Genomic DNA, 144,179 nt, shown 5'->3' on the forward strand with positions numbered 1-144,179 from the left:
GCCACAGTATTAATTAAACTTTTGAACTAATTCTATTTATGTAATTGGTCTTCTAAATTTATTTTTGTTTCAATTGGGCATAATTATTATATTTAATCATTCACAAACAAAAATTATAAGTTCATATAAAAAGTGTGTTCCATTAGTTTTAATATGTTATTTGTTGTACATTAAAATTATTTTATTAGTTTCATTAAATAGAATAAAAACTATATCTTTCAAATATTAAAATGAATTGTTATACTTCTTTACTTTTTCTGTCATTAAAAACTTTCTTTATGCTCACAAGCGATGTCCACACTAGTAATTATAGCAGAAAAATGATTAACAGACAATCAAAAAATTGCGAGTTTTGTTTAAGAACTAAAATTCATCCATTTACTCTTTTTTCATTTATATTATTTAATTATTTCATATTTTAAATATATTATTATTTTATTCAAACTTACGCCTTTTTTAGATGGCATAAAATATATACGTATAACGTCTATAATTGAAGAAGTTAAAAATAACAACTCATGAAATTGAGATGTTCAATTAAATTAAAATTAAGTTCGGAAGCCAATTACAAAAGTATAATAAGTTCAAAGGAATCATTTATGTATTTAACTATTATTTTATATTTAAATATATTATTATTCTATTTGAACTAATATGTTTTTAGGTATATAATGTCTATGACTAAAAAGGCTAGTTAAAATAACAATTCGTAAAGTTAAGAAGTCTAATTGAATTAAAGTTGAATTTGAAGGCTAATTGCAAAAATGTGGCAAATTTAGAAGGCAATTTATGTATTTAGCCAAATAAATAAATAAGAGAGATAAAAGAGAGAATTGGTATACTATGGAAGGGCGGTACTTTAAATAAGGTTTCAAAGAGTTAGAAAATAGTTATAAGAAATATTAGGACAGATTCCTAGAAGATATAATAATAATGTATTGTTGCCTTCATTGAAAAGGACTTGTCTTATTTTTGGATTGACCATGTCAAATGTCAAACAGACTATCCACAATTGGCATATATGTATTAATACATGATGGTAACCCCATTTTCTTTTTCATTATATACTAAACTTACTTACTTTTCAATCCAATAACTCCTTTTTATTTTTCTTTTTCATTATATTTTATTTTATCTTTTTCTTATTAAGATAAAATAAAATATCAATTAAATACTAAATTCACCATAAAGAATTAAAAAGGATTCTTAGTAATCCTCTTGATAAATTGTTGAAACTTTATTTTTGAGATCATGCAAAAGAAAATGGACTAACCATGTCAAATATATGTATTGGAAAGTGAATATTTGTGAAAGATATTCCATAATAAATTCAAAAAATTAAAGCATTTCAAGATAGGAAAACAGGGATCATACTCGTACATCAAATTCGGTCCTTACAATGGGCTGGCTACATGATAAAAGACAATAATTATTAATTAAATGTTGGTTTAGTTAGATAATTACACAATTAGAAGGCTGGCCGGACCATATTATTCTATGCACTATTTTATGAATGTGTCCAAAAATAGTATATAAAGTTGACGTCCATACAGTAGCACTCACCAAATGCACTATTTAATTAAAGGGTAAGTTCTTCTTTTCTAAAGAAAAAAAGGTTATTATTATTATTATTATTATATTCTTTGACCAAATGTCAATTCTTGGCACTTCCTGAATGGTTTGATTTCTTTTTATCGGTTCATTTCATGGACATAATTAGGCTAAAAAGTATTAACAAAAAAAGATTATGCTAAGAAATTCACTGACAGGCACAAATTCCTTATTCAATTTGATCCACACATTCTTAAGAAAGATCCGAGCTGTGCTCACAACAGTTTTAACAGAATTTCTAACTAAAACTAAATTTGTGTGCATGCATTGGGACACGTGCACAAATTATAAGCATTAAATCTAGTTTTATTATTAATTTTATTCTTGGACAGAGAATCAAGTTCTTAATTTAAATTTGCTAAATTTAACTTTCTATTTATAGATCTCGGCCTCTATAAAAGGCTCTTTTAGCTGAATTGAATCCGCATCATCTCATTCTTCTGAGCATTTACCAGTTTTCCTGTTGAAAATGGCACTAATTGTGTTGCTAGTCTTGTTTCAATTGGGGAGCTTCGCTAGTGGCGCACCATTGGCACCAGCGCTCTTTATTTTCGGAGACTCCCTCGTTGATGGCGGCAACAACAATTTCTTGCCAACCCATGCCCAGGCTAATTATAAACCTTATGGTGCCAATTTTGCTGCAGGAACTACTGGAAGATTTACTAATGGCAAAACTGTGGCTGATTTTATAGGTACATATAAATATATATATATTATGGTGCAACTTTTCATATGCCTAGATCCTGAAAACATGTATTTTTCCTATGTTTCACAAATATTATTCTTTCTCATTGATTTGTTTTTCCTTTTGTTATAGCTGAATTTCTTGGGCTGCCATATGTTCCTCCAAGTATGAGCGCAAAAGATTCGATCCCGGTTACAGGTTTAAATTATGCATCTGGATCTTGCGGCATTCTCACGGAAACAGGAAAACAATTTGTACGTATTATTTTTATGTAATGAATTTTTCTAGTTTATGATCATCTGCTTTTTATTTCTATATACAAAAGAAAAGGCAAAGAAAGAACTGTTATTGTTTGATTTTTTTTGTAACAACACCTGAAATCCATGAACTGAAATGGGATGTCATTAGATGGCTCTGGAAGAAGCTTATGCAAAAGAGAGGAGCCCTTACTATGTAGTTCTTTTTAGGTGGTTAGTTATCACTGGCTGGGTATCCTAAAATAAATGCAATAAAATTAAAATAAATATATGAAAAGTTTTAAATTTTAAAGAATAATATTTGAAAATATTAAACTCAATTGATATTCATGGTGAATATACTGCTGTTATTATCAGCTTATTTTATTTAACGAGTTAAGTGCATAATTCAAAAAAGTTATTATAATTGCCATTTAACGGCACCGGCATATTTACATGTCGGATATTCAACGAAAATAATTTATTTAGTTATATGTGCTTATTATTTGTGGGTTATTTGCAGGGTAAATGCTTGAGTTTAGATGATCAGATTGGTTCATTTGAAGCTGCTGTAAAAACAAAGCTACCAAAACAATTCAGCAGCAGCAATGAGCTATTCAATTACTTGTCAAATTCTATATATTTGTTCTCTGTAGGCAGCAACGATTACATAGTTAACTACCTTGATCCCACATCTGAATCAAGCAAACATTATACTCCCCAACAATTTGCTCTGCTTCTCACGGATAAGCTCTCCCAAAGTTTACAGGTAAAAAATTAATTCTAACGAAATCCAATAAGTTGATCAATTAATTAATTATACCTTAAATACTCCAATCAGAGAGTCGTCCGAATGAAGATGAATGAAATCTTGAGTTCACTATATATGATGAAAGACTACTAATTATGTTGTGTAGCTTGTGGTCATTATATACAAGAATATAATCTTTTTCTGTACTATACTCTACTTGAACAAGGAATCAAACTTGACACAGGTAATGTATGACTAAAAAATTACATAATTTTCATATTCTCTTCTAATGATATATGAACAACAGAGACTGTACAATTTGGGTGCTAGAAAGATTGTGGTGTTCGAACTTGGCCCAATTGGATGCATGCCAGGACTTGCAAGGAAAAATGAAGTACAAGTTGAGAAATGTATGGAGAAAGCAAACCAACTAGTCTCCTTCTTCAACAAAAATCTTGGTGCAATGCTTCAGAGTTTGAGAACCACTCTCCCTGCCTCCAAATTCGTCAATGGTTATGCTTATTGGTTAAGCTACGACGCTATCTCAAATCCTTCCAAATATGGTACGTATCCCCCCTCTCTCTCTTTCGAATTTTTCATTTTCCATTAAGAGCCCTCCCTTACAATTAAAGGGTTTTAGACGGTTGCCTTAGTGGCCTATCCTACCGAGCCACCTTAAATCATAATGAACTAAAATCTGATTGAGCTTCCTCTATAATTGATGTGCGCAGGTTTAACAGATTCCAGCAATCCTTGCTGCACAACCGCCGCCCATGGCAGCTCTGTGTGCATTCCGAACCAACCAACGTGCCCTAACCCGGGAAAGTTTTACTTCTTTGATGCTTATCATCCTACTGAAGCTGCAAATTCTATCTTAGCATCTCGTTGCATCAATGACAAATCTGTTTGTTCTCCTCCCTTAAATGGACTTGTAAAAATGTAACCTGTATGAGAACATATATATAGAATAATCAATATTCTTAACATTGAATTACAAGTAATCGTCTTGAGAACTCTATCTTATACTGTCTCCAATTGGTTTACGTAAATTTGATCAATTACTTTTTAATTTTTCATAGATATTAAAAGCATATTTAAACGAAAGAAAGATAAAATTTATGTAAATGAACAATGATAATAAGAATTATATAGAAAAATGGAACTATATGATTAATAATTCCCATCTTTAACTCTTTTATTTTATTAAACTATTTACTAATTCTTTACATATCTGTTGCAATTAGTTGCTTTTATTATTTTACCCAATTTGACTCTCATTTTTTTAAACATTACTGGCGAAACGTAATGACAATAAGTGATTGAGTTAGAGTAGCTTTTTATTAAAAATCATTGACTTATTATGTGAATAAATTCAGAAAAAGATGATTGTGTAGTTATTAGAAGATCATTTATATATGCATTATATAATGTACAAATATAAATTATTATATTATTGTGAAGTAATGTTTTGTCTCTTTTGTACTATACATAATAGTAACTAATTATAGTCTTTTCTAGTTCACAAACCTTCCCTGTCTTATCCCATATTCTTATGTTTAGAGGCAGCATCTATTGGAGAAAAGGAAAAGGGCTGCATTTTAATTAATATGGACACTTTGCTTTCTTTCAAAATCTGGATAATGGTCCTTATGAATCTTTTAATTCTCTAATATAGATCCCACTAAAAATTCCAACCACAATTATAAATTAAATTAGAATAATGTTCGTTAAAACTTAATTTAAAATCGAGTATAATAGACTTTTTTAAATTTAAATCGTAAACTATGAAAAGAATTAGAAAAGTTATAATTTGAAATTAAAATAAGAATTAGTAGTTTCTAAATTAGAAAAGTTAGCAGTTTCTAAATCTAAATTTTTATTTATTTTTAATTTTTGTTAGGGTATTATTTATTCGGACCGGATCATAGTAAATGATAAATTCCTCTAAATAAATATAATTCTAAAAATTTAAACAGAAAATGTTTTGAAATCTAGCAAGCGTCCATTTTTTTACTTTTAGTGGCATAGTTCTAATTCCTTTTTTATCATCCTAACCGGTTCCAAAACTATGGTGAGTCCATACCAAAAGTACTTTTAATGTATGGTGGCAAAAATAGGGGAATATATTATATATCTAACTTGCAATATATAATAAGGCTTAATTAATTAGTAGAGCCTTAAGTATTAAATTTTATCAGTTGCACGTTTATGTCATTACAATGGTGTATCTGCCTCGTTAATTTAAAGCTCTCAAAGTTGATCTTCCATGTGACCTTCTCCTTCTTTTCAGAGATTCTTCTCTCCATTAGCGATCCCAACTTCACAATTCTCACTACCATTCCACTTTCTTACGCATGCATATAACCCTTCTCTCTTTTGTCAAAAAAGAAAAAGAAAACCCTTCTTCCTCTCTCTCTCTCTCTCTCTTCTGAAACTTTTCTTTCTCTTACAAGATTGAAAGATTACAACATATAAGATCAGCTCATCAATGAAACTGTTATTCTTGTTAGTTCTGTATCATTTGGCCACCTTCGCTTGTGGTTCGCCACTTGCACCAGCACTCTATGTTTTTGGAGATTCTTTATTTGATAGCGGAAATAACAATCTCTTGCCAACTCTTGCCAAGGCAGATTTCCAACCTTATGGCGTCAATTTTGCTAATGGAGTTACAGGAAGATTCACTAATGGTAGAACCGTTGCTGATTTTATTGGTACGTATGTCATACAGTAAAATTTGTTATTATACAAGTACTGTGGGGAGAACAATAATCACGTAGCTGATCCTAATTAGTTAATTTGACTGCAAAACTTAGTTGAGTTGGGTGCTTTACATATTTGTTTCTATAATGTGGAGTTAAGTTGTATCCTAATTTGCGTTGTGGGGTGTTATTGTTTTAGCCGACTTTCTAAGGCTGCCATATCCTCCTCCATTCTTGAGCATTAGAAAATCAACTCCGCTTACGGGTTTGAATTTTGCATCTGGATGTTGTGGCATTCTTCCTGAAACTGGAAGTTTTCTGGTACGTAAATGCAATTATTTTATTTTGAAGTATACTTCTCAAGTTCGAAATCTTCTTCCACTTTTTACAGTAATAATTTCCTGTGGAATAAAAACTAAAATAAACTCTTTATCTTTCTAGAACTAATAACTAATATATACTAATCGTATTTCTGATTAAAAAGGGAAAAGATCATTCCTAAAACTGAAATACAGTTTAAACAAAATATATGATTAAGATAATTGAATTAAATCTGCGCTCAAAAGTCTTAAGTTCCAAGTTGACACTTAGGAATTAATCACTGTAATTTCGAAGCTTAATCAATTTCGTTGATCATGTTTTTTCTTCAAGAAAATTTTATCTATTTAAAGTGAGATCTTAAGCTTCAGGTCTAGTTGATGTTCTTAGCCTGTAACTAAAAGTTCCTGTTCCAAAATACCATGACAATAATTATAAGTTAATTATGTACACAACTAACCACTACTAATTAAATGCAGCAATTAAGAAGTATTTGACTTTACAGATTATACTTTGGAAATTTTAAATCCAATTCTCTACTTTATACCAAACTTATTAATTAGTAAGTTCACTGCTTAATTTTGTTTTGTTTTCTTTTTGGTGTGTGGATTCTTTACAGGGAAAATGCTTGAGTTTGAGTGAACAGATTGATTTGTTTAAAGCAACGGTTAAATTAGAGCTACCAAAGCAATTCAAAAGCCCAAAGGATCTTTCGAAATACTTATCAAAGTCCATATATATATTCTCTATAGGCAGTAATGACTACATAAATTACTTTGATACTTCAATCTTTCACTTCAGCAAACACCAGACTCCTCAAGAATTTGCCCAGCTTCTCTTGGACAAACTCTCTCATTATTTTGAGGTAAGAAACCAACATTAACTGTAACTGAATTGTGCTGTAATTAAATATTTATGTAATAGAAAGAGAAGTGACTGATGTAATAACATGATTCATATAGAAGAAATTATTATTTATTTAGCTATTACATAATTATTCATGTAATGAATTATTATACGTATCATTTTTTTTAATTATTATTTTACTAGTTACATAATTTTTACATGAATTTGTCTAATTCAACTGAACTACATATATAATGTAAGCAGAAATTGTACAATTTGGGAGCCAGAAAGATCCTGATGTTTGAAATTGGACCCATTGGATGCATCCCATCAATCACAAGGCCGAGGCATAATAAAGTAGAGAATGGAAAATGTAAAGAAGAAGCAAACCAGCTAGTCTCATTCTTCAATAATAAACTTGCTGCAATGCTTCAAAACCTCACATCCACTCTCCATGGCTCCACATTCGTTTATGGCCATGCCAATTGGCTAGGTTATGATGCTGTTATTCATCCTTCCAGATATGGTATGATTTTTATTTCTCTCTTTTATTTTTTTCGCTTTCTGTACGTAAATAAATAATTAAAAAATTCAACTAAAGCGTGATTTGAATAGTTTTATAAGAAATATAAATGCCTCAAAAGCTATTTTCTTAAAATCTGAACTCATATTCTTATAGCTTAGTGAAAACACTTCAATCACTAAACTACCACTTTAGGCGGTTAACCTGATTTTGAAACTAATAATATCTAAATTGTACTTAGATTAAAATCTAAACTTGGAGAAACTATTTTTCTACAAAAAGAATTATAAAATATCAATAAAAAATAATTTTCTTTTATAATTATAAATTATCTTTCATTATATTATTAATCTTATTATGTTTAAAAGAAAATATCACTTTTTGATGATTGTAGGGTTAATGAACACAAAGAATCCTTGCTGCAAAACCTGGGGCAATGGGACATCTGGGTGCATTCCATGGCTAGCGCCATGCTCTAATCCAAATAAACACTATTTTTTCGATGCTTACCACCTTACTGAAACTGTATGCTCTTCCATAGCATCTCGTTGCATAAACGATCCATCAGTTTGTTCTCCGACAGTGAATGAGCTTGTGAGAATGTAATTAACAGTGTGAGATTTATTGTATGCATCAGCACAAAACAGACAGAATGATTCTATTGAGACCCCAATTACATATTTTATGCATTTCTTATGCATGTGGTAAATTATATCATAGACCCATTTACTTCTATCATCACAGACTTTACAATTAAAAAAAAAGACAAAAAAGAAAATATGCAGATCACATGGGTTTAAAGAAATAGAGTGGGGACTAAGTTTAGCAAAAAAAATAAAAAGAGAAAAAGAAAGACCGCCAGATTTTTAGTCACTTTTTTTTGCCTTTACTATTTGTCTGTAATACTTATAATTCAAATTATATTAAATATTTTTAGTTTTTTAGTTTTCAAGTAATAATTAGAATTATATTAATTTCTCTAAGAAAATAATTATATTAATGGTTGATTTTTTTTATTTGCTTAATTATTCTAGTTAAAATTATATAAAATTTCACTAATAAAAAATTGCATTGATGATTGAGATTTTTTATTTGCTTGATTTTTCTAATTGAAATTACATTACTTTCTCTAAGAAAAAATTACATTAATGATTGAGTTTTTATATTTGTTTAATTTTTCCATTGATGTTTTTCCTTTTTAAAAAATTCTAGTGATAAATTTATATCATGTATATCAATAGCAAAAAATAAAAAACTAAATTTTGCAAAAAACATTTTGATGTAATTTCTATATATGAATTTTAATATTTTTATGAATAAGTTTCTATTATGTCATTATGAATAAGCTTTTTTAAATGATTTTATATTTTCATAAATCATCATATTTATTATTTATATGACATTTTCATTGTCACTTATGTTATTATAAGTGTAAATTATAAATTCACCTATAAGTTCATTACAAATTTATCATTAAATATAATTATAAACAACATAATTATTAAATATTATTTATAATTTCATTAAATATAAGATGTAAACTCATTATTTATAAACTGTAAATCCATCAATTAATATATGGATATATTTTTTAATTTACAAATTTATGAAGAGTAGTATATGAATTTCAAATATATATTTGATGAACTTATAGTTTATAGTTTATATACCTTTTTATTTTTAACCTATGAACCTATAATATTTTTGATGAATTTCTGAACTATAATATATAACCTCATATATACATGTAATAAAACTATATTTTATAATTTATGAACTTATTGTTTTAACCTTATAAATTTGTAATCTTATGATTGATGTCTATAGTTTTTATTCATGAAATTGTATTCATAATCCAAAATTCTCATTTATAATTTATAATTATGAATATAAAGTCACTAATTTTAATATTTCATTATTATTATTATTTTTAAGAAATTAAATTATTATTATTATATAATGATAAAAATAATTAAAATTAAATTCTTATAAAATAAGATATAACAAAATTTAAAATATAATTATGTACTATGTGAATAAAATTTATATATTTATAGAGAAATTAAATATTAAATAAATCTTAATATATATAATTTAATTCTAAATTTTTTATAAAATATTAATATTATTATTATAAAAAATTTAATATTGTAATAAAAAATAAAATACATTCAAAATATACAATTATAATAAAATATAATATAATAAAAATAAAGATAAGAGAGATGATAAAAGACAATTTTATAGTATAAGACATTGTTAAATATTTAAAATAAAAAGAAAAAAAATAATATTACGCATCTGCATCACAAATCCTAAATAATTTTTTCTCTCTTAATATGTATATGGTATTATAATTTTGTTTGAGATGTATTGCTATATTATGACATAGGATTTTCATTTTAACATGTTGCTAGTTCCATTTGAATTTGCGGACGTGCCACATATATGTGGTACACAAACTGTATTTGGATTTTGGATTTCTAACTTCTAATTAAACACTGTGAGTTTCAAACGCCTAACAACCACAATTTGTTTAAATGCCCTACTAAAAGACTATAAATGATAGTAACCTTGAATTAAAAAAAGCTGGAATAATACTACTTGACAGTTTTAAAATACAAAAAAAAGAAGCCTAATTGCATAACAAAAAATACAGAGAATTGTGTTCTCTGTTATGTTGGCTGTGTTGGTTCCATGCTTTTCTTCTTCCTTTTATTTCTTGTATTTTTGTAACTCCCATCAAGGACAAGAAAAACTGTACATACAGCACGTGTACCATGAGATTAAATTTCATAACTATTATAGAAGGAGTTTTAGACAACTTTCAATTTGAATCTTATTTCCTCCATGTGAAGAAATAAACTGCTATGTAAAATAACTGTTATCCACTAATTTAATTAAAATAATTATAATTAAATCCTTTTATTAAGACCTGGTCTAATTTTAGATTGACTTATTAATTATTTATAGGCTAAAAAATATGGTGTAAACACTGCTTATTATTAACATATAAAGTTCAAATTTATGTATAACCAGGGGCAACACTTACATAAGCCATTGTCAACCATTGTAATAAGAGCAGTGGGACCAGACGCTCGCTAATGAGTACCGCGTCTTCCTAGTGAAGGAGAGTTGTCTTCATGGGGCCTCAACGATCTTAGTGGCGATGTCAAAAGCGTGACGAACCAGGTAAAATTGAGGAGCTTGCTGTAGAGATAGGTCTTCAGTTTATGAACCGAATGTTTCACCTCGCATCGGCTTGGCCTATTCCTCAAATGAGGAGGAAACAGTACCGACTTTGGTACTAATCTCTTCTTCTCTGGAAGACTCTTCATCCTACCAAGGAGACAGCTATGCTCTTGCACGAATGGTTATTTCTTTTATAATCTTTTCTATTCATTTATTGATAATCTTTATATTATTGTACTAATAAGATTATAAAATATAAAAGGTAAGAAAAATATTAAATATATTATTATATATAATTATAAGTAATTATAAAATATTAAAAATTCTATTTAATTTTATATATAAATTCAATTTTTATTATTATTTTATAATTAAAATAATTACGACAGCTATATAACAGATAGATTAATGACTAAATTTCATAAAAATATAGAAATTTATTTAATATATTATTTTTAATATAATTTCAATTTTTATAAATTTACTGTCATAATTTAAAAATAGAAAAACGAAAGTCGCATGTGTCAAAAATAAAGGCATGTATCAAAATAATTTTTTTTTAAATAATGACACACGTCAAAAGATTTATCTCAAAATTTAATATATATATATATATATATATATATATATATATATATATATAATCTAAAATTAAATATAAAATTAGAATGAATCAAATTAAATTAAATTAGAATGGAAGATGACAATTAGAAAATAATTATTTTGACTATTATTATAATCAAAATAAAAATGACTAACTTTTATAAATATATACAAAAATTATTTAATATATAATTTTTAATATAAATTAAGTTTATTATAATAGAAAAAGAAAATAATTAGAAATTAATTGATGTATGAATTCTAAAAAGATTATAAAAAATATTATGGAATCAAAATGAAATAATTAAATTGAATCCTAAAGAAAAAATTAAATAAAAAAATATTAAAAGAAAATAAAAAAGGTTTCTGAAATTGTATTAAAAGCTAAAAAAATTCAGCTCCTAAAATACTATTATAAAGACGTCAAAAGCATAAAAGATTGGACATGCGGGATATGTAAACATAGCCAACCAATTTAATTTCATATGGCACTTTATAGATATTTTAAGTTATTAAATTTAATTATACCTAATAAAATATTTTATTACTGATTTTATTAATTATAAAAATTTAGAAAAATAATTTTAAAAATAAAATCTTAATGATATCGGTGCTGTCTGACACCAAAATAATGCCAGTAAACATATCACTTTTTTCCCAAGTTGGACCAGGGACAATGGTACGGATTCCATCTTATATAAGTTCTCTATTTCCTTTTCATAACCCCGGCCCTCACCTTATCATCTTTCCCCACTCAAGTAAATATCTACTTATTTTTTAGATTTTTAATATTAATTTATTAAAGTAATACACTACTTTATTAATTAAATTATAATTATAATTCTAAACATAATATTCCAATCAATAAATTCATCTTCTAATTACACTATAATTTCTATTCCTAAGAAATAGCATATATTAATTATATATATAATAAATAAGATATAAAAATTTTAATATATTTATGTATTTTTGATATATTAATATTATATTACTATATAATTTTTATTTTTATTTTATAATATATATATTAATTAATAAATTAATTTTCTAGTTAATTCAGTAGAGAATCAACAATTAGCGTGCGGTTGTTAAGAATATAAAACTATAATTGAAATTTTATTTAATAGTTTAACCATTTAGATGTAATATCTTTTTTATTATAATTTTTCATAGCTTCTAAAGATATAAAATTTATCTGATTATTTTTATATAATTAATTAAGAATTTTGATATTAAAATATAAAAATTGATACAGACTTATTCATATTTCAAATCTAATAGATATTTGGTTGCGATAAAGTGCTAGAAACATAAAGAAAAAATTAAATTTTTAGAGCTTTATCTAAAAAATTAAATTTATGGGCAAAATGGTTCATTAACACAGCTGCATATTTATCCTCAATTGTCCAAAAATTAAGAAAAGGTGATCAATTATATATAAACCATTAGTAATTCTTGTAATTGTCTTTCAAATTGTGGGACAAAGGAGGATTGGAAATGTATGTTATAGGTTTTTGTTTGTAAAGAAAAAATGTAATAATGTTGAAACTTTATGTATCTACTATAACTGAGGATGTATAGTTAGTTTAGAAAGTAAATTAATATATCAAATAACAAAAATAATAATAATAATAATAAATAAATAAATTAATAATAATAATAAAAATAACAATAATGAGAAATAAAAAGTTAAGAATATTTATATATCTTTTTGAAACCAAAGTTAAGAATATTTAAAGCGGTACATTTCAATAATTAAAATAATATTTATAAAAAAAGTTATATATTATAATAACATGCATTAACACACTATATAATAAAATCTAAGGTGTCGTACTTTTCTTATTTTATTATGTATGTGAGTTTGTGTTGAGTTGTTATTTACTTATAAGATTAGGATCATGAATGCATAATATTAAGTATAGACTACTCTCTTAAATTTATAACATTAATAAATTAATGATTTTATTAATTAATTATTGAAAAATCAACTTCATTCCCCTTTGGATAGATAATATTAATTTTATTCAATAATGAATAAAGTCTAGAAAGAAATCTTGATAATTATTAATTATTAGAAATATATTTAAAAGCAAAATGCTAATTATTTTTATATTATCTCTTAAAAATAAATTTAAATTACTTTGTGATTTGATGTTTTTACACTTGAGGAATAAAAATATTTTTTTTTTATATCAAATGAGTGTTATGTCTTTCTTTTGGCATGTTTTAGATACACATTATGCGTTTATCCTTTGCATGTATTTAACTTAAATCAACACCAAATTATGATTTTATAAGTCATATGACATCTAATAATGCATTATAGAGTTTAAAAGTATTTCAAAATTTTATTGTAAGAAATTATCTTTTAAATTTGATTAAAATTTAATAGATATATGTTCTAATAATTTATAACGATCATAAAATATTTAATTGGATGCTAAATTATTTAAAAGTATTTATTGTATAAATTTTTTTGTATATTCTCTTAATATTTACAATATAAAAATGAGAAAAATATGATATGTACCTAAAAATGCTAAAAGAATAAAACATATGTTACTCATTTGATACAAAAAATATTTTTGTTCCTCAAATATAAAAGCGTCAAACCACATAGTAATTTTTGAACTTTATCCTTTTCTTTATAATATGTTTGGTTGAAATAATTAATTTTGTAAAATTTATTTTCAAATCTAAAATTTATGCATTTGGTTAAAATGAAGGTTCATTTATAATTCTAACTCATTAAATCCATAAGTTTTTTTTTGAAACCTAAATCAATAAATTCTATCATACTAAACTAAATTAAGATAAAATATGTAGGATTTCAAAATGAATTCTATATTAGCAAGATAAATATGTTTCATGAAATAAATATTATTTAATTTTCTCTTCCATTTTTTTTTCATGTCTTCTATCTCTATGAATTCTTTTTTCTATTGTAAGTTATTCAAAAATACAATATTTACTTCATTTGAGTCAATCTAGTTGTTATTTAATGCTTAATATTAGTAGTAGATTTTAGATTTTAAAAGTTATAAAATACATAAAAAGTTATTAAATACAAAAAAAAATTCTTACACGCATGCCTAAAAAAAATAAATAAAATGAAAATTAGATTTTGTATTAAAAGAAAGTGCAGTTATTATAAAATTATTTAAAGGATGGTCTTTTTTATGCCAATTATTCATTGGATTGAACTCTATGCTTAGCTTACATTTTTATAATAAATGTTCTTTTTATTTTATATAGTAATATATTGAGTTTAAGTTTATGTATGTAATTTACTTTTAATACATTAATCTTATACTATTTTCATCCTTTGTACGTTCAACAAATTAATAAGTCTAATAGCTAATAAGTTTTTTATCTATCATATACATTAATTATAAGAGAATTGACTATATATTATTTATGGAATTAGAATCTATATATGAAAACAAGATTTTAATATTGCTTTCTATTTTCAAAAAGAACATTGCTTTCTTTATTCTATATGGAATGCTATATGACTTTTAAGTCTATTTTTTTAATTCTCATAATAATATATCTACCCTAACATTTTTTTTCTCAATTCCTAAAAACTATTATGTTAAACTTACTAATATTTTAATTGTGACATTTTAATTATAATTGAAACTTAATTAGTATCATTTGAGAGCATAATTTTATATTCCTTCTCTTTTTCAAACTCTTGGTTATATTCTTTTTAATTCTTTTTTTTTTGTTCTTATAAGAATTAGTAGATTTTTAATAGTTTATTTAGTGTTATTTGAAGATACACCTTTTTATATTCCTCTTCATTTTCAAATTCTTAGTTATAATCTTATTTTTAACTTTTTATATTCTCACAAAAACTAATTCTTTTATTAATTAAATAATAATTTTTATTTTTAATGGTTATATATTTATTATCATTTACTCTTTGTCTCTCATTCTATTCTATCTTACACATTTTCTACTTTGATTAACATGTCAATATACCTTCCAAAATTGATAATACTTTATTATTTTACTATTATTTTAAAACTACTTATCTTCTTTTAATAATGAAATTTTATTATTATTAAAATAACCTGCCTAAATTAGGATTTATTTTTAAAGATTATAATTCTCGTTATAATAAATCAGTCAGTTTTATGCTTTTATACATGTTATAAATTATGAAATTATAGATTTTAACTCATCATTAGAAAATCAGCCTAAGATCATAATTTATATAAAACGGTCCAAATCATAAACTTAATATACATATATATAACTTATATGCTTCTACATCTAAGTGTTATATTAAAAGGGTGAAAAAAACAAACAGAACAAGATAACAGCATTTCCTCTTCCTATGTATGCCATTCCCAAAACAAGAAAAAAGCTAAGTAGTTGTATCCTACATGGGTTTCTATAATGGACTTCACTTCCTATATTGTGGGGGGCAAAATTAGTGAGCCAGAAAAGACCCGTCTAGCTAGCTATGGCCTATGTTACTACAACACTTTAATGAATGGGAACATGGTTGTTGATTGGTGGCTTGCGGCGGGGCCTATCCATTCCCTTGTAATCTTTGTTCATTAAGTTCACAATCTCTTTGGTTGCCTCAAGAAGCCTCTGTGTTTCACCTTTTGGATTTGTTACTTGAGATTCTTGATGATGATGATGATGATGATGATGATGATCAGAGAGCAACTTCTCAGATCTTGAATGGCTTTTCAAGCTGGCTTTGGTTGGCAGTTTCTTGGAACTTTGAGTAGTGTGCTTAGGGTTAGGGCTGGTGTTTGAGAGTTGGACTGTTGCTTCACTCTTTGGAGTTCCCAAACTGGCAGACTTCTTCAAATTGTTCATGTTCTTCTAGTGTAAAAACAAATAAAAAAAAGGTAATTGTTTTAGGTTGAGATATAAATCTATAAATATATGCATTATAATATATTTATATTTAAATACCGACACTTAACTACATCGACGAGAAATTAACTGAGTATTTGTCTCCTAGTTAGAAATTTAAACTAAAAGAAAAGCAAATGCATTGTCAATGTGAAATTGTGACCCTAGTAAGGAGTAATTTTCTTATTATAGTGAGTGAGACAGAGAGAGAGAGAGAGAGAGAGAGGAAAAACCTGATGATTGAAATATTGGTCTTGTGATCCTTGCAAATCCTTCACAAATCCATTATTCTCCTTTCCTGCAAATCCCAATCATCAGAGGCTATTCAAAAAACCATTATAGATCATAAATTTATTCTCACATGACAAATCTGACAATGTGGTACAAAGAGATCAAAGAAAATTTGCAGTGATTGGATTAATTTTAATGGAAGTAAAACCAAGATCCTTGAGCAAATACTGAATTAGATTCCCTCAAATTTAAAATTGTACTACATATATATTTATATACAAGTAGAAGAATATACACACATGATTATCACTTGGACATAGCTACAAAAGACTGAAGCTAGCAGGCAGACAAAAGGGATCTTTAAAAGAGGAAACTGATCATCATGACTCAGTTATGTTTAGGAGTATGTTGTTTAGGACCATGATAATCATCATCAAAAGCTACAAAACCAATCTTTTTAAACTTCTTAAGAGGACTACTACTTCCCTCTTCTACTTTCCATTTTACATTGAAATTTCTCTCAAAGTTACATTTGATCTTATCAGAGCAGTTTGCACCTGAAATATCTGCTTTCTCAATTTCTTTTCCCATCATGACTTCATGATGAACTACCATTTTCCTTCCTCCAAACCCAATTTTCCTTGCACTTGTAGTGCTTAAACCATCAAGAAATCCCTGTACACAAAGTTTGTTATTCATAAATTCTCATATAGGAAGTAGCTAGCAGAAATTATACTGAGATTATATATCAAGCATACCTTTTGAGCAGAAACAACATTATCTTCATCCACCACAAGCTTACTTTCCTCAAATTTCCAATCTATAAAATGAGGTCAAGTTACAGATCAAACCATCCCCAATTTTTCTTTTATAAACTTTAATATAAATGTTTTGTTAAATGAATGAAGAGAAAGATACATAACATACCCTGATGAGGATGTGCATAAGAGTAGGGCCCTCTAAGGGCATTCAAGAGAAAGAGAAGCCCTAGAACTGATCTCATAAACCTTATATGCACCATTTCCTGGTGTTCTTGATTCTTGATTTTCTTGGTTTTGTTTGTGTTTTTCATCAACTGAAAAGAGAGGAAAGCTTGAACAGCTTAAAGTGGGACTTTATAGTGTGGTTCAAACCCAAGTCAAAGCTAGGGTTCCGACACCTGCACCACCTTCGCATAAAATTAATATTACTCCTGACTACATGCAGAACTAGGAAAACTCAATTGTTTTAAAAAAAAAAAAAATTAAATTAATTAATTTTGATTAGGTACTTTTGTAAAGTAGAGATTTTATTAAGGACATTGTTTTCAAAAGTTTGAACGTGGTCTTATTATAGGGTTGAATTGATCGGAAGCTTAACCATAAATTTTGCCATATTTATATATTAATCTTAGAAAATTGTGGATGTTTTGTTCCTATCTATAGCCATGCATGCAAAGGTGATTTATATTGTTATAGTCTTTCCTTCTTTCTTTTTTGGCATTGAAGTCGAGAAAAAAATTATTTAATCTAATGTTCACTTAGTATCACTAATTTAAAGCGTGAAAAGAAAAGAATTTTTTTAAATAGATATAAAATATAATATTTTTCTTATATATATATATATATATATATATATATATATATATATATATATATATATAATTTAGAGAGTATTAGATATTTTTTAAAAAATTGTAATGTAACTGTATAAAATTTTAATAAAGTTAGAAAAGATCTCTACCATATATATATATATATATATATATATATATATATATATATATAGAGTATTAGATATTTTTAAAAAATTGTAATGTAACTGTATAAAGTTTTAATAAAGTTAGAAAAGATCTCTACCATATATATATATATATATATATATATATATATATATATATATATATATATATATATATAGAGTATTAGATATTTTTTAAAAAATTGTAATGTAACTGTATAAAGTTTTAATAAAGTTAGAAAAGATCTCTACCATATATATATATATATATATATACACGCTATTGGATTATAATAGTTCAATGTTGATAACAATATGTTCATGATGTATATGCATTTTAATGGACAAGAACTATGTATCGTTAATTAATATCAAACAAACCCCTTATGTAAGAATTCATTAAATAAACCCATTATTGCCCAAATGGATTCATTTAGAAATTTATACTCATTGTTTTAGCATAATTAATTATATTGTTTTAGACCCTATTGATTGATTTAAGAGCCTCAATATAGGTTTAAGTTTATTTGTGATGGACTTTAAGAGTAGGTTGTTATATGAATAGCAAGTGACAACTAATCAAAACTTAGATATAGTCAAGTGGGTGATGGAAAATATAATTTCACATGAAAAAGAATACAGCTTTAAGCAAATGAGATTTAAATATATATATATATATATATATATATATATATATATATATGTATATATATATACTGTATGAGTTCCACCTGGAACTTTCTAGTCCATGGAATTTCTAAAATAGATGGGTCTTTTCCTTCTTGTTTTTTTCCATTTTCTAATGAAACTTTTGAGTCATATCTGGCCAAGTGGTTAGACTATGTGGATGGCCTGAATGTGATCAACATAGCCCTTATCTTCCTTAAAGATGAAGTCTCATTTATCTTCAACACTCTAACTCTAGCTATCATTACAGTGCAATTAAGCTTCTGACATTTTTCCTTTGCATCATAGCATATATTTAATCGGATATATAGGCATATACAAATGGGTTCTCTAATTGAGAAACCAAAACATCTTAGAAATTATAGGTAGGTCTAATAAAGAAATGCTTTTTAAAAAGATAGTAATAGGGTAGGTCTAGTCAAAGGTTTTTCAAGCTACTCTTTGTTTTTTTCTTTAATATATGTGATATATAAGCAAAAAGAATGTAGCAAAAACAAGAGGAATCTGTTTTCCCTTGGATACCCTAGAAGTATAGGGCATTAAGTACCCTTGGTTTCCCTAAGTGAAGAAAAATACACATATTATAACCTATTGTTACAAGGCATTGGAATCTTTCTATTTAGAAACAACCTAGCTAGCTGGCATATTTTATCAATATTATATCTATGTTCATGTTCATATACTATACAAATGTTTCTCTTTTTTACCAGCTGCTTTCACATATATATAGTTTCAATGGAGGCTATGATGCATAGGTGAAAATTGGTTATTGTGATCAAAATTGCCTTGTCGTCACATAGAAGGGACATGTCAATTCTTTATTTGTTTCCTTCCAAATACATAGTTATGCCCACAAATGATTTATTGACTAACCAAATGATTGGTCTCAAGTCTCATGGTTATCTTATCATTATGTTATTTTATACATACTCTTTAAGAATGCAAAATCATTCCGTATGCCATGATTTTTGACAATTTTCGTAAATTTACCTTAACATTCAAATTTTATAGCATTTTAATTTATTACCTTTATATTTTTTATTAAATTTATCCAAATTTATTTAGACGTGTTTTTTTTATGATGTGACATACAACTGTGTCTTAATTTTTTTAATACGAAATCCAACTCTAATAAAAACCATTTCATCTATTCTGACTTTTGGTCATTTTTCAAATATATCTCATCAAAACCATTTCTCTGTTTTTTTTTTTTAATTAAAATCTTCTAGATCAAGCAGTATGTTTATAAAGAAAAAAATTTAGAGAGAAAAAGTAAGTCTACAAAAAAAAAAAAAAAATTACAGAGTAAAATAAAAATTCAATTAAAAAATTTATATGATCTGCATATAATCAATAGAAATAAGCAATCAAAATTAATTTATATAAGATGAGCAGAATCAAACAAAAATAAATATGTGCAAGAGAAAAAATAAAATTAAAGAAACCAGCAAAAAATTAAAACCTCAATACATGTATGTTTATTATACCTCTAAATTGTTCCTTATTAATAGTTTTTAACGCTATTTGGTATTTTTATTTTTTTATTTTTGTCAAATACTTTAGCAAATAGTGATGTTGAGAAGACCGCTTCATGTCTTTCTTTTTTATTTATAATAGTTGCTGCCTTCTTTTTTTTCTTTTTGTCTCTCTATAAATATAAACTTTTTATTTTATTTTTTTCTCTTTAAAATCTCTTTATTAAAAGAATAACAGTGTTATTTTTAATTTTTTTTATGAAGAAAAGGGTCAAAAATCAAGGTAAATAGTATAAATTTAATCAAAGCTGAATTCTATATTATTAAAAAATAAAACACGTATGCATATTGCATTATAAAAGGCGTACTCCTATATCAGCTTGAATAAATTCGATAAAAAATATAAAAAGTAAAGCTCTAAAATACTTAAATTTGAAAGTGATAGTAAGGTTAGGAGATGGGATGGTTTTGCCCCTTAAAAATGTGAGAGCAGAAATTGAAGTTAATCTTTTTTGAAATAACTAGATTTCTTTATTCCATATACTATATGATTGACTTATATAAGGCAATAAATTATTTAACAAATAAATTCAATATGTTTTTATTACAAAAGAAAAGGGATCACAATTATTATTTATATATATAAAATTTTCAGATATAAAAACTTCTTGACATGTGTTATTATATTTTGACACGTAATTCTATTTAGTATATATGTTTACTTTTGACACGTGAAATTTAAATTAAATTATAATTTTATGATTTTTTTCTAATAATTTATTGATTTCTAATTATTTGACAATTGTAAATTAATCTAACTTGATTTTCGTAGGAATAAAAAAATCATTTTCTAAGGAGAAGGAAGAAATAGTTAATTCTTATTGATGAGGAAGTTGAATCTCAATTCCACAATAATTTCTTACTAACAGAAAAAAAAAATGAAAATCATTCGTTCTCATTTTCAATCTTATCTTAATTCCTTTTATCAATCCAACCGACCCGATTAGATAAGTTTTTCATATATATATATATATATATATAAAAGCCATAAAAAAAGCTAGTACATGGTGAATGACTAGCCTTGGAATGTACGACGGTCTTTGGGAAATACTAGAAAAGAAAGGAAGAAAGTTAAATACTATAAGGCAAAAGCATAGTTCCCAAAAAAATAAAAAATAAAAAAGAGGCATGAGCATAAAATTAAGAGCTTAGAAGAAGATGCAATAGTAAAATTAGAAACATTGATTTACTAAAAACCATTAGCATTTAGTAATAAAATTAGAGATCAGTGTGGTCAAATTTAGAAACCGAGACGTTTGCTTTCCTTTTCCCTTTTAAATCTATAATATATGATACATTGCAATCCTCTGCTACTCGGTCCACATACAAAACACAGTGAGAAATAAATAAACATTAACCCACAATTCCTCATTCTCGAGCTGATTAAACAAAAGTTCTCAGAGGAAATCCCTTTGAACCTTCGTGGAAAAGGCTTCTCTTTCTCTGGGTGTTTTTTTGGTGTCCATTTTCTTAACTTTTATAAAGGAGCTGCTAAGCAAGTTTATGGAAAAGAAAAAAAAAAAATGGGAGATAGAGAAAAAGGTAACTGACTTTCATTTTCAGAATCTTGTTCTCTCTCTTCTTCTTCTTCTTAATTAATGTGTTAATAAAAAAAAAATTAATAATGTGGTTAAATATTTTGAATAAAGAGCATGGGAAGCTTGTTTTATTATTATAATACAAAAATAATAATAATTATAAAAGAATTTATAGCCGAAAGCAAGCAACTCCTTAATGAATTTGTTTTGTTTTGTTTTTTTATTTTTATTTTTTTTGTTGTTTTTGAAAAGATTATGATCAGGTTTTCTTGTGAGCTTATCAATCAATTATAAAAAGAAAGGAGGGATGTGTGTGGACACATGTACACATGGTATGGCTTCATTTACCAAAGTCATGTCTTGATAATGTAAATCTTTATGATATGTGCTTTGATATGCTTGTTAAGGCCACAAACTGCAAATCTTGTAGGAAATTTGAAGGGTTTTTTTTTTTTCTAAGAAAAGGTTGGAGATTGTAAAATAAGTATATAATGTGGGTAGACAGAATTATCAATTAGATAGATATGCATTGATTACTATATATACATATCAGGACTTGGAAGCCTCTCAAATCTCAAGGGACATGTTCACATGATATGTAGATATCTTATGTTTTCTTTTCATGATAATAAAGCTTAATTAGGTGTCATGCTTGAGATTAATTTAAAACAGCAAGACATGAAGATGTTGCTTTGAGAACCAAGAAAAACAAAAGATTGTTTATGGTTCTGCTGCTGCAAAGTAGAACCTATGGTGCTGACAGCTAATACTTATGTCAACAAAATCATGAATGATGCCTAACTTAATTTTCCCAAGAAAGGGAAGAAAAAGATACATACACAGAAATTATTATCCCACAGTAGCATAGCCACATTTCCATATTTACCACAACTGTCAGCAGCCACTTTGCAGAGTTACATAAAATATTAGTTTCTCTTTGACGATCAATTCTGCCAGCTTTGGTAAATCATTAATATCAATTTTGATGCATCAGAAAACAAATTCCTCAGCTGGGATAAATGATAGAAAATGTCTCTCAATGATGAAATGTTGAGGAAAGCAATTCAAAGGATGACCTCCCTGGAATATAGTTCAAGCATATAGTTGGAGATTATAAATGAGAATTTATTGGATAAGACACAAGTTCCTAGTCCATATAGTAACTGCAGAAACTATCATTGTTTACCACAAAAAATGACAAATAGCCAAACTGCTAAAAACCACTCATGTATCATTTCACAAAAAATAAAAAGGAAGGAAACAGAGTACTCATCAAACTGAAGAACATGATCCAATGAATACTGAGAAATCTCAGAATTTTTCTATGCAGGTTTTCTTCACTTCAGATCACTTATCATTTATAAACAAGGCACGCTAAGACACAGAAAACAGAAAGTTCCACAATACAGCCTGAGAAGAGATTGAAGTAATAATATACACTGATCAGAAACAAAAGAAGGCAGTGTTGAGCACAGAATCTCCAAATAGTTTTTGGAAAAGAGAATCGAAGGAAAACTGTCTAAATATCACAAGAACCATATAACTATTATTCCAGATAATCATGACAACAGCAACATAGTTGAAAATGCATTCCTCATTGTTAAAGTACACTGAAATTGGGATAAGTTCCCACACTGTAATGAATACAGTGCCACATGTAATGTAATTTGAAGTATACTGGAGCAACATTAATGCCCACAATGCAGAAATCTAAGCAAGTGTTGAAAAATAAAATGAGAGTACATAGATTTTTTAAGAGATAGAACATCAAACGTCAACAGCTAATGAGTCCAACAAGAAGATCACATAGACTGGAATAAACAATCACAACAACTGGCACCATGAAAGTAAATTAAGAAGGATATCATTGAAGTTCAAAATGCAAAATTTCCATGCGATGAACATTTTCAGAAAATTTACACGAGCAAAAGAGAAAAACTTTTCTTACAATTTCACCCAAGACATAGTCGTCAATTAGCACATTCAAGAAAAGCCCACCCTTCTTTATGTGATCAGAAAATAACAAGTCAGTCCTTGTGCATCATAGTTGACCGAAACTCAATACGAGCAGACCAGATGGTGCTCAATCCAGATGCAATATAAAGCCGAGGTAGTAGGTGGTGATATCAGTATCGCTAATTACACATTAAAAAAACTTGCTGACATAACCTGTCGCTTCCTAATTTTTTACCAATAATGTTGATCCAGTGAGTAAAAATAAAGGAACTTGAATTATTAGTCAATCAGCCTGTGAAAAGAACCTTACGATACGCGCTAAATAGAGAGAAGAGGAATAGATGCCCAAATGAAGATGCCTCAATTCCCTCATGATATTCTTAATAACATTAGAATGGCATAAGCTGCAAAAGAAATTGTCTGCTCAGTAGATGGAAGCATCAAATCTTGGCTCATAGAAACACACCTGACTGTTATATGACTGAAGAGCACACCCAGCAATCCAAGACCAAAACCTCTTATCTACATCATATAGAAGGCCCTTTCCTTGGTTCCAAGATGTGAAGCAAATCAAGTTATCCTGTCCAAAGCACTCAAATCTTTCAGCTGATAATCTTAACAAAGCTCGAAAGTACTTTGGTGGCATCCTACTGATCTCCACCCACATAATTTTTGCATGATCCAATTCCCAAATCCTCATGCTTTGGAGAGTACTATAAAGGCCAATTCTTCCAACTAGAAACAGACGCTTCTGAGTGCCAGCCACCAAATAACCATCCAACAAGGACCGAGGGAACTTAGCTGGAATGTGTTCCCAGTAACCTGTGTCAAGCCGATACATCATCAAACCAAGTGGTGAAAGAGTTTCCAGATACAATCTGGAGTCACAATAAGCCATCTTTGAGGAGCAGAGATTGACTGCTGGCATTATTTGGTGGAGCACCCATCTGTCGAGCTTTGAATCGTACACTTCAGTGGGCAATGACTTATCACCATATATATCACTGGTGGCTATCACTTTAAATGAGCGATCCATTCTATCAACAACCAATATTAATTGTCTTTGTTGATTATAATGCATTGTTGGTAATGTTCTCCAAGTTTGAGTGAGAGGATTACAAACTAAAGTTTTGAAAGTTAGCCCATCAAGACCAGAAAAGCAAACAAGCCCCCCTGAAGAACCAACCAACCAAAATGCCCACTGTGGTAAAAATGCAAAAGGAATTCTGTACCAAGTTTTCAAAGGCAAGCTAAAAACTGAACACTGTGGTGTCAGCGAATTCTTCCAAAATGTCAAAAGACAAGGCCCATGAGACGGTACTTGAGAATGAAACTTAAGAAAACTACTGTCTTGAAGAATAGAATTCCACCTCTTGCAAACTGAACGAAGACGAAATATCAAAAAAGGAGGAACCCTGGCTAAAATCTCATTCAGTAGATCTTCAGGCAACATTGCCCATATGTTATCCTCCATTTGAACATCAGGCTGAACAGCCTTACCAAATGTAGCTGCTGTTTCCTCATCTAAACCCCGTGGTTTCGTCTTAACAGCCTTCTGTCTAGAAGGACTAGTATTCCTCGAGCCAACACGACCCAACGGGCTTGTATTCCTCGACCCACCAATCCTAATAGGCGACACTTGCCTAGGACAACTATCATCATCACCACTTTTTGACAACTTAGGAATAGATTCAGTAGACCCAGATGCAGATGATTCTCCAATTCCATCCATGGCAATAAATTCTCAAAACCCTAACTGACCCAACACCAATAAACTCTCAAAAACTCTTAACAGCTTTATCAAAAGGCCTTTACCTACTATTCAAGTGCAATCTCGAGTTCAGGGAATAAAAAGCAAGAGATTAAAACTTTAAACCCCAAATGATGAATTTAAGCCTCAACTAAGAAAACCCATTAATCGAAACACCACAACTGAATCAAAAAAACAACTCCCATACTTAGATTGCATTCCAGATCAAAAACCCTATTACTCAGTCAGATCCAAAATTGAACAATCTTGCAGAAGATTAATTGATTCAAATGAACATTTGAAAAGAAAAAAGATGTAAACTTGTTCAGCAGAGATCAATGTGATAACATAAAGATTAAAGCTTGGTAACTTAAAAACCGTTTACCTTTTGAGTTCAATAAAATAATTTTGGCTTGTCAGAGCTGATAGAAGCAAAAATTTCTGGAATAGAAATGGAGAGAAGGAACCTAAACTCCAAAAGACTCCCTTAGTTCTTTTTTTTTTTTTTGTATTTGATTTATTTTGTCACTATTTGGGAAGGATATATTTTTTTAAAATATTAATAAATTATTTAAGCAAATAAAAACAAAAAAAATTGGGTCTTCTGGCGGGTATAGTTTGGTACAACAGTATGTAATTAGTTTTCTGCATCTTTCTTGATTGTGTGACACGTCAGCAAGATAAAAACTTATTTGGTGCATTGTATCATAGGGTGGGTTCATAATCTTATTCTCATGTTAGAAAAAGTAGTGTGAGACTAGATTTAAAGTCAATAAAAAAAGGGGCAAAGTATCTATGGCCCCACAAAGTGTTGGTTTGATGGGCAAGTGTGACTTTATAATGGAAAAGGAAAGAAACAATTGATGTTATGGGATCCACTATAAAATAGTGGTTCATTTGATATTAGGGCTCCACTAATGCTGAATTGTTTAGAATGGGTTGTTGAAGCTTTATGAATAAAGAGAACAGTGTGAGAGGTGTTTAATTGGAAGATATGTGTAAAATGGGTCTACCAAAGATGCACCTTCAAGTCCAAGTCTAACTTCCAAATTGAACTTTCAAACCACCAACCAACCTCTGATTTGAATAGCTAAGGAAATAAAAGTTGACAGGGGAATTATTGCTGATGTGTTTGGAATTAGGAAATATTTGAAAAATATTTGAATTTAAATTCAATTACCACACCTATATTCAAATTCATTTTAAATTTATTTAAAAATTAGAAAGTTTTTCGCACGATGCCTCGCATATATCATTTATTTTATCTCTTTTATGCAGTTATTTATTTTATAGCATTGCAAGATTGAATATTAAAGTTAAATTTAAAATTTGAAGCACGAAATATAATGTGAAACAATTATAATTGTGAAGTGTAGTGTAATACTTCAAACAACAATTAACTCCAAACACAATAACGTAATAATATATAATTGAAACATAATGATAAGTTGGCACGGTGGAGCATTTACTATATGGTAATGCCACTTGTAAAAATACAAGAAAAAGTTATAAGCGATAATTACATATGTTCATAGATTGGGTGGATTGATTTAGAAGCTGTGTACTAACCTAAACGATTTTAGTTGAGTTGTAATTATCTAAAATTGAATTTAATATTTAAAATTAATAAATTTAGATTCATAAGTTTTTAATCAGATTTTTAACAAGAAAAATAACAAATAAAATTACATGTAATTATATAATTAAATTAGATGAATAGATATAATTAAATAAATAATATTTAATATTTAATATTATTTTTATAAAAAAATAAAACTAAAAAATAATTTTAAAAATTTAAGAGAAAAAAATATGAAATAAAATAGAAAAATAATTGTCAAGAATTTTAGGATTATAAAGAAAGTATATATATGATATTATAATGAAGTAATTTTATATAAATCATGTATCATATATGAATTTTAACTTTTAGCTTTATATCGGGTTGGATCGGATTTTACTATAATTTTTAAATTTAAAATCGAATCCAATTCACTTTTAGCCATTTGCAAACCATTTCCAATTCATAACAAATTAATTTCAATTTTTATATGTTCATAATTTTTTTTATTTAATTAAATTTTATTTTTTATACATAATTAATTGAGAGATTAGTTTATTTATTTTTATTTTATAATTAGCTCTATAATATAAGTATGTAGTATATAATATAATAACTTTATTATTTGAAAGATACAGTTTGAGATACCCAACTTTATAAATATTTCTATGACTTTCACTGCACTTTATTTGGAAAGAAAAGAATTAAATAGATACTACTTTAAAATCATGATAAAAAATATAAAAAAAAAAAAGAGTAAGTGCATATATTATATTATATATATATATATATATATATATATAATTAATAATAAATAATAATAATAATAACAATACACATTTATTTTTATATATACCCAAACCCATTTCTTTTCCCCTATTCCCTTTCTTCCCGAGTACACCACAACTCCCCCTGCTCCTCCCTCTTCCACCACTTGCCTCCCCCATTTCTGCCGCTATTTTCCAGTCCAGCATCACCCTCACTGGCGTCCTCAGCTCCCTTCAGCAGCTACAACTCAGCCTCTCCTATTCTTTCTCGCTGGAAAGTCATTTTGGAGGAGAGGACGAAGGCTGCATGCTGCTGTCCTTGGTGCTCCGGTTGATCTCTGCAGCTGCAGGCTAAGGCGCGACTGCTAGGAGCTTCCTCACCTTCAATGACGCCTGCTTGAAGCCTCCCCAGCAGCTGCCGTAGCTGGAATCAAGTGGTGGAGCTTTGCTGGAGCAGCCCCCTTGTGAGCTCCTTTGTGGAAATTAGGTAGTGTTAGACGAAAATAACTGCATATTTAGAATCCTTGCGTCGAAAGCTTCGAGTAGATGGCCTTGATTTGCATGCCAATAGGCAGAATGATGGTCGCATTATTTCAAGAATTTTGGTAGTATTGATTTACTTAAATTCTTCCTGAATAATTAGTTATGAATTTTTAACGTGAATTGTGGTATTAATTTAGAATATTTAATTCGGACTCGTTTTACGGGAAAACATTAGTCCGATTTTAAAAAAATTATTACCAGATTTTCAGTAAAATTTTAAAAAAATCATTGCATTGCATTCATTTTTAATCATTTATTCTGTTTCAATCCAATTGGTTCGAATTCTTATTCTATTTTATTTTTTATTTATATATTAGATAAAAGTTTCGAGTCTGTTGCCGTTTCACGGTATACATTCAAATGTATAATATAATGATATGTTGATTATCCCCTTTTTGTAAATATTTTTAGTCATACCAATCCATAACAAACATCAATACAAACAATTATTTCTAAATAACATCATAAACATCCGGCATGCATACATGTAAACAATCTGGCAACCAATTTATTGTGAGACTTGTACAATATTTTAACCAGGATAACCAAACATGCAAGAAATAGTCAAATATAATTTAAAATCTAATCAATTATTTTTCTAAATATAATCAATGATCCACAAATAACCATTTAAAATTTTTTTATTTATATATTCACCAAGCTAGTTAGATTCATATAAGTTGAGCAATAAGTGGCATAATATAATTTAAAACTTTGTTCTTTTAAATGTAATCAAGGATCACGAAACAACCACTAAACAATTTTTTTTTTTTTTTTATCTATTCAACAAAGCTACTCATACTACACTTATAAACTAAACAGTCAACATTCTCTTTTCAGGTAGAAATATGCAAAAATAAAATCAAAATCTGACATAAACAGTACCCTATATATAAGGCTAAACTTTACTACTATGTTAGAAGCACAACAAAGATAAAACAATAAGAAAAATCTTTGTAAAACAGCAAAGCCAACATAGACATGAAAACATTAGAAGAGCTTAAAATAATTGAATGAGAATATATGATAATACTTATAATGCCAACTTGTGTGCTGTATAACTGAAATTAGAGGCTTTTATTTTATGAGGTAACAAACAGGCCAAAAAAAAAGAAAAAAAAAAGTTAGTGCAATAGAAAGGAGATAAACTTTAAAAAACAGCATCATACATATATTGACTATGATGTATGTCTGCAAAGTTGTAATAAAGTTTCGAAGGCTTTTTTTTTAGGGTTTTAGTAAGAAGTTTAGTTTGTTTATTTAAAGAAAGACCATTTAACAACTTTAGAACATCTAGAAAGGATATGACCGTAGGCTTCTCTTACCTTAGTACGAAACACATACTTCGAAAAAAGTGTCCCTAAGAAAATAAATGAGTATGCCTATATCTTTGTAAGGGAAACAAACCTTTAAAAAACAGTAAACCTAAGGTAAACACACTTTTGGAAATAATAAAAATGAAAATAGCATATATTTAGAATTAAAAAAAAATCTTGTGGCATGCTCTATACAGAAGAAGCAGACAACAGTCTTTTACAAGCCTCACAGAGAGTAAAATCAAAACAAAGAAAGTATGTTTGTTTGCAAAGCTAACAGGTGTGCAATAACATGCAAAGAAAAGGAAAGTGTATTAAATTACATATCCACAACAACAATATTAAACTGATAATTGCAAATATTCTTTCTCTTGTTAGCTTTATATTAAGAGTTGGAAAACACGATTAGTTTAAGACAATAGAGAATAACCCAACTGAAATAACTGCATCCAAATACAAAACCAAGAGTAGGCATATAACCTTACCTAGAAGGAGTTAGTGAGATGCAATGACCAATCATACAAAGCATCACAGTATTTATAACCAAATATAAAAACTCTATTACTTAAGAAGGCAGGAACTTAATAGAAGCATTTGAGATTATAGAATAGGAAAAACTGTATAAGGGACAAATGCATTAAATGCTCACAGTATGAATAGACAACAAAGGATTTTAGTAAGACAATAAATATAATAACCCGAAACCACATCACATGAAATATTGTTTGCTTTGACCTCCACTAGCCTCACGGTTTTGTCCCTTTGGCGAGTTCGAGAACTTCCTAAGAAGTCACCCATCCTAAAATTTCTTCGAACAAAGCATGTTTATTATTGAAGTTCCTATAACTCTACAACCAAACAACCAAAAAGTGCCTCATGTGATTAGTTCCAACACTTTACATATATGTTATCAACCATTCCCTGCCCCATTTTAATGTGCAATTTGATTTATTCATGTATCATCGTACCTTAAAGTGTTGCCATCCTAGAAGCCTGCCAGAAGCCGTTCCTTGTCCAGGCATCCTATCATTGCTCCGGCAGCTACTTTCTGCCCTTGTCGGACCGCTTCTCTAGGTCAAGCTGTCATATGTCTACCAGCTTCCGCCTGGTTTGTCCTCGAACCACACATCTACTAGAGGAGTCCTACTCTGATACCATTTGTAATGACCCGGAACAAGATTACATGAGATATTGTTCATTTTGGCCAACTGCTCTCAAGTTTGCCAACTGCGCTCTAAAGTTATACCGATGGTTAAGGTGTTGTGGCAGAACCATTCGTGAGAGGAATATACTTAGGAAACCGAGCAGAAAATGAGGTGTCTTTTAGTTGTTTGGCTGTAGAGTTGTAGGAACTTCAAAGTCAAATATGCTTAGTTCAGAGAAATTCTAAGATGGGTAATCTCTTGGAAAGTTCTTGAACCTGCCAAAGGAAAAAAAACCGTGAGGCCAGTGGGGGGCTAAAACGGACAATATCTCATGTGATCTGGTTTCCGGTCATTACAATAAAAATAATAAAATTAATAAATAACTAGACAGTTAGATATTTACTATTTCAAAGCATAAGGTATTCTAGGTTAAAGCATTAGCAATGTATCATGCATGCATATATATGTTAATATTAAAGCTGCTTATCTAATGCAGTGAAAAAAATGTAAGTGTATCATGCATGGGTATAAGTTGTCAAGTTGCATAAATGACTCAATATGAATGATTAAAATCTTTACAAATGACAAAATAAGTTTATGATTACAGTGATAATTCCGCCATCATTACTGCTGTTTCCAAAAAGGGACAGTGGACTTCTAAATATAAAATAAAATAAGGTTTAGTGATCTACATAAAATGATTAAGAGGTATATAATGTTAATGAGATCAAACCCAAGTCACAAATGCTATGGACAAACTCATTAGGCATGGTTCAACAGCAACACTCAACCCAACAAATGGTTGTACTACTAAAAACATGCAATTTGTGTAAGCAATAACACAGTATATAAATACGAAATGCACTCCAATAATATTAAGGAACTTAAAAACACAATCCTTCTATTGTATATCAACAAAGGCCTGAAAATAAGTTGCATTGTAATGACCATAAAAATAATGTGGCAAAAATTTATAACTTCGAAGCTCCTCCTAAATGTTGTTGAGTTGTGTAAAATAACAATCAACAACGCTGCTACCTTGTGTAGTTATACTCAAAACATGTCAAAAATGACAAATTCTAGAATCATTTAGTTGAGAGAATATTTGACTAGCCTCATCAAGAAAAAAAAAACAATAGAAACAATTGGTGATAAAATTGCATGAAGTAACCAAACAATTATCATATTATTACAACAAATTTTCATGAGATATACGAAGGAAGAAACAAAGTATCATCAAGAAAAGCTTGTTTGTTTATAATTGAAATTGCAAGAAACAAAGACCTTTTCCAAGAAAAAAATTCATGGATGTGAGTTCTGGTGCGACAATAATAGAACTACGATTTTTTGGATGTTGAAGAAAATAAGGAGAAGATCTTCATTAGGATTTAAAGTATTTGAAGAAGAACAAAGTAGAATTTAATATATTTGGCAAGTGAGAAAGAAAGAGAAAATTGAGGAGAAGAGATCCCACTCTGATACCATGTGATAGATTAACAAAAAAAGAATGTAACAATTATATTTTCATTAATTGCATCCAAAGTTAATAAGACCGACTTATATAACTAATGCTAACTAAATATTATTATATAAAACTACTAACAACAATTATACTAGATACAAGCCTATTAATGCAATAACTAACAAGTTAATAATACATCCGTTGAGTCAACAAGTTTCTAATTAACTCAACTAGTAAATACATAACTTAACTAGTAGCTTCCTTTTATAAAGGTTTAGCACAAAAACAAACCTCAAATATTTATTTCAAATTTTCTATACTGTGTACTAATGCTTGTTTGAAGAGAGATTGCCATGATAAAAAAAAGATTTTGATTGATATTAAATGACAAGAGATTTATATTAATTATAATAGTTTTAAATTTGTGGCAAGTTCTATAATTATATTATGTTTAGTTGAGATTTATTTTAAAAATTTATTTCATTTGCAAATGAATATCAAAAATATTAAATAATAACTATATAATCATTTCAAATGAAATATTAAATTTGAAATAATGTATTTTGGTAGTTGACTTTCAAATATATAATTTATTTAGAAATACTATTTATTTTGTTGAATTTATTTTAGTTAAAACCGAGACAATTCTACAAGTTTAATTATGTAAAACTTTTATTTTAATGAAGCACATAAACTTTGAATTTATAAATAAATATTATAAAAATTTTATAGAATTCATTTTAATCAAACACAATATTAAATATTTTCTATTGCTATTTCAATTTTATAATTTTCTTCTCAAATTATCTTATTTAATAATTAATAAATAGCTAATCCATGACTAAGTATATCTTTGATTTGATTTGAGCCACATTCAAAATGCTCAAGCTCTCATAAATCGCTTTGCAATTTTACTATCATCTCTAATCTTCAATCCATCATCAAAGCAAGCATGCTTTCATAACACACTTCAAATTTATTTAAACCTGACATGAGAAAATAAATAAGTATTGCATTGAGGGGATTTCAAAATCTAAATTTATAAATTTAAGGATTTATCTAATTCAATTTAAGATTGAGGGATCCAGATTATATCTTTGTTTAAATAAACAAAAAAAATATAAATTGAGTTTTTCTTTTTAAGGATTAAAAAAAAAAGGGGGGGTTCAAATATAGACTTTTGGGCCCTTGGCCCATGTGTAATGGGTGGGTAAAACACTAGAACTATCCAACTTTATCTCCTCTTATTAGGACTGAAGGCTTCAGGCAACCTTTATCCACCCACAACTAATCAATATAGACAGGCAACATGCATTTTTATGAGCAAATGTTATTGACTTCCCTATTTCATCAAACAATTTTATATAACTCTAATTTCAATCTTTTTCCACTATGACATATCAAATCCATCTCAACTATGTAACATTTAAAGTTATTTTGCCATTTTTAACATGCATGTAGCAATAAATGAAGAATGGCCCATCATTTCTCTCAAATTTTTTAATTTAGAAAAAAAAAAAGAATTACTGAAAACATAAGTATACAGAACAATATAATATCTACATCTAATCCTTTCCTATGGTTTCCTAAAGAATGTTAATTAAGATTATATAATATTAAAGAATAAAACCTCATAATTAAAAGCTCAAAAAGAAATGTTTGGTGTGACAGTTGGTCCATGAAAGCTAATGAAATATTAGATAAGATTATGTTTATTTTGCAATCTCTTGTGGAGCCCTTGGCAAAAAGGAAAAATAAAAATGCAGTACAGTCACTGGATAGTTCCCAATTTGAGAAACACTTTGATTGCAATTATGAGAGTAATGTTTCCTCCTCCTCTATTTCTTTTTTTACCTAAATGACCCCAGCCTCGTTTATTTCTTTTTGGAATTTTGTAAAATCCCATTTGTCTTTATGAGGATAAGCATGTGCCTAGATTTGAAGGTGTAGACTTGGATAATGATTTCTAGCTATTAGGATTTATGTCTTAGCATCAGACCAGCTAATTTGCTTTGACATTAGATAGTGAAACCTGCTTAATCAGTTCATGAACTAACCATACATATAACTAGCTAGTAAATAATATTAAGTTATATATTTTTTATGTCAAATAAATAATATGTATTTTATTTTTTTAATATTTTTTTCATTTTTTAAATTATAAATATTAATAAAAATATAAATTTTTAATGAAATAAATATTCTTAAGAAATTGAACATCTAATTAGATATTTTATAATCATAAAAATTATTAAGACATATATTTTTTAATATTAATCAAATTTAAAAAATAAATTCTTAAATAAAATTTTAATATATTTATGAATTCTATACTATATTGTTAGATGTTACTTATAAAATCATAATTTAGTAATGTTTCATGTTAAATATATATAAAATTATATAAAAATAATAAAATATATATATGTATCTAAAAATGCTAAGAAAAATAAAATACAAAATACTCCTTTAATACCCTGAAAATAACTATATTACAAACTCGCAAATAAAAAAAATTAGAATAATTTAATTTCTTCTTAATTAATAAGAAGTCTAATAATTGTAGTTGTATAATACAAAATAATTACTTGCTATAAAAGTTATAATATATTTAATGTATAAAAATGATTCGAATCCAAAATCAGCCGGTACAATTTATAGCTGATATAGTTGATTCGTATATTCGTATAAAAGAAAAAGATAACAATGAGTTAACATTTTAGATTTAGTTTAGTTGTAAATATAAAGTTAGTCTGGTAATTGAAAAAGAAAAATATGGAAGTGATATGACAGGCAGGCGGTTAGTTAAATCAATGTTGGATTTTAAGGTATGAATTGATGGAGGGATGAAGATATCAATTGATGTGAAAAGGGAAATGAAAATGATGAAGCAAAAGAAGGGAAAAAGAAAAAAGAGTCTCATCACTTCTCAAAGACTTCTTTTTTCTGGTCATATTGTTGGCATTTGCCATGATGAATGTGGCAATATGCATATAGGAACCCAAATAGTGAAGCATTTTGAACTCTTTCAAATTTTAACTCTAAAAGAGGATGAAATTGTGCTGCTGCAGCAGCAAGTTTAGCTTAGATAAATGAGAAAAAAACAATCAACCCAGAGTCTAAACTTATTCATCTAAATTCTAATGTAATAGATAAATTTTCATTAATATTGATAATCGAGAATTTCCAGCTTAATAGCCCTCAGTTCTTTTAAGCAAGTTAACTTACTTTCTAATATAATTCATATATCTTTTTCTATAGTATTATATATATATATATATATATATATATATAACCATTCTATCTTGATTGAAAACATAAATATCGTTTTAGAAAGATATCAAGTTATAATTCCTTATGACTTTTATTTTTCCTTTTATGTCTATGTTTTTCATACTTAATTTTATACAATCTTTTTCAATATCTTTTTTTTTATTGGATGAATTGACTTCTTGATTTTGGTGACTTGTAATTATTTTTTTTTATTAATTATTGATACTTAGTAGTCTTAGTATTTTTTTTATGTTCGCCTCCGGTATCGATCCAGGATTCAATTTCGACCTTCTCTCTAAGATAAAAATTAAAAATTTTCTAATTGAAATATTTTCTATTTGGGCTTTTCGCCATTATATATATATATATATATATATATATATATATATATATATATATATATATATATATATTTATTTATTTATTTACGTTTATATATTAATTTTTGATATAAAGAATTTTTATTTGTGTATGTACACTTATTTTTGATACATGAGATTGAAACTTATGTATAATTTTATAATTTTTTTATTAATTTAATAATTAATAAGTTATATTCCTAATTAAATATTGACTCTAATCTTAAAAAATAACATATTAATTATATTTTAATATTATATCAACTAATAACTAATCTTTCAATCAAGTAACAATACTAATTTTATTTTAAGAGATAACATATTAATTATATTTTAAAATTATATTAAGTAATTAATTAATTTTTTAATTAGATAATAATTTTAATTCTAAAAATAATATTTTTAATATTATATTTAATAATAAATTAATTTTTTAATTATATAATAAATTTTTAATGCTAAAAACAGTAATTCTAATTGTATTGATAGTATTAATTTGTATAATATTAAAATTAATTAATAAAAAAATCTTAAAATTTTAAAAAGTTAAAAAAAAATTAAAAATAGTTAATTTATTATTATTTTGAAATATTATAAAATTATATTAAATATTAAAAAATTTATTAAATTCTATCTATAAACTTGATTTTATAATGGAAATAATAATAACGGTTATACAACACTCAAATAAACGACTAATTATTTTTTAAATTGTAGACGAAATAAAATAAAACTCCAAACCTAAGCTATACAATATTTTAAACTGAAGTAACTATACTCATTCGAAACAAATACTTACATTGGTACTTTTATTATTAGGCATTTCGATTGCATGAATTATAATAAACTGAAAAGGAATTAGGCAAAAACTTTGAGTGTGATTTTTCTTAATATACAATGCATTAATTAATTTATCCCATTAGAAAACTTAAGTACACATTTATTGATTTTTCTTACCATCAATATATTATTAGTTTTTATTGATATACTTTTTACTGATAAAATGGCATTTTCTTCTTCCATGCAACATCTTTAAAAAACGTCTCAACCCCTTTCTTAAAATATGGAGTAAAAGTATTTCCAATAACCTTTTAAAATCAATTCCTTCCTTAAAATAGGGAGTTCAAACTTTCCATCGATTCCTTATTAACCCACTCAGACATAAAGAGTACAAGTGATTCTTAAATAAGTTATTTTATTAAATTCTCCTTTTTTCTTTTTTTCTTTTTTCCTTTTCTTCCTGGATATGTTTTAAATAAATTATATTTTTATCAATAAAAGGTATTATTGAAATATGAACATTTTCAAGATAATAAAAATAGAGAATTGGAATTGAGTTGTTTATAATATGATAATAAATAATACAAATAGTGTTATTGGAAATATTCCAAATTGAATAATCTATAATATAATAAAAATATTACTATAAATGCTATAAGACTTATAAATATTATAAATTAATTTTTAAATAGATATAATTAATATGTTAGCATGATAGGTTCTAAACCTATTAATGAGGAAATTTTTTAAATTTAGACACGTATCTTGTTTACTCTAGAACCGCTCAAATCTATATCTTTAAAAATTTGATTATTTTTTGAACAAATTTAGAAATGTCATTTTTTAGATCCACCAAATAAATTATGCCCACTTTGAAAATTATAAAATAAAATATTTTAAATTTTTATGACATATCGAACTTAATTAAAAATTTAAATTCATATAGTTGATTTGAAAGTTTCAAATCCGATTGAATATATGGCATGAAACTGAAATTTAAATGTGTCTAGTTAAATTAGAGAGAACAAAAAACTTGTGTAGAGAGTTCTTGAGCTTGAAACATCAATCTCCACTGCAATGTGTTTGGGGACTAAGGTAAAGCCTAATGGTTAAATATTAAGAAACTAATAGTGATATATCAATATGTTGCCATATTTTATTAATGGGTTAATCTAAATGCACTGATTTATTAAAGGAAATAACTTTATACTTGAAAGTTAATAAATGATTAACTCAAAAGCATGTTCCTTTTGTACTTTTGCTTAAGAAAATTATGTCCAGCTTTATTCTTGTTTGAAAATGTATAAAATCACATAAAATTTGTGAAAAACAAGAAGACACCAGCCAAAGCAACAACATACACCCAAAAATTTCCCAGGGAGGAGCTGTCCATAATCTTACACGATACCTTTTCTAACTCACACCCATTTTCCACCCAGTATCATACATTTTAATTTTACCCCCTAAAAACAAAAGTAAAAGCTGCCAATATTACAATCACACCCCCTCTTCCTCCCTGCACTGACACGTGTCCTTCCCTCATTTAATTATAAAACTCCGCTTTTTCTTTTTCCTTCTTTTCCTAATCATATCACATCACATCGCACGTGCTCTCCCCCCGCTCCTCCGCCGGAAATCCCTCCCTCCCTCCGGCCTTAAATATGGGGGCGGTGACGTCAACGATGGCGGCGAAGTTCGCGTTCTTTCCGCCGAGTCCGCCGTCGTACGAGGTGGAAGCGGACGAGGCAAGCGGAAAGCTAATGATGGTCGGAATAGGAGCGAGAGAGAACGTTGACGTATTGAGAATAGATACGAAGAGAGGGAATAGAGTGGTGGCGGTGTATTTTAAGAATCCTGGAGCTAGTTCGACTGTGTTGTATTCTCATGGAAATGCAGCTGATCTGGGACAGATGTATGATTTGTTTTTTGAATTGAGTTTGCATCTTAAAGTCAACTTGATGGGGTTAGTATGATGGACGGTAACTTTTTTAGTATCACGAGCTATACATTTGTCATATTTTTACGTTTGAAATTTTTTTATTCATGTTATAAATTTTTATGCAGGTATGATTATAGTGGATATGGAAAGTCTAGTGGAAAGGTATTTGTTTTTTCTTTTCTTCTTAAAATATGTTTTTGAACTGTTTGGTTACTGAGAATAGAGAAGAAAGTGAAGGAAATGAACTTTGGAATTTTCTTAATTGATTTTATTTTTCTAAAAAAGGAAATTAAATGCTCGTTTGGTGTTAATTATGTGTAAGATTTAGTTGGATTGACTTCTGTCAGAATCTAATTTAGATATGCTTTTCATATCTTTCAAAATTATGCCTTTTTCTTTTTATTTTTCTGTTGAAATAATTGAATTACAGCAGGGACGAACTTTCCAAACACGTGAAACAAGATAACCTGAATGCTCTCACTTTGATTTTGATGAATTTGAAGAGTTGTAGATTTAAGGAGTTGAGATTTTTAGATCCAATTTTTGTGGAAATAATAAAAATTATTTATTTGGCACCATTTAATAGGTAAATGAACCTTTTATTGTTTTTTTTTTTCTATTTATTTCTTTGTCATTTCTTTTTGTTTGGGCAGCCATCTGAGCAGAATACTTATGCTGATATAGAAGCTGCATATAGGTGTCTTGAAGAGAGATATGGGGTGAAGGAAGAAGATACCATATTGTACGGTCAGTCGGTTGGAAGTGGACCTACTCTAGATTTGGCAACTCGGTTGCCGAAATTAAGAGCTGTGGTTCTACATAGTCCAATTGCTTCTGGCCTTCGTGTTATGTATCCAGTGAAGCGAACATATTGGTTTGACATCTACAAGGTACTTCTTTTTATCATAAAGTGCTCCACTGCAAGGTCTTGTTTTTCTGTATATTAATGGCACTCCGTTTTTCTATGGTGCAGAATGTTGATAAAATACCAATGGTCAATTGTCCAGTATTGGTGATACATGTAAGTAATGTTTTTGTTTAATTTTTCTGCAAATAGACTAATTATGGTTATAGCTTGTGAGATGTTTCTAATTAATTTTTGCTATTGAAATGTTTTTTCTCACCATGTTTTGTGGGAAAATCCCATTGAAGACATGATTAAGTCAAGAGTACCTGATCCAGTTAATTCTATGATCAGAGAGGGGTGCCTGCCGTCTTATGATAGTGTATAAGAGCCAGGATTTGCTGACTTTTTGCATTAGTCGGTTAAGTGAGTTATCTACACATGCAGTGAAATTGGCATGTTTCTGTGTTGCAATTACGAGCTACAGCTTGAGAAACCCTTGTGGGATATAATTCTAAAACTATTAATTTTGTAGACACTGTCTTCTATTTGCTTCCTGAATATTGCATATCTGCTTTCCAGTTGTTGGAGGTTTAACAAGTACCAAAGTGTACCAGTTAGGGGGCGTTTTGTCCATGGCAAAAGAAATCATGTAAGCATTTACTTAGTTGAAACTAGGCTTAGTTGAAATCATTTGAGTTGCATGAGAGTCCAGTAATCCAAATGAATTAATTTGTTTACCTGTTGAAAGGTAAAAAAATCTTGGAGAAAATAAAAGGAGCAACGGTACCTATATAAAGTTAAGATGAGTTGGTGGAAGTTCCAATCTTTTACTTGGATGAACTAGCATATAAGTGTAGATAACCTCTTTTAACTGCTAAGCTTCACTATAACTTTCCTGTAGATGCAGCAAAAGTGAAAAGGTATTAATTACCAATCTATTTTCTTTTTCCTCTTTTTCGTTTTACTCTGTGAGTGTGCTGTTTGTATGTCACAACTTCAGTAGTATGAGTCTCCACATGCACTAAAGATGATTAGGGAAAACACTCGCTAGAAAACTGCATTCTACTTATAAATCTGGATGTTAATTGTAATTTACTTTCAATTCATCGAGTTGTTAAATCATATTTTCAGAGTAGTAAATAGTTAGTGACCTAATGTGACATAAATATCACACTCAACAGATTGAACTTAGGACATAAACATTAGTTGCTGACTAAAAATCAGCCATTTTATGCATCAATTTTATGATATACGTTTATCCAGTTTCACCTTGTCAGTTTAGCAGTGGATGAACCCTATATATACTGGATCTTTTGTCACATGTGGGGTGTGTACAAAATAATTGTGCCTATTTAAGATGTATGATTTTTTTTTTATTTGGTTTAAATGTGTAGGGTTTACTGTACAAGTTCTCATATTAGCTTTAGAAAAATATTGATATTTGTTACTTTGAACAGTGAGCTTTCTTCTTCATTACTTATCTTATTGTTATTCTGAAGCATCATAATTTGGTAGCGTCAAGCATTTGGATAAATTCAGTTAAGAACAGAAAAGGCATTGGATAATTTACAGGCTTATGGGCTGTTTTGCTCTGCTATTTTTCTTTCTTGCAGGGAACATCCGATGATGTTGTAGATTGGACTCACGGTAAACAGCTTTGGGATCTCTGTAAAGAGAAATATGAACCATTGTGGGTGAAGGGAGGAAATCATTGCGACTTAGAGCTTTTTCCGCAATACATTAAACATCTCAAGAAGTTTATATCAGCTGTTGAGAGGTCACATCTTAGAAATGGTTCTGGCCCAATCAGGGATCAAACAGCGAATCCCCGGAAGAGCACAGATTTTAGAGAGACTTCTAGACCAAGCATAGATCAGAGAGACAAGATCAGACAGAGTGTCGAGCAAAGAGAAAATCCTAGGATAAGCACAGACCATAGAGAGAAATCAAGAATTAGCATTGATAGGAGAGACAAATCAAGAAAAAGTGTGGATCACAGTGAGAAAGAGAATAATAATAGCTCAGACCATCCTGAAAAAGCAAGGAACAGCATTGATAGGTAAGTTGGCTGACTTCCTTTTTATTTTTATTTATTTATTTATTTTTTCCTTTTTGTTCTATCCCCCGCACCTAAAGACCACTTCTTGTTTCTCTATTTCTTCTTCTCTGTGCCTAATGTGGTGGCACATGGCTGCAGAAATTTTGTTGATTGTGGATTGTGGTGGCAGGTTTGGAGACATGATAAGATCAGTCGGACTATGCAACATTGATTGTTTCAGGCCCACTGCAACAGCTCTCTAAAGAAAAAGGATAAGGATCGAGTTTGCATTTTAGTTCAATTATTTGATTAGGTCGCGGTGTTGTTTTGGTGATAGTGAAATTCCCACATCATAGGAAATTAATTTAACCGGGCAAACTATTTGCAGAGCCTCGTTGTCTCTCCACGTTCATACCTGAGAGTGCACGTGCATACTCTAGAGTGTTGGAATGCGTTCAAATTCATATGGGAACTGACTGTGTTGTACAGAAGAGATCTAGGAAAGGTTCAGTTTGAATGTATTCACAAATATATTTGGGAACCCAAGTGTGTTGTACAAGAATAGTACTTGGCAAATTTCTACATGCTGAGTGTTATAGTTGTTCCTCGTCAGAAAGAAAAAAAAAAGAAAAAAGAAAAAGCAATCCTGAAAGTTTGTCTCAATATCCTTTTAGTTGAAGTGGGGTGGAAAGGATAGCAAGCAGGAACTTGATATGTAGTTATTTGGCAATGTTCACTAGCAACTAACTTTTGTTAACGTATATTTTCTAACCAATTTCTTTTCTTAAGACTGCATTCTCTCTATCCTCTTTCATGAGAAGGCAATTTGTTTTCTGTTGTGATATTATTATCTGCTTCTGCTTGCGTTCTTTGTACTCATCTCCTATTCTTTATCAGACTCTCATTTATGGCGCAGAGCAAACGACTAATGTTAAATCCATATATACATATGAGTTTAAAAAAAAGAAGGCACAATGTAAATTTACGTATGAATTCAATATTTTAAATTAAATATTTTAATTTTTAATTTTATTTTTTAAAAATATTTTTAATTTTTAATTTAGTCTAACATATACTTAATTTGGAGTGTTTCCACATAAAGTTATTGAATAAATATACATAACCAAAAGTTAAAAGTATTATAAGAAATCAAATTCAAATATCTATTAAGTTATATAAAAAAAAATTATAGTGTTAAATTAACTAAATAATTAAAAATGTAGTCATAAAAAAAGATAGAAATAAGATTCAATTTATCTATAAATTTTATAATCAGACTTAATTTAAACTTTTTTGAACTTTGGGCTATTTTAGTTCAAAATTTTATAATTTTAGTTCAAATTGGCCTTTACATAGAGAGTCGAGCGACTCTGTTTTAAGAAATTAAGAAATTATTTTTTTGAAATGAAATAAGAAAATTTACTAATGTTTAAAAAATATTTTATAATATAAAAACTAAAATATAATTAAAAAATCTAATATATTTTTTAATTCAAGTTGATATCTAAAATTGATTCAGATAAATATTAATTTATTTTTAAATAGCAGTCGAAGTTATTAATTTATTTTTTTATCCATCCATTCTTTTTTTATAAAGAGTTATCGTATGAATAATTAGAGTTAAAAAGTAAAATTTTAAATTAAATTAATCTAAAAATTTAAAAAGAGCTAAATTAGATTTTACCCTAAGATTTAGGGGGCAAATTAAATCTAACTCCAAGAAAATATAAAAGAGATAGATGTAATAAAAATGAATGCCATAAACTCTTTTCATTCAAAAAAAGAAAACGGAAATTACAGACTCCTTCAAGCTATAGGCATACAATGGCCATTGGTTGAAATTTTAGTCGACAGATTTTTTGCTGAATCTAAGAAAAACAGATTTTTGTCTTTTGAAAAAAGAACAGATGTTTTATTCAGTTAGACATGCATGAAATTGCAATGATTTTCAGAATAACCTGTTAAACTGTTAGATTAATACTCAGTTCTTTCTTTTTCTTTTCCCATTTATTCTTGTTTGAAGACTTTATTTTTCAAAATCTATTTATTATTTTGGGACCAATTTTCACTTATTGCTATTGTTCCCAAATTCCACATCAATACTTTACAACTGAAGCCCTATAACATTAAAAAGAATTGCATAATAGTCCCTAATACACAGCAAGCTTAGAAAAATAATGATAATAATAACAATGTCGATTAGCTAAAACCCAAAAATAAGGTTTAAGGAGGGTTTAAGGCGGCTACTACTACAATCCTCTCATTTTCTATATGAATCCATTCCATTCATTAAATTCCTTCATCAATTCATTTCCATTAATCTATTTATCTCTTCAATTCGTTTAAGTTTTATATCATTGCTTCAGAAATTTTGATATTTGTTTAATGTCCAGTACCAAACCCTCTTTACTTTCTCCAAAGAATTTCGATCTTTTTGTTCACTTTGATTCAAAACTCTCAGTTTCCTCTCTAAGCTCATCAAAATCATCCACTATTATGTGGAGAAACGTAGCCAAACAAACCATTTCAAGAGCTCAATCAAAATCCCTCAGTTCCCATCCTCTTTCTAGCACTTACAGCTTTCTTGGACTTTCCCAAGAACCATCTTTTACTGATAAATGTAAGTTGAGTCCATTATATGCGTGTAGTTCTCTTGTGGGTTTTTGCCGACTTGGTGAAATTGTGCCTTACGAGGATTTTATGGGCAAACCCGGTTTTGGGTTAGTAGGGAATAAGGATAATAGTAATAGTTCTCATATGTCTATGTGTAACGGATATTTGTGTAGTGGCTTTTATCCTAGAGGGTATGTAAGTGTCGCTGAGGCTGTTTCATCTTCAACTGACGTTGAAGAGGATGTTTCTGTAGTTGAAGAAGTGCAAGAATTGTTGCAAGAAATGAGGAGAGAAGAGGCAAGAGAGAAAGAATTGATAAGGAGGAAGGAAAGAGGAATGGGGTCAAAGAAGTATCAGATGTTGAAGAAAAGGCAGGTAAAAATCGAGACTGAAGCATGGGAATGGGCGGTGAAAGAGTATAAGGAGCTTTTGATGGATATGTGTGAGAAAAAGCTGGCTCCAAATTTACCTTACATGAAGTCTTTGTTTCTTGGCTGGTTTGAGCCTTTCCGAGATGCTATTCTGAAAGAGCAAGAGTTGATCAGAGTGGGGAAGAATAGAACAGCTTTTGCTCCGTATTTTGATCAGTTGCCTGCTGATATGATGGCTGTTATTACAATGCATAAGCTGGTGGCGCTGGTAATGACAGGTGGGGAACATGGATGTGCAAGGGTTGTGGCTGCTGCCTGTTTAATTGGTGCTGCAATTGAGCAGGAGGTGAATAATATTTATTATTATTATTTTTTTATGGTGATATTGCTGACTCTTCGGATTTAGGTGAAGTTGTAAAGGTCTCTTCTTTTTTTTATTCAATTCTCAACTATTTGATGAGAGATTATTTTACTTGAGATTGGATTATTGAGGACTAGAGAATAATTTTAGTAGATCTTTAAATCACTACATCTATAAAATTACAGTACGAGGTCTAGTATCATGGCAATTTTTGGTTCTCTATGTTTTCCTACTTCTTGTGTCAATTAGTAGGTGCCATTAAGCCATCAAAATTAGGCAGGTAAAAAATTTTGTCCAACAGATGCTAATTTTCAATTTTGTTTTTCATTTATTCATTGTTATAGCATAGGCATTAGCTTCATGAATTGCTTGAATCCTTAATTTAATCTCTGGTTACCAGAGATGCCAACCTTTGTGATTAGTTGATGATTTTATCTGAATTTTGAGGTAGAAATTGTTTACTCTTCTTCTTATATATATATATATATATATATATATATATATATATATATATCACAGTTGATTTAAGCAGCAAAGTTTTCATCTTTCCTTTCTTAAAATTCATCTCTTATGGATTTTAGACACTTCTTTGTAATATACATACTCTTGCATTTTCCTCGCAGACACAATAATGCACCTTATGCATATTTATGATTTCCCTTTCTCATAGTGTATTAAGCCTTTTGTTTACTACTGTCATTTATGGGCACGTAGACACTCGAAGTATGGTTTCTTGCTCTGAAATTAGGAAGCACCTTCCCGCTTCTTCTCTTGGAACTGAGCACTGTCCTGCTTCTTTGATGGATCAGGTCAGAATACACAAGTTCCTGGAGAAAACGAAGAAGAGAAACTCTAATGACAGTAAGAAAAATGAAGAAGATGAATCTAATGGTGCAGTCAAGGAGCAAGAGAAGCTAAGAAAAAAAGTTACTGATTTGATTAAGAAACAAAAGTTGCCTGCAGTGAGGCAGATAGTGAAGGGGCATGATGATTCACAATCCTGGACCCAGGATACCAAGGCTAAGGTTTGTGCATCACTGTGTAGTCATAGATAAATCTAATTCTTTTCCTCAGTCTGTATGGCATATGTGAAATTGATCTGAGTCCCTCTACACTACAGGTTGGGAGTCGTTTAATTGAGTTGCTGATACAAACAGCTTATATACAGCCTCCTGCTGATCAGTTAGCTGATGGTCCACCTGACATTCGACCCGCATTTGCACACACATTCAGAAATGTGACGCAAGCAGATAGGTGAGGAGTTGTTCTTATCACTTTATGTACCTGCTTCATAGTGACTTCAGCTATTGCTCATTAGCCTCTTAACAGGAAGACCAGCCGAAGATATGGTGTCATTCAGTGCGACCCACTGATTCTGAAAGGCATTGAGAAAAATGTTAGTAAACCTCTCATTTTTGTTCTGCTAATGAAACTTTATTCCATAATTTTGTTGATCTTATGGAATTAAGCTTGTATGTTTTCATTATTAGGTCATTTCTAGTCTATAAACAGCAAAATAAATTCGAAAGACTAGAGAGCTGAATTAAATAAGATTTGATGATTTATTATTTAAGTGGAATCTCTAAAGTTGCTGAAAGGAGCCATAAAATTGTTGTTTCTCTTCACAGGCAAGGCACATGGTGATTCCTTATATGCCAATGTTGGTGCCACCGCTGAAGTGGAGGGGGTATGGTTCTTCTGGCTATATGTTTACCATATTGATGTTGTTTATCTTATTTATTTCAATACTTTGACATACTGCATTAGCATTATTTGCTGATCTCTTTCCCTGCTTTTGAGTTGATACTTTAGAAAAAGCTACATTCACACTGTATTGGTATGATAATCTATGTAATGGAGTTTGATTAAATTTTGAAATCTTGATTCTAATTCTAATTAGCATAGTAGCAGATCATGAATATTGTTTTGGGAATTGAAGGAACAGATATGATGGTACTTATTAGTCCAGAGAAGCCCTATAATAATGTTGAGGAAAAACCTATGGTATCTGGTATTTCTGTTTGTAAACGAAAAATAGAATACATGTATAGTACAGCATGACGATCATCAATGGAGGAATTCCCCTACTATGGTTGGCTACTTGGTTTATATTATGAAACTTTTGTAATGCAAATCTCTTTAAGCTGGATGACCTTACCTAGAATTTGATATTTGATTTTTGCGAGGACATAGATTTGGTATACAAATATGACATAGTGAGTTGGGTTAAAACAAAACTTAAAGAGTTATGAAGGAGTGCACTGAAGCTCCAATGCTCCTAGAGGTCAATCCTAGCGGAACTAATGTACACTCTATTCAGCAGCTCTAGGGATAAAGGTGGCATTCTTAGATTGGATGGGGTAGATTTGTGTCAGATAAAAGGAGAGGAACAGGATACTAATAAAAAAAAAAAAGACAGTGTAGTTAAGATAGAGAAGCACGACTCTGTAATCAAAATGTCATAATTAAACTGATGGATATGTTCTAAAAATTTTCAAATGGAGCAGTGCTTTGTGGGAAGAGAGCCAAGATAGTGAAAGAGCAGAACATCTATGTAACAAGCATACAAGTGAAATGAACTTTAGAATGGATGTGTGAGCATGCAGGAAAAAAATACTAGATTCAAAATGAATGTATTCTTAGGCTAGGTAATTCGAGATGACACTATCAAGCAATAAGTTGGATGAGGTTCATGGAAGTTGGTTTAGTGATATCCAATCCGATGTAGACCTACAATACATATTCTGGAAATGTGAATAAACTTAAGCATTCGAAGCAAAGATGAGGAGCGGCAGACTAAAGCAAAGAGTTTTAATCTAGTTTTAAAATCAACTCTTAGGATGTTTAGCCTCAAAAAACATAGTTGGTTTAGTACAGTTAGTATTAGTTTGTTATTTTTCCTAGTTTAGGATTCCTAATCCAAGTTGTGTTAGGATTAGTTGGTCCATGAATATTTAGGCTTGTAACAATTATTATTCAGTGTTTTCATATTCAATAGACAAGATTTCCTGCAAATTGCTGCTCTAGAATTGGGTTTCGATTCTCTTTAAATGTGACTTTTAAACCTTCTAAGTGTTAGTTCTTAGAAGTTTTCTGATATTTTCTTTCCTTGTCCTCTATTTCAGATCTGAATTTCTGTCAAATCCGACTTGAAATTCAATCTTAAAACCTTTACTTTCTTGGAAAATCAACGTAGAACAGCTTATCTAAATATGTCCTATATCACGGGGTTTGTGTTTTAAGCTCTTCTAGACAAAATTTGAGTTGCAAAAAGAAAGATTGAATGTCACTCTAACAAATTCAAGATCCTTGTAATTGACCCAGGAAGGCAACCTGGTGCCAGTATCCTGCCTGTTTAAGGCCTAATAAATAAACTGGCCAGGTGTGAAAGTCACAGTTCTGAGGCCTGGTCCTATCCACAGAAAATATATAAATGCTTGATATATTTATATTTTTTTGGGCTGGTCTTGTGCAAAGGTTAAGTGCAAACCTCTAGGCTGGGCTTAGGCCTAGACAGAAACTTTTGGTCCGCAAATGCACTGCCAAAATGTGGTCTGACCTGCAAGATAAACGCCTCTGCTTACAAGTTGTAAGATACAAATTTTGCATATTCCTTATGAGTCTTCTACTTCGGTATTAAGTTAAACCTAAATTTTAAGTTGGAATTTTATCTTCTGTGTACTTGGTGCAATTGAACCTGCGTTTTCAATGCCATGATAACTTCATTGAAGAGCATTTGGGAGTCTTTACACTTCTTAAAGAACCGTATAAATTGCTTGCCAGAATTTTTCTTCTTTATTTTTGTTCTTATTCATGTCTCCATACCCCTTGCAGTTATGATAAGGGAGCACACTTGTTCTTGCCATCATATGTCATGCGTACGCATGGCGCTAGACAACAACGTGAGGCGGTTAAGATCACCCCTAGGGAGCAGCTACAGCCAGTTTTTGAGGTTTGTAAATAAAGTTTTTTTTTTTTTTGGAGGCGATTATAAATATAAGTTCCAGTGCTAGCTTATTTTGAATTTTATTTTTTTTGACTTGAACTCTGTGTTACTAATACTTGAGAAGTGCACAAAAGCTTTTTATGTTTATGGTCATCTGAGTGGATTTGATGATGTTCTAATATCTATTTGAATTAATTGGCAGGCTCTTGATACATTGGGAAGTACAAAATGGAGGATAAATAAAAGGATACTTGGTGTTGTAGATAGAATATGGAACAGCGGAGGTCGTCTTGGGGATTTGGTGGACAGAAATGATGTGAGTTACTTATGTTGTTGTCTTCTATATTATGTGTGTGTTTCAAACTTTGAGTTATTGAAACCATCCACGATTCTGAAACTTCCTTATGTCAGGTTCCTTTACCAGAGAAGCCAGAGACGGAAGATGAAGCATTGGTGAGGAAATGGAAGTGGAAACTCAGAGCTGCGAAAAAGGAAAATAGGGAGAGACACTCACAGCGTTGTGATACAGAACTTAAACTTGCTGTAAGCTTCACTTCACTTCAAGTGAAAGAATTTCATTTTAATTTTGCTAGGGGTTTATGCCAACCTTCTTAATTGGGTTCAGGTAGCACGAAAAATGAAGGATGAAGAAGGTTTTTATTATCCACACAACCTTGACTTTCGAGGGCGTGCATATCCCATGCACCCGTACTTGAACCATCTTGGTTCAGATTTGTGTCGAGGCATTTTGGAATTTGCCGAGGGACGCCCTCTTGGAAAGTCAGGCTTACGCTGGTTGAAGATACACCTCGCAAATCTATTTGCTGGTGGTGTGGACAAATTATCTTATGATGGTCGAATAGCTTTTACAGAGAACCATTTGGATGATATATTTGATTCTGCAGACAGACCACTTGAGGGAAAGCGGTGGTGGTTGAATGCAGAAGATCCATTTCAGTGCTTGGCTGTGTGCATTGATCTCACTGAAGCTCTGAGAAGTTCCTCTCCGGAAACATTTATTTCACATGTTCCAATTCACCAGGTGATTTCTACAAATTACCATCAGATAATGTCATGCGGTCAGTACTCAATTTTTACTTGTTAAGATGATCAATAGGAGGCAGCGAATTAAGGTACAAGAAAGAACAGAAGGGAGTTAGAAATTTGCTTTCTATTCTACTGGAAAGTAAACTAGATGCTAAAGAGTAGGTTGTTTAATTTGTTCTAGTTGAAATTGAGATTGTCTATGTATCAAGTCCCATGTCATGTTATTGTTATGCCATACCTTTTTAGGGTAGTCTACATAAACACATGGTACACTGCTCGCCCTTCTCTCTCCGTCTCTTCTTGTCATTTATTTGATCTGTGCTCATATTGCAAGTTTGGTTTTAAAATGTCTTAGCTTGTTCTGAGATGCAATTTCCTTATAATGCTTTGCTGTAGGATGGTTCTTGCAATGGCCTACAACACTATGCTGCTCTAGGAAGAGACAAGGTAGTGGCGTTACCTATGATATAAAAGTTAACTCTCCATCTACTTTCTTAATGATGATTTCTAACTTATAAGACCTGCTATGCATATGCATTCACTTTCTTCTTCTTTTATAAATGCACTTTGTTAGTGCTAAATTCCTAGATTTGAGATACCATCTTAAAGGTTTTCTGAACATTGTGGTTGAAAAACCGAATGGGTTATTTTGAATACAACTTTTCAATGTGATATCATTGGAAACTTTATGCAGTTGGGAGCAGCTGCTGTTAATCTGGTTGCTGGAGAGAAGCCTGCGGATGTCTACTCAGGAATAGCTGTTAGGTATATTTGCTTCTGATGTTTTAGTAGAAAAGTTTGAGCATGGCATTAATAAAAGTTGTCTGGAAAACAGTAGTGATGCACTGTAATTTTGTAATGTAGAGTACTTGATATCATGCGGAAGGATGCACAGAAAGATCCTAAAGTTTTCCCTGATGCTTTACATGCAAAGATATTGATTAGTCAGGTAGTCTACGAACTTCCAATTCCTGAATATATTGTTCATATGTTGGCCAAAATGAGCATCTAAATCTAAGTCTACATTTTCATTTCATAGTAGGTTTCAAGCTAATATATGACTGTTGGTTGGACGTTTTCTAGGTGGACAGGAAATTGGTGAAGCAGACAGTAATGACGTCTGTATATGGTGTCACTTACATTGGTGCAAGAGATCAAATTAAGAGAAGGTTGAAAGAGCGTGGTTTCATTGCAGATGATACAGAAATCTTTGTTGCTTCTTGCTATGCGGCAAAGGTAGCTAAGGAAGATTGGTACTGATTTGGCCTAACTTGACAAAATCAGAAATGTGTATTAATAATAATAATAATATCATATTGCTTGAGCAGGTGACTTTAACTGCCTTAGGAGAGATGTTTGAAGCTGCACGAAGTATCATGAGCTGGCTTGGTGAATGTGCAAAGGCATGTCTCATATAAACATGCATGCGCATGAACACTTTTTTCATTTCAACATTCCTTTTATTTTTCCTCTTTTTTGTCTTTTTTTTTTTTAATGAAAATTGACTAGATAACATGACCATTGCCAGATTATTGCATCTGAAAATGAACCAGTGAGATGGACAACGCCACTTGGACTTCCTGTTGTACAACCTTATCGAAACTTCGGAAGGCATCTTGTGAGTTCTGTGAAAGTTATAATAGCCTAAAAAGTGATCATTGTGTGCAATGCATTTGTATTCATTATGAGGCCCTTCACTTCACTTAGCTACTTCTCATGAAATTGCAGATAAAAACTTCTCTACAGGTTCTAACACTTCAACAAGAAACTGAAAAGGTAAAAACCAGTCAGGTCTCTGCTTCAGTAATCTTTTTATGTAATTGTTATTTGTGAGCCTGCAGTAGAGCATCAACCATGCTCAAAACTGAAGATGTGAAAAAGTCCTGGAATAACATTATGCTGGAAAAGGCTGTTTTAGGAAGAGAGCATCTTTTCATCCATGACTGGATGTTTACTTAGGTCTTCATTTGCAATGTGTCATAGCAGCTTAAGGTTGACTATAAGCATATCTAGGAATTTCGATTTCTTATCTACACATGGTGATGAACCCCGAAGGAAAGAATATGGATTACACCTGCCAAGCCAGTTTGGAACTTGGTCAGAGGCATTTTAGGATTTACTCGAAGATGAAATTCTTCAATTTAGTTTAGGTTGTAGTCCAATCTGCTGATTCTCAAGTAAAATGTGAACAGAGGGTGTACCCACAGTGGAGACAATCTTCATTGTTCAGTCAACCATATTAGAAAATGAGAAAAGGCCAATCAATAATATTGCATTCTCCAAGTTTTCTTCCGGGTTTCATCTAAACCAAAATATTTAAAAATGTGGCAAGGAAGTTGAACTTCTGAGTTTTAAGTCTTAAATATGACGATACTGTGGTTGCAGGTCATGGTCAAGCGACAGAGAACAGCTTTCCCACCAAATTTTGTTCACTCCCTTGATGGCTCTCATATGATGATGACTGCAGTCACCTGCAAAAGGGCTGGCTTGAACTTTGCAGGTCCATTTATTATGGGTGTCCTCTCATTTGCTACTTTTTCCTAGTTTATTTCTTCATTATTTAATACTGCTGTTTGACTTCAGGTGTTCATGATTCATATTGGACGCATGCGTGTGATGTGGATAAAATGAACAGGATACTTAGGGAAAAGTTCGTTGAGCTTTACGAAACACCAGTACTGGAGAATGTAAGTATGAGCACTGCTGAATTTTCGAATAGGTCGGATACATATGGAGCCTGGCTGTTGCTGGTGATCACTATTTTTGTTCAAAGCAAAACTCAGTGCAATTATCCAGCTTTGAACTGATGAATTGGATCTCATGTTTTATACTGGTTCTTTAAGTAATCCTGACTGCTTTAAGCTGGAAGAAACATAAAATACACAAGAAAAAATGTAGATTAAAAGAGGAAAAAAGAAAAGGTTTCGTCAACTTTTGACTAAATTTCAGTTTGAAGTAGTTGTGTAAGATTGTCAAATCTGAGACTGAATTTCTGTCCCAATCTTAAGTAATTGTTTGTGCTGTTTGCTTTGTGAACAGTTGTTGGAGAGCTTTCAGCAATCTTTTCCCACATTGTCTTTTCCGCCTCTACCCGAACGAGGAGATTTTGATCTACAGGATGTGCTGAAATCGCCATATTTCTTCAACTGACTCAACCAGAGAGCTTATTTTCATTTTTCACTAGCTTGACTCCATTTTGGTGGGTGGCAGCCTGTCTATTTTGTGACATTGAGGAAGGTCTACAAACTGACAAGAACTTCATGGTAGAGCTAGCTAAACTACCTTCATACATCTATAAAGACGTCCTCAAATATAGGGAGTTCTCCAGTGGGCATAACCAATATGACCATTGTCATCTGATTCGAGGCCTTGAATGGCATTGTACAGCAACCATGAGTTTTAATTCTGGAGTTCTATGTTCTTGATCCTGTCCAAGTCTTCTCAGCAATTTCATTTTCAATGATGTATGGATGAGGGGTGCTGAAATAGTGCAGCATGTCACTGCTTGTTGGCAGTCTATTCCAGGATTCATGTGGAAGATGATGATGCATCAAGATTCTTTCCAATATGCATCTATAATACGAGGAAATGGTCAGAGATACGACAGAAGTCCTGCGGATGTAAATTGCAGCACCACAATTTGCTGCATTTCATATTGCTTCTATATTTTATGGAGATTTGTCATGATCCTTTGCAGATTCAGTATATTTTTCCTGATAAATGTAAAGATGAGTAAAATAGCTGTAAAGCAAACCTCTGTAACAAACTATATGGCTTTCCATATGTACAGGAATGAAGCAGAGCCATGAAGTAGAGCACCAGCTGAAATTACATATCTTCAATGCACTCTTTATAATTTTTTTTTTTTTTTCTTTTAAGAGTCAATCTCATAAAATAACTCCTATACAAATAAAGAGTTTGTTTGATTTTTCTTAGAGAGTTAAATTTTATTTTTCATTTTCAGGATAATAAATGCACATCAAGTTTTTATATATTTTATTAATTAATAATTTTAACTTTTTTCTATTGGCTAAAATTATGAAGAAAAAAAATTAATACCACTAATACTTATAGAAATAAAAGTAAAATAAAGAGGGGAACCTCCAAAGGAAGAATAAGTGATAAGGAAAGGCATTGGGCACAAAAATCAAGGCACACTGGTTGAAGTGGGGTAACGAAAGCAAAAAATTTGTTCATGCCCAAGCTTCAATTCGCATGAAATAAGCTTGCCTTGAAGGTTTCTCGACTCATCTGGTAATTGGAGAACATCGAAAGATGATATTTGTTGTAGTTGTGAGTTACTTCAAAAATATCTATAAATCTCAATCCTTGAACCTTCTCAACCCTTTATTTGAAGAGGAAGTTACGGTCGAGAGACCTTAATTAAAGCTGTAGCCACGACAATCCTAGTAAGAAACTCAATAGCATAATTATAAAATTCTGGTGGGTTGCGTGGGATAGAATGATATGTGCAAAAAGAAGAGAGATGGAGGGCTTGGGTTCAGGGACCCAGAGTGCTTCAACCAAGCACTTTTAGCTAAACAAGGCTGAAAATTTGTAACTGAACCAAACTCATTACTCACTAAAGTTTTTCAAGGAAAATTCATCTCTTATTTTTTGAATGCGTGAACTTTCTCAAAGGCGTCCTGGGCATGGCGCAGCATGTTGCATGGTCGAGAGGTCCTAAAGCAAGGCCTAAGGTGGCAGGTCCGTAATGGCTCGTTGATTCATTGTTCGCAGGATGCATGGCTTCTTACCTCTTACCCATTCAAGCCAAGATCTGTTGCCCCAACAAGCTATGAAATACAATAAGTCCAACAGCTGTTCAAAGAGCATTCACCAAGCTGGGACTTCGAGAAAGTTAATAGCCTCTTTTTACCTGATAAAGCAGATATCATAATAAAGATGCCAATCAATAAATTCGGCTTCAGAGACAAACTAGTATTGCACTACTCAAATCAGGGCCACTATTCAGTAAAATCAAGATATGAGGTCGCCCTCTCCCTTAAGAGCTTTCACTCATCCAGGTTAGCCTAGGTATTTTATGATCTAAAAACAACTAGAGTTTGGAAGGATCTCCGGAAAATTTCCCTCCCAAGTAAAACCCAAATTTTCTTATGGCAAATGCTCATAAAAGGGCTACCTATCGGTCTAAACCTGAAAGCTAGACTTCCTCAGACTGAAGACTTGTGTGTAGAATGCAGAAAAGTTAAAGATGAGTAACAGTTGTGCTTCACCTGTTCAAAGAGTAAGCTACCTGGTTGTCCTCTAGGTTGGGTTTCATATTAAAAGAATGGCCTCAACATCCATCTCAGAATCTTGGAAGCTACTAATGGAGGAGCTCAAATTCCATTCTCTCCCAGGCAATACACCGTTGATTCTTCTATCTTGTTGCATTCTATAGGAATTATAAAAATACAGAAATGCTAAGTTGTTCGGGTATGAGAATTGGGATCCAGGGGATATCATCTCTTAGGCTACTACTATGGAAGAGCTAATTTCATCTAAAAATCTAGCTATAAATAGAGCTCAAACCTCCATCAGCATAGTTAGTGTGAGCGCCTATTTTTTGAATTTAGGTAGAAAATCCGATGACAAAAGTTACTTTCTTTCTCAAGTCTTGGGAGGTTGAGGGCGGATGAAGCTCAGTTAGGATAGAAAATAATTAAATTAGAATTACTTTTCTAGAATCAATTTGGACCAAATTGTTAAAAAAAATTAAATTTGAAAGTAAAAACAACAGTTTTTACAAGTTTAGTGACTAAACTGTAAAATTTTTAAAACTTTTTACCCCCTGAGCCCATCAACCCTACATAGTTTTGATTGGCTTAATTTTCAAATTTGACACCATTTTAAGTATACTTTGACTTAAAAACGCCAAAAATTTTATATAAAAAAAAAGATTCTAAAAAATATTTAAGGATAATTATTGAATTTTATTAATATTTATTTGAATATTAAAAATTTGATTTATTAGATATTGATTTAAATTTAAATAATTAATTACCTGATAAAAAAAATTGATTCTTTAAAATTAAATAGATTAGAGCTTATCTGTTTCCTTAGTATTTCCTAAACATCCCACCTCTATAAATGGAAAAGAATATCATAGGTCTGGGGTTAGCTACTGACTTCACTTAAGAGTCAATATTCATTTAAACAGATAGTTTTTAGGCAATTTGGAGAAAAGTCACTAAGAAAGAACTTGAGATTAGGAAAGTGTTTTTTAGAACCAAAGAATTTTTCTTTTTCAAACCCAAGTACCTCTGGTCTTTGATTCTACTGCTTCATCATCTCGAGAGACTTAAGGATTAACAATCTATAGTGACAACCTGAGGGTTTTCCAAATCCAACATCATCAACATCTCCCTCTTATTTCTGGTTCTTTAGTTTTATATTTTTAAAAACATGATTTGGTTAATTTTTGGTTATTTTATATGATTTACATGATTAGATTTAGATCTTTTTATGAATTGACATGCTTTTGTGATGCTGGATTTTGAATTTGATAACATGAATATGCTGGATTTTGAATCTGATAACATGTTTTATATTGAATTTTGAATCTAATATTGAAAAAATTAGGGTAACGTGTTAGATTTATATTTTTTCTAAAATGTATGGTCGCATCAAATTTTTAGGGTTGTATGATTAAATCTAGAATCTGCCATGTGAAGTTCAGTTTGCCTTCTATCAGTTTGTCTTTTTTTTTTATGTATTATTATTTTTTTATGTATTCTGGTCTAGTTGAATTCGTTTTTTTGTCTTTTATTTCATTTTTTGGAGTTTTTAATTGTGTTTTTGCCTTATGTGGATGTGAAATTAGCTTTTGGACGAGACGATCGAGGAAAAATGCAAAACTGACCATGGCTAAGCTTTAGAGCTGATAGGCTCTGTGCAATGCTGATTTGGTTGTGCATTGAGCCGATCAGCTTTGTGATGTCATCAATCAGTTGTTCGTCCGAAATTGCTATAATTTATAGATTTTCAAGCTATTTTGCTTATTTTTGCCAATTTTGACTTAGTTTAGTCATTTTTCTTAAGTATATTAGTTGTAGTAGGGTTGTAATAGCTAGATTTAATTTTCCTGCACTTTATTTTGCTTTATTTTAGATATATGCCAAATATCTATTGTCTGATTACCTAATTAAAACTAGACCTATAGATATTAAGTCTCAAAATTGGATCTCGCATGAAAATTGTAGTCATTAGGTTAATAAGATGGTAAATTGGGCTTAAGTTAAATTCAATTAGACTTTGGTGGGCTTTGCCATTTATAATTAATCAATTAACTCATTTAGAATAGGATCACTGATTTGGGCCTTGCCATGCAAATGGAGTACATTTGGTTAAATACTTGATAATAAAATATAATTTGTAATTTGTTTAGACTAGGTGTATCCCTTTGTACATAATTGAATAGTTAATTTAGGCTAACCACATAAATAGAAAAATTGGGCTAAACCTAAAATAGGTTAGACTTAGATGGACCTCACATGTTGTAGTGTATGATGTGTAGAAATATTTATGTTGCACTTATAAGGTATAGGCCATTAAATAATAAAATCGATATTAGGGATACACAAAAAAAGAAGTTAGTTTCCGGATCCATCTCTGGATGTGACGAAGTTTTCTTATGAAATCAAGTATTGCCACTCAATTAATAAAAGTGTCCCGGAGAATTACTTAGGTGGTAACTCCCTTTCTCTATACTAGTCTTTGTGACTATTTATCATGTTCCCAATTAGGTTGAAAAGTCTTGCAGTGCTGTAGTCGCTAGAACACTTGGGTGCGCTCCTAAAACCGATGCTTATAGTCAGTCTAATGCAGGTTGCTAGGCACCACCAAGAGATACTATTAAGCAAAATTTGACATTGCCTTCTCCAAGGTCACTTTTGCAAAGGCAATTGGTATTTTCTTTAAAAATAATGTAGGTACTACTATCTTCAACCATAGTAAGTTCATCCCGAAGGCATCTAATGCACTTCATCTTGAAGCTCTTGGCCTACTCATGGCCATCCGAATTGCAACTATTATGGGTCACAAAAGGGTTATCCTTTTTAAGGCAATGCCTTAAGTGCAATTCAGATGGCAAAAGGTGATCTTGCACCCCTTGATGATTATGTCATTATCTTTTATAGCTTTTAGTTCATTTTCTATATCCTATGTAAACATAAAATTTAATTGGGCAGGTCATAATATGGCTAGACAGGCCCTTCTTGATGATAGTTCCTAAGCCCGTTATGATGACATGATTTGTATTAATTATACTTTGATGGAATGATATTTAACTATCTTTGGTAAAAAGACAATATGCTCTTTATATATATTAAATTTTTTCTTTTATAATCATCTCACGAAATAAAACCGCAATGAACTTTTTATTCTTTAAATATAAAATACAAAGTTGATTTGGCTTTCCAATCTTTATTTTGAACATAATAAACGAATTATAATTTTTAATGCACTTTATTGATTGATATTTATAATTCTATTTTTCTTCTTATGGCTAAATTAAAAAAGAAATAAAAGAGAAATTAGTATTATTAATACTTATAGAAATAAAAGTATAATAAAGAGAAATTATGAAAACTCCATTGGACTTAACCAAATATCTTACTTTTTATATTTAAATATTTCTTAAAATATTATTTTATTATAGAACTCATTGGGATTGGGATGTTCTAAATACAGAGCAAACCATTCTAAATGTTCTTGTCTTGAATATGTTGCTTTGAATATTATATGTTATCCATTCTCTTCCTTCCAAATTCGATTTGATCTATATTGCCAATTGAAATCGTTTAAATGACTCTAAGGTCATTTGCTACATTAGGATCTAAATGATATGAGAAAGATGGACCTGCCAATTCTTGATCGAAAATTTGAGACAAGTTAATCCAACGATGGCATGCTTTTATTGTCTCTTATATATCTGCTTTTGATATTGTATTTTACAATTGCAAACAGGCAAAACCCATCATTTGGTCTCTATACTATTTAATTTTGGTTCATTTTATCCTTACTCTTTGATTTGGTTTTATACAGTCCCTATACTATTACTTTTTATTTTAATCTATTTTTCTTTGATGGAGCATCAAAAGTGTGGTTGTAGTTACTTGTATGAGCGCATATGACATCTAATAATTGCCAAGTAGGATACTGAGGTGGCTTAACAGGTTAGATTAATAAAACGGTGCGTTTTGTGCATAAAACAGTGTAGTATTTATTAAAACAAATTGAAACCTTTTTGTTTTTTATACACCATTCTAGTGTTAGGGAAAATTCTTGAGGCATTCATTTGTTTACCTTAAATCCTCTTTTTTCATTTTACAGCCTTTCTCTCGCTATCAGTGGAAATCCTAAAGGATTTATTGACTGACATTGCATGTGGTGGGCCTTGAGAAGCTTCGTTTGATCTAAAGTAGCAATAGTGAGATGTTCTATTCTAGGACCACTTTCTCCTATTGTTTTCATAGAAAGAAAAGAGTTGTGGGGTCGAGTTTGCCTGGCGTAGTGTGTTACATTTTGGAGATTAGAGAAAAGCTTATTATTTTATTGTTGTGGACCACTAGAGTGCTTCCGATTTATGAGTTTTTACCAACTTTATCGTAGATTATTTAATAGGTGTTGCTGTTGTTATTCGAATCTTTGTTGTTTTTAATAAATGTTAGGGTTTTATGGTCCTTTATTTTGACTGTTGATTAATTAATACAAATAAAAATGATATTTTTTGTTGTGCTCACAATATATGCTGTCTTTTTTTAATGTTGTTGTTTACTATGTTTTGAAAGCAAATGATTAAGAAGTATGAGTTGTTTTATTTGTTTTTGTGCTTTAGGCTTTTGTATAAGATGGCAGATACATATTTACAAATATTATTACATCATGGGAGGAATTTTTCAAAAGGAAAGGTATGGTATATGAGGGGTCGCAAAACAGTAGTGACAAAAAATCTAGACTTTGACTTAGTGTCTTATCCAAATGTGTTATCATATATTAAAGAGGATCTAAAGTATTCAAGTATAGTTGGCCTTTACTATTATGATGCTAATAATAAAGAGTTTATATTAGTCCATGACGATAAAGAGATGTTGCAAATAGCTAGTAAATTAAGTGATGGAGGCTGCTTAGAGTTCTATATAGAACATTATGAATTAAGCTGTAATATAACCCAAACAGAGTAAGTTAACTCAATTATTAGTATTTAAGGACAATACAAGAGGGTTTAGATGGGCTGGAAAATACTGGACAAGGAAGTAGCAGGGAGGAAAATATATTAGGAGACAGTGAGTATAGTGAGGACAGTGATAATGATGGAGTTTCTCAACAGAACTTTTGACAATATATGTGTGAACGTAGATATGACTAATAATGACGATGATGAGCTCCAAAAGGCAAGAAAGAATATGAGAGAGTTTAAGGGAAAAAAAACACTTACAATAAAAAAATGAGAAAAGCATTTAGAAAAAGGGCAATAAAGGGACTGAGCAAGGTAATAAGGGACATAAAGAGTTTGTTCTAAAAGATGAGATAAATGTTGAATTTCCTTTAGAGGACGATGATGATGAGGTTTACAGTAGTGGGCTCGAGAATAAGGGTGATGAGACTGGGAATGTCTATTATGATAGTGATGATCTTGGTAGTTACTATAGTGACACCGATGAAGATTGCGCAGATGATGCATTGAGGAGGCAAAGCAGTAGGATCAGGTTTGATCCTACTACACATATACTAGTTTTCTTTTATCTAGGTATGATTTTTAGAATTGTTAAAAAGTGTAAGGATGTCTTTGCAAAATATGCAATCTTGAAAGGTAAGAACATTCATTTGGTTAAAAGTGATAAGGTGAGAGTAACGACATAATATTTTAAACAGTGTCCTTGGGTGTTTCTAACTTCTAAAGACTTTAATGATAATACTTTAATTATAGAGACTTATATTCCTCATCATAAGTGTCATGTGTCATGTGTCTCGACCCCATCTGTGGGCTCGTGACCGGCACTAGGGAATGGGTAGGCGTAAGGACACCGAATTCCGTAGTAAGCCTGACACTCACTAACTCAATTAAATCTCATCTCATTTTACTGATGCCACAATTTATCTTAACCGTTAAATTTTACATAATTAATTCGGTCTACCAGAAGAATTAGGCGATACCTGAAACTATAGAAAATTACAGTTGATATATATTTACTATTTCTACTGCGGAGAATCTAAGATCTTACAAATTAACATACCAAATCAATTATATCACCCGATGATGAAGAAGTCGGGTTACTAGATAAGAGTCGCGGGAAGACTAACAGTCACGAATCTAAAAAATAGTAAAAATTAAGACTGTCAGTCTCGAGAGTGAGTTAAAATCATATATCCAAAAATAATTGTAAACACTTCAATAACACATTTATTTAATTTGAAATAAACATTGGGTCATGCTTAAATAAAATAGTTTTCACACTACGGAACGGAGTGCTTCGGTAGAACCCTAATCCCAACACTAATATCTCGGTTGGTTCTTAACACTAACATCTCAACTCTAACATCTCGAACTAATCTCATTCCAACAAAACTGGCGCCTAGAGAGCGAAGCTCGACCAAGGTCCTTAACTCCAGTCCGGTCACTTAATGTTCACTATCAGCCTTAGCCTTTCGGCTCTCTTATTCCAATAAGACTGGAGCCTAGAGAGCGAAGCTCGACCGGGGACCTTACCTCCACTTTGGTCACTTAGGTTTCCAAATAAGCCGGCGCCCAAAGAGCAATGCTCGACTAGGGACCTTTACTCCGGCAACCACACTCTACTAAGCCTAGAGAGCGATGCTCGACCAGGGCAAGTCCTAAACTTTCCTTCTTAAATTTACCCATTTACCATTTTTCCATCATTCTCAGATTTACACCGGTACACTCATCAAACTAATATGTTCTACTGTCGTCCCATCCCATATCATCATGCAATAATAAAATCAATGATAAAGAAAATGATATATATATGAATAGTAATCAAAGCATGATACACATGAAAAGTAATTAAATGAATAATTTAAACTTGTAATCAAATAATCACAGTAGCTATTCAAAAATTATGCATAACACTTGCATAATCGATATATGACTTTAACTCACAGCTTTGACGACCTCCTAGCTCTACTCTGATGCCTTGGGTGGAGCAAGCCAAATAGACAAATTATGTAATCACGGAAAAACAATTTATTAATAACACTGAAACAATTGACAATTAACCCTAGGTCTAGATTCCTAAAACTGACTATCTAAGAATCTCGACTCGGGTATCTTCTATCGAAAATTCGGCAGAACCTCCCATACAATACGGACATTTACCTCTCGTAAAATAGGTCTAGGACCTGCCAGAAAAATACTTCAAATAATCAATAATTTAATACAACGGGAGTCGGGTTCCCAAGACTTTACTATTTTTCCCGACTCCCCCACACAGCACAAATCACGACTATAGCAGGCAGTCCGAGAACCAAATATTATCTAATACTCAACATAAATCAATAAGCATATAATAAACCAAAGAATTTCAAAACCTACGGGCTAGAGAAAAAATTACCAAGACGCTTGATCGCTTAGTCGACTCGCCTCCAGCCGTCGGAGTCCGATCGACGATCCGAACACACCATCGGACTCGAAATGATGTGCTGATGACGATCCTTGCTTCCAATTTTTCGATCTGACCCCCGATCAACCGGAGGGATTTACGGACGATCTCGGCCGTCGATTTACAAACGGAGTCCGATCACCACGAAACCTGTTCCATTGCGAAGCTTGACCTGAGGAGAGTCTGGATACGTCCTCCGATCATCCATCCTCACGAAAACGCCACCGCGAAACCGGCCACGCCACCAAAAGGAACCTCGACGGCCATCGGCGATCGCCATTGCTGCTGCTGGACTTTCGGCAGATGCACCCTCGGTGCTGCGTCTGAGCCTACCTTGGGCCACGCCTTCCTCCCTTCTTCCTCTTCTCTTTCATCTTTTCTTCTTTTCTTCTTTTCTTCTTTTCTTTCTTTTTTTTCTTTCTTTTCCTCTCCATATCGGCTTTTGGTCCCTCAAATTTTCTTTCTTACCTTTTGGTCCCTCAACTTTTCTAATTACTAACAATTTCGTCTACTAAAATTTCCAATTAACCCTTAAACTTTTCTTTAGCCTTTCAATTAAGCCCCTAACTATTTAATTTGGGCCAAATTAGAATTATTGAAAATATATAATTATATATACACCTTTGCTTTTAAATGTAAAATTACCAAAAAGCCCTTGCCGACATATTTAATTACAAAAATACCAAACATACAAATTTCCACTAATAATAAAATTATACTTTTAATCCTCATCCCAAAATAAATTTTCAATTTAGTCCTAACATACAATTAATTTAATTAATAAATTTGCTAACTATTTCTCAACTTAAAATTTAATACCACTAGCTAATTAAAATACCAATTTCCCCAAAAATTCTTTTATAAAAACATCTTTTACAAATTCTTCCATAATTTTTCAATATATATAATTTTATTTATATATTTAAATTCTTAAAAATTCAAACTAATAGGATATAGAAAATACTCCTTTATTTGTCTAGCATTAAAATTTAAAATTGTATTTAAATCATTTCAATTAAACCAAATAAAAAAAATAAAGTTAAAATTAATTTAAATAAAAACTCATTTATTAATCATTATTAATATTATCTTTATTAAGAAAAGAATTTCGCATATTACATCATGAGTCAACACTAACCTTATGGCAAGTAGTAGGTTTTTAGCAAAACACCTTAAAGGCGGGTTAATGTCACAGCCTTACAGCAAAAATATTTGAATAAGCTGTGTGGAATTGGGCTGAAGTTGAAAGATTAGCTTGACATTATGTAGAAATCTAAATAGGAGAGTCTTAAAGGACTTATTTGGTACATATAGGGAAGAATATGCCAGGTTGCATGATTATGTGAAGGAGATTAGGACCAGCAACCCATGTACCACATGTATTTTTAAAGCTTTGAAGGATGAAAGTGACGAATTGAATTACTTCGGAAGGCTGTATATTTGTATTGTTGCTTAGGTGGTTAAGTAGGTGGAGGAAAATGTTAGATTTAGATGGATGCTTTCTAAAGAGGGTTTTTAAAGGTAAACTCTTATGTGCTATAAGCAGAGATGGAAACAACCAGATATTGCCTTTAGCATGGGGGGGGGGGGGGGGGGGGGGTGGGGGGGTGGTGGTGGTTTCAATAGAGAAAAAAAAAAGGGATTAGTTCTTAAAGCTATCCAAACATGACTTGCCCCCACAGGAAGGAGAAGGCTATACCATTATTTCAAACATGTAGATGGTGTGTATTCAGTCAAGCTTTATATTTTGTTATTTTTATTAAGTTTTATATTTTTTATTGAAATATAATGAATATATAAAAGCAGGGATTTGAAGTTGCTATAAGTGAACATTTACCTTTAGCAGCACATAGAATGTGTGCAAGGCACCTCTATGCTGCTTGGGCTAAGAGGTGGAAAAAGGAAGAAAGGAAACTACCTTTTCGGAATTGTGCTAGGGCCACTTTTGAGAAGCAACTTAAATTAGGTTGAATTCATTAGAATTATTAGGTGGTGAATATATAGTGCAAGACATGCTAGACTACAATATTGAGTCATTTAGTAAAGCTTACTTCCAAGCAACCACCAAGTGTGATGTAGTGGATAATAACATGGTTGAGACCTTCATCTTTTTGCCCTTGGGTGTTTCACGCTTTGTACCATGGTAACACACACGCTCGATTATTTTATAGGCGCTTCAATGCTCCACAACTAGTGGATAACTCTTCAAAGCATGTTCTAGGTTTTAAACCTAGAGGGCCAAAGTTTCAAGGTAAACATGCAGTCACCACTAGGAAGTTGCTAGAAGAGAGTGGGAGGGGACAAGCATAACTATTAAAGAAGAAGGATGACAAGAAAATATGAAAGTATTAGGACTAGGTTTAAAGTAGCTTTGGGATTCTTCATTTTTTTGTAATCTTTAAAATGGTTATTGCTTATACTGTTATGAACTCATAATAGCCTGGATTTTGTATTTTATGTTAAGTTTTTAGGACAAAGTTGTAATGAACATGTCTCACTTATTCTATATTTGATGAAATGAACCAAAATTTCTTGGTTTAATTTGAAGTATTAACACTATGTTCCTTAATTAACTTTGCATTAACAAAACAAATTCTAAGCCAAACACATTATCATCAATAGATACATTCAATGCATTTTCTATTAACAGCACATAGTTAATAATAATACTAAAAAGACATCCCAAACCAAATTTCTTTAACCATAATGAAAGTTGATAAACTGAATGCAACAACAGTAACAATCTGAAGAAGCAACTTTGCTTTCTCTAATTCCTTCACCTCCACATGAGCTTTATCATATACTTTCTTCTTCTCCTTGAATAGTTTGATTTCCTTTTCCATTTCAAGAAAATCATTGACACTTGCTTTTTCATTCAAGAATTTCAAACAAAGTACCTCCCAACTCAAATCTTTCTCTCGCTTCTTCAAAGTAGTAAGCAACTGGAAAGTATGGACATTGAATTTTTCACTATGCCACATAAAAAATTTGCACTCCCTGTTGGCACACTTTAAGTATCTTCTGCCTAGGTTTCAGTCAGACCAAGAAATCCATAATTTTTCTTTCACTCCAACTCTTCATTCAAGTTGATCTGGTATGCTCGGAACACCGCTGTAAGGCACAGCGACCACTGCGATCTTCTCAACATCAACCATATCCATTTTCTATTGAATGTTGTGATATGGTTGTAAGAGATAAGAGAATTTTTTAGGTAATAAAATTAGTTTGCTAGGATTCTTAAAGACACATATTGCATTAAAAGACTCTTTTGCCCTTTTGTCACGTCCTAATATTATATTAGATGACCTGACATTTTGATTTTATATCCTTAGTCTGTGTGGAAGTTATTTAACACCTCCATTAGTTCTTCTTTCGCTGAAACATACCAGTGGTATCATACCACTGAGATTATGTAAAAGTTCTTTACATTTCTCCAATTGTCCTGACCTAAATGATGGTCAATACTTAGCAATAGAGTTCTCATATAGCTTCTACCTCAAACTTCTTTGGGAAAAGCGGAGGTACTTAGCAAATTGCTCTCTATCAAGCAAACTATACATTATTCATTGACAAAAATAAGATCTAAAATCACTTGGATCCTCTTTTAATAATTCTAGATAATTCTTCAAAGCCTTCTCTATGTTCTTTTGAAGAAATTGTATAGGAATTCTTTCATAAATATCCTAATAATAGCCAAAAATATCATTTTATTGTTAATATTTCTTTTAAAAATACTTTGTTAGTTAAGCTTTTATTTCAAGAATACTGTATAAACATTTCAACTTGTACATGTAATTTTTGGATTAAATGACATTCAAATGAAAGATTTATAAAAGATCTTTTAGTTCATTTATATATTCTTAATTAAGACTCTAAACTAACCTTTTTTTGCAATACCATTTCTAAAGGACTAACTTTTTCATATGCATACAATGCACATGACTTCTAATATTATATTAATTATTTATATTAGTTATTAAATTATTTATTAATTTAATATTATACTATCTATAAATTATATATACAATGATATATATTTATATATATTATATTATATATTATATAGATGTATATATATTTATTTACCTTTGCAGATCTAGAAATCATTTATTATAATAAAAGTATTTTTGTTGTTGTGGAATAAGAAACCTTCATATTTTAGTAATAATATAAGTGAGATTTTATCATTTTTATAATGAGTGCAAAAAATTATTATGTTGATAGAAAATTTATAAAAATAACTAAAATTGATAAATCATATAATATTTTTATATGATAATATTTACAAAATAATATATGTTATAACTAAAAATAGAATATATTTTGAAAAATATAATGAATCAAGTTGAATTTATTAAGAATAAAAATTATTTTACATATATATAAATTATATCTTTAAGAAATTAGAAAATTATAATAATTTTTAAAATAAATATACAGTAAAAGGTATATGTTAAGTATAAATTTAATATCTATTAATCAAAATTTAAATTCTTTCAACATATTTAATTTCAGAATTCTTTTTTTCAATAGCAATGAATATAATACTTTTTTTTAATATAATGGAATATATTCAACTTATTTTAATATTTGTTCTTTATATATAATATATTTACTGCATTTATATCTTTAAAACAACACAAGCAAAAATTACAATAAATTATATAAATTTTATAGATTTGTGTATATGTTTTATATATTTTTATAAATATATATATTACATGTTAGCATCTTGGTATCTATTTAGTATATATTTCACATATTTTGGTATGTAGTTAGTATATGTTTAGTATATCTTACAAAATTCTTCAATTTTCTTACTATCTTTATATATATATATATATATAATTCATATACAACTCTTACACCATTAAAATAATTGAAATAAGAAAATAAATTAAAAGGAATAAGTCTTGGATGTTATGCATGCTAATTACATAAGAAAGGAGATGGTAGACTATTTCTCAAAGTGCAAATCTGTCTTATATGAAAATAATATAAAATGAATGATTAAGTGGTACAAAATCTTTCAACCGTAACACCTCTATCAAAAATAATAAGAGTAAATACTAAAATTATTTGAAAGAGCATAATAATAATAATAATAATAATCTATAATATATATATATATATAAAAGCACGAAAGGTGGAGATTTTTAAACTGAGTAAAGTATCCTTACTAATCTTATATTAATTCTATATGTAAGTAGTTTAATTCTTTTAACCCTTATAGAATTAATTAGTAATTAATCCTTTACTAATTCTAAAAGCACGAAGGAGGGGAGAATTACTAAACTGACTAAAATACCTTAGAATTAATGAACAATTACTAATCTCATCCTAATTCTATATGTAATTAATTTAGTTTTCTAATTTTAATAGAATTAATTAATAATTAGTCTAATTCAATCATAATCCTTTAATAATTTCATATACATTCCTAATCCTATAAGAAACTGATGAATTACTTTATATATATATACCTATGATGGAATTCAAATAATTGAATACACATTTTGCAAAAATAAAAGACAAGTCACGTAAGAAAAGGAATAAAACTTTCAATTTAATTTTATTAATATATTCATTCATATGTTCATTATTATTATAATACTTCATTAGTAAGATTATGTTACTATCTAATATTATATTATATACTAATTTATTAATTGATTTTATATTATAACTTTATAATAATAATTTACACGTGTAACGCATGCGATGAATAATAATAATAATAATAATAATAATAATAATAATAATAATAATAATAGAGTAATTTAAATTTTAGTGGATTAAAATTAAATATGTATTGGAGTTAATTTAATATTTAAGATGAATAAGAAAAAGATAATTAATTAATGAGTAAAGTTAGTATAATAAGGAAGGAGCTTAATTGTCAAAAAAATCCTGAATTTTGCACTTGTTATCAAATCTAGCATATAGTTTTTAAATTGTCAATTTCAATATCATACTTTAACATTGATTTCAATTTTAGTATTTAATAAAATTATCTACTAAATTTGCTATTTTGGCATGAACGCCGACAAAAAAAAAAAAAAGAACTGAGTCAACATTAGAGTAGTTGATTCATTCCATTATTAAAATATTATCATCTAAGCACATTAATTAATTTTTTAATTTTTTTAATTTTAGAGTTACATTAATTTTATGTGCTTAAATGATAATATTTTAATAGTGAGAATACTTACTCAATTCTTCCTTTTTATTATTATTATCGGAGTTCACGTTACATTACGTGAACAAATATTGTTGATAATTCCATCAGATGTTAAAATCAAAATCAATACTAAAAGTTTGATGGTAAAATTAAAAATTTGAATAATACATGCTAGGTTTGATAACAAATGTAAATTATAGAATTTTTTTGACAATTAAGTCTAAGGAAAGACATATTATTAATAAGAAAAATTTATAGAAGATTGTGGAAAGAAAAATAAAAAATTAAAAGAATTAAGTGTTTATTTGTTAAAAAAGCTTTCTCTGTTTTTATTGGTTGATGGGAAAAGAAAAGAAACAAAAGAGAACAATATCAACAACAGTAAAAAGATATAAAAAAGTTAAAATCAGTATAAATAAAATATTGTATAAAAAAAATCACAATAAAAATGATATTCTTTTCTAAAAGTACAGTTTTTTTAATGTAATTTCCTCAACTGTATATGTGCTACAATAAGCCTCACATCTCTAGCTCATTCACTTTATTCCCCTCTTCTGCAATGTCTAAAGACTCTTGTAGCCTCCTTATAACTGCATCCCCTTCTACACATCGGTCCATTAGAAGTGCATTCACAAACAATGCCTTCATTTGAAGAATTTCTTCAAACATGCTACGTGCAACCTGTGTTCTACCCATTTCATTTAACAATCTTACCATCGAGAATTTCCACTCTGTAACCAATGGTTGTGCCTCGACTAGGCGGCTTAGTTTCTTTAAAGCTTCCTCATCTTCCCCATTTTCAAGCTTTTGCTGTAGAAGTAACTTGAGGGATTCAATTGCTTCTGCATTGAATTCAAGGAACTCATTAAGTTTTGGTTCTGGTATGTTTCTACTTGAGCTTCTTCTTTTCTTCCTATGATGGTTGGAGGTTGAGTTTTGCCTGGAAAACTTATAAATAAGAAAGAGGAAAAAGAAAAATAGTAGAGGGAGAGAATCGATAATGGAGAAAGCAGGGTCTCAACTGAAACACGCTGGGAGATGGAGGAAGTAGAGATGGTGGTAGTGGTTGTAGGAGAAGAACTGATGTGTCTGTAAGATTTTGGACTCGTCCTTTCTTTTTATTTTTTCTAATTTTATAACTCGCCAGTTGCCATAATATTAATACCATTTAAACGGAATATGACACCAATGTTTTGTGCTACTCCAATTTTAATTGGAAGAGTATTGTGTTCCAAATTGAAATTTAAGGACATTATAATACAAAGGACAAAAGTTAGGGGCCGTCAGTGTAATTTACCTCTTAAAAAAAGAGAGAAGCATACCTTCAGAATTTTCTTTACAAAATTGTATGAAAATGTTTCATGATGCTTAATCCTTGATTAAATACACAAATGGTACGCACCTCAGGCCTCTTATCCATTCAGAAGAAGTCCTTGACAACCATCTCCAACCTAAATGTTTTCAGATGTACATTTGGCTAAATTCGATCAGGTCAATAACACTGAGCAGCTATCAGCTCTCTATTTGCGTTAGAAGTGGAGAACTAAAGGCCCTAATTCTGCAGGATGATTTAACCTCAACTGTGCAGTGGCCTCGTTAAACCGAGATTAGTGTCACCATTCCCTTATAAACATGCTTGCATACTCATGCTTTGGGGCGGAAATCATGACAAACCAAGCATAAGCCGGGCTTAGTGTCACCGTTCCCTCATAAACATGCTTGCACTCCTATGCTTTGGGCCTGAACTCATGACAAGCCGAGAATGATAATTCAATACCCATAACGATCATTCAGAAAGGTTCGTCCATCACCTGATTGTCCTGCATGGAACATCAATAGAAAAATGATGATAAGACATAAAACACTTGTAAGAAAGGTAATAGTCTACCCAATCAGTAGTCAATATTCACACTTTAAAGTTATCATAGAGAGAGAGAGAGAGAGAGAGAGAGAGAGAGTGCTGTTACCTTCAGGAGGCACCCAAGTTTCATTATCTGAATTACTATTGATAAAAGATGGTTTCTCAGGTCCAAGCACTCTTTTTGGTCTTTTGCTATCCTTTTTATGCTGTTCTTTGCGTATCTCTTGCCTTTCATGTCCTCCTCCCTCTTCTTCGGCATGATACCCTCTTTTATGCTTCAGTAATAATGCCACAGCATCTTCTGCTGCGAACTTGGCTTCTACAGAGGATGCTGGGGAATGATCCAAGTCACTAATTCCAGGTCTCACAGTTTCCTTTGGCTTCCTCAGTATCAACCCAGGAGCAGCATCTTCAATGCCTGAATCCACCTTATTCCTTGCATCATCAACACTAAGAAGGATTCTTTGCCTGTCTTTATAATCAACAAATTGGTTAGCCTCATCTAAATTCAAAATTTCTTGTTTGGTCTCTTCAACTTCCTTATGATCCACTGCACCAAGCCATTGAGGCTCTACAACAGTATAAGGTGTAACCTCTGGTGCATCAACTAGAGTCTTGTCAGCTTCTGGCTTATTGTCTGATTCTGTGCCAGCAACTGTGGAATTTGGAGTGTTGTCTTTCTTCATAGACACCTCTATTGACTTTCCCACCCCACTGCTTTTCTTTTGTTTCGCAGTTGGCTGCTTTTTGGTAGTAACAACAGGTGCTTCAGGTTTATTGAGTTTCACTTCTGGTACTGTTGAATCCCTTTTCTTAGCAGCTTCTCCTGATGGGTCAGCAATTTTCAACAGGAAGAATATCCTATCCAGTTCAGATTGAAGAGCAGCCAACTCTTTTTCAAGTTGCAATGTCTTATCGAGCACTGGCAAGAAATGTAGAAAATAAGCAACAAAAGAAGGTAATGCTTCTCAACGTATAACATCTAGAAAATTTAACTAATACAGTAATCTCTACCTAATTGAGATGAAAGCCCTGACATGTAAGCATCAAGTGCATCTCCAGCTTCAGTTTCTACAGCAGTTTCAGATGCCATTTTATTCTTCTCAGTCAAAAGTGCCTCTTTTTTGTCCTCCATTTCCTTCATGATGGCATCTCTCTTGTCAAGAAGTGTATCGGCAGTTTCAACTGATCGAGTTTCATTTGCCTTCTGTATTGAAAGTTTCTTTGTCCGGTCATAGAATTCATCATCATCACTTAAAAAAGCCAAGAACACAACATTACCTAGTGACTTTGATAAGCATAATTACAATTAGAAAGAAAAGATGTCTGCTGGAAACTCATCATATAAACAATTGACCTACACTAGAGACATCATAAGGAGGTTTCTGATCCAAAAGAAAACCATGTAGAAAGATTCAAAGAATGAGGAGATGAAATTATTATATTTTCAGTATCTTTAACTCATTCTGTGAATCCTTAAACACATGTTTTAATACAAATTCAGCAATCTTGAAGTACCTCAAGAAACCTTCATCATCTTCCGCTGCCCCTTTTCTCATACCACCAGATTTCCTTCCAACACGAGCACCAATACTTTCCTGGATACTTTCATTTAATGTCTCTTCCAGGTTTTCCAGTTCTTCCAGGATCTGTCAACATTAACAAGACAGTAACATGAAGAATTAGGGGTAAATTAAAAGAGTTCTTTCCATGTAAAGAAACAGAACCACCACACAGAAGTAAGAGAAAACACCAGCTTTTACCTCTGTCATTCTTTGTTCATTACGAGCAATTTGAGTTTGCTGCCCCTGCGTCAACCCACCTTGAGCAATGTCTTTAGCACGGATAGCATCTATTTCTTTCTTCATATGAGCAATCTATAGCAAATAATATATAAGCAATAGAACTAACATGAAAGAAATCAGAGAACAGGTGATATATATGTTCTTAAGTATAGCAGACACCAATGCTTATGCCTTACAACATTGAAGAGCATTACTACATTTAGTTTCCTTCTCATTTCCTTCATTTCATAAAACAATGGAGCACTTCATCAAAAATTATAAACAAGTTTCATTTGCGGGAGACTTTTATCCCACACTTGTATACACAGTTTTGAATTTTTCCTCCTGTAGTTCTGGCAGCAAAAGTTAATAACATTTAGTAATACTGTAGACTGTCAAATCATAATCAGAAACTTTCTATGTAGCATGTAGAAGCGGTCAACTTGATTCTTTGTATAGCAAATGACATAGTTATTAACCAATATTTCTATCAGTTTATGTTTCAGTAGCTGCAGATAATAATCATGTATGAGAACTTTCTCTTCTCTATCAACCAATCATACTGGCATTTACAAGTAGCATAACTTCTGACTTCTGCGTCCCGCCATGAATGTAATATATGAGGAGAGATCAATAAGGCTTTTCAACATTTTGACATTTTCTCAAGCATAAAACTGAAAGAGATTAACAAGCTCGCTTTACACTGAAAAGCCTAGAAAAGCGAAGTCACCGTTTCTTAATTCCTAGATGAGGGGAGCCATGAAAATTGAAAACGACTCACCTTTTCAGTTCGTTTAATAATTTTATCACGGGTTTTCTCCTGCTTCTCTGTAAGTTTTCCTTTGTAGGTTTGCCAAGTAATTTCATCACCATCATCCTAGACAGCCAAACCATAAGTTAGAGAAGACAAATAGCAAAATATCAAATCCACATCGGAAAAGCCTAAAAGCCTAAACTTGGATATGCCAAAGGAAAGGTTTGATACATTAGGCAATTCTAGGACAAGTTTCTGATTTTCAGAGTGTGAAATTCACACATAGGAAGATTTCACTGAAGCACATTAAATGGTAGTGAAGTTCCTGAATATGAAAGGAATGAAAAATTGTCCTTGCATTTATTAAAATGTTTGTGTGCAATGAACAGGTAGGAATACACTATATCCATTTCTGAGCAGCCAATGTAATTTTATGCTTTACGTGAATAATGGCAAGTCAACATTATTAAAGAATGGATATACTAATAAATTATAATGCACCACCAACCTCATCTTCTTCAATAGCATCTTCTTGCATGCCCCATGAGATACCATCAGCAAGAGATGCTTCTGCTCTTGCTCGTCGAAGTGAAGATTCCCGATCAAGCATCTCTTGCCGGATCTTCGCTTCTCTAAGCATCTTCAAGTCTTTTTCCTACAACATAAAACCGTATGACACCTTTGAAGCAAAACACAATTACATAACACGCTCACGACAAATAAACGGAAGCGAAAATAGAACTAGTCAACTAGATAACTATTTCAAACCTGAATTTATAGTTTGATATTTGTACCTTTCAAACTTGAAAGTATAATTGTCTTAATTTCTTTTATTTTCTTAGTTAAATAACACAAATATTTCAAAGCACTTCATGACCATGGCGAGTTTTGTAGAAAAAAAAATGAAAATAATTGTAAAGCTACAAAAGAGAAAATCAATTATTTAACAACTATATGCGTGTACACAGCAGCCATCTTACAGGTGGCATCAACTCGGTTGGTCCTTGGAATACGTACAATCGAGATGACCTGTGTAAGAGAAAAAAGAGAGGAAAATCAGAAATGCATAGGGGCAAAATTGTGCAAACAATGTGAATCTACTCCTACCAGTCTACCACAGATCCTCTTCCTGTAACCTAACATGCTCTAAAATAACATAGTATAGCAGAATAACCAATACAACTTAATTCAACATATGAATGGGGAAACATCAAGGACAATGTATCATGAATCCATTGAGGAATCCTAGGTCACTTTGTTTTCAAGAAATTAATCGAGCTCTATAAATCATCACTCTTAAATGAATTGATAAATAGTGAAGAAGAAGACTTGAAGATATTCACATTGACACTATTATGAGAAGGATATCTGCTCAGCAAATAGATGTTTCTTTGTCAAAATGAAGGGGAATGGAGGATGAAATGAATGGGGAATAATCCTGTAAATTGCATAATAAACGGATATAATATTGAGATCAATGGGATCTATGCAGAGAAGTTAAGACAGAATTCAATGCTAGAAGAGGTTGCCATTATAAAGCAAAGGAGTGAGCTGCAATTAAAGTCGATATTTTACATTAGTTGAGGGAAGAGGATCCGTGAGCTTTTGAAAATAAAAGTAACTGAATAATTGTAGAGATAAGCTGTTATATAATCCTCATTTTAGATGAGTATTACAGTTGAATCAGTTTCCATTACTTAAGCTCTATAGAGTACTTAAAAGGGTACATTCCTAGTATAAAAATTAGAAACTATACGCAGTCCGCTCCTTTTGGCGTCTTTAACTAATAGTATCTTTCTTTTATTGATTAGGAGAAGATGAAGGAAGGTGCGACTAACAGGCAAAATTAAAAATGCAAGTAAAGATATACTCACTGGCCAAACCGCATGACATCACCAACATGTAATTCCACATAAACTTGGTTCTCAATCTGCAGACAGAAAAAAAAAAAAACAATTACGAAGATGGAGGAGTTAAGCAGCAACCTTTATACAAATGCAGTTAAAAAAAATCATTAGAACAATGAATAAACAAACACCTGCACTACAGGAACCTTGTTAATTGGAAAATTGCAAATGTAGAACTACTACACTTGAGTTCTATCCTTTTATCGCCTAAGCCAAGAACCAAAGATCTCTTTTACATGACAGTTGAGACAGTAAGCCTGATATGACATTAGAAGAGAATCCCTTAAAAAGCCCCTGACTCTTGGAGTTTTTGCTATTGAGCCCTCCAATGAAACTTGGATTTTATTGCCCTCCAATTTATTGATTTTGTGCTATCAAGTACAAATATAAAGGTTGAAATATATCAGCATTATTATACTAATGAAGAGTTTATGTTTACAAAAGAATTATTACACAAGAACCTTGATTGCAACACGGAAATAAGTAAAGTATCAAAATTAATATGCAGTAAATTGGGATTTAATAATCATTGGGATTAACAGATTTCCAATTTAGTTTAAACTATAAAATTTGTGTAGCAAGGGCCCAATTACTGTGGCTACTTAGAATTAAAAGCAAATTACAATTTCCCCTTGAGTTTTGACCATATATACACTTTTTGTCCTTCTGTTTGAAAGCGGACTGAATAGTCCCTGAATTTTGACTCCATAACTACCTACCCCCACCCCATTCAAGGACTTAATTGGTATAAGAAGTACATTTTGGTCAGCTTAATATTAAGTATCAAATCAATAAAAGATTATTTTTTATCAAATTATAGGAAAAAATTTTAGTCTAGAGTAATTTGATCCTAATGCCTAACCAAAATAATATAATAATTTTCTTGTATTCAAAATACTTGAGCATTTTTTAGATTACCTATTTATTTTTTGTTCGATTAGGATTAAGTTATGCTAAAATCACATAATTTTGCTTCAATTTAATTAAAAATCCACTGCTTTTGAGTTTGATACTTAATATTAAGTTGAAGGGGCAAAATGAACATTTCTTAAGTGGACTAACACCAAAAACTAATATAACAGAGTAATAGTTAGCAGAGCCAAAACTCAGGACTATGTAGTCCGATTTCTAAACAAGATGAGCAAAAGTGCTAATATGGTTAAAACTTAGGAAGAAATTGTAATTTGCCCCAAAATTAATGGCATGTACTCTCTTAATGTACAAATTGACTCAATAAAATCAACTTGACAAGTAGGATTAATAAAATTCGAGAATCAATAAGGAGTTGAGGGCTGAATGCCAAAAAATCAAAGTTTTTATGAGCTTTCATTCAGTGTTCTACAATTTCATGTTACGAGGCAAATTCCCCTTTTTTGAAGAAGTTGTGGCACTAGGAAGCATTAGATACTCAATCGCAATAAGAAGTCTTTGCTTGTCATACAAATGAGATAATATTCATATAAAAAAAGGGAGAAGGTCATTTTTGCCCTTAATGTTTGGTACGAGGTGCGCATTTGCCCTGTAACTATATTTGGGAGCATTTAAGTACAAGATTTATCAAACAAAACTATTTAAGCCCCTTACTTAACTATCCACTTGATTGAAATTCAATCTGTTAGTCAATGTTGATGTGGAATAGAGATAAATGCATTACAAATTAAAAAAAATAAAAATAAATTAAAACTCCTTTTCTTATCACCGCTCTATCCTATGTCTTCTCTCCTTGCGTGATCACCACCTATTATTCTCGCCTTTCTATTTTCTTCACCATTAATATCTCAATTCCTAAGTGAACTTTTCCTCCACAGTGAGTTAGCACCGTCAATTAGCAATTAATGTGAATCAATATCAACCTAAGTCATCATCACTAGCCGCCTCTCCTTCTCTTATAAAAAATCAGCAGCATTCAGAATCTCCTAAAAATCTTTTGAATGACGTGGAAATGGGTAACAGTGACCTATTGATAAATGGAAATGATGAACGCTACAATGATGTTGATGAATGATGAATGATGGAAATGTTTGTGACGACCAAATTAGCTTATGTAGGTACCAATTGTAATTGACTTTGGGTTTTTTTAATGGATGGTGAAGAGTCAGTTGCAATCTCTTTTACTTCACCTGATTTGCTTTTCTCTTCTCCTCTCAAGAAGCAAACCAAATGTGCCAAGTTTCTGTTTGAGTTTGAATTTCAGTTTCTTTCATATTCTATTTACTCCTATTTATATGTTCTCACTAAACTCAAAAGCTGCTTTTTGTTTTTTTGTTTTTTAATTGTTTAGGCAAGTGTTTGTAAAGCTTTTGCCTTTTTGTTTTGATATTTAATGTGTTTGGTCGCTTAAGAGATGGAGAGGAAAAAAGAAACAAATATGTTGTTAGTTTATCTTGAGTAAAGTAAATTGATTGATTTTTTAGAAAATTTAGATTTAATCCGATTGATGAATATTGACACTTAAGAGGATGATTATGTCGGTTATTTGAGATGAGATACTCTTTTGAGAAGGTCCTCTTCTAGCTATGTCTTATGGCCTTTCTTTTTCGGACTGATGCTTCACTTGTTAAGTAGAAGACCCAAATTTGATATGCAGAACTTGTGCACTTCATTAACCTTTTTACTGTCAGTGCGTGAATAGGACAAGAGAGAGAAAACATGGCTGAGCTATTGCACCAGTGGGCATACTGGTACCGCTACTCTTGTTGTTAAATGTATATCTGCCACGATTCTTGCACCTCCACCACCTCGACTGCCAGTTTCAAAGACACCCCCAAAACTCACGCTTCATCTACAACTCCATCCTTTCCCTTCATCTTTTTGTTCCTTGTTTTTGGCAGTTAGTTATGGATGCAATTGCTTTTGCAATTATCAGTTAAAGAAGAAGGATACACATTTTTTCTGCTTATAATGGGTCCTTCTCGTAACTGTCTGTTAATTATGAGCAATGGGTCTTTTTGTCCATGTCAGTCTTACATGCCATTTTCTTTCCAATTGAAAGGAGGGGTCAATATAACAAGAAAAACATTTATACCAAGTTAAATGTCCCTAAAATTAGTTAAGGGACATATTTGTACTTCGAAGCTTACTTTAGGGGTGAAAATGTACCTTCTCCCTATAATAAATACTAAAAATGATTACCACATTAGAGTACATAAAATTTTCCAAAATTTACTGTTTGTTCATTATAATAATTTAGAACAGAATAGACCAATTCTAAACATAAGTCTGAGTCTTCTGACAGCTTAATGAAACAAAGGAAACATTAGTTGACATGTGATGCAATAAACATGATATTATCCTGTCATTCATAAGCAGAAACTTTGACACGTATCAAACCTCTTTAATTCAATTAAGCAAAATATTATCACAAATTGAATACCACCACAATAGTACATAACAAGGAGAAACAAAAGGTTGCAAAGTATTACCTGGGACTTGTTGATGAAAGTACCATGAGTACTACTGAGGTCATAAAGGTAAGCATCTCCACTTCTTTTGAACTGAAGAACTGACGAAAGAAAATAATTAGTTAAGCAATAACAATAACAATAATAGAATTCCATCACTTGAGTAACTTTCAAAATCTACATATTTTAGTTCAAACAATTAATCTCTGTAGAGATTCAGCTTTAGAAACTATCTAACAATAGTCTCTTGTTTTTTTTAACTTAATTGGCATTTTAAGGAGGGGAAAAAAGAAAACTTTACTAGTTAAGCCTAAAAAGAAAATTCAGAAGAAAGCACTCACCAGAGTGAAACCGAGAGATAGTAGGATGTTCAAGTATAAAATCACAGAGATCAATACGTCCAAACATATAAGCTCCTTTCTCAAATCTGCAAAAGAAAAAACACCATTAAAAACCACAAAACAACAATGTATGAATAATTTGATTAATTATAAACTGTCAAGAAGACAAAAAAAGATCAAATAAATTAAAAATCAATTCCAAAAATCACTTACACGTCTAATTGATCAATAACAGAGCCATCTTTAAGAACTTCAATGTAATAGTTATGACAAGGCGGTCCACTCCATTCAGGAATCTTGTACGGCACCGAAGAGGAGGATCGCTTCGCTGACTGTTCTTTAGACGCTGTCGTAATAGGATCGAGAGAATTTTTGGATTTAGGTTTTCCTTCGATAGGTTCTGGTTCGGGAGGGCCTGTGGTTCTTTCTGGCTCTGGGCCCATGGGAATTATCATTGTCGTCGTCGTCGTCGTCGTCGTTGTCGTTATTGAAGTGTCTTGAGGTTGGTCGATTATTTCGGATTCTGTGGTGATGGAAGATGAGGAGGAGGAGGGTTTAGGGTTTCTAGGAGGTGGTGGTCCCATGGCGGTCGTCATTTTTGGATGCGGAAAGAGAGAGGGGTGTGAAGCAGGCCAAACGCGCCACCAGAAGAGTGTTTTTAACAGATCTTGAAAATTGCAGGCGGCAAAACGGGTGGGTCGGGTTACTTGTACATATCCCGCGGTTTTTCGGTCCAAATTTTTGGCAATAAAAAGATTTTTCGTGGGACTTTCTTTTGCAAAAATCTATATGTTTGATACCTAATACTTAATTTAAAATTTCATTCACGCAATTTTTATTTTAATATATATATTTATTTTTAATATATAAAATTTAAATTTATTTATAATTTTTTATTAATTTACTAATTCATAAATTATATTCTTAATTAAATATTAATTTTAATTATAAAAATAATATATAAATATATTTTAATATTATATCAACTAACAAATAAATAATATTTTAATAAAAAATAATACTAATTCTATTTTAAAAATAACATAATAGTTACATTTTAATATTATATTAATTATTTATTTATTTTTATAATAATATAAAATCTAATTCTAAAAATAACAATTTAAATTATATTTTTAATATTATATTCAATAATTAATATTTAATTTATATATAAATTTTTATTTTTAAAAATTAATAACATCAATTACATTAATATATTAATTTATATGATACTAAAATTAATTAATAAAAATTTCTATATTATTATATTAATAAATTTATATCTATTTTAAAATAATTAATTTATTATTATTTTTAAAAATTTATTAATTATTTTTATTATTACATCAACTAATAAAAAATTTCATAAAGATATGATGATATTAAATTCTATCCTAAAAATAATATTAATTATATTTTAATATTATATTAACTAATAAATAAATTTTATAATTAATTAAGTAATTATAATTTTAGAAAATATCCATTTAAATTATATTTTTAATATCATATTTAATAATAAATTAATATTTTTTAGAATGAATATTTAATTTTAAAAAATAGTAATATTAATTATGTTAATGTTTTAATTTATATAATATTAAGATTACTTAATAAATAATTTCTAGAATAATTTCTATATTATTATATTAACAAAAATTTAAATTTAAATATATTTAAAAATAGTTAGTTTACTTATATTTTCTAGATTTTATTAAAATAAAAATTTATAAAATTATATTTATTAACTTAATTTTATAATCAAAATAATAATAATAATTATGCGTTATACGGATAAACAACTAATATAAAATAAATAAATAGATTTTGCAGCAAAGTAAGTTAATGTGGAGGGCGAATGAGACTGCAGTTGCTAAGAATATTTTTTTGTTCAAAATACTTTTACTCCTTTAGTTTTAAATGCTATTTTTTAAATTAATACTTTAAAAATTAAACTTAAAAACAACTGTATAAAAAAATTTGAAAAAAATAATTAAATATATAAAATTTTTGTTTTTACTCTTATAAAAAATAATTTTTATGTGATAAAATATTTGGTGTAGAGCCTTTGAAGATTATTAGTTCTTCGATTGCTGCTGAAATTGGGATTGCACTTCGTGTTCTTCAAGGTTGTTATCTTCTTCATTGCAATAGCACCATTTTGGCTAGACCTGTTCATGGGCCAGGCCTGGACGGGCTTAAGCCACGCCTGACTTGATTTTGGACAAGTACAAATCCGTCTAGGCCTGAAAATTTTTTAATATCTCTGAGCCCAAGTCTGAGTTTGAAATTTTTTGAAAAATCTGGCTCGGCCAATTGTTAAACCTGTATAAAGAGGTCAGGCCTGAGCGGGTTCGGGTCGAGCCTGATCCGGTTCTGCAATGTACAACAAGGTTGTTTAGGGTTTGATATTATTAATAACATGGAAATTATAAATAGGAATAATAGATAGTTAAGTGGTTTATAACACTCCATTATAAACTGAAAGTCATAGGTTCGAGTTTTAGGTATGATATTTTTTTTTAACTAAATTAAATATCGGGTCGGACTTGGATTTTTATATAAACTCCAAACTCAGACCGGGCCGGGCTTGTATACAAAAATTGCTGTTCAAGCCCGACCCAAAAAGTGCATGCCTGGGCGGATACCTAGGCCCATGAACAGGTCTAATTTTGGCTTATAGAAATAGCGTAAATAAATCTAATTTTCAATAACCAATTGTTACTAAGGGTGACAGTAATCCATCATTCAATGAATTTATGAAGCATTAAACTTTAAAATATTTTACATCACATATTTCACAAGCTATATAATTCTCAAAAGGTTCAAATTTGACTTTAATGTTTACCAATTTATCGTATTGGAGATTTGCAAGTATCTTTTGGGTCAAATATGACCATTACATTGAAAAGCAGTGTATTTAATTCCTCTTATTGACGGATGACATTTTAGGCATTATTCTCGTTAGTATTAGTTGATGTGCAAAACGGAAGACCATCTTCTCTCATTATAAAATACTAAATATTTTAATAAAAGGAAAATATTGAAAAAATAAAATAGTAAAAAAAAATTAATTTCATAAGCACCATTTTTTCTCTCTCTCTCTCTCTCTCTTTCTCTTGCCATTCACACAGATGGTTTCTTTCTCTCCCTCTCTCCTCTCAATTTATCAATCAATTTGATTTTACATCCCCGTTAAAAAGCAGTAGAAATCAGCAAGTTGGTGGTGGTTGGAGCGATGACAACAACAGACGATAGAAATGGCGAAAATATAATTCAGTACCGTGAGAATTCAAGGTGACAATTCTCCCTCCTTCGTAATGACAATAATTGATTTTTGTCTCAATCACTTTGTTTTCTGGCAAACATTCACCTCATAGCAGCAACACTCTCTATTTTTACTAAACTAAAGAGTTGATTTAATTGTTTAACTAGAAACATATATACATGTTTCTTTTTCTTGTTATATGGTTTTTGGACTGGAAGGCAAGGATTAAATCTTCTAATATCTTTTATATCAAGGTATGCAGTAAGGTGAGTGATAGTATTGAGTTTAAGACTTGAAGACATTGTTCCATCCATTTAGAATTGTTATTGTTCTGTCCATTTATCTTCTTTTTCCTTGCTCTCATGTTGTAAGTTTTTATCTCTATATTTTACTATCAATTTGGAGGCCTTAAGTTAGGGAATGACCAATTGTAACTCATATATATTTTTCTTTTGGTCTGAAATATATGTATAGTGGTAGCAATTCTATTTGATGATGATAATGATATTGCCAATATTCTCTTTTGAAATTTGAAAAGAAAAAAAGAAGACAGAAAGGGATAATAGTTAGTCATTTATCTTCAAATTCAAGGCTTTGTTATCCAAAATTATTTCAGATGTATGATGAAATACTTGAAGATGTTTCCATTGATTTGCCTTGTCAGAATTAGGGTTCTAATTTAAAAAAGAAATTAAAAAGAAGAAAATGGAGAAAGCTAGTAACAATTATTCATTATAAACTCCAGCTCGATAAATTTAAAATAGAAATTACTGTCTAGGATTATAGCATTACACAAAGTACTTAAAAATATTTTTTTTTTAAATGAATACATAATTTCACTTTTGTACTTTTCACATTTGACCTTTGATATTCTTATACTTTTATTTTAACCAATAATACATTTATATTTTTATTTTTAACCGATTCCACCCCTAATATCTTTTACAAAAACACATATTAAATAAGTATTATGACATGTGCAAACTTTAATAAGCTAGGCTTACACTCGATGTTAATAAAAATTAAAAAAAATAAAGGACGTTAAAGGAAAATAAATCCCTACATTAGACATGTTAGAATTGAGATTCCTAAATTTGCTTACAAATAAAAAAATATGAACTCCTCATTTATTTAACTAATTGCGTTCGAAATCTTTTAAGTATTTATTTAATCCTTTAAGGTTTGTGGTCCATTGTATTGTGATTCTGAAATTGTATAATATTTGTTGTTTAAAGTAATGGACAAATTGCTAAGAGTCAAGAAGAGAGAGTCGTTAGGAATTTAAGATTGAAAGAAGGAAATCTTCACTAAATTGAAGAGAAATAAAAGTTAGATGTTCATATCAGCTAACTTAAATCATTTCGCATGTTGGATATTGTTTATAATCGGCTAGCACTAAATAAGAATATAGATGAAATAGTACTAAATAAAATGAAATAGCACCGATTAAATTAAAATTCAAGGGTAAAAATGGCTAAAATTAAAAGTATAGGTGTGATATTGGTTAAAAAAAAATCCAAAAGTGTTAAAAGTCAAATGTAAAAAGTACAAAGGTGAAATGATGTATTCAGCCTTATGCTTTTTAATGTAAAGATTATATTTCGGTCAAGAAAATAACACTTGAAAGTCTAATTTAACAAATCAATAAATATGAGGGTCAAGTTTATACTTTTTTTTCTTTATAATTCTTTGCTAGTGCAATATCTACAAAATATAAATAGGCCACTTAATGTTAAGAACCTCTAAAATTTAATAAAATTTCCTGAAATTGAATTCTTTCTACAGGCGTAATTTACTAATTTTGCATCTAATAATTAATATTGAGATATTTAAAATATATGTTTGTTTTATTAAAACTATATCCAAATAATTAATAAACTCCCATATACCTTCCATTTAATATTTAATGAAATTTTATGAAATTGAATTCTTTCTATATATAACATATATAAATATGCAAAAAGAGAGAGGCGATAGACAAATTTACTAAAATAGTCTTATTGATTGTTTAATTAATTAATTATATTAATAAGGTTATTTATTAATTAATTTTATTAAAATAGAAATACTTATAATTTATTAAATATAAGTTAAATTCTAGAAGTCTAACTTAGGATTTCAATATTGGTTGTCCAATTTTATTAGGATTTTCAAAATTGGTTGAAAAATAAAAATTTTAAAATATTAATCAAAACAAATTCAATAACAATTTGGATGTACATGCATAATTATATGAAAGTACTATAATCAATTACTATTTAAATACTTTTAATTTACCTTCTGTTATAGTACAAAATTAATACTAAATTAGATAATTCTATAATTATAATCCTGTATAAACTAAGAAACAAATTTAAATGCTATGTATTGGGTATAAAAATATTTAAGTAATTCATAAAATCCATACAAACGTCTAATCTATTTAATAGTGTGTGACAAACTCTAAAAATATTATTTTTTTCAAATACTCAATATAAAAAATAACAAATGTGAATAACTTTGTAATGTATTATTGGTTAATATTTATATTGAGGCTCTTTATTATGATTTAAATAGAAAGATTATTTTTTGTGGATTTGAAATAATCAAATCTCTTGATCATAGACTTAGAGACAATTAGCAGTAATCTAAAAATTATGACAATTTTATTTATTATTAAATTTGAAAAAGAAAAAATATTTTTATTAATAATAAATGGATTCTTCTATTTATAAATAGAAAATATAGAATTTTAACAAATAAATTATAATTTAAAGAAAATTTTACTTCTTAATATTAAAAATATTTATGATTATGAATTTGATAAGTTTTTATCTTAATCAAATCTAATATTTTAATTAACGGATGTATAAATATGATACATGGGTATTTTTTTTTAAAAAGAGTAGAATTTAGATCAACATTGTAAAAACTATCACTGTCATTAGCACAACCCCACCAAAAGCCCTAGCTGTAAAATTCTAGTATAGAGAATTTAGGGATTAGGACCATATATTAAAATTAAATAAATGAAACTTTTAAGTATTTTACATAGCGAAATGGATAAATGTAGTTAAAACCTACTCCGCTCCAATTGGGGGAAGAGAGAATGAGTATTGAGTGTAAAAAGGTTGGTTTTGATAATTAAGTTTAACTAGTTGTGTAACTATGCGTTGCATGTCCGTTATTATTATTTCAATTATAAAATTAAATTGATAAATATAATTTAATAAATTTTTTAATAATTAATACTAATCTATAATATTTTAAAAAATAATAACAAATTAACTATATTTAAATGTTCTTTTTATTTTTTGAAATTTTAAAATTTTATTAATACAATAATATAAAAAATATTTTATAAACTTTTATTAATTAATTTTAGTATTATATAAATTAATATTATCAATATAATTGATATTACTATTTTTAGAATTAAAAATTTATAATATAATTAAAATTAATTTATTATTGAATATAATAAAAATTTATTGTTTTCTAAATTGGAACTGTTTTCTAAGCATAAAACTAAGTTATTAGTTAATATAATAAAAAATATAATTAACATGTTATTTTTTTAGAATAGAATTAGTATCATTATCTGATTAGAAAACTATTTATTAGTTGATATAATATTAAAATATAATTAATATACTATTTTTTAAGGATTAGAGTCAGTGTTTAATTAAAAATGTAACTTATAAATCAATAAATTAATAAAGTAATTATAAAATTACATATAAGTTTGAATCCTATGTGTCAAAAGTAAGTACATATATAAAAAAAATTATGTGTCAAAAATTAAACATACATGTCTTATAAATTAATATATATATATATATATACACACTTACGTATATATATTATATTTAAAAACTATTCTTATGAAAAATTAATTATCACTTTTATCTTTGTATTTACATTAATCATTTGAAATCAATATTAAAAAAAATAAAAAGTAATAGCAAATATCAATTATTATTTTAATAAAGATGTAAATATTTACTTTATGTTTCTATTTAAATTAGGTCGATTTAGTTAAAATCAAACATATAATCAAATGAATTCAAATTAGAGTTGAGTTGTATGGAATGCAAATTATAAAGGCGTCAATATATTTTATATCAATTTGTAATATTAATGATGTAATTTTATTTTTTTATTATATAAATAATAATGAGTCCAATTATTAATATTCAAATGCATAAATTATGGTTTTAGTTAGAGATTCTGTTAGATCTTTTTTAGCCATCTTTTTCCAGTTATACTCTCTATTTCTTGAATAAATTTGCAAAGACGGCAGATATAATCACGATACAATTTTTTATATACATATTAGAGCATGTCAGGCATAATCCTTATGGGTGGCAAAATACTACCTCAGAAATTTTAACTCAGCTGCCTACCCAAATTCCAAGTTACAATTTCTGCCTCTTTTAATCTATAATGGCTCATATAGCTCTATTTGCCAAATTTCAGAGTCCACTACCATATAATCAGTCTACAACATCGTCCTTTGTATTCTATAAGAAGACAAGATGCAATTTCATTTTCAGTTTTAATAATATAGGAGATTTAATCAAGAATCAAGTATAAAGAATTGAGACATACTTAGCATAAGCAAGATTAATATATATTTACTAGAAATAGCTCGAAGAAAATACCATGAACACATAAGTCTTGCAGTAAATAATGGATATCATAAATTAATTAATTACGAATGACATTCAAATGTATATATATTTACAAAATCATAAAAATATTAGGATAATTACTATTTGCCACCAAAGGTTTTGCGTATTATACTAGTCAGGACCTTAGTTTGTAATATTATATTAAGTCATCCCTCACGTTTAATATAATAGACTATAACCCCTTTTCGTCAAATTAATCGTCAAAGTTGTCGTTTAAAATGTATGAAAAGACATACTTCCCTCCGTTTAAATATAACTTTATCTCTCTCAAAAGTATCTATGTCGTTCTCCATCTTTCTTTGTTATTCTTCATCTTTCTCTATCATTCTTATTGCCAGTTAAAAATTATTAAAGCAAGCAATGTTTATAAGATTGAAAGAGACAAAATAGTCAATATGGTGAAAGGACAATCGAGGTAAGTTTTCTATATGAAAAAGAAAAAAAATTTTCATTTGCAAAGAAATTAAAGTTTCATAAAAAAATTTAAGGATTTGGATTCTGTTTAATAACATGATTTTGATACTATCGATGTTTTAGATTAGGATGATAATATGAGACTCTAATTTTGTTGTGTTTCCAACTTTGGATTTTCTATTTCCGGTATCAACAAAAGAATTACGTTTTATTTACAAGTTAAGATTTTGCGCATTGTTAACAAAAGAATTATGTTTTATTTACAAGTTAAGATTTTGCTAAAATTATGACTTTGTGCTGACATAAATTATTGGCTCTTTGATTGACATATAAAAATTAGTAATTTTTCTTGTAGTAAATACTAATATTGGATTGTTCTTATATTATATAGAAGCTTTTATGCAAAATCTTATAAATTGGTCGCTGAATTTAAGGATTATAAGGTTACTATTGATAAAGTCTATCCAGACATGTATTCTTATTTTATGTATCTAGCTAATGTACATAAAATGTTTAATATATCAAGTGATTTCATATATTATGTGGTGTCTAATGCGATTGTGCTACAAAGTGATGAAGATGTAGAGCAAATGTTTAAGAGTTGTAAGAAAAACATTGTGATTTCTATTACTATATTTGAAAGAGAGATACATGAACCAATGATACCTGAAATACATACTTTAATACTAGAACCTGAAACTCTTGAACAAGATTTAATACCTCAAATGCTAGAACCTAAGAATCATGAACCGATAATTTTCTAAATTGGAACTGTTATCTAAGTATAAAACTAAGTTATTAGTTAATATAATATAAAATATAATTAATATGTTATTTTTTAGGATAGAATTAGTATCATTATATGATTAGAAAACTATTTATTAGTTGATATAATATTAAAATATAATTAATATACTATTTTCTTAGGATTAGAGTTAGTGTTTAATTAGGAATGTAACTTATAAATCAATAAATTAATAAAATAATTATAAAATTACATATAAGTTTGAATCCTATGTGTCGAAAGTAAGTGCATATATCAAAAGAAAATTTATGTGTCAAAAATTAAACATACATGTTAAAAAAATTTAGGTCTTATAAATTAATATATATATATATATATATATATATATATATATATATATATATACACTTAAGTATATATATTATACTTAAAGTTAATGCTTAGACCAATCATAATTATATTTAAAAACTATTCTTATGAAAAATTAATTATCACTTTTATCTTTGTATTTACATTAATTATTTGAGATCAATATTAAAAAAAAAAAGTAATAGCAAATATCAATTATTATTTTAATAAAGATGTAAATATTTACTTTATGTTTCTATTTAAATTAGGCCGATTTAGTTAAAATCAAACACATAATCAAATGAATTCAAATTAGAGTTGAGTTGTATGGAATGCAAATTATAAAGGCGTCAATATATTTTATATCAATTTGTAATATTAACGATGTAATTTTATTTTTTTATTATGTAAATAATAATGAGCCCAATTATTAATATTCAAATGCATAAATTATGATTTTAGTTAGAGATTCTGTTAGATTTCTTTTAGCCATCTTTTTCTAGTTAAATTCTCTCTTTCTTGAATAAATTTACAAAGACTGCAGATATAATCACAATACAATTTTTTGTATACATATTAGAGCATGTCGGGCAGAATCCTTATGGGTGGCAAAATACTACTTCGGAAATTTTAACTTAGCTGCCTACCCAAATTCCAAGTTACAATTTCTGCCTCTTTTAATTTATAATGGCTCATATAGCTCTATTTGCCAAATTTTAGAGTCCACTACCATATAATCAGTGTACAACATCATCCTTTGTATTCTACAAGAAGACAAGATGCAATTTCATTTTTAGTTTTAATAATATAGGAGATTTAATCAAGAATCAAGTTTAAAGAATTGAGACATACTTAGCATAAGCAAGATTAATATATATTTACTAGAAATAGCTAGAAGAAAATACCATGAACACATAAGTCTTGCAGTAAATAATGGACATCATAAATTAATTAATTACGAATGACATTCAAATGTATATAAATTTATAAAATCATAAAAATATTAGGATAATTACTATTTGCCACCTAAGGTTTTGCATATTACACTAGTCAGGACCTCAGTTTGTAATATTATATTAAGTCATTCCTCACGTTTAATATAATAAACTATAATCCCTTTCCGTCAAATTAATCGTCAAAGTTGTCGTTTAAAATGTATGAAAAGACATACTTATCCTCCATTTAAATATAACTCTATCTCTCTCAAAATTATCTATGTCATTCTCCATCTTTCTTTGTTATTCTTCATCTTTCTCTATCATTCTTATTTCCAATTAAAAATTATTGAAGCAAGCAATGTTTATCAGATTGAAAAAGACAAAATAGTCAATATGGTAAAAGGACAATCGAGGTAAGTTTGCTATATGAAAAAGGAAAAAAAAAATTCATTTGCGAAGAAATTAAAGTTTCATAAAAAAATTTAAGGATTTGGATTCTATTTAATAACATGGTTTTGATACTATCAATGTTTTAGATTAGGATGATAATCTGAGACTCCAATTTTGTTATGTCTCCAACTTTGAGTTTTCTATTTCCGGTATTAACAAAAGAATTATGTTTTATTTACAAGTCAAGATTTTGAACATTGTTAACAAAAGAATTATGTTTTATTTACAAGTTAAGATTTTGCTAAAATTGTGACTTTGTGCTGACATAAATTATTAGTTCTTTGATTGACATATAAAAATTAGTAATTTTTCTTGTAGTAAATACTAATATTGGATTGTTCTTATATTATATAGAAGCTTTTATGCAAAATCTTATAAATTGGTCGCTGAATTTAAAGATTATAAGGTTACTATTGATAGAGTCTATCCAGACAGGTATTCTTATTTTATGTATCTAGCTGATGTACATAAAATGTTCAATATATCAAGTGATTTCATATATTATGTGGTGTCTAATGCGATTGTGCTACAAAGTGATGAAGCTGTAGAGCAAATGTTTAAGAGTTGTAAGAAAAATATTGTGATTTCTATTATTATATTTGAAAGAGAGATAAATGAACCAATGATACCTGAAATACATACTTTAATATTAGAACCTGAAACTCTTGTACAAGATTTAATACCTCAAATGCTAGAACCTAAGAATCATGAACCAATAATTTATGCAATCTCTAGAACCAAAATTCTTGCATCTGAAATGATTGAGAACTTAAGATATGAAAATTCCAACCTTAGAGGCAAAAGTAGAGGAAGAGGAGGGGCTACAATGGGGAGAGGAATGATAAATTTAGGTAAAGAAAAAAAGTCTAATAGGTAAAGATATATAAATAGAAAGAGTTTGAGAAAAATGAACATAGTAGAGGACTTGCATACTGGTGATCATGAGTATGGCTTCAATGATATTGATGATCCTTATTGGATGAATGAGCTTAATGATGAAGACAACAATAATATTAGTTCTAGGAGTGAAGAAATTGAAGATCATTTTGGAGATGATGAGTTTGATATCATGAATGATAATGATGGGCTTAGTGATGTAGGTTTAGAAAAGACAATTGAGCACCCTTCATCTAAAAGTGAGAATGATGTTGGTGTTGTTAGAAGAAGAAGTAATAAGAGATGATCTATTTAAGGCAGCATATGCTAAGCCTTTCACTAGTTTAAGGGACAATGATTATTCGTTTGACGTGGGCTAAACAATTATTAGTGTAGAAGAATTCAGAAATGCATTGAGGGATTATGCTACGAAAGATAGATATATCCTTATAAGAAGAAGAATAATAATGATCCCAATAAAGTTACAACAATGTATTTAAGTGAAAACTGTAATTGGAGGATCTATGCTTTTGAACTTTAAGGCTAGAAGACTTTTATGATAAAAACTTTGCAAGAGCAGTATAAGACCTACTGATAATAAAAATAAAATGCATCCACTTCATGGATAGCATCAAATATGTTGCCTAGTGATCCCAACATAAGCTACAACTTAATGCAGGCTGAATTGTCAACTAAATGGGGCATAAAAGTGCTTATGTGGCAGTTATATAGGGCTAGATCCTCAGGGAGAGAGAGTAATGAAAGTAGCCATGCAGACTCATACAAAAAACTGAACACTTATATTCAGTACTTGAAAGATACCAATCCAAGTACCTTTATTAAAATGGAGTTTCAATCCAGAACTGGTTTTAATGTTTCACCTATTTTCAAGTACTTTTATTTGAGCTTTGAGCCATTGGTGAATGGTTCCAAAAAATGATGTAGGCCTTTCATTAGGGCTGATGGCTACCACATGAACAAGCCTTTTGTTGGACTAAGACCGCATAAATAATTCTTGATAGTTGCAAAAGCAAACAATTGATTTGAATTTTGGAAGGTAATGAAAAGTATCAAACCAGTTCGTGAAGATAAGGCCTTTAATTGGCTATTAAAAAAACTCTAAGTTAGTGGGCTAGGCTTAGTTTTGTGGATGAAGCAAGGAGTGATTATGTGACTAATAATATAGTAAAATCATTTAACTCATGGATGTGTAAAATTAGGGGTTTGCCAATTTACATTAATTGACACACTTAGGCAAAAATGTATGGTAAGGCTGGCAAGAGCTTGCATTTAGGATGGTCACTTAATATCTGAAGCAATTAAAAGTCTGAATAAAATCATAGAAGTATAGTCTACTACCTGGCAGAAATGATGAGTTCGAAGTGAAGAAAGGTTAAGCTGAGTTTGCAATGAAGTTAAATGAGAAGATTTATAGTTGTCGATTTTAGGAAATGATTGGGATGCCATGTAAGCGTGTAGCTTTGGCTATTAGTTATAAGCATGCAAATATTGAAAGTATATTCTAATGTGCTCCACCCTATGGATGATCATGATCTAGATAATATTGATCCCTTAACATATATTTTACTATTTTTTTAAAAAAGCCCCTAAGCAGACCTATGAAAGAAAGGGTAATGGATAAAGATGAATAAGCCTCTTCTAGAATAAGGAAGGGATCATATATAGTAAGATGTGTCAATTATAAATCTTTAGGCCATAACAAAAGGACTTGTAAATAAGCACCTGTTAATGTAAGATAATATCTAAATTTCTGATTTGTTTTTAAATCCTTTCTTATGTTTCATAAAGGCATAATATGTTTGAGCTACTATATTTCAGCCACAAAATAATAGAGGGAGAATGATGGCTAGAAGTGGGCATGGTTCAAATTCAGCAATACCTATAAATAGAGTAACAACTGCAAGTACTTTAGAAAAGAGGAATAACAAGTCAAAGCAAAGTGAAGGCACTTGCTCACGAAACCAAACTTCAAGTGCACATAGTCAGACTTGAACAAGAAGTATCAAAAATCACATCTGATGCAATATATTTTTGCTTAATATTTTTTTGTCACTTTTTTTGTTGGTGGATATAAGAAGTTAAGGGGATGGTTTATATTTCTTTTTAGTGGTGGATGTAAAGCAATAATAGTATAAGAAATTTTGTATGATTAAACTCAACCATTTTTTGGTCTAAAATTATTGGTTAGCTTTAAACTCTGCCATTTTATGATCAGTTGTACTTAATTATTAAAATTTTGTAATGTTAAAGTTTATTTTATCATTAATGAAATGTTTATTTTATTATAAGTTCTCCTTTTTCTATTGAAAGCTTGCAACTTATAAGGGTAATATAATATATAGATTACATAGTTAATATAATCAACATTTTACATAATATAGTGGGGATTGGTATAATAATTATATACCAGATGGGGCATATAGTTTTATAATGTTAAATTCCAAGGGAAATATAGTTTCCATAATCTTAAAATTGGGGAATATAATGTAATTCTAGACTTTCAAAAGGGGAAAATAATTAATTTTTATTCATAAAATCATTTTCAATTCTTTACATCATTAACTGCAAGAGAAATTTGTAAAAATACTTCTAACTAGTAACTTATTAATTAGTTACCTACCCAACACATATACTTACTGCTCGGCCTTTTCACCACCTTTTGAGCCCCTTCAACCTAATCTAAAACCTTTAAACAACTCCTTTAACATAATTTAAACTTATGTAATGAACATCATAACTAAGAAAATATAAACGAAAATAATAAATGCCACAGACAATATAATTAAAGTCTTCAACAACCCCATAGCAACTTACAATCCATTAATCTTACCTAAAATCATCTTGTTCCTAGTATTCAAAAGACCAACATCTTCTCTTAACTTTGCAATTTCAACTTCATTCTTATTCCCACTTTGCCTCAAATTAAAATGTACTATCTTTTGCCTATGTGTGGTCCTCATGGATGAAACAGACACACATCAACCAAGAAAAGTTCCGCACATGTTTTGTTTGCAATAGTAGTAAGGGTGATTCTTATTTAATTCAATATTTGCAATCCTAATTACAGCTATTTTGTGACATCCACAAATTTTATTCAAGTGTTGTCCTTCTTAATTAGCTAGATGTCGATGTTTTCACTTAATAATACCATTTAATTGCAAACCCTGGAAAGAAAATATGAGAAGAAAAAATTTCTTCAAATTTAAGCATGTTTAAATGAACTTTCCTTTTCTTTTTATAATCTTCAAAATTTAAAGGTAAAGATATTTTAGGTATGAAATGCGAATATAGTGTTTGACTTTTATTTTATGCTTTGCCTGCCCATTATATATTCTAACGACATGAGATATTAGTGCAATAAAACCAAACATAAGGAATGACTTGATATAATATTATAAATTAAAATCCTGACTAGTGTAGTATGAAAAATCTCAAGGCAAATATTAATTACCCTAAAATATTTAGGGGCTTCAAGCCTACAAACTATAAAGAGATGGACAATGATTCAAACCTCTACTAGGTTCAACAAGGAGAAGGATTTAGTGATTGCAATTTTCAACAATTTTTTTCCTTTTACGAAGTCCAAATAATAACATTATATTAGAGAACATTAGATTAATTAGGTTTTCTTTTTATTACATTAGCCATAACTTTCAAGAATCTTATAATAATCTCAAAATCAATTAGTTAATAAAGTTTAGATAAAATAATAAATTAAAGATTATGTTATTTTATTAATTTATTTTAATTTTATTATTATAAAATTATTAAAATTCACATTGATTGAACTATGTAATTTAAACTCGTAATTATGTGAATAAAAATTAGAGTTGAATACAATCATATTCGAATTGTAAACGTATTAATCAATTTTATATCAATTTGGCTTAATTGCTAAAGAAAAATCATGTACTTTCGTTTGTTATTAAAATTTGCATGTAGTTTTTAAATATTGAATTTCAGCATCATACTTTAATATTTATTTTAATTTTACCTTGTGGTGAAATTATCAACCGAATTTATTGACGTGACATGAACTCTAGCGACAAAATAAAAAAGGGCCTGAGTTAATACTCTCATTAAAAAAATATAGTCATTTAAATATATAAAATTAATAAAACTATAAAAAGGAAAAAATTAATTTATATCCTGAAACGATAATATTTTAGTAATGGATGAGATAATAATTCTAATATTGATTTAACTCTTTTTTGTTATCGCCAAAGTTTATGCCACATCAACAAATTTGGTAAATAACTTTAGTGAAGGCTAAAATTAAAATTAATATTTAAATATGATGTTAAAATTGTAAAAATTACGTGTTAGATTTGACAATAAATACAAAGTACATGATTATTTTTTGTAATTAGGCCTATTAATTTATAATTTTTTATTAAAATTTAATTAGAAAAATAATAAATTTATATTCTCTCTCTAGAGTATAAATTTATTATCTTTTTCATTAAATTTTATTAAAAAATTATAAAGAAGGCAAAGTTTTCTTATGAGATTTCACATGGAAAATTTTTATAAAGCCATAATGTCATGTTGTTTTCAAATGAGAAAATGATATGTGACATATTCATAAAAATATTAATAATAAATATTTATAGAAGAGTTAAACGTGATCTTAAATGCTAATAATAAATATGGTATTTATGACTTATTTATATATAAGACTATTATATTCTTAAAAAATGATTAAAATAAGTATAATAATTATTATAGCTAGTATATACTAATAATAAATATTTTGCTAATAAAATATATATTTATATTCATATATGTAAAATAAAAAAATAGTAATGAAATAGTAAAGGAATAATAATTTTAAATTTGATTTATAAAAATAGTTAAAAGAAATTTGTGACTTATTAAAGAACTTATTAGTCAAATATAAAAAGAGTTTCAATCTCTCTCCCTCTCTCTCTCTCTATATATATATATATCAAAAATAATAATAATAAAATAAATAGTATAATTGTAACGCTTATTTATTTAAAATTATTATATGAATGTATAAGAACTTATTAACACAATAAAATAAATAAAAAATACTAAAATTGATAAATATATATATTTCTAATGTTTATCTATTTTAGCATATAATAAATACATAAATTTTATAAGAATATATAATATGATTCTTTTAAGAACTATATAAATATAAATAAAAATATTATAAATTAAAACAAAACTTACTTTTATATTAATATAATTACATCTTAAATTATATATAATATATGAAATATGACAATAAATGATTGTTGAAAAATTCGAATTTTATTTTAATACGTGAGATTATATATTATTTGAATTAAAATTAAATCCAACTTATAAATTCTTTAATAAATCTTTATTTTGTACTACATCCAAATAATAATACTAGAATGCTCTATATAATAAATCTTATATAGAGTATTTCTATAAAAATGTGATTTTAGATGCAATTTGTATATTAATGATTCCATGTCAACTCTAAGAAAGACAAAAGTAATTTACATTCTTAATGTTAATGGCAAGAAATAAGAAAATAGTGGAAAAAAAGCTAATATTGTATTATAATGTAGAAATATGCAATCACGTTTTATTAAATAATCTAACCTAAAATCTATATAGTAAATATTAAATGAAAAAAGGCTCCTAATTAACATAATATAACATCTTTAATAAATAGAGTAAATAGATCTTATAAAAAATTATATTACTTTAAATTTATCATTCTCTTAAAAATAAATATTATATTTTGATTATTTATTTTTATGAAAGAATTTATATTATATTAAAGATCAAGTATTTATAACTAAATTAATAGCTATAACCGGGAGAAACATGAAAACATACACACACACACACACACATATATATATATATTTTAAATTAATATTTTATTTTTTTAAAAAATTAATTTATTTTAATATATTTTTCTATTATTTTTAAAGGATATTATATTTAATTAGAATATTTAATTATTTTATATTTCTATACTTTTTGAATTCTTATTTATAACTTTCACTTTAAATAATTTCTTTTTAAATATTGTATTACAATATGCAACACCTTAATTATAAATTTTAAATATCTAATATTTTATTTTCCTCCAAATTCATAGTTATAATTTCAATTCTTAATTATATATTTTAACTTTTCTACTCTCGCAATTGAACACTTATCTTCTCAATTAAAAAATATTTTTTAAATTGTAATTATATTTGTTTATACCATTAATTCTTTTTTATATTTTATTTTAAATATATTCCAGCGAAATTATTTTGATATGCTTCAATTTCAAGTAAATAATTTAATTAATTAAAAATTTATTTTTAAATTAGATAATCTATAATTTAATAAACTAAAAAATAGTATAGAATATATATATATATATATATATATATATATATATATATATATATATATATAAAGTAAAAGAATATTACTTAAAACATATAAAATATGAAATCAATAAGTAAATACAAAAAATAAAAATTAAATTAAGTTATAAAAAATAATTGAATTTTATATTATCAAAATATTTAATTTATTTAATTTTATGAAATATTTATATTTATTTAATTTCATATAAATGCTATAAATATATTAAATAAAAAAATTAAAGAATGTAAACTAGAAAAAATTATTAAATTATATAAAAAGAGAATATTTTGTTTAATAAATATATTTATTATTATTAAAACTAATAAATATCTAAAAATTTTAAAAATATGATATAATTATCTATTTAATAAAAGACTCGATATAATATAAATATAAATATAGTTTTATTTAATTATATAGTTAATTAATATTTTTAATATTTTATTAAAATTTTATCATATAATATTTATTAATTTTATAATATTTATTAATATAAAAATTAAACTATTTTTTTTTAGAGCGGTCGTTTATTAATTGGTAGTAGATTTTTTTAATCGATAAGAAGGGTTTATCATTGAATTATTTTGTCTCGACTTTCAAGGACTTTTTTAAAGAACAACCAGATTTTAGTATTTACATTTTTTTTAATAAAATTTTACCGAGAAAAAAGTCATAAACCCGGTTTTAAAAGGTCAACTTATTCTGATTATTTATTTTCTAAAAAGAACAGAACGGTTAAGAGCGGTACCGTTTTAACTCCAAGTTTTAAAATCCTTTCTGAATCGATCAAAACAGAGAGAAAAAAAAAAGAAAAAGAAACAGAGGATCCTGTTCTTGTTCTTGTTGCTTACTTAGATCCTCCAATTTTTATTCTTTTAGAGAGAAATGGCTCCAACTTGAAGCAATAGTTTACGAAAGCCATTAAAATTTTGTGTTTTAAGGTTCTTTCTCATTCCCTTATCTCATTTTTCATTAAATCAGTGCTCTTCTTGATGCTGATTTGAATTTTTTAAATTTCTCAACCAATCAGTATGCTTTTTGTAAGATTTTGGAAATTCCTTATTCGGGACTAACTGGGTAATTTTTGTTTTTGGTGTTGGGTAATTTTTGCTGTGGGTAGCTAGTGGGGATTGGAATATATTAAAGATGAAAGCAGGAAGCGCTGCAAAACTGATTGTTGATGCGCTTCTGCAACGGTTTCTTCCGTTGGCCAGACGCCGCATTGAAACAGCTCAAGCTCAGGTTTGTAATTTTTCGAATTTGTTTCACATTTTGTTGAAAAGTTTAGATTTTTGTTCACGAATTGTTTCGCAATTAGTTAACAAGTTTAGATTTTTATGCCTCCAATTATTTCAGATTCAGTGGAAAAAGTTTAGATTTTTATACTTTTAACTGTTTCACATTTCTTTATAAGTTTAGGCTTTTGTACTTCTAGCTTTGTACATTTATTGATTTATGGAAATGAATTTATGGGTAGATTGCTTTTTCGATGATGTGTTCTTTTAATAGTGGGTTTTCAGTTTCATTTCTTCTTAATTTTGCCTACCAAGTCAAGGTTTGTTTTGGTGTTTGCAAGTTTCGTTGAGGTTGATACTAATGACTTGCTATGAAGGAGCCCAAATTCCCAGAGCTGTCAAGTTGAGGTTCTTTTGCACAAACAATATATGAGGAGACATAGTTAGGCTATATGTCAAAATTATTTTTTTCTGGCTACAGAAAGAGCCTTATTATCATTTTCTTTGCATCGCTTTGTTGCTTGGTCTATCTACATTCTGATATTTGGTATTTTCAATGAACAATGGGTTCACCAAAACTTTTAGAGAATTTATTAAATCTGAGTCTTTCATTGCAGATTTTGCTATTATATTTGGCTTACAGTTTCTCTTTTTGATTCTAAAGATGTTCAAGCATTGGTTGATATTAATGTGTTCCATATATTTATTAATGTTACATGGGGATATACAGGATGGACAGTACCTTCGACCTTCAGACCCGGCCTATGAGCAGGTTCTGGACTCTTTGGCTATGGTTGCACGGCATACACCTGTACCTCTTTTAGAAGCTCTTCTTAGATGGCGAGAGAGGTATGTTGCTGCAATCCTGTGCAGAAATCGTAGTTATTGGTAAATTTGTTTGTTATCAGTTTAGTTGCACATCATATGAGGCATATTAATACCAGTTAAGTTTGTTCACAAATATACCCACTTGATTTTGGCTGGTCATGGATTCTGAATATTGTTATATTCAGCTTGGTTTGGTTCCTTTGATAAATGAGACAAACCTGAGCCTAATTTGAGAATCGTTTCATTAATGAGCCAGGCTACAAAATTGAAGCCCTAGCATGGGTAGAGACCAACTTGCCTTTTTCCTTTCTGTTTTCAATTGAATATGAGATTTCTGACTCATTCTGCATTGCTTCTTTTTACTTGGTTAAACATAAAAATAAGATAAGGATCGCACAAAGTGTAAGTTAGAATTGCCAGCATAGGAACTGCAGCCACTAGACAGAACTAAGCTTCAAAGTATAAACGAATTTCTTTTCCACTGCTTTTTATCAGACAGCATCAGAGCAGCAATGACTCATTGACATACTCTAAATCTGAAGTCTGATATCACTAATTGTCATCATCTTCTTGAGTGGGTAATAGTTCTCTGCTAAGGGATTTTCTTGTTTTATTGAACTTTTGTTGCAGTGAATCTCCTAAAGGTGCAAATGATGCTTCTACCTTCCAAAGAAAGGTTGGTCGAGGAATACTCTTGTATCACTAATTCATTAGATTGTACCTATATTGATGTAGTATAATAGGAGTAGCTAACAAAATCAAAATGTTATTGTGGGATTAGCTCAATTGGTACACTATTCACCTACTAGAAATTGTCGTGAGGAACAAGTGATGGGTTTGAAATCAAAACTATTTTACTAAGGAAAACAAAGAAAAAAAGATAGGAATTCTGTTAAAAAAGAGTATAATTACTTTCACATATATCTTTATACACTTGTTTATACATAATTAATAGCTATAAAAGCTTATAATCTTCGATAAAAAACCTTTCTGTCACTTTTAAGCTCATTCTTCCTTTCTAATTCTCTCCTCCCAACCCAGCTTATTGCTACGATATCATTTTCATTATTCTAAGGGAATTTCAGATGATCAGTCTGAATATCATCCATGGGTTAACAATGCTGTAATAGATGTGTGACTAGATGGGGGAGGGTGTGTTGTTATTCTGGAAATTACTCTTTGTTCTTTTTCTTTATAGATGGTTTTTATGGTAAAAGGACAAAATTGATCTGCCATAACTACTTCTGTCATCTCTTCTTTGGGGAAACACAATTAATCTTATGTTCAGAAAAATGTAGTTACTTTGTCATTTGGTAGAGAAGATTCAGTATGGTATAATTTCTCGTGTTCATAGAAGTGTGATTATTTGAATTGTTTAAACTATCTTTACATTTGAATTGTTTAAACTATCTTTATATGGAATCAGCTTGCAGTGGAGTGTATTTTTTGCTCAGCATGTATTCGTTTTGTGGAGTGCTGTCCTCAGGAAGGACTTACTGGTTAGCTCATGATTTTCTCATTTTTCTTTTCTCTTTGTATTTATTTTTGCTTGTGGAAATAATAGCCCGTTTTCATCGCAGAGAAGCTTTGGTCTGGGCTTGAGAATTTTGTTTTTGACTGGCTAATCAATGCCGACAGGTACAGCTTGTTTAGATAAGTTTAGTAACTTCTAGAAATGATTATAGTGAGTTAAGATACCCACTTCATTTGTAACATAAACTTTGTTCACATGGAATGGCAAATCCTGATTCTGTAGTCCTTCTATTAACTATCTTCCTCACTTCACTTCTGAATTTCCATCTCACATCTTTGTTGCTAACTTTTATATTAACTGAACTAAGTGGAAATGTGCATTTGTTTTCTTCCAAATGTCAGGATAAGATATATGAGCAAATAAAATTTCTTTGTTGTTTTACAAACACTGTTGTTGTTACTGTTGCCTAGGCATTGCCGTGCCTTTGATCCAGAATGAAGCATGTACTAGACATTTAGGAATTAGCTCCTGTGTCCCTAAAGGCATGAACACATAAACGGGAACTTTTGGAGATCATTCATATAACTTATTTTCCATTTTATAAAACTTGAATGTTTCTTGCGCTTGTCTATATTGGTATGCACTTGTATTGCAGGGTTGTAAGCCAAATCGAATATCCCTCATTGGTTGATTTGCGAGGGCTCCTTTTGGACTTAGTTGCTCAACTCTTAGGTGCATTATCTCGTATCAGGTACCAATTTCTTACATTATTCTTGGCACTGATAGTGCCTTCCCCCTCTAAATCCTAGTATTAGAAATATCAGAATTCTGGTGCTATACTAATCCCTTTTTGGTGCTTCTAGAGTAAAACATTATCCCATTTTTACGGTTCTTCTATTTATTATTTTCTTTAATAGGTTTAGTTCTGCAACTGAGCGCTTTTTTATGGAATTAAACACTCGTCGGATTGACACTAGTGTTGCCCGGAGTGAAACACTGAGTATCATCAACGGAATGCGCTACCTAAAACTTGGGGTATGTGCAAAATCAATTTCTTCAAGAGGTTATAAATGGCATGGACGAAGATTTAACAATAAGGTTAAAATGCCAGGTTAAAACTGAGGGAGGTCTGAATGCATCTGCTTCCTTTGTGGCGAAAGCAAACCCTCTTAACCGTGCTCCCCATAAACGCAAAAGTGAGCTTTACCATGCATTGTGTAATATGCTATCAAATATTCTTGCTCCGCTAGCAGATGGTGGCAAAAGCCAGTGGCCCCCTTCAGGTGTAGACAATGCACTTACACTGTGGTATGAGGCTGTTGGGCGAATAAGAGGGCAACTTATAACTTGGATGGATAAACAAAGCAAACATATAGCTGTGAGTGTTTATCAGATCATCAACTTTGATTTTCACTCCAAGTTTTTGGTTGTCTTATATTTACTTGTAAAGTTTATAAGCTGGTTTCTTCTACTTGAACTTCTTATGTTTCAAGATTCTAAGTTGATCATTCTAAAGCATGAAAGGACTTGCTTAATGAGTTTCTCTGATGGAATGAATAGTTTGTTCTGGAAATTTGGGAGCCTCATTTGTTTCATTTAAATGAATTTGCAGTAAGTAACCTATCTTTGAGCTGAATCTTTTGAACTAACATTCTTTCTGAAGCTATCATTCAGAAAACTTGAACTTACAGAGTGACTTGCAGAGCTTTTAGGATTTCTTTTTTAAATTGCTGTAGCTTTCTAGCCCTGAACTACTCCAGAATGACTTCTGCTTTCACTTTGCACGTCAAATAGGTCCGTTCCATGTCTTAAAGCCTTAGATTACTTGCCAATTGCTCTCAAATTTTGGCTCACCATTGAAATCATCATGATGACATACTAATATAATCAACTTGCCCGAGCTGGTAAAGCCCAATAGCTAAGATTCCAGTGGGATCCTGCAAGACGTTTCCTCGCGTTCTGATAACAATAGTTGACTCATCTTCATACCACAGTATTTTGTGAAATTTAGTAATGATGTATTTTAATGCTAAACACATAATTGCCCCAATGATTTTTTAAATTTTTTTATTTTGGGTGGAGTCTACATCTGACTACTTGAATGTATTATTTCATGAATTTATGAGTTAGATGTTGGGTTGAGGAATTTGCCTTGATATAAGGCTTGGCAGGGCAGGTGGATTCCTCAGGCATTTAAGCCAAACAATTTAGTGAGTCTTTTGTTTGGAATATTATGTTTGCTATGAGTTAATTTAGTGTACAAGCCTCCCAGTATGTTAACTGCTGTGTAGTTTAGTCCATTGTAAATGTATTATTTGACACGTGCATCATAGATTAAGAAATGCATTGGTACAGAAGTTTGTGCATATTGAAGTTGCAGGGGAAAATTTAGATGCCATGTGGGATGCATTAGAAAAGGATTCAGTGGCCCCTTATTTTGAAAATTTAGCTTTAAACTGAGTGGAATGGAGTAAAGAATCTACATAACAGACCCTCACTAGGTTGGGGTTAAGACTTAGTTGAGTTGAGTTGTAAATATGTCATTTAGCAACTTTGACAAGCATTTGCTTGATTAATTGTCGGTAAATGTAATTAGTGTAATATAGCTAGCCTTTTATAACTATTCTTTTTATACATATGATAACTCCTTCTTATGAATGTTTAAACAACTATTTTGTGTTGCATGCTTGCAGCATTCCAAATTCATGGACATTGTATTGCAGTTATTATAACTAGTCAATCTCTGTATGCATAATAACTTGTTATATGTTTACCCAACCTGATCAACACAAATATGTCAACTTGTTCTATATTGAGCTTGAGCAACTAGATCAAACATGAAATACCATTCGCCTGGGTTTAGACAACCTATATAATCTTACCCTTTAGCAGCCAATAGCCTGAACTTTCTGGCATAATTGCAGCTTGCTTCTCTGAGATCATGAAGACTGTATGGGAGGTTCTGGAAGTTTGATACGCATAGTTGTGATTGTTGGCTGTTTCTTCTTGCTATTTTGCTTAAAATATTTATAATGAAATGTCTGTTTGAAGTTCTGCTGCCTTGTTCCCTTGCCATCTTCTTTTCATATAAACCCTGGTGTTTCATTTTATTTTCATTTCTTCGTTATTAATTCATCTGTGAAACTTCTGTTAAGAGTAATCCTCTCTCCTCCTTCATGTGATCACTACCTCCCCCAGTGCTTTTTCATGCTTCTTTTTCTTGTATTCTCATGAGTAGTTCAATGTGTTAGGTTGGCTACCCTCTGGTGACTCTTCTCCTCTGTCTTGGTGACCCTCAAATATTTCACAGCAGCTTGAGTCATCACATGGAGCAACTGTACAAGCTCTTAAGAGTAAGTTCAAGCATTTATCTTTCAGTCTGTGGGCGGGCAATGGATGATCATTGGTTCTTTTCCCTCTGCTGCTGCATTATGTTTGTTGAGGTTTGGAGCCATAATTTACAGGCTTTCTCTTCAAGGATTATGTGACGGTACGTATTCTTTTTGTTCAGGACAAGAACCATCGCTTCATGGCTTTGGACTGCCTTCATCGAGTTTTGAGGTTTTACTTGAGTGTTCATGCTGCTAGTCAGGCCCCGAATCGTATTTGGGATTACTTAGACAGCGTGACTTCTCAACTCTTAACAGTTTTGAGGAAAGGAATGCTTACTCAGGATGTCCAACATGACAAACTAGTTGAGTTCTGTGTGACGATTGCTGAGCATAACCTTGATTTTGCTATGAACCATATGATATTAGAATTGCTAAAGCAAGACAGTCTGAGCGAAGCAAAGGTTATTGGTCTTCGTGCTTTGCTTGCGATTGTTATGTCACCTTCAAGCCAGCATGTGGGGCTGGAAATATTTAAAGGTGATTGATTACTTGTTATAATACGTGAACATGAATATAATACAATTATCTCTTTGATGTTTAGACGATCCGGCTAGCCTTCATTTTAACTCCTTTTGTATGAGCAGGACATGATATTGGCCACTACATACCAAAAGTTAAGGCTGCTATTGAGTCGATTTTGAGATCTTGTCATAGGACCTATTGCCAGGCTCTTTTGACTTCTTCAAAGACTACAATTGGTAATACCTTTCTCCAATGGCGTAGACTTGGTCTGCTAGAATTTTTTTTTTTTTTTGGCAATTTGTTGCATGAAGTTTATAAACATTTAAATATGCTTTAGCATGATTTTACTTTTTATGGACTAATCTGATTGCTGACTGTATTTCTTTTTGAACTTTGTTTCTATCAATTTGGCTTATATACATTTGAGGTTGATGGATGATATGCACCAAAATGCCATGATTCTTTTGAAAGCATAGTAATTGCTTAACATAGTCCTTTAAATTTCCTTTTTCATTTTTTTTTACTTGAAGAACATCAGGATACATGCAAATCTGAATTTTGCAAAGTTTTCATTGAGGCAATTTATTCTACATGATGTTTGTTTGTCATTTGAAAGTTAAGTCCAAACTTAAACCAGTAGGCTCAATGTCAGCTGACCTAACTATTCTGAGACTATAACAGGAACAACGATAAGTTAATAGCCTGCAGAATGACAAGCATAAAGAATGAGTTGACATTGCATTAATTGAATATCTTTCTCACTGCTCACGCATATGCCCCCCCCTATTTAGGGGGCAGGTGGGACTACAATTTCTAATGTTTTTGAGTTTCTTACATTGTGTCCACTTGCACTCCTATGAACTATTTTTGTTCTTTATCCTCATATTGGTTGCATTTTCTTCCTGTTTGAGCTGAGATGGTATATGTTGAATGACTCTGTGCTCTTCAGATGCTGTAACCAAAGAAAAGTCCCAAGGATATCTCTTCCGGTCAGTCCTAAAGTGTATACCGTACCTGATAGAAGAAGTTGGCCGAAGCGATAAGATTACTGAAATAATCCCACAACACGGCATAAGCATTGATCCAGGTGTTCGTGAGGAGGCTGTACAAGTATTGAATAGAATAGTTAGATACCTTCCCCATCGTCGATTTGCAGTTATGAGAGGGATGGCCAACTTCATACTTCGGCTTCCTGATGAATTCCCTCTCCTCATTCAAACTTCGTTGGGACGCTTGCTGGAACTCATGCGTTTTTGGAGAGCTTGTTTGCTTGATGATAAACTAGAAGTTGGCGTTGATGATACAAAGCGTGGGGTACAGCGAAATGAAGGATTCAAGAAGTCCTCTTTTCATCAAACAGAAGTGATTGAGTTTCGCGCATCTGAGATTGATGCAGTCGGTCTTATTTTCCTTAGTTCTGTGGATAGCCAGATTCGTCATACAGCATTGGAGTTATTGCGCTGTGTACGTGCATTAAGGAATGATATAAGAGATCTTACATTATTTGAGCAAGTGGACAATAATCTGAGATTTGAACCCGAACCAATTTTTGTAATTGATGTCCTAGAAGAACATGGGGTGAGCTATTCCAATAATTATCTTTTTAATTTTTTATATAGTTTGAAGTTATTTGAATTCTTGGAATATATATTTTCTCTTATTAACTCAATATTTTTGATAGCATAGGATGACATTGTCCAGAGCTGCTATTGGGATTCTGGACGTCCATTTGATTTGAGACGAGAGTCTGATGCTATTCCTCCTGAAGTGACACTTCAATCTATAATATTTGAGAGTCCTGATAAGAACAGGTGGGCGAGGTGTCTTAGTGACCTTGTCAAATATGCTGCTGAGCTTTGTCCAAACTCTATTCAGGAAGCCAAGTAAGTAAATGCTCAAATTACTTGTATTTTGCATTAGAATTTTTTGGTATCACTTTTTGTTGTTCTTTTGGATGCCAATAAACTTCAATGTTGATGCCTTACTTCTGCAGCATCCCCAATGCGGATATTTGTATTTATGGTATTTTTAGGGGTTATAAAGCTCACAATCTGTATCTAGTTTGTGCAATTTATGGTTATACTATGTGTGGGTGGGATTGTGCTAGATTATGCTAACTTTTAGTTGGGTTCTGACCTAAATTAAAGTTCACTGAAGATTCTGCCTTTTAGCCATTAAGCCAAACTGGAGATTGAAATTAATCAGAAGAATGAATGTTTGATAAGTGGTGCTGAAGGCTTGAGTTTTATCCTGGTCTTTTTGCTGACATGTTTTCTGCTGGCATCTTTCCCATGCTTGTTTAACTTTAAATTAAGTATTTTAAGCAATTATTTTCAGTAGTTGAAAAACACACAGGATTGGCATTATGATTCAATATAAATTGGCAGGGTAGAGGTTGTACAACGGCTTGCCCATATCACACCAGTTGAGTTAGGTGGAAAGGCTCATCAGTCACAGGATGCAGACAACAAGCTGGATCAGTGGCTCATGTATGCTATGTTTGCATGTTCATGTCCACCGGATAGTAGAGAAGTTGGTGGCTTAGCTGCAACCAAAGATCTATACCATCTTATTTTCCCCTCGCTGAAATCTGGATCTGAAGCAAACGTAGTAAGTTACTTCTTCAGAAATTCTTATAATTTTAGTTCACTGTATGTGGAGATGAGGATGCATAGAGGTGTGCTTTTGGACAATTTGGCTTGGGGTCAGATTCTTAGGAGTTAAGGCATATGTTATCCCTGCAACCCTTAGTTTTTCTCTTTCCTTTCCTGAACTCCCTGATTTCCTTTATAGCTGACACTGGGGAATTGGTGATGTTGTTTTTAAATTATGTTGTTACCTTCATCGGTCTTGCAAAAATCCAAGCTGCATATTTAGAGTCTATAAGGAACTAATTTTTAAAGTCTATAATAAATGTGCATTTGTTGTTTTCTTTTTCTTTCTCATGCTCTATTTCCCCTTTTCGCTTTCTTGGCCTTTGAGGTTCAACTGGGGTCTTGGTCAGTGGGTGGGTGGGGTTCTGGGTGCAGGATGGTGCTGTGGAAAGACTTATGTGCTATAAGAGATGCAATTGGTACCAGTTTGAGGCGGTTTTGCAAAGAAGTAGAGATGCAATTTCCTCATTAAAGATTAAGAAGGCTTAACTTTTTATGGTGTGCATTCCTACGCTATATAGGTTTGTTGTTAATCCTTGGTTGTTTCAACTTTTTCAGCATGCAGCTACCATGGCTCTTGGTCATTCACACTTGGAAGCATGTGAAATCATGTTTAGTGAGCTTTCATCTTTTATTGATGAAGTCTCTTCAGAAACTGAGGGAAAACCGAAATGGAAGGTAGATATCAAGTTCCTATAATGTCTGTTATTTTTGTGACTGCCATTCTTATATTAATGAAAGCATGAGTCATATTATATGTTTGAGTCACTGAGTTTGGCATGGACAATTGCAAGTTGGGAAGAATATGTTATTTTGCTATACTAAAAGTGGTTAATGTACCAAGCTAGCTGACATCAAGCAGTTTTGAGTCATTCTGAAGCATTATTAATCATTATTCCTATTTCTTTCCTATTGCCAACACACATCTAGGCTGAGGAAAGACTTAACTGAGGTTCTTATGATCTTGTTGGGTATTTAACTCCGTGACTTTGTTATCAATCAGCTGCTTTTGGAGAGCAAAGATTGCTATGTTGTAAGATAAATTAGTGTTAGGGAAAGCTTTGGGAAGGCATGGACACTACTATTATAGGCAAAAATTGTTAATATGGAGTGCATGGGCAAGGTTTGAGCTGGTGCAGTGTTCTTTTTCTTGGTCATTTGGATTCTGTGTTAAGCTGGTGCAGTGTTCTTTTTCTTGGTCATTTGAATATCTCTAATCCCACATTCTCCATCTTTATTCTGGGCATTTCTTTTATGGCATCTGGTTTAAAATGAGAATATATGGTTGATTGTTTCTTCAGTTTCTGTTTCTGGATAGGTTTTGTGTTTGTTCTGGACGTGCCATTTTGATAATTTACTCTGAATTCCTCAGATTCCCATTCTGAATTTCTTCAAACAACTAACAGAGTCCCCCATTCCTGTTAGTGCAGTCTCAAAAGTCTCGTCGTGAAGAACTACGTATCCATATTGCAAATATATATCGCACTGTTGCTGAGAAAATCTGGCCTGGCATGCTGAGTCGTAAGCCGGTTTTCCGTCTCCATTATCTTAGATTCATTGATGAAACAACCAGACAGATCTTAACAGCAGCAGCTGAGAACTTTCAAGAAATGCAACCTCTTCGTTATGCGCTTGCTTCTGTTCTCAGATCTCTTGCACCTGAATTTGTCGAGTCAAAATCTGAGAAATTTGACCTCAGAACTAGAAAGCGATTATTTGATCTTCTTTTGTCTTGGAGTGATGAAACTGGCAGTACATGGGGGCAGGATGGTGTTAATGATTACCGACGTGATGTTGAACGATACAAGGCCTCACAGCACAACCGTTCAAAAGATTCAATAGACAAAATCTCATTTGATAAAGAGCTGAATGAACAAATTGAGGCAATCCAGTGGGCCTCAATGAATGCTATGGCTTCACTTTTGTATGGGCCTTGCTTTGATGACAATGCCAGGAAAATGAGTGGCAGGGTGATATCTTGGATCAACAGTTTGTTCAATGACCCTGCACCTAGGGCTCCATTTGGTTACTCTCCATCAACTCCATCTCACTCCAAGTATGCAGGTGAAGGTGGCCGTGGAGCTGCTGGTCGTGACAGACATAGAGGTGGCCAGCATCGTGTTTCCTTAGCAAAATTGGCTTTAAAGAATCTTCTTCTTACAAATTTGGACCTTTTCCCTTCTTGCATTGATCAGGTAATACTTCTCTTTTGATTGGGGTGCACCGCATGCATTAATTTCCAGTGTGGTTTTGTGAAGCTAGCGGGTAACACTGAATGCTTCACACTTCAGTTACAAAAATTAAGAACAATTAGGTACTTTCAAAGGAACAATGATAATTTTGATGTTTCAAATGCATAAGAAATATGGCATGCTAAAATTGCTGGTTTGGTTTGCCTCTGCTGAAAGTTACCTACTCCGCTACTCATGCTCTGAGTATTTAACCAGTTACTACTCTCCTGTTTTTGCTTGTAGCATCATGCAAGACTGTCTTTTCTGTCATGATTATCTATGAGTCAGAAGTCGGTTATATTCTAATCCATATAATGTAAACTAATTAACTTTACTTTCTTTTCCAGTGCTACTATTCTGATGCTGCTATAGCTGATGGTTACTTCAGTGTCTTAGCTGAGGTTTACATGCGCCAAGAGATACCAAAATGTGAAATACAGAGGCTTTTAAGCCTGATCCTGTACAAAGTTGTGGACCCAAATAGACAAATTCGTGATGATGCCCTTCAGATGCTTGAAACACTTTCCGTCCGTGAGTGGGCTGAAGATGGCATTGAGGGCTCAGGAAGCTATGGAGCTGCTGTTGTTGGCAATCTCCCTGATTCATACCAACAATTCCAATACAAGCTATCCTGTAAACTTGCTAAAGATCACCCTGAATTAAGCCAGCTTCTTTGTGAGGAGATCATGCAGAGGCAGCTCGATGCTGTTGATATAATTGCACAGCATCAGGTCTTAACATGCATGGCCCCTTGGATTGAGAACCTCAATTTCTGGAAACTCAAGGATTCAGGTTGGAGTGAAAGATTACTGAAGAGTCTTTACTACGTAACATGGCGACATGGTGATCAGTTCCCTGATGAAATTGAAAAACTATGGAGCACAATTGCTAGCAAGCCAAGGAACATTAGTCCAGTTCTAGATTTCTTGATCACAAAAGGGATTGAAGATTGTGATTCAAATGCATCTGCCGAAATAAGTGGTGCATTTGCTACATATTTCTCAGTTGCCAAACGGGTGAGCTTATATTTAGCACGGATATGTCCACAACGCACAATTGATCACCTGGTCTACCAATTGGCTCAGCGAATGTTGGAAGATAGCATTGAACCAGTTGTGCAAAGTGCAACTAAGGGTGAAGCAAATGGGAATTTTGTGTTGGAATTCTCGCAGGGGCCTGCAGTGGCCCAAATCGCCTCTGTGGTGGACACCCAACCACACATGTCACCATTGCTTGTCCGTGGTTCCCTTGATGGTCCCCTTAGAAATACTAGTGGAAGTTTGAGCTGGCGAACAGCAGGTGTGACAGGGCGGAGTGTCTCGGGCCCTTTAAGTCCAATGCCTCCAGAGTTGAATGTTGTTCCAGTGACTACAGGACGGTCAGGCCAGCTCATTCCAGCATTGGTGAACATGTCAGGTCCTTTGATGGGAGTTAGAAGTTCAACAGGAAGTTTGCGGAGCCGCCATGTTTCTCGGGATAGTGGAGACTACCTTATTGACACACCGAACTCTGGTGAAGATGGGTTGCATCCTGGAGTTGCTATGCATGGTGTTAGCGCCAAAGAACTTCAGTCGGCGTTGCAGGGGCATCAACAGCATTCACTAACTCATGCAGATATAGCATTGATACTACTGGCAGAAATTGCATATGAGAATGATGAAGATTTCCGCGAGCACTTGCCTCTGCTTTTTCATGTCACATTCGTCTCAATGGATAGTTCAGAAGATATTGTGCTAGAGCACTGCCAGCATTTGCTTGTTAATCTGTTATACTCACTCGCAGGTCGGCACTTGGAACTGTATGAGGTAGAAAACAGTGATGGAGAGAACAAGCAGCAAGTTGTCAGTCTGATCAAGTATGTCCAGTCAAAGCGAGGGAGCATGATGTGGGAGAATGAGGACCCCACAGTTACAAGAACTGAACTTCCAAGTGCAGCACTCCTGTCGGCACTTGTACAGAGTATGGTTGATGCTATTTTTTTCCAAGGAGATCTCCGCGAGACGTGGGGTGCTGAGGCACTCAAGTGGGCCATGGAATGCACATCAAGGCACCTTGCATGCCGCTCACACCAGATTTACCGAGCATTGCGGCCTAGTGTCACTAGTGACACATGTGTATCACTACTTAGATGCCTACATAGATGCTTAGGAAATCCAGTACCCACAGTCTTGGGATTTATAATGGAAATTTTGTTGACATTGCAAGTAATGGTGGAGAATATGGAGCCAGAAAAGGTGATCCTCTATCCGCAACTTTTCTGGGGTTGTGTTGCCATGATGCACACAGATTTTGTTCATGTTTACTGCCAGGTGCTTGAGCTCTTTTCACGTGTGATTGATCGTTTATCATTCCGTGATAGAACAACAGAAAATGTGCTTCTTTCAAGTATGCCGAGGGATGAACTTGATACTGGTGGTGACATTGGAGATTTTCAACGAATTGAATCTCTAGCATCATCCAGTGGGAATCTGCCAACATTTGAAGGGGTGCAGCCTCTTGTGCTTAAAGGGCTCATGTCAACTGTTAGTCATGGTGTCTCGATTGAGGTTCTCTCACGGATCACAGTGCACTCATGTGACTCTATATTTGGAGATGCAGAAACAAGGCTCCTAATGCATATCACAGGCTTACTTCCTTGGCTCTGCTTGCAGCTCAGCAAGGATTCAACAGTAGCACCTGCTTCACCGTTGCACCATCAATGGCAAAAGGCTTGCTCTGTCGTAAACAACATTGCACTTTGGTGTCGAGCAAAATCATTAGATGAATTAGCCAGTGTCTTTGTGGCTTATGCTCGAGGAGAGATCAAAAGCGTAGAGAACCTCCTTGGTTGTGTCTCACCACTATTATGCAACGAATGGTTTCCAAAGCACTCAGCTCTTGCTTTTGGGCACTTGCTACGACTATTGGAGAAAGGGCCAGTTGAGTATCAGCGTGTGATACTGCTCATGCTCAAAGCTTTGCTCCAGCACACTCCCATGGATGCTTCCCAAAGTCCGCATATGTATGCAATTGTGTCCCAACTGGTGGAGAGTACATTGTGCTGGGAGGCACTGAGTGTGTTGGAAGCTCTTTTGCAGAGCTGCAGTTCCTTGCCAGGTTCCCATCCACATGAGCCGGGGTCATATGAAAATGGTGCTGATGACAAGATGCTTGTGCCTCAGACCTCCTTTAAAGCTCGGAGTGGACCCTTACAATATGCAATGGGATCAGGGTTTGGGGTAGCTTCAACATCAGGTGCACAAGGTGGAATTGAATCAGGAATTCCACCTAGAGAGGTTGCTTTGCAGAACACACGCCTGATCCTGGGGCGAGTACTAGACAACTGTGCTCTAGGGAGGAGGAGGGATTACCGTAGGCTGGTCCCTTTTGTAACTAGTATTGGAAACCCCTGATGGAAATATATTTATCAAGTGTAAATGTACATTAATTGTAGTACTTGTGAAATATTAGGTTCTGGTTTTGTAAATAGGCATCACAAATTAAGAGGGTTTAGTTAGTGACCTAATATTCTTGTTGTCTCAGTATTGCAAAGGCCTCATTGTCAAGTCTTGTTTTAGCTAATCATAATTGCTTTCCTGCTTCTTGTGCGAGTTGGTTGTGGCTGGCGATTGTATTTGTATCATCAATAGCTGAACGTGTTAGTTTGCTCGTGAACTTAATTGCTGGATTCCATGGCAAGAAGAATGCCATCAAATGGAAAATTAAAACAAGACCTTAGTTCTTTGTGAGAGAATCAGATTATATTACACCGGCACACACCGCTTGACGGCTTGGCTAAATTAGTTGGTATCATCACGAGCTAGGGTTCTCTTTTAAGATGCAAAGGTTGTTTAACAAACTGTACTTTAATTTTCAGGTGACACCTTATGAATATTTCATTGTCTGAAGTTCATATCAGATAATTCACCATCCCATAAAAGGCTAATCTAAATATTTTAAGCCTACTATTAAAAATCAGAGCGGGAATCACATAACTAAGTAGCTATAGCTGATAGAAATTGCACAGCTTAAACTTTCTTGTCTTCAATTCTATAGTTTCATTATATAATTTCATTATAATCCACACAACCATGGCAAAATAAAGCACAAAAACAGTACAACAATGCACATATTAAGAGGGTTTAGAGACCCTTTCTTTAGCAAACTGAATTATACCTCTTCTTTACCAACTGACTTTGCACATTCCCAGAGGATTCAGACTTTGGATTGAAATAGAATCTGCCAATTAACCTGGTTCAATACACAGTTTGGAGTTAACATGACAGATCATTGGCGAGGTGATGAATTCTTTTTAATCAAGGCATAGGCATCACTGTAGATGGCCACGGCATTTGAGAAAACAGCAAGGGAAATCATGAAAATACTTAAGATCTTGTCCTTCTTTGTTGCTATATTATGACGATCCCTGAAAACACAAACAATCGAAGTCAGCAGTTGATCAACATTACAGAACAATGATAGTGAAAATTCATCCATATTAAACAACCATGAAGAATTTCAGACATTAATCTTCTCATATTTAATAACACTTCCAACATCCATCTTCACTCAAAAGATAATGTTTAGCCTGTGATAAATTCTTTTCATTGAAAACTGAAGTATCAGAAGGTCTGATGTGGCCATCATAATTCATTCGCAATGCTCAAGTAGAAACAAATATTTTTGACAATTGCCAAACAATGAGAAAAAAAATAAAAAATATCCATTACTCTAACCAATAGCTCTTTCTTTTTCCTCTTTTCCTGTATAATGGAGGTTTGGAGTATGAAATCAAATGAGAATTATTCAAAAAATATATGATCTAGATCTAGATCGTTAACTATTCACTATGCGGCAATGCACATGCAGAGTGGCAGGTGGTCCCTATTTTTATCTCACAATTAGCTCAGTTTAGTTCACATGGAATTACAAGCCAACTAGTTACTCTTCTTTCACAATGAGCAGACCTCCCAATTTGTCACACGTGAATACCTATGTTTAAATTGAGCAAACTAGATCATATATACAGAAAGTATGCATTAAACAGAGTAGAAAAAAGAGAAGAATAAAAATTGAACTTGCTTATTCAAGTAACAAGTTATAAACGCACCTAAGAGTGATGGAAGCAGGAAAAATGAACCCAAGGCAAACTGCAGCAGTTGCTCCAGTGAATTGGAAAGCATCCCAGATGCTTGGAATGAAATTAGCACCTAAGAAGATCAGAGAGATTAGCCCAATGGTGATTGATGCAAACCTCATATTTTCTTGATAAAGAGGCCGTGCTGATGGAAATAGGAGGCCATCCAAGTTGAGTCGCAGAGGATAGAAGACAATTGGAAATACAAGCATGAGATGTGCAGCATAGCTAACACGAACAGCATCATTAAGCAATGAACTGTAAGGAATGCCAAGGTCAGCATCAAAGTTGGCAAGAACGTCATCAAGAGTTCCATCTCCAAAAAGAAGAAACCCAAATATGCTGGTCATTATGTACACAGTTGAGCATAAAGCAAGTGAAGTCCGCACAACTGGTTTTATCTGAGTGGAGTCCTCAAGTTCATTATCTATGCTGTGAACTGCGAAAGGATCAAGACTCGTAATTAAGAACTTTCCGATTTTAAAGGTAAAACATGCAAACCTTATCTTAAAGACCTAACTCCCAAACGCTAGTTAAAACACTATCAGTTGATTTTATATATATAAGCAAACTTTAGTAAGCAATACCATTAATCTGAATAGGTTTGCATGTAAAATAATAGTAAGTACAATAAAAGGCACCGAAATCAAGATTACTTTTAATTCCAGATGCTGGTATACAAGTATCAATCCTAGGCTACAGAAAAATGTGAATTGACTCAACTTCACGACACTAGCTTTTCTGTTCTCACAAATAGAAATGCAGCTTCATTTAAAAATAATTTAGACATTCAGATTACAGAAGGACACATTCACAAAGTTAACTGGCTAGGAAACAAGTTGCAAAGACATGGTGCTAAATTAAATCACATATATATTCAGCAAATAGGAAAACTAACTATAACACTATATACCATTGTAGTGACATATGTATGCCGTAACAAGAACAGGGACCACAGTGAAAAGTTTCCAGAATGATGTCAAGTCTGTAACATTAGGTAACATTCTGGGCATCATTATACTTCCATTTATCAACTTGACGATTGTGATTCCCACAGTGATTACAAGAAACACAACTGCTAGGGCAACTGATAAAGCAGATGTGAAGCTTAAAGAATCTGCACACAGAAAATGGCATAATCAATATCCTTAAAATGTGAGCAACTACAACTTGTATTCTATGGAATTGTAAGAAGAAATATGATTTTTTGTCCACATGCCAAAGAGAAAAGCTAAAAATGAAAATGTTACTAGTATACCGCAGTTAAATCACAAGTAGGAAAAGGTAATTCTAGCATTTCAAATCACAGGTTTTAGGATTTAAATCTGCTGAACCTAAATGGCTTAATAACTTGAGTAAATTAATTAGTTCCAGAACCCAATATAGAAAGTGATATTTTTTCAATTAAGAAATAATACTAACCAATTCGCTTAAAGCAGGCAAGTGGAGAAAATACAGCTAGTGTTGTGACAAGAAGGACTAAGGTGCGTGCAGTCCACCAGTGTTCTCCAAACCAGCCCTCAAGCACACCAGAATGGTGAGCTCCACCCGAAGATGTTCCAGACAGCACGTCACCTTCAAATAAGCAAATAGGAAAGCATTCAACCATATTATAACGGAATCTATAAAGGCTATTTTCGCTACCTCATTTGTTAGTTATAAAAAAGAAAACAAATATCCAATAAACTAGGCAAGTAAGGTAAAATGACAGCGTACCAATGATAATCATGTACACAATGAGAACACCAATATTGTTGACTAAAACAGCAACTTGCAACATAATCCTCCCATACTTTCCAAAGGCATCCCCCATAAGTCCTCCATAGGATGCACACTTCCCTGCCCTGCTAAACCTAAGCAGCAACTCAATTGAAGCCTCAGTCAAGAAGGCCATAAAGATTATCAGGGCAACCCCAAGGCCAAGGCCTAATACTTTCATGGTGGCAGGCAGTGCCATGATACCAGCACCAACTATAGTAGTTGATAAATTGAACACTGCCCCGGTAAAGGAAGCTCCATCAAACTCATCAAAACCAGCATGTTCTTCTTGCCTTTTCGGCAATAAAGGAGCTTTCTCATTAACTGGTTTGGTCTTCCTTGACTTTCTCTCCTTCTTTGGAGCATGACTTTCAATTGTCATCTTTTTATTGTCTTAAAATATTCACTAAATACCAGTTTCAAATTTTATAAAAATTTCTACAAAGCAGCAAGTTTCCACCACCAAAATATCTGTGATAAAAAAAACTCAAACTTAGCTTCACAAGTCTACAATTATTAGAGTTAGATTACTAAATTCAGTAATCATAAACAAAACCAATCTAACCTTTTAAATCTGATTAAGAATAAATAGAATTCAACGTTCTGCTATTCTGTAACAAGCTTCTCAGCAGAACCAGGAAACACTACCAAACCCAGTAGCCTAAACAAAATTTTTTTGAAAACCCAACTTCTTGATTCCTAGATCTCTAGCAAAGTGTAACAAACCAACTATAGAATCAATTACTATACAACCCAGATAACAAAACCTCAAAATTACGCCTATGAATCAACTAAATTTTCAATAGACAATTGACAAGAAATGAGTTACAACCAAAAGCTGGAACCTTTAAGGATAAAACCCAATTCCCGAATTTCAATAATAAAAACAATATAAGCGCCAAAGCAATCAATTCACAACAATATAGCTACAATAATTGAAGACCCAGTAATAAAGTTTGAGCCTTTAAAGAAGAAGAACTGATATAAACCCAAAACCAAATACAAGATTAAAAAGAAAAGACTGTATCAAAGCCCTCAATAGCTTCAATATATAAACAATCGAAAAAAATGGAGAGATAAAGAACCACACGCAACGACAAAGAATTTCAATGTATATATGTTTTTATGGACGGTGGAATTACTGATACAGGTATATACGAATTGACCAGAAATTATCAATAATTGTGAACAAATTTTGTACAAACAATTATTTTTATGTGGAATTACTGTTTGTTTGTTGGTTTCTGGACAATTTTTATTTTTTTGGTTCTTCCTCTTAAATGGGTAAGTTTTAAATGGCTTTACAATTTTACTGTTGAATTTAAGCAATGACAACTCTCAAATGGATTTCATGTCTATATTTGTTATTTTAATAAAAAGAAAAAAGCACAGATTTTATGTCCATATGCGTGAGTCTTGTTTGGTGTCTGATTATGATGATGATTTTAATTTTTAAAGGTGTAATCCCAAATGGCCATGAGGCTGGATATCTGCATTTTCATCCTTTGATTTTTAAAAATTATACAATTTTTTTCGTATGTTGTTCATTGTAATAATTATTTTATTAATAGTCTATTAATTTAATAAATTTTAGATTGGTGAAAATACTAAGGTGTCATATTTTATTAATTTAGAAGGATAATTTTTATTTTTATATAAGTCTATTAAATTGAAATTTATTTTAAAATAGAATAAAAATATTTTTAATTTAAATTAAAAAATACAATATTTTATTTCTTTCATCTAAAATATAAAATTTTATATTTAAAAAAATAATAAAAATATAGAATTGAATAATTTTATAATTTTTTTTCAGTAATTTTATATAACACTAACAATTAAATGGATGGTAGTTCACATAAAAAATAAAAATATAATATTATTAAAAAATAAAAGATGCAAGTATATGCCATTCCTCTGAGGTGTTTATAAATTTTTCTAATTTTTAAATTTAAAAATAATCAGAATGAAATTAGGGAGGGGTCCAGGTTAGGTCTTGTATTGGAGCTTTCCCACTTGACAAAATTCTGAAGGGACTTGCTACTCATTACTTGTTCCCCATAACCATAAGGTCCATTACCCACAACTACACTTGTCACTACTTTTTACAAAAGTAATTGTTTACCTGTATTTTTAATATGTGATTTCTTAAATAAATAAAAATATAATATTGTTATCTGTTAGTAAATAAGAATTTTTGATACTAGCAATGTGTCTAGGGATGTATGGAATATTTATATCGAGTATATTAAGAGGATATAAGAGAATTTATAATAGAAAAAATAAATTTATTAACTTGATTTAAATTATGTTAATGGGAAAGTCTGATTAAAAATTAATTAATTTATCTTTTTCTTATTTCTTATTTTTAGCTCATGAAGATCCTATAAGGTATCATCTGAAAATGGATTTATTTTAGAATTCGCTTAATTTATAGAGTTTATATTGTTAGTCAAGAACCATGAACTTGAGTTAGCCCGGTCAATATAACGTTATTAAGTGCAACTTGCATTGGAGAATGAGTGTTGAAAGATACGTAGATTATCCAACATTGAGTATATAAGGGTCATTCTAATGTATTATAGGTGTATCTTACCATATAAATCTATAAAATTTTATTTTATTTTAATTTTTATAATTTATAAAATAATTAAATACTAAACTAATTAGTTGTATATAATATTTAATTATTAATCAACTAAATACATTATATTTATTTATTAATTTTTTTATTTTTAGAATTTAATTAGTAGTATTTTACCATTATGAGATTTACATATATAATTTTAACTTGTATAAATAATTAAAAATTATGTATTAATTTATTAACAATCTATTAATGAGTCATTCTAATATAATACAAATGTACGATACTATATAAACCTATAAAAATTAATTTTATTTTACTTTTAATAATTTATTAACATAATTAAATATTGTGAGATAAAAAATAATAACAAGAATAAAAAGTGTTGTAAAATAAAGATTAAGAACAAAGAAAATAAAGAGAAAAGAGAGAGTAATTTTTCTATATGTGTAAAAAGTTATAAATATAGAGTTCTATTTATATATAAAAAAAAGCCTATCTATTGACATAATGGTAGACATCTTATATAATTAAAACACTTTGATATTATGATAACACTCTCTTTTGGATGTCTATTATAATGAATATTGCCTCGGTAAAATTTTATTAAGAAAAACCCTATGGGAAAAAAATCTTACTTAAAAAAAAAGTACATTATTCATGTAGAAACTTGCACCATAATATTACCTCGTTAAAAACCTTACTAGAGAAATTCAACAGGACAAAATCTAAGCTAAGAGAAAAAGAGTATAATGCATCAGAATCTCTAAATAATTATGACTTCGAGTCTTATGGATAAAATAAACCCATATATAATGTATCACATAAATAATGGAAAACTTGTTTCACGTTATTCTAATGTCTCTGAGTTGGTGAAGAACTGTATCTTACTAGCAAATTCATAAGAAAAATATTATATTAGGTCTTGTACAATTAACAAGATATATTAATGCTCTAATAGCACTAAGATATGGTACTTCTGGACCAAAGTATTTCTTCATCATCTTTCCGAGGACGAAATATGTCATTTTTTACATCTAGGTGTCTAACAATCATGGAAGAACTCATCGGATGAAATTTATCCATATTAAAATATTTTAATATCTTTTTAATATAAATTGACTGATGAATAAAAATCCCTCTAAATAAATGTTCGATCTGCAGGCTAAGATAAAGTTTTGTTCGTCCCAAATCTTTCATTTCAAATCCATTTTTAATAAGTTACTGTTTTTGTCAACTTTTCAAGAATTCCAATTATGCTTAAATCATCAGCATAAACTGCAATTATAGCAAAATCATAATTTACTTTCTTAATAAAAACATATGGACAAATTGAATTGTTAGTATATCATTCCTTCAAAAGATATTCATTCAAGCGATTATACTATATTCGTCCATACTGTTTTACTCCATACAAGGATTTTTGTAGCTTAATTGAATATATTTCTCGTGATTTTGAGCTACATATTTCAGGCATTTTAAGTCCTTTAGAAACTTTCATATAAATATTATTATCAAATGATCCATAAAAATAAGTTGTACCTACATCCATAAGATGCATATGAAGTCCTTCTAAATTTTCCAAGCTAATTAAGAATTTAAATATAATTGCATCCACAACCGGGAATTAAGTTTCTTTATAATCAAGGCAGGTCTTTGTGAGAACCCTTGTGCTACAAGTTGTGCTTTATTTTCTCACGATTTCATTTTTCTCATTGCGTGTACGCATAAAAACTCATTTATATACGCTCAAAGACTTAGCATTTTTTTAATGAGTTTAATATTGTATGGATTGCGTCTTTCTATTTAAGCCAATCATTTCTTTATCAACATTCAATGGCCGACTTAGGTTCAATGTCTTCACTTTCTTTTGAAATATTAATTGCTACTGTTTATGTAAATATATTGTCGACAATAGTTTTACTTTGGTCCCATCTTTACCTAAAGTGATATAGTTGATTGATATCTCATTATTTTTATCATCTTTATGCACTTGAACCTCTTCTGAGATTACTTGTTCATCTATGTCTTCTCTTATAGGCTCTTTAAGAATATTAATTTTGGAATTGTCACTTGATTTAGTTTTATTCTCTTTCTTTCTTGGATTTTTATCCTTAGAACCAGATGGCTACCACGCTTCTGGCATGTCATGAACTCATTTGCTATAATATTAACATATTTTCCTACTAGGACATCAATTCTAAATGAAGCATTTTCAACAGGTATATGAACTTCTAATTCACCTTGTTTTGAATAAGAATCAAAATAATTTTAATGATGGCTCATTCTAAAAAATTTATTTCTCTAATTGCTTGTTCTCTCCCCCCAACTTAGGAAACAAAGCCTCATTAAAATAACAATCATTAAATCTTGCAGTAAAGACATTCCCGTTAATAGATCAAGATATTTAATTATAGATGGAGATTCATATTCAATATATATTCTCAATCTTCTTTGAAGTTCCATTTTTATGCGATGTGGGGGGTTAATTGGGATATAAACATCACATCTAAAAGTTCTCAAATAGAAAATATTTGGCTCCTGGCCAGTAATCAACTGTAATGGTGAAAATTTATGATAATTAGTTGACCTGATGCAAATAATAGTTGCTACATGTAAAATTGCATGTCTCCAAGCAATTATTATGAGGTTTGTTTTCATTAGCAATGGTCTAATTATTAATTGAAGACGTTTACTAAAATATTTTGCTAAACCATTTTGAGTATGAACATGAGCTATTGGATATTTAACAGTTATACCAATTGCCATCCAATAATCATTAAAGGCTTTAGATGTAAATTCACCAGCATTATGAAGATGAACTGTCTTAATAGCATATTTTAGAAATTGTGCTCTTAATCGAATTATTTGAGCAAGTAATCTAGCAAATACCAGTTTTTTAAGTTGATAATAAACATACATGTGATCATCTTGTTGATGTATGTCACGACCCCACCCGTGGGCCCGTGACTGGCACTAGGGAATGGGTAGGCTTAAGGCCACCGAAACCCGTAGTAAGCCTGAAACTCACTGATTTAAACAAATCTCATCTCAAATTAATATTATTAAAACCACAATTTATCTTAATAGTTACACTTTACAAAATTACTTCGGTCTACCAGAAAAACTAGGCGAGACCCGAAGCTCAGAAAATTTACAACTGATACATTTACTATTACTACTGCGGAGAATCTAAGATTTACCAATTTACATACCAAATCAAATACATCACCCGATGATGAAGGAGTCGGGTTCTTGAATAAGAGCGGGAGAACTAAGTCAATCCGAAAAAAACATAAATGGAGTACCGGTCGAGTGAGTTAAAATCATATATCTAAAACAGTTTCAAACATCTCAATGTCACCTTATTTAATTTTAAAATAATTAATAAATCACGCGAACCATACGTGTCATGTTAAAACATATGTGTCATGCCATGCTTAAACAAAATTTATTCCACATGCAACGGGACGGAGTACTTCAGTAGAACTCTAATCCCAACTCTAAAATCTCGATTATTTCAACACTTATGTCTCAACTAACCTCAACTCTATCATCTCAAACCTCTCATTCCAACAGATCGGCGCCCGGAGAGCAAAGCTCGACCAGGGACCTTACCTCCAGTCCGGTCACTTAACTCTCAGCCTTAGCCTTTCGGCTCTCTTATCCAATAAGACTAGCGCCCAGAGAGCATAGCTCGACCAGGGACCTTACCTCCAGTCTGGTCACTTAAATTTCCAAATAAGCCGGCGCCCAGAGAGCAATGCTCGACCAGGGACCTTTACTCCGGCAACCACACTCTACTAAGCCCAGAGAGCGATGCTCGACCAGGGCAGGTCCTAATCTTTCTTTCTCAAAATTTTTACCTCTTTACCCTTTTCCTATCTCTCTCATATTATATTGGACACTCATCCAACTCCTATGTTCTACTGCCGTCCCATCCTGAGTCATCATGCAATATTAAAATTGGTGATAAAGGAAAAACATATTTAAATAATACTTAAAAGTATCATGAAAATAATGATAATAATTAAATGAAAAATTAAAATTGCAAATGAACAATCACGGTAGCAAATCAAATTTTATGCATGACACGTGCATAAGCGATATATGCCTTTAACTCGCAGAATTGGGCGACCTCCTAGCTCTGCTCCGGTGCCTCGGTAGGAGCGAGCCGAACAGACAGATCATCTAATCACGGAAAACAATTTATTAAAACGATGCAACAATTACAACAGATCCTAGGTCTAGATTCCTAGGACTGACTGTCTAAGAATCTCGACTCAAGAACTACCGAAAATTCGGCAGAACCTCCCCTACAACACGAACATTACCCCCCGTAAAAACGGGTCCAGGACCTGCCAGAAAAACACTCCAAATATCCAACAATTTAAACAACAGGAGTCGGGTCCCCAAACTTCACTATTTTCCGACTCCGCCACACAGCACAAAATACGGGGCAAGCAAACTGACAGACAATTATTCATGACTCACAAATATCATCAAATACTCAATATAATCCAATAGACACAATTAAACCAAGAATTTCTAAAATTAACGGGCCAAAGATAATTACCGAGACGCTCGGTCGCTCGGTCGACTCGCCTCCAGCCGCCGGAGTCCGATCGACGATCCAAACACACCATCGGACTCACAACGACGCGCTGATGACGATCCCCGCTTTCGATTTTCTGATCTGACACCCGATCATCCGGAGAGATTTGCGGACGATCTCGACCGTCGATTCACAAACGAAGCCCGATCGCCACGAAACCGGTGCCAATGCAAAGCTTGAGCTGAGGAGAGTCGGGATACGTCCTCCGATCATCCATCCTCCGCCGGAGCTCGCCGGAAAAGCTAAAAAACGCGGCTGCCCCCTACTTTCTCTCTCCACCGGATCTTCTGTCTCCGGCCACCACAGGCGTTGCCGCTGCTGCCAAAAGAGAGCCCTTGCCGAGAGGAGCCGATCGCCACTCGACTCGGCCGCAACACGGAACGGCCGAACGGCCTCCGAAGTACCGCTCCTGCGCGATTTTGTTGCCGCTTTTTGCTCGCCGACGCCATGGCATCGGCCGACGACGCAAAGACCCTCCTCCTTCTTCACGGCGCCTTTCTCTCTCTCTCTTCCTCTCTTCTTCCCCGATTTCTTTCCCTTCAATATCGACATTTGACCCTGAACTTTTCCTTATTGCAATTTGGTCCCTCAACTTTCTTAATTACTTACAATTTCATCCCGCAGAATTCCAATTTGACCCCCAAACTTCTTTTTAGCCTTTCAATTAAACCCCTAACTATTTAATTTGGGCCAAATCCGAATTATTGAAAATACACAATTACAAAAATACCCCTGACCGACATATTTATTTACAAAAATACCAAACTCACAAATTTCCATTAAAACCCCATAAAAATAACATTATACTTTCAATCCTTATTCCAAAATAAATTTCCAATTTAGTCCTAACACACAATTAAATTAAATAATCAATTTCTAACTTAAAATTTAATACTACTAATCAATTATAATACCAAATTTCCCAAAATTCTTTTATAAACATCCTTTATAATTCTACCATAATTTTTCAATATATAATTTTACTTATATAAATATGCATTTGGAAAAAAAAAATTTGAATAACCAAAATATAATCATTTCTCAAATAGTTTACTTAATTACTCCTTAAAAATCAAACTAATTGGATATGGAAAATAACTCATTTATTTATCTAAGATGAACATTCAAAATTTGTATTTAAATCATTCCAATTAAACCGAATAAAAATAAAGCTAAAATTAACTTAAATAAAAACTCATTATTAAATATATAAAAAAATTCCGGGTGTTACAATGTATATATTAACACCATAAAATACTTAAATGGTCCATATGGTGGCTGAATTGGTCCACAAATATCATCTTATATACGTTTCAAAAATCTAGGTGATTCATTTTGAATTTTGCTTAGTGAAAACCTAATAATCAGCTTTCCTTGAGAGCAAGCCGAACATAAGAATTTCTTAGATTGAAGAATTTTCTAGTTCTTCAATGGATATTAATAACAGTTTTCAATAATTTCTTGCATCATTTTTGATCCATGACGACCTACTTTTCCCGGCAGTTCAACATGCAATAATGCATAGCCAACCAATCCATTCCCAAAATTACATTGAAATTCATTACATTCAACATAATTAAATTGGCAACTAAATCCCGACCCTCAACTGACACTAGACATGATGAAAACACAACATCAGTCTCTAAGGCATCACATAATAGCGTAGTAACCGATAGAGGAATTTGAAATCTAACTGATGTAATATCCAACCTTAAAGCAAGACTAGGCGATACAAATGAATGGATAGCCCTAGGGTTTAATATAATTCTAGCCTAAGAATAGCAGACAGAAATAATACCTGACACCACAACATCAGAGGCTCGCATCTCCTGGTGAGTGAGAGTGAACACTCTCGCCTACCACGACCTGACTGTTGAGAGCCTGAAGCCTGACTCTGAACTCTGCTCTCTGATCGGCCTCCCATAGGCCTACCTCCAAAGCCACGACCTTGCTGGCCAACGAACTGAGATTTACCCTGAGAATATTCAGGAGCTGAAGGAAAAGCCGGTCGGGTTACACTAGCAAAGAAGCCCTGATGGAAAGCTAGCTGACTGAAGTAGCAAGGACATACTCGAGCCATATGACCCATCTTGCCACACCTGAAACAGGCTCCACTGGAAACTAGGCACGGTACCTAATGTGGCCTGCCACACATTTGACAGGCGCTGGCTCAAGAACTAGAGCTGTTGTAGCCAGAACCCTACCCACTGCCACTGAAACCTTGTCCTAGCCTGAATCCTCTGCTACCCTTTCGATTGTGTCTAACCTTCTTGTGAGTACGGTCGCCTCTCTGCCCGGAGTAGCCTCCACTGCCATAATATGGCATAGCTGGCTCCACACTAGCCTGACCCTCAATCTTGGTCTTCTTTTTCTTGCCATTATGAGTCCCTTAGCCAAACCCTCGTAGGGTCATCTCCATCTGCCTAGCCATATTAGTCACCTCTAGGAAGCAGCTCCTCCTAGATTGAACAAGGAGACAAACTTTGGACCAAGTCTTGAAATGTACTTGTTGTTCTTCTACTCCTCGATCTCCACAGCATAGAGCGCATACCTACTTAACTGCACAAACTGCCTAGTGTACTCTGCCACTGACAGGTCTCCCTTAACCATCCTTTCGAACCTCTCTCTATACTCTTGCCTCACACTGAAAGGAATGAAGTGCTCCTCGAACCTGTCCATAAATTGTCTCCATGACAATCCATCCAAAAAAGGGCGAATAAAATTCCTTAACCATTGAGATGCTACCCCCTTCAGAGAAAAATCGGCCATCTTGATGGTCCTTTCATCTAAACAGTGCAAATTTGATGCCCTCTTCTCAACCTCGTCCAGGAAGTCCAAAGAGTCCCCATCAAACTCCATGGGTCTCAGCTTAGTATACTCAAACTTGGGAACCTCATCCGAATTCCTAATACTGGACCCACTACTATGGCTCCCTGAACCCTGGGTAGCCTGCTACTATTGAAAAGCTAACAACTGCTCTAAAGCCCTCTACATCCTAGTCATACCGGCTACAAACGCTTCAACGGAGACTCCACCAGCATCGTATGCCTCCTATGCCTTGCCTTGATCTTGTCACGACCCCACCCGTGGGCCCGTGACCGGCACTAGGTAATGGGTAGGCTTAAGGCCACCGAAACCCGTAGTAAGCCTGACACTCACTGACTTAAACAAATCTCATCTCAAATTAATATTATTAAAGCCACAATTTATCTTAATAGTTACACTTTACAAAATTGCTTCGGTCTACCAGAAAAACTAGGCGAGACCCGAAGCTCAGAAAATTTACAACTGATACATCTACTATTACTACTGCGGAGAATCTAAGATTTACCAATTTACATACCAAATCAAATACATCACCCGATGATGAAGGAGTCAGTTCTTGAATAAGAGTAAGCGGAGAACTAATAACGATCACAAATCCGAAAACAGTAAAAATGAGACTGTCAGTCTCGAGAGTGAGTTAAAATCGAATAATCTGGGGACTATTGCATTCTTCTCAGAAAACATAGATTATTCAAATCAGTATATCAAACCATGCACATAAATACCAATCATACTATAATCATACCCTATTACTTTCTTCACAGAAAATATTGATCATTCGAATCAATATATCAACCATGCACGTAAATACAATCCATATTATAATCATACCATAATAAATAAATAAATGAATAAATAAAAATATATTTTTACTTTTACGGGACGAGTGGCTCAGTAGAACCCTAACCCCAAATTCTAATAGCCTTTCGGCTCTCTTAATCCAACAGGTCTGGCACCAAGAGAGCAAGCTCGATCAGGGTCCTTACCTCCAGCCTGAACACTTGAATTCCAAATAAGTCGGCGCCCAGAGAGCATCGCTCGATCAGGGACCTTAACTCCGGCAATCAATCGAACTCGTGAGAGCAATGCTCGATCAGGGCAAACAAATCCATAATAACCTTATGTCCATGATCATTACCGGTGCGCACGCGGTCCTGATGTAACCCATCAGGCGGCATGTTCTACGAAAGCCACATCCCCAAATCGAAATCATCACATATAATAAATATCATTGTATAATGAAATCATTCAACCATATCAAAATAACAATTAACAATTAAGAGTAAGACATCAGGCAACTCATGTGGAAGACTTATAATATTTGATATTATTATAACATTACTAATAATAATATTTATATTATCTTCAATAATCCAGTGAAATTATTTATGTTGCGATACTAATAACCATATTTTGCATAAACCTTCAAAATAACATATTAAATTCAGACTTAGCAATAGTGCAACGATTAAATGACTTTAACTCACAGAATTGGGCGACCTCCTAGCTCTGCTCCGGTGCCTCGGTTGGAGCGAGTCGAACAAACGGACAATCTAGTCACGGAAAATAATTAATCAAAACGCTGAGACAATCGATCATTAATCCTAGGTCTAGACTCCTAGGACTGACTGTCTAAGAATCTCGACTCGGGAGAATTCTACCGAAAATCCGTGAACCTCCCCTACAACACGAACATTACCCCCCGTAAAAAGCGGGTCCAGGGACTGCCGGAAAAATACTCCAAATATCCAACAATTAAAACAACGGGAGTCGGGTCCCCAAACTTCACTATTTCCAACTCACACAAAGACAAAAATACGAGGCGTAAACCGGACAATTATTTTTGACTCACAAATAACATCAAATACTCAATATAATCCAATAAACACAAATTTAAAATCAAAGGATTTCCAAGATCAACGGCCAGAGAAAATTACCGAGACGCTCGGTCACTCGGTCAACTCGCCTCCGGCCGCTGGAGTCCGATCGACGATCTGAACACACCATCGGACTCACAACGACGCGCTGATGACGATCGCCGCTACCGATTTTCCGATCCGACACCCGATCATCCGAAGAGATTTGGGAACGATCTCTACCGTCGATTCGCAAACGAAGCCCGATCGCCACGAAACCAGTGCCATCGCGAAGCTTGAGCTGAGGAGAGTCGGGATACGTCCTTTGATCGTCCATCCTCCGCCGGAGCTCGCCGGAAAAGCCCAAAAACCTCGACTGCCTCCACACGGAACTCTCCTCCACCACCAAAACGCCGCTACCGCCAAAAGGAAGCTCTTCGGGTGCCGATCGCCACTAAGATCGGCTTGAAGGCGCGCCTTCTTTCGCCCGCCGACACCGCCACCTCCACCGCCACCATCGAGCTCGCCGGGACGTGCGCTCCTTCCGACGTCAACGCCGCCTCGGCTGGCCTCCGTCTGCTCACCATGGACGACGCCTCTCTCTCCTCCCTTTCTTCCTCTTCCTTCTTTCTTCTTCCCCGATTTTCTTTCCTTTGAATATCGACATTAGACCCCCGAACTTTTCCTTATTGCAATTTGGTCCCTCAACTTTCTTAATTACTTACAATTTCATCCTGCAGAATTCCAATTTAACCCCCAAACTTTCCTTTAGCCCTTCAATTAAGCCCTTAACTAATTAATTTGGGCCAAATTAGAATTACTGAAAATATACAATTACACAAATTCCCCTGACCGACATATTTATTTACAAAAAATACCAAACTCACAAATTTCCATTAAACCCTCATAAAAATAACATTATACTATCAATCCTTATTCCAAAATAAATTTCCAATTAAATCCTACACACAATTAAATTAAATTAAATAATCAATTTCCAACTTAAAATTTAATACTACTAATCAATTATAATACAAATTTTTCCAAAATTCTTTTATAAAAACATCCCTTACAATTTCTACCATAATTTTTCAATATATAATTTTACTTATATAAATATGCATTTGGGAAAATTTTGAATAACTAAATAAAAAATATAATTTATTCCTCAAATAATTTATTTAATTAACTCCTTAAAAATCAAACTAATTGGATATGGAAAAATAATTCATTATTAAACATATAAAAATTCGGGGTATTACAGATCTGGTTGGGCTTTCGTACAAGGCCTACCTCACCTCCTGGTATCACGGGCTAGTGCTGGTGTGGCCGACTAGGTGGAAACCACATCTTGGGCCTCTTGGGCAATTGTTGCTGCTGCAGCCGCTCGAGTCCTCGGCATAGCAAGGAATAAAATAAAGTAATAAATAATATTACTGTCCTATTATTTTTTTCTTATAAATGACGTGATAAATTTTATATTTTTAAAATTTATACCATTTTATTTTTATATACACTTTGAAGAATCTAAGAATCTGTGTATAGAATGTCTCAAATAATTATTTGTAGCCCAAACATGAATTTAGTTATTATTCCATTCAAAAGATAAAAGTTATAGTTTTTTTTATGAAAAGAGTTATAGTTATTCAAAAAGTATATGTTTAATTATTAATTAAATTCTTATTATAATTTTTAAGAATTTCATCCAACTGTTTTAAAATTGTAGAATACATATTTATATTTTTAGAAACACTTTTTGACAATAATTTTTAAGATTTTATAATGAAAAAATTGACATTGCAAGTCTATTCTACTTATTAATATAAAAATTAGTGAATCATCAAAAAGTTTGTTACGTTAAGATGTAACATATGTGAATGATGTATATATGTGAAATTTTTAATCGTCATATTATTAAGTCTATGAAAAATTATTTTTGCTAAATTTATAATTACTATTATTTTAGCAAACATAATTAACTTTTCGCATCATTTTTCTAAAGATTATCATCAGAGAGTACTTTTAAAAATAAATTAAAAATATAGATATTTATTTTAAAATCTTAAAATAATTAAATAAAATAATTAAAAATATAAAATATAAAATTTAATTTATAATTAAGCCAAAAGTATAATACGAGTGAAAAGAATTTATAGAGATGCAGAGGATGTAATGATTATTTATTTACTATTGAAATAAAGTTCAATGTGTCCACTAACTTTGTCACATGCGCCCAATTTAATCATTTTTTTAAATTTATAAACTTTTTAACTAAGTTTTTTTATATATTTAGCTCAAATTAATTAGAGAATGAGAGTTATACTCTCTTAAAAATAAAAATAATTAAAAAATTACAATAACCATTATTCTTAGCATAATCGCTCTCACTTCTACCGCCCTCGACACCGCCATTACCGCCCTTAATACCACCACCACCATAACTGTCTCCTTTATCGTTATTATTAAAAAAAAATATTAAAATTATTCAAATGTTATAATATTTACTTAAATATTAATATTTTTTAATTTAAATAATTTAATTGAATGTAAAAATGAATATTTTTATTATATTAACTCTCTAGAGAGTGCATAATTCATTCTCTTATTTTTATAAAATAAATAAAATTAACTTAATTTAAATATATAAAAATTAAAATTAAAATATTCAAAAAAAAAAAGTAAAATAAAACCGAGTAATAAACTCAGTTGGCAAATTGCACTTTATTCATTTACTCTTTCTATTGGCCATGAAATCTAAGTTTTCGAGTGTTTATGGCCGTGAGAAATTTTTCGATGAGCATAATCTTTAATTTCTTGCACAAGTGGATACTGTAGACGCTTTTATTAAGTTTCTTGTCATTTTTTACTGCATATAAGTTTATTACGTTATATGAAAGTAATACATATTACTTATTATGGTTAACCATTTGCAAAGAGATTTTTTATTCGACATCTATATTGATAATATATTAATTTCTAAAATTTTAAATCTTTTTGATATATATATTTTATTTTTGATATATAAATTTTTAATTTGATTTATGTACTACTTTTGACATATGAAATTCGATTTTATATATAATTTTATAATTTTTATATTAATTTATTGATTAATAAATTATATTTCTAATTAAATACCGACTATAATTCTAAGAGATAAGATATTAATTATATTTTAATATTATATTAACTAATAAATAATTTTCTAATCATATAATAATACTAATTCTATTATAAAAAATAATAACACATTAATTATATTATAATATTATATTAACTAATAAATAATTTTCTTATTAGATAATAATATTAATTTTATTCTAAGAAATAGTATATTAATTATATTTTAATATTATATTAACTAATAAATTACTTTTATAATTAGATAATAATTCTAATATAAGAAATACATCTTAAATTATATTTTTAATTATATAATAAATTTTTAATTCTAAAAAATAATAATAATAATAATTATATTGATATATTAATTTATAATATTAAAATTAATTTATTATTTAAAATTTTACAAAGTAATATTAAATACTGAAAACTTTATTAAATTATATCTATTTACTTGATTTTATAATTAAAATAATAATAATGTCATGCAATGCACGAATAAACGATTAGTATATATTAATTTTTGAGATCTAATTTTTTTTTAAACGAGTCTTGAATATATTCGTATACTATATTCACATTTTAAACAAATTATTAAGCATGAGCAATTCTTCGGTTCAGCTTGAAATTGAATTAGAAATTAAGATAATTTTAAATTTTAAAACTATCTAAACTGAATCTAATTGAATTTTCTTTTGAATTAAATTGAAAGTACTTGTAACAATATTAAGAAAAATTATAGTATATAAATTAGCAATAGAAAACATGTTTATGGTAAAGACTATACCTTAAATTTTTTTAAATTCTAAATTGTGAAGATAATTATAAAATAAATAATAATAATAATAAAATCTATAATTTTTAAATTCCATGTCACTAATTTTATCACTCAGTTGAATTTTATAGTTATTCAACATTTTCATCAATAAGATGGAATTGCCTAATTATTTTTTCTTAGATAGTTTCTTATTAAAATTACTACTATTGTGACTTTAGATTATTTGGAGCCTCTCATTTATTATCACTTTTGAATTAATACATACTTTTTAATCTATTATCGTTTTCAATGAAAGTAATACTTCCAATTGAAAAAAAGAAAAGAAAAGATACTTATAACTATTTGAATTATAGTTTCAATTTAAGAACAAAGATGATAAATTACATAGTGTCTAAAAAATAATAATCATAGCTAATGTAGCACTTAATTAATAAGTAAAATGACTTGATGCTCTCTGAGTATTGGTTTTAATATATGTAATACATGCTGATCAAGCTTTATTCAAAAATTATTATATTTATTATTGTTGTTTTATCATTTAAATTATATTTTCTGTCTTTTGTAACCATAAATTATTATTTTTTATTACTAAAAACTATTAATATTACTCGTTTTATCTGTCACACTCTAAATTAATTCTAAATATATATATAAAATTATTAATATAAATAAAATATTTTTATTTTTTATTTGAAAACTTAACTTTGAATTCAAACATGATATATTTTTCAAAACTCTTATTTTATTTTAACACGACAAAGTAGACTCTAGAATAGTCCTTGCTGTTCAATGTTGATCCAATCCAGACAATGTATCAAATAATTATTAATATATCTTACTTACTGTCTTCCATTAATAATATCATGGAGGTGAAGTTGACGTAAGACTGGAGATGTGACCTAAATCTTTGGCAATTTAATAAAAGAAAAATTTACTTTTTGGTCTCCATAAATATAACAATATCTTTTAGTAGCAAAATGATTCAATTAAATATATCAAATTCTTTTGGTGGCCAAATGTGCTATGTTATTATCATCCATTATTGTACATGATCTAACCCTATTCACTTGTATCCTACACAAGATAATAATCTACAATATAAAAATTCAATATATTTTTTAGTGGCTTATTTTTGTCCAAAATAGAGTAAAATAAGATTTGTTGTAATAAAAACTGGGATAGTGTATATGGGTTTTATCTGATAATAATTACATTTAATTTTTAATTTAAAATATTAATATTAATTTTAAGTTTTCATTTCTAAATCTATAATAGAAAAGATATGTAACTTCCCTCTATATATATGATTTGAATCATAAAAAATTTACATGTATTAAATTCATTGAGTTGAAATTTTTTGACATGTATCCAATCTATTCTAGTGATAAGTTTTAAGGATATTTATTTACAATTAGAATATGTGTCTTATTTGTTTTATTGACATATTATAATTTTATTGATTCATCATAAAATAAGTTTTTATTTGATTCTAGTAAATAAATTTTAAAATATTTCAATTAATTAAATTTTATATAATAAATTTCTAAATAAAAAAATACAATTTCAAATATTAAAATTAAAAATTAAATTCTTAATATAAAAAAAAATAAATAAAAAGCCAAATGCATGTTTATACTTATAAATTTCAGACATTTAGTTAGTTGAATATTGTAATTTTTGATTTAATTTAGTAAATATTTAATTTTATTTTTTTGTAATGTTTTAACACTTTTTTATATGTATTTTTATTTAATATGTTCACATGTATTGCATAAAAATATTTTAATTTATTAAAAAATAAAATTTAAATATATATTAGATTAAATTAAAAATTAAAAGTGTTAGATATTTAAAAAATAAAATTTAAATATCTATCAAATTAAATTAAAAATTAAAATATTAAACAGATTAATTAATATAAATTCAGACATATACACACATATAAATATTTTCAAAGTAAAAACAAAATTGTTCCAATTTGATTTGATCCTCTCCCAATCAAGAACCCACACAAGTCATTAGTCATCTATTAGATTTCCAATTTCTCTTCCCATTAATGCAAATTGTCGTCTTCGTCATAGTTAGGCACTCACCACCATTACTATTAATAATAAAAAATTAAGTGACTAGTCTTACGAGTTCTTTAACTTTTAATATTTAAATCAAGAATTAGTATTCTATAACACACATGAGGCTGTGCTTGCACCACCTGTAAAGAACGGTTGATTTGTGATGAATCGAGGAATCTAAGTAATCTTGTGATTCATGAGAAAGATGTAAGATTAATTTATTCATAAATCAATCAAATTTGAGTTAGTGATTTAATTAATTGTTTAACTTTTACTTAAAATAAAGCTAAAATGACCTCATGATGTCAATTTTGATCGCATTCTAAGTAAGATGTTCCTTTTTTTTTTTTTTTTCTTTTTGTATTTGTCTGGTGTGGCTGTGATAATGAAGTGATGGTGCGTCCATCTGAAAAACCCAATGGCCATTTATGTGCAGATAATAATTGATTATCTAATTTCACTATCAAAGGGCCAATGAGGGACGCGGGGACAAGCAAGAGTGTTGGCCAAATTGGTGACTTAAGCTTGACTGTTTTATGCCAATGCCAGCCCATTTTTCCTGCTGGATTGGCTCAGACCTCGTCACCGCAATTTTGAATCCAGATTCTTATAACGTGGTGAAAATATGTCAATCATTAGGCCACCATTTTAGATAGTGTCCCATCCGAGGTTTTATTTTATTTTGTTTTGTTTCTATTTTGAAAAAAAAAGAAAAAGAATAGTTAAGAAAATATTTAATTATTATTATTATTATTATTATTTTTTGTTAGAGATAAAAATAAATTATGCAGAAATTAAAACCTTTCCTCCCAGGGGGATACTTTAATATAATATTAAAAAAAGTGTAGAAATACTTAGAAAAACTCTAAGGGTAATATAGTAATTCAGTTTGTTCTTAGTATAAATATAAAGGTATTTTTAGAAGGTATAATGAGACATCAGTAGCGCATCACGCAAGAGAACTCCACACAAAAGACTCAGTTGTTAGAGACGGAGATCAAGTTTTGAAGCCAATATCATGAATCGTGATTTAATCCTCTCTGGAGGATAGGTATTGGGCTAACTGCACTTTGGGTAACCTGGCAAAATCACGAGTAAAAGAGGAAATTCACGGTTTATTCATTTCTTAAAATAATTACAAAAATATTTTGATTTTTTTTATTATTTTAAAAATACTGCTATTTTTAAAACTGTCATTCTTCACTTTTTTTTTTTTATCTTTTTCGTTTTTCTAAAATTAGTTTTAGATATTTTATAATTACATAACATATACCATATTTTAGTAAACATATATCATTTGACGTCGAACATTTAAGTTAAATTTTATTTTATTTTAAAAGTTTCATATGCTTAAAATATACTATTATTTGGCAAACTTATACCTTTTATTGTTCAACTTTTGTTGAGTTTGTATTTTATTTCATTTTGAAAAAAGTTGAGATATCTAATAAATACTTAGTATATACTATTTTTGACTAGTTATATACTTTTTGTTATTATTTACATCAAAAGTATACCAGGCATGTATTTTTTTTCTTCAATATATACTGAATATATACTTTTTTTATCTTATAGCAATTTATCTTATTTTTCGGATATAATATTTTCAATATATTTTCAAATTTTTAAATTAGAAAAATACCTTTAAATGTAATAAAAAACAATAATATTTCATAAAAATTAATATATTGTAAATTTATTATCTATCAAGAGTATATTGAATATATATACTTTTTTTTTAAAATAATACCTAATATATACCTAAGGGTGTAAAACAATTTGAATGATTCGAGCTTGAGTTAGATTCGATTCGTTTCTTATCTCGTTCAAAAAGTATAACAATCTGAGCTTTATCTTATTTTTAAGCTCTTTAAGGATTTGAGCCGAGCTTGAAAAGATAAAAGCTCTGTTTGACCATTGGCATGTTCATGAGCTTTTAGGCTCATTATAGATTATATATTTTTTATAATAATAATAAAAATTTTGTATTTAATTAAGAAATATCTTTTATACACTCACATTCATATATAAATTCATAAATCTTCTTTTATAAATTAAAGTTTGAAAAGAACAAATGGCATACAATAATCTTCTTTTACGAGCTAATTTTTTTTTTAATTTCTAATATAGCAAAATATTCTTATTTAATTTTTTAAATGGATTTCTCATCACTTTGAGCTCATTATTATGCGGTTATTTTTCTATTAATCTCATTATTAAAAAAAATATTTTATTTTTATTATTCTCATTTATATAATAAAAACAAAAAAGATATTAAAAAAACATTAATATTATGAACAGCTCGGCCTTGACTTGGGCGTCCGACTCGTTTTTTAACTCGTTCAAGCTCATTCAAAATATCTCGAACTCGAACCGATCTTGATCACTAATATAATTTTACCAAGCCGAGTTTGAATAATAATGTGTTTAGATCGACTCGGCTTATTTTCATTCATATATATATATTTTTATTTGAAAAAACTAAATCAAGTATTTTTATAAATAAAAGTTTGTTTTAGGATTTTTTATAAATAAAATTTTATTTTAAATGTTTTTATTGTCAAAATTTTTTATAGATAATTTTAATGGAATTTATGAAAGAATTTCCAAGTAGAATAGATTAGATAAGGTCCATGGCCTAGCCACATAAACATGATTGGACCTAATTGTTTCGGCTAGCTTGCCAAGTGGTTGGACTTTGGAGCTCTAGGTCCTCTACTTTTATATTGCAAGTTCAATTCGTAAGGAAGTTGAGCCCACACATGTGCAAAAAAGAACGGGTGGTCTTTTATACAAATACTTTTTTTTTTTTTTCTTTTTCTGTCAATAATATTTGTACCTCAATTTAAAACAAGTTTATAAAAATTCTGCTTTCAAGCTTAACTTTTTGTGAAAGTACGCCTTTTTTTTTAAGTAATCTGAATGTTACAATTTTATTTTTGCTTTTCAAATTTTACAACTTTATTTTTGTTATGTACATACCGGCACTAGTGATTGTCTTTTGTTTTCAGGAAACTTTATATTTATGTCTACACTCACACAAATTAATAGCATTTTAATATTATGAAAATGCTACAACATAAAACAAATGAAACATTAGCTTTCTTGTGATGGGTCCTTTCTTACCTACTAAACCTATTGTCTATTTATAGAAAATTAAGTCTTATCTTTAAGAGTTCATAGGGTCAATTTTCCGCCTAAATTTATGTCCAAGGATTAAATAAATTTAATTTAAACTTTTTTAGCAAATATCTCCCTGAACTTATGTTTAAGGATCAAATACACCTAATTTAATTTTTTTAAAATATAGAATAACATTAGATTTTTAAGTTTTAATTGCATTATAAAAATTAAAAATAATATTTATTTCATTAATTTACTGATACAATGTATAATGACGTACTATATAAGAGCGTGTTTGACAAAATTTAAAATTTAGATTTAATTGACTAAAAAATGATAAATTATGGGCCCATTTATTAAGAAAGTTGAAATTTAACTTATTTAATTCTTAGAAAGTTAAAATTTGACTTATTTAATTCTTAGAAAGTTTAAATTTAACTTATTTAATACTTATCATTTTTAGGTCAATTAAATTCAAACTTTAAAATTTTTTAAAGACGATCTTGTATAGTATGTTACTAGATATTGTATCAGTAAATTTATGAAATAAATATTATTTTTTAATTTTATAATTTAATTAAACCTAAATTTTTTTAAAAAGCTTAAATTGGGTGTATTTGACCCCTGAACATAAATTCAGGAGGTTATTTAGTGAAAAAATTTAAATTAGATTTATTTGATCCTTAAACATAAGTTTAGACAACTATTTGCTTAAAAAGTTTAAATTCAGTCTTGACCGTGGACATAAGGTCAAGGAGCAGGTTGACCCTTTCTCCATTCATAATTTGTCAAACAATACGAGTAAAAGGTGTTTTCTTTAAATAATGAGTAAAATATATTTAAAGTAATAAAAATACTCAATTTTTTTTTTCAAATATAATAAAATAATATATTATCTTAAAAAATATAATAAAAAAATTCTCTCTCTCTATATATATAATTATATTATATTAAATATATAAACAATGGATGCATTAAACAACAAACAAACTAATTTTGATAAAGAAAAAAAATTCCTACAAACAGTTATTGCACCAAGAATAAGATGGTTAATGGTTATACTTGAATCTTCACTATAAATTTATCTTACCAAATTTTGCTTACATAAATAGGAAATTACTATATTATAAAAACTCATAACATTATCTCTTATAAATCTTACAAATATATATACTAGCTCTAAATTTAGAAATTAAAGTTAAAAATTTATAATTTAAACTTTCATCTTCAACTAAAAATTCCAATTAAAAGTCAAATTACTTCATAAGAAAAAAAATCCAAGAACCATTTCTGTATTGAAATAATAGAATAAAAATTTTAAAATAAAAGATAATCTTCATAAATATGAAAATTAACCAAACGCTAACCATACTCATCTTAAAATTAACTAAACATCAATCAACTATCAGCCAAATCATTCAATTATAATAATAAAAACATAAATTGGTATAAAAGAATCATGACGAAACCATAAATATAGTTAAAAAATTAGAAGACTTTAGTATATATATAATCCTAAATATTTTTTATTGCATAAAGTTTAAGCTGAACTTTTTACAATTCTGGAAAAAAAGATAATTTTCATATATATGAAAATCAACTAGACATCAATGAATCATCAATCATAGCTATCTTAAAATAACCAAAAATCAAGAGAAATCATTCAGTTATAAATTTTTTTTAAAATAAATATAAAATCAACAAGAAAATATTTAAGTAAATAGAAAAATTATTTAAAATGATTAAAGAGTGACAAAAAAAAAATGAGAATCACATCGAACATATATTAGTCATGAGATGGATATACATAGTAAATCATTTATAATAAACTAATAATTTTACTCACAATATTTTGTTCCTTAAATTTTATTTAAAGCTACTATAGTTTGGATTTTTAAAAAATAAAAAGTAAAAAAATATAGAGAAAGCCACAAAATACTATAGATAATAATGGTAATAAATATATATTAAAAACTAAATTAAATAAAAAAATATTAAAAAAATAAAAAAAATTTATTATTGCTTTTTTATTTTTATTTACATAAAAAATTAAAACGTATTTGTTAGCACCCATTTTTTCGATTTAGATATCGAATAAATTATGAAAAATCTTATGATGAAAGTTACTGCATTTCTCAAGTCTTGAGAGATTGAGGACAGGAGAATCCCAGTTAGGGTTGAGAATAATTGAACCAAAATTACTTTTCTAGAATCAATTTAGACCCAATTGATAGAAAAAAATTTAAATTTGAGGGGTGAAATAATAATTTTTACAAGTTTAGGGACTAAACCGTAATTTTTTAAAAACTTTTTACTCCCTAAGCCAATCGGCTCTGCATAGTGCCGGTTGGTCCATAAATCAAATTTTCACATCATTTTTGAGTATTTTTCACTTTGAAATGATAAAATAAATAAAATACATCTTCTAGAATATTTTATTGCTAATTATTCAATTTTTTAATTTTTTTTCAAAAAACTAATTTTTTTTATTATGGATATTTATCAAACAAATTAGAATGTATATCTATGTCTCTAGATTTTCCTTAAATCTTTCACTATAAATAGAAAAGGAAACCCTAGACTTTGGGGATGAGCAATTTTTAGCAGAACCACAGTAAGTTTTCAACAATACATACACTTTCAAAAATCGAAATAAAAACCTCAAACACTTTACATTTTTACTTTATTGTTAATTCAACCTTCTCCTTGTTACCTAAGATTTGAGGATCTGTATAATACAGTGACAACCTGAGGATTTCAAAGCATCCATATCATCATCTTTCCTTTCTCTTCTAATTTTCTTTATTGTTTTTTTCTCTATTTTCTTTATTAGAAACATGTTAGGATTTTATGGTTTCTTTCCATGATTGTTATTTCTTTTAATGTTATATGTGTTAGAATTAGACTTTTTGCATGATTTATATGTTTTTATGATACGCATGTTTCCTGGGCTTTGAAACAAATAATTTTTATGTTCTTAGATTTTGAATATGATAATATGAACACATAGTGTTTTGAATCTGATGATATGATTTTATTGGATTTTCAATCTGATTAGTTAATGAGTAGGTAAACATAATTGATTTATATCTCTATGCAAATGAATTAGATTTTAGGGTTATATAATTGAAATTCGGAATCTTTCTTAAAATATTATATTTGTCTACTGTCTATTATAATTTTTAGAGTTTGTATTATTTTTTAGGTTTTTTTAGTTAAATTTCATGTTATTTATGCTTCTTATTTCATTTTAAATGTTTTGATCAATTTTCAATCTAATGTGCATGTGAAATCTGTTGAAAAAATACATGCAGTGGCGCAATAAAAGCTCTTAAACATTTCACATCTCATGGAAATTAAGGTTACAAGTTGTAATTAAGGATTTAAGTTGAAATAGAAAATAACTTTTCTTTTATGAACATGAAGAACACAAAAAAAGACTACAACCTTTAAAGAACAAAATTCAATTCTTAATTGTTGATGATTTTTCTATTAGAGAATCAAATAGAGATTTGCAATTGCAAATCCTCTAGATTATCTCACACAACCAACCTTAAGTAAAGCTATTCAATCCTTGAAGATGAAGAACTCCTCCTCTCACAAGTTTCCTAGAATGACAACCTTGTTATAATAGTAAGTATATCAAATTATAACTATGATAATAGAAGTAAGAAACTCTCTTATATATTAATCCTTAACACAGTTGTATAAACACATGTCATTACAAAACTTTTTTGTGATGACACGTGTCAAGCTATACTAACACCGTGTATCAAGCTACTTTCTTAACAAATGTCATCATAAAATATTTTTTGTGATGACACGTGTCAAGCTGCTTTTTTAACACATGTCATCATAAAACCCTTTTTGTGATTACACATGTCTAAATGCTTTCTTCACACATGTCATCATAAACCCTTTTATGATGACATGTTTATGATGACACGTGTCAAGCTACTTTCTTAACACATATCATCATGAAACCTTTTTATGATGACACATGTCAATTTGATGTATAAACACATATCATTATAAACTCTTTTGTGATGACATATGTCAAGCTCCTTCAATATATAACACTTATAAATTATACATTATCATTAATTAGACATTTATAGACTTTAACTTCGGAAGATGCTAGTGTTCCTACTCGAGGTACAAGTCAAGTCCATCGTCGTACTTGAGTTGATCTTAACGTGTGTGACTTTCTAGGTTCATTATTAATTGACAATAGAAATTTAATATTAAACTCTTTATTATTAATTAAAACTTTAATCAATTAAAGGAAAAATTAATCAATTGTCCGTTAGTCATTCCCATAAAATATAAGTGACGTCTAGCAACATAGTATAATTACCCAATTAATAATAAAAGCATTGATTATCCATGAACCCTTTATCTATGAGTATCGTGTATTAAATCCTTCCATTGAACAATATCCTGATCAAGTGAGGATCATGAAATAGTCAAATCCACTAACTTGATTCTATGATCAAATCCAGGATACATCTCGACTAAATATGATTAATGCGAAAATCTTTTTTTCCATCAATCATAATTACATCGGCCAATGATTTCCTAGTCAAGATGTTATCGGATCACATAGGATATTCTCCGTGTTTACTTAAGGCAACAAATTCCTATTCATGAACACCTCCCTCCATGCATATGCAACTGGAGCCACTATCTGCAAATACCCATTCTAGTTATGAACGGATACCTAAAGCATAAACAAATTCCAATTATATATACATGAGACAACTCTGTCACCTCGGGTCTAAGGATTAGATCATAACTTAATAATAAATCAATGACTTAAGTAAATCATCCATGTGATTCATTATTTTTTCAAGTCACGTTTAATCCACCTATCTTACAAGTGACCCATAATGATTAACATAGCAACTCATACTAAATGGCATGAGACTCACCATCCTATAAATATTAATATCTCATACTAATCATAAGGTTAAACATATTATGTTGGTTTTCTGGATTAAAGATGTTCAATATTTAATCATATGACCAAGAACTATTTTATAGTATCTATTCTAAAGATTATCTATCACTCATATGGAGTCTTTAATAAATATTATTAGACTCATTCAATAATTATATTACTATAAAAATGAATGAAAGACAACTGCCATTAATAAAAAGATATCAATTACATAATAATGTCATAATATATGAACTAAAAAGCAAAAAGTCCAATTGGCTTTTAGGTTTTACATCTAACAAAATTGGCTCATGGGTATGAGAAATTAAAGGAAAAAACACAGTAAGACCCTTTGAGGCCCTAGAGCCGATCGGTTTAGTGCATAGCCAATTTGGCCTTGCATTGAGCCAATCGGTTCTATGCCCTAAGCCGATCGACTTTGTACATCTTGGCCCATGATTTTTAGATTTTAATGTATTTTGGTGATTTCATGTATTATAACTTAGTTTTAAGATTTTTCTTTTATAAATTTTAGTTTTAGGCGGGTTATAATAGCTAGATTTATTTTCTGCCCTTTTTATTTTTACTTTTATCTACGATTAGACGCCAAATATATGGTGTATGATTGCCTAATTAAAATTGGACAGATAGACTTAAGCCCTAAAATTAGACTTGACATGGAAATTGTAGTTTATTAGGTAATAACATGTCATATTAAGCTTTAATCTAAAATCCATATAGACTTAATGGAATTTGCCATACTTAAATTAGGTTTAATTGGGCATATTAGATTTAAGATTATTGAATTAGGCTTTTTATAAAAAGTAGTATATTAGGCTAAAGACTGAAAATTAAAACATAACTTGTAATCGGGCTAGACTAGGCGGGCCTTGTATATAATTAACTAGTAAGTTAGGTTAATGACTTTTAATATGGGCTGGGTATTAATAAAATGGGCTAGATTTAAGTGGACCTCATATGCTGTAGTGCTTAATGCGTAATATGTATTATTATTACATTTTATAAGGAATAACCCATTAAATAATAAAATTAAAGAAAAATCCACACAAATAAGAAGTTGGCTTCCGGATCCATTTTTGGTTTGTTATGTAAGCTTCCTTATAGAATCGAGAAACATCACTCATTAGTAAAAGTGTCCCAGTTGCCCGGGTGGTGACTCTCATCTCCGTGCTAGTCTTTGTGACTAGTTAGCATATTGCCGAATAGGTTGAAAAACTTTTTAGTGCCGTAGTCGCTAAAGACACTTAGGTGCATGCCCGAAACCGCCACCCGCCCATAGTGGCAACTCCACTAGGGATAAGAGGAGCTGATTTCGGTGTATGTTTATCTTTAATTTTATTATTTAACGAGTGATTCTTGCATCATTATACTTTCACACATTTTGCACTTTGGTCCATATAGCCCCGATGACATTGGTTAGTGCTTCTTTGGTTCCACTCAAACCTTAGAATTATGACATTGGCTAATCATCACTCATAAGTAATGAGCAAGTTTCCTTCATCGCATGGACCCTTGAGTGGGGAGACGAGCAAATTAATGATGCTTTTTGCTTGTGTAAGCCTTTTATTCTTACCCAAGACTCAGCTCATATTAATGACCGTAATAATTTCCCCTAGGAACATCGTTGCTTGCTATATGAGATATTTTCTTATATAAGTGTTTCAAGCCTATATATCAAAAATTATGGGCCCAAAACATGTGGAATTAGGCCTTAGGCTTAAAAATTTGGAGGCTTTACTCTTATATTGGAAAATATCAACCTTATCTGTTTAATCTGCTTTGAAGCTTATAGCATGCACGTCGGGTCATTATCTCTTGTTGATAGAAAGCCTAGACCTAAAATCCTAGGAAAGAAAGACTCACTATGAATTGTGTGAGAGAGAAATAAGGTTGGGAGGATGTTTTGTGTAGTAACTTATAAAATTTTATGTGTTTGCTAACCTTTTTCTTTGTCTTTATGCATTGCACGTGCATCATGCATACCATGAATTTCA

The 144,179-nt window shown here is 30.4% G+C and overlaps 9 protein-coding genes, 1 long non-coding RNA gene and 1 pseudogene across 14 annotated transcripts; 5 read left to right on the plus strand and 6 right to left on the minus strand.

Moving 5' to 3' along the window:
- Positions 1–2,030: 2,030 nt before the first annotated feature.
- Positions 2,031–4,301, plus strand: LOC8277303 (GDSL esterase/lipase 7). Its single transcript, XM_002525907.4, has 5 exons — positions 2,031–2,303; positions 2,429–2,550; positions 3,056–3,301; positions 3,591–3,846; positions 4,015–4,301. The coding sequence occupies exons 1-5, from the start codon at positions 2,081–2,083 to the stop codon at positions 4,224–4,226; spliced, it is 1,059 nt and encodes a 352-aa protein (XP_002525953.1). The 5' UTR covers positions 2,031–2,080; the 3' UTR covers positions 4,227–4,301.
- An 870-nt stretch (positions 4,302–5,171) lies between these two features.
- On the plus strand, positions 5,172–8,349 carry LOC8277304 (GDSL esterase/lipase 7). The gene is made up of 5 exons (XM_002525908.4): positions 5,172–5,994; positions 6,182–6,303; positions 6,920–7,165; positions 7,411–7,672; positions 8,064–8,349. Exons 1-5 carry the CDS (start codon positions 5,772–5,774, stop codon positions 8,273–8,275), a joined length of 1,065 nt encoding a protein of 354 aa, XP_002525954.2. The 5' UTR covers positions 5,172–5,771; the 3' UTR covers positions 8,276–8,349.
- Positions 8,350–15,707: 7,358 nt separating this feature from the next.
- Positions 15,708–17,729, minus strand: LOC8276098. Of its 2 annotated transcripts, none has more exons than XM_048374710.1 (5): positions 17,510–17,729; positions 17,341–17,402; positions 17,140–17,257; positions 16,585–16,649; positions 15,708–16,315 (listed from the first exon to the last, which is right to left on the minus strand). In XM_048374710.1, exons 1-5 carry the CDS (start codon positions 17,652–17,654, stop codon positions 15,968–15,970), a joined length of 738 nt encoding a protein of 245 aa, XP_048230667.1. In that variant the 5' UTR covers positions 17,655–17,729; the 3' UTR covers positions 15,708–15,967. The 2 variants fall into 2 exon arrangements, with proteins under 2 accessions (XP_048230667.1, XP_048230666.1); XM_048374709.1 differs by having other exon boundaries at positions 15,708–16,318.
- A 6,180-nt stretch (positions 17,730–23,909) lies between these two features.
- LOC8276097 (F-box/kelch-repeat protein At5g15710) lies at positions 23,910–26,276 on the minus strand. Its single transcript, XM_025159847.2, has one exon. It carries the CDS (start codon positions 25,747–25,749, stop codon positions 24,442–24,444), a length of 1,308 nt encoding a protein of 435 aa, XP_025015615.2. The 5' UTR covers positions 25,750–26,276; the 3' UTR covers positions 23,910–24,441.
- Positions 26,277–38,538: 12,262 nt separating this feature from the next.
- LOC8276095 (alpha/beta hydrolase domain-containing protein 17B) lies at positions 38,539–42,585 on the plus strand. Of its 2 annotated transcripts, none has more exons than XR_007216071.1 (6): positions 38,539–38,936; positions 39,038–39,074; positions 39,566–39,802; positions 39,886–39,933; positions 40,339–40,408; positions 41,373–41,508. XR_007216071.1 is itself a non-coding variant. In XM_002533551.4 (6 exons), the coding sequence occupies exons 1-6, from the start codon at positions 38,635–38,637 to the stop codon at positions 42,058–42,060; spliced, it is 1,143 nt and encodes a 380-aa protein (XP_002533597.2). In that variant the 5' UTR covers positions 38,540–38,634; the 3' UTR covers positions 42,061–42,585. The 2 variants fall into 2 exon arrangements, 1 of the variants encoding a protein (XP_002533597.2); XM_002533551.4 differs by lacking the exon at positions 40,339–40,408 and adding an exon at positions 41,988–42,585 and having other exon boundaries at positions 38,540–38,936; positions 41,373–41,818.
- Positions 42,586–43,999: 1,414 nt separating this feature from the next.
- Positions 44,000–53,977, plus strand: LOC8276096 (DNA-directed RNA polymerase 2B, chloroplastic/mitochondrial). Its single transcript, XM_048374201.1, has 19 exons — positions 44,000–45,127; positions 45,952–46,167; positions 46,263–46,396; positions 46,472–46,538; positions 46,771–46,829; positions 48,977–49,094; positions 49,291–49,404; positions 49,500–49,631; positions 49,714–50,130; positions 50,532–50,582; positions 50,830–50,900; positions 51,000–51,084; positions 51,219–51,371; positions 51,464–51,538; positions 51,664–51,753; positions 51,864–51,911; positions 52,521–52,635; positions 52,719–52,822; positions 53,175–53,977. The coding sequence occupies exons 1-19, from the start codon at positions 44,183–44,185 to the stop codon at positions 53,283–53,285; spliced, it is 3,105 nt and encodes a 1,034-aa protein (XP_048230158.1). The 5' UTR covers positions 44,000–44,182; the 3' UTR covers positions 53,286–53,977.
- A 740-nt stretch (positions 53,978–54,717) lies between these two features.
- LOC125370103 lies at positions 54,718–55,766 on the minus strand. Its single transcript, XR_007215913.1, has 2 exons — positions 55,373–55,766; positions 54,718–55,014 (listed from the first exon to the last, which is right to left on the minus strand). It is a non-coding gene; the product is annotated as an uncharacterized LOC125370103 (long non-coding RNA).
- Positions 55,767–65,427: 9,661 nt separating this feature from the next.
- LOC107262411 lies at positions 65,428–70,192 on the minus strand (annotated as a pseudogene).
- On the minus strand, positions 69,330–79,715 carry LOC8276100 (kanadaptin). 3 transcript variants are annotated; one of them, XR_007215909.1, is made up of 13 exons: positions 79,201–79,715; positions 78,988–79,073; positions 78,668–78,747; positions 75,213–75,268; positions 74,319–74,367; positions 73,847–73,993; positions 73,366–73,461; positions 72,564–72,677; positions 72,319–72,449; positions 71,815–72,053; positions 70,907–71,722; positions 70,342–70,759; positions 69,330–69,781 (listed from the first exon to the last, which is right to left on the minus strand). XR_007215909.1 is itself a non-coding variant. In XM_015728015.3 (12 exons), exons 1-12 carry the CDS (start codon positions 79,581–79,583, stop codon positions 70,710–70,712), a joined length of 2,247 nt encoding a protein of 748 aa, XP_015583501.1. In that variant the 5' UTR covers positions 79,584–79,715; the 3' UTR covers positions 70,213–70,709. The 3 variants fall into 3 exon arrangements, 1 of the variants encoding a protein (XP_015583501.1); XR_007215910.1 differs by having other exon boundaries at positions 69,330–69,879; XM_015728015.3 differs by lacking the exon at positions 69,330–69,781 and having other exon boundaries at positions 70,213–70,759.
- Positions 79,716–97,824: 18,109 nt separating this feature from the next.
- On the plus strand, positions 97,825–112,955 carry LOC8278100. Its single transcript, XM_048374136.1, has 18 exons — positions 97,825–98,039; positions 98,219–98,340; positions 99,064–99,182; positions 99,792–99,837; positions 100,588–100,660; positions 100,742–100,799; positions 101,291–101,386; positions 101,553–101,670; positions 101,747–102,013; positions 103,887–103,988; positions 104,147–104,504; positions 104,612–104,725; positions 105,439–106,067; positions 106,176–106,372; positions 106,877–107,099; positions 107,702–107,821; positions 108,574–109,338; positions 109,722–112,955. The coding sequence occupies exons 2-18, from the start codon at positions 98,245–98,247 to the stop codon at positions 112,764–112,766; spliced, it is 6,426 nt and encodes a 2,141-aa protein (XP_048230093.1). The 5' UTR covers positions 97,825–98,039; positions 98,219–98,244; the 3' UTR covers positions 112,767–112,955.
- Positions 112,956–113,387: 432 nt separating this feature from the next.
- LOC8278101 (amino acid transporter AVT6A) lies at positions 113,388–117,344 on the minus strand. Its single transcript, XM_002534011.4, has 6 exons — positions 116,814–117,344; positions 116,207–116,719; positions 115,913–116,065; positions 115,404–115,607; positions 114,464–114,929; positions 113,388–113,779 (listed from the first exon to the last, which is right to left on the minus strand). The coding sequence occupies exons 2-6, from the start codon at positions 116,628–116,630 to the stop codon at positions 113,641–113,643; spliced, it is 1,386 nt and encodes a 461-aa protein (XP_002534057.1). The 5' UTR covers positions 116,631–116,719; positions 116,814–117,344; the 3' UTR covers positions 113,388–113,640.
- Between the last annotated feature and the right edge of the window lie 26,835 nt (positions 117,345–144,179).

Source organism: Ricinus communis, chromosome 5 (assembly GCF_019578655.1).
Source record: "Ricinus communis isolate WT05 ecotype wild-type chromosome 5, ASM1957865v1, whole genome shotgun sequence".
NCBI lineage: Eukaryota > Viridiplantae > Streptophyta > Magnoliopsida > Malpighiales > Euphorbiaceae > Ricinus > Ricinus communis.

Excerpts from the sequence above, each read along its gene's own strand:
- LOC8277303 (XM_002525907.4), top strand. The coding sequence starts at position 2,081 with ATGGCACTAATTGTGTTGCTAGTCTTGTTTCAATTGGGGAGCTTCGCT. Across the intron at positions 2,304-2,428 it reads AACTGTGGCTGATTTTATAG|CTGAATTTCTTGGGCTGCCA; the intron begins GTACATATAAAT and ends CTTTTGTTATAG. Across the intron at positions 2,551-3,055 it reads CGGAAACAGGAAAACAATTT|GGTAAATGCTTGAGTTTAGA; the intron begins GTACGTATTATT and ends GGTTATTTGCAG.
- LOC8277304 (XM_002525908.4), top strand. The coding sequence starts at position 5,772 with ATGAAACTGTTATTCTTGTTAGTTCTGTATCATTTGGCCACCTTCGCT. Across the intron at positions 5,995-6,181 it reads AACCGTTGCTGATTTTATTG|CCGACTTTCTAAGGCTGCCA; the intron begins GTACGTATGTCA and ends TTATTGTTTTAG. Across the intron at positions 7,166-7,410 it reads AACTCTCTCATTATTTTGAG|AAATTGTACAATTTGGGAGC; the intron begins GTAAGAAACCAA and ends TAATGTAAGCAG.
- LOC8276098 (XM_048374709.1), bottom strand. The coding sequence starts at position 17,654 with ATGAAAAACACAAACAAAACCAAGAAAATCAAGAATCAAGAACACCAG. Across the intron at positions 17,258-17,340 it reads ATGTTGTTTCTGCTCAAAAG|GGATTTCTTGATGGTTTAAG; the intron begins GTATGCTTGATA and ends CTTTGTGTACAG. Across the intron at positions 16,319-16,584 it reads ACCAATATTTCAATCATCAG|AAGAACATGAACAATTTGAA; the intron begins GTTTTTCCTCTC and ends TTTTTACACTAG.
- LOC8276097 (XM_025159847.2), bottom strand. The coding sequence starts at position 25,749 with ATGGATGGAATTGGAGAATCATCTGCATCTGGGTCTACTGAATCTATT.
- LOC8276095 (XM_002533551.4), top strand. The coding sequence starts at position 38,635 with ATGGGGGCGGTGACGTCAACGATGGCGGCGAAGTTCGCGTTCTTTCCG. Across the intron at positions 38,937-39,037 it reads CTTAAAGTCAACTTGATGGG|GTATGATTATAGTGGATATG; the intron begins GTTAGTATGATG and ends ATTTTTATGCAG. Across the intron at positions 41,819-41,987 it reads GCAAGGAACAGCATTGATAG|GTTTGGAGACATGATAAGAT; the intron begins GTAAGTTGGCTG and ends TTGTGGTGGCAG.
- LOC8276096 (XM_048374201.1), top strand. The coding sequence starts at position 44,183 with ATGTCCAGTACCAAACCCTCTTTACTTTCTCCAAAGAATTTCGATCTT. Across the intron at positions 45,128-45,951 it reads GTGCTGCAATTGAGCAGGAG|GTCAGAATACACAAGTTCCT; the intron begins GTGAATAATATT and ends TTGATGGATCAG. Across the intron at positions 46,168-46,262 it reads CCCAGGATACCAAGGCTAAG|GTTGGGAGTCGTTTAATTGA; the intron begins GTTTGTGCATCA and ends TCTACACTACAG.
- LOC8276100 (XM_015728015.3), bottom strand. The coding sequence starts at position 79,583 with ATGACGACCGCCATGGGACCACCACCTCCTAGAAACCCTAAACCCTCC. Across the intron at positions 79,074-79,200 it reads GTTATTGATCAATTAGACGT|ATTTGAGAAAGGAGCTTATA; the intron begins GTAAGTGATTTT and ends TTTCTTTTGCAG. Across the intron at positions 75,269-78,667 it reads CTTTCATCAACAAGTCCCAG|ATTGAGAACCAAGTTTATGT; the intron begins GTAATACTTTGC and ends TTCTGTCTGCAG.
- LOC8278100 (XM_048374136.1), top strand. The coding sequence starts at position 98,245 with ATGAAAGCAGGAAGCGCTGCAAAACTGATTGTTGATGCGCTTCTGCAA. Across the intron at positions 99,838-100,587 it reads CTTCTACCTTCCAAAGAAAG|CTTGCAGTGGAGTGTATTTT; the intron begins GTTGGTCGAGGA and ends ATATGGAATCAG. Across the intron at positions 104,505-104,611 it reads GGGGCTGGAAATATTTAAAG|GACATGATATTGGCCACTAC; the intron begins GTGATTGATTAC and ends TTGTATGAGCAG.
- LOC8278101 (XM_002534011.4), bottom strand. The coding sequence starts at position 116,630 with ATGACAATTGAAAGTCATGCTCCAAAGAAGGAGAGAAAGTCAAGGAAG. Across the intron at positions 115,608-115,912 it reads TGCCTGCTTTAAGCGAATTG|ATTCTTTAAGCTTCACATCT; the intron begins GTTAGTATTATT and ends TTCTGTGTGCAG. Across the intron at positions 113,780-114,463 it reads CCTGCTTCCATCACTCTTAG|GGATCGTCATAATATAGCAA; the intron begins GTGCGTTTATAA and ends TTGTGTTTTCAG.